General features: G+C 50.3%; 6 protein-coding genes across 9 annotated transcripts in view; 4 read left to right on the top strand and 2 right to left on the bottom strand.

The window, feature by feature from the left end:
* HNF4A (hepatocyte nuclear factor 4 alpha) overlaps positions 1-9,415 on the top strand; it is a 17,142-nt gene extending 7,727 nt beyond the window's left edge. For 2 of the 3 annotated variants that reach the window (XM_074157070.1, XM_074157071.1), the window contains exons 4-10: positions 617-723; positions 3,058-3,213; positions 6,630-6,717; positions 7,224-7,379; positions 7,659-7,895; positions 8,488-8,610; positions 9,273-9,415. In XM_074157070.1, the coding sequence (XP_074013171.1) occupies positions 617-723; positions 3,058-3,213; positions 6,630-6,717; positions 7,224-7,379; positions 7,659-7,895; positions 8,488-8,610; positions 9,273-9,415 (1,010 nt within the window). Of the gene's footprint in view, positions 1-616; positions 724-3,057; positions 3,214-6,629; positions 6,718-7,223; positions 7,380-7,658; positions 7,896-8,487; positions 8,637-9,268 lie in introns of all 3 variants that reach the window. The other variant, XM_074157069.1, reaches the window with a different exon arrangement.
* An 11,873-nt stretch (positions 9,416-21,288) lies between these two features.
* TTPAL (alpha tocopherol transfer protein like) lies at positions 21,289-29,177 on the top strand. Of its 2 annotated transcripts, none has more exons than XM_074156889.1 (4): positions 21,289-21,735; positions 22,459-22,652; positions 24,526-24,636; positions 25,372-29,177. In XM_074156889.1, exons 1-4 carry the CDS (start codon positions 21,297-21,299, stop codon positions 25,645-25,647), a joined length of 1,020 nt encoding a protein of 339 aa, XP_074012990.1. In that variant the 5' UTR covers positions 21,289-21,296; the 3' UTR covers positions 25,648-29,177. The 2 variants fall into 2 exon arrangements, with proteins under 2 accessions (XP_074012990.1, XP_074012991.1); XM_074156890.1 differs by having other exon boundaries at positions 21,297-21,735; positions 22,459-22,550; positions 25,372-25,647.
* Positions 29,178-29,455: 278 nt separating this feature from the next.
* On the bottom strand, positions 29,456-37,492 carry SERINC3 (serine incorporator 3). The gene is made up of 10 exons (XM_074156891.1): positions 37,411-37,492; positions 36,783-36,944; positions 36,117-36,310; positions 34,909-34,988; positions 34,069-34,206; positions 33,036-33,205; positions 32,208-32,298; positions 31,626-31,803; positions 30,966-31,190; positions 29,456-30,318 (listed from the first exon to the last, which is right to left on the bottom strand). The coding sequence occupies exons 1-10, from the start codon at positions 37,447-37,449 to the stop codon at positions 30,180-30,182; spliced, it is 1,416 nt and encodes a 471-aa protein (XP_074012992.1). The 5' UTR covers positions 37,450-37,492; the 3' UTR covers positions 29,456-30,179.
* Positions 37,493-64,525: 27,033 nt separating this feature from the next.
* PKIG (cAMP-dependent protein kinase inhibitor gamma) lies at positions 64,526-70,908 on the top strand. Its single transcript, XM_074157279.1, has 3 exons — positions 64,526-64,638; positions 68,666-68,841; positions 69,955-70,908. Exons 1-3 carry the CDS (start codon positions 64,526-64,528, stop codon positions 70,032-70,034), a joined length of 369 nt encoding a protein of 122 aa, XP_074013380.1. The 3' UTR covers positions 70,035-70,908.
* A 1,835-nt stretch (positions 70,909-72,743) lies between these two features.
* ADA (adenosine deaminase) lies at positions 72,744-93,717 on the bottom strand. The gene is made up of 11 exons (XM_074157166.1): positions 93,619-93,717; positions 85,847-85,908; positions 82,518-82,640; positions 82,225-82,368; positions 81,265-81,380; positions 78,823-78,947; positions 77,699-77,770; positions 77,194-77,295; positions 76,370-76,437; positions 75,810-75,939; positions 72,744-74,522 (listed from the first exon to the last, which is right to left on the bottom strand). Exons 1-11 carry the CDS (start codon positions 93,652-93,654, stop codon positions 74,421-74,423), a joined length of 1,080 nt encoding a protein of 359 aa, XP_074013267.1. The 5' UTR covers positions 93,655-93,717; the 3' UTR covers positions 72,744-74,420.
* A 22,138-nt stretch (positions 93,718-115,855) lies between these two features.
* CCN5 (cellular communication network factor 5) lies at positions 115,856-121,282 on the top strand. Its single transcript, XM_074157530.1, has 5 exons — positions 115,856-116,034; positions 118,403-118,619; positions 119,242-119,493; positions 119,696-119,889; positions 120,436-121,282. Exons 1-5 carry the CDS (start codon positions 115,975-115,977, stop codon positions 120,457-120,459), a joined length of 747 nt encoding a protein of 248 aa, XP_074013631.1. The 5' UTR covers positions 115,856-115,974; the 3' UTR covers positions 120,460-121,282.
* The last annotated feature ends 614 nt before the right edge of the window (positions 121,283-121,896 follow it).

Genomic DNA, 121,896 nt, shown 5'->3' on the forward strand with positions numbered 1-121,896 from the left:
GAGACCAAGCAGGGAGGCACATTGGGGTCAAACCTGTCCTGGGAATCTCTTTACACTAAGGTATGAGAGAACTCTGTTGCTCCGGATAGATAAGGAGGAGCTGTTCTACACTTCCTTCCTTATTGTAGCTTAGACGGAAGTTTTCTAACTGCACCGACGCAGTTCCAGAGCTTCCTGGAGCTCACAGAAGTCATGCAGACAGACAAAGAAGCCATGGAGATACTCGACTCCTCCGTTTCACACATAAGCTTTGGGCTGCATGTGTGAACATGGCCACCACTTCAGGTCCCATATCTTGAAATCAAAAAACTCAGAGCCAGATCCTTTGAAAGGAAACTTTCCCATTGAACTCTACAGACTTTGAACCAGGTGCCTGGGCTGTGAAAAGACCCTGTCCCAGGAAAGCCTAATAAAGCCAATGTGAAAAGAGAACCTCCAGATGTAGTCGGCTCTCGCAGGCATTCCATCACAAGCCAGACACTGCTGCACCTCTGTCCTGCCAGGCACAGAGGCTGGGAAACTGCAGCTAAGGAAGGGGAAAGCCAAAAGTCTGTGCTGGTTTTCAGTGTGCATTGCCATGAATGACCTGCAGCTCAGCCAAAACACTCTCTTGCAGCTGTACAAAATGAACGGGACCGAATCAGCACCCGGAGATCCAGTTATGAAGACAGCAGCTTGCCCTCCATCAACGTCTTACTGCAGGCAGAAGTCCTGGCACAACAGGTATCTCTTCTTTCTTCTTTGGCAAATACAAAAGCATCAGGCACTATCTGGCCAGTAGAGCCAGCTGAGTTTTTACCAGCTGAGTCTTCAAATTACCACCTCTTTTCTAAGTAACTTATCTGCCAACTCAACTCAACTGGTTTTTCAAAGGCATTTGTTACCTGAAACCATCCCTTTAATGCTCCTTGGTCCAGAATTCGGTTGTAATAATATGCAATAATCTGTTCTGCTTTGATGGCACATGTTAAGGCTGGAAAGCCTGCTGGAAGAAAATAGGGTAGAATCCTTGAAACGCAAGGAGCTGTGGCCACCTAAGCCAGCTGAGGGGCTGGCCTCGCATGAGCAGCCTCTCTTCCCTGTTAGGAACTTCGGATCCTGGCTTCCTGCACAGTTTCACGAGGAATCAGTTTCATGCTTGTTTTATGCAGATATTCTTTCCAGTGTTTGCTTGAAATTCCCCATTTCCACAAGCATACTGCCAAGACTTACTTCCTAGCATGTTCACTTTAAAAGATGGCTCCATTTTAAGAGCAGCACTCCCTGTCAGGGGGAAAATGAGGGATTCGAATTGACAGTCCATGTTCTTCCTTGCCTCAGGGGTCACATTAACCTGAAGACCGTCCAGGGAGATGCTCCAGGATAGGATGTGTCATGCTCTGGGCTCTATGCTAGGGCTCAGGCTTCAAGGTCCACTTCCCCGAGAAGCGGATATGCCAGAAGGGCTACAGGCTAATCCTGCACACAAGAAGCGTATCCAATCTTATCCCACATCTCACCTTGTCCTACGCAGGCCCTAATGTATTTATATACCCTATAAAAATAATATCGGTGCTGCTCCCAGAGGTGTGAGATAATGGGGTCTCAAGTCACCAGATCTACAAGGGAAGGACATTTCCAGGAGTCTGAGTCCTGCAGTGGCATCACATGTAAGTCTGGAGCAGGTTCTGCTGATAAAAACCACAACCATCGACAAATCCAGGGGAGCTCCTGCTCTGCCACTGAGCACAGAGAGACTCATTAAACAAGGCAGGCTCCAGCACAGTAATTGGTAACTTTTATGTGCCTAGCTAATTAGAACAAGATACTGCTGAGGAGCTGCTTTCTCCAAGATCTTGGGTCACTCACTCAGAGGTCTTTATTTATTTGCTAAGCCTTCCGGGCTCTCTGATTAGGGTAATACATGGTGAGATTTTTACAATCTTATTTATTCAATAATAGCTCAAGAGCTGGAAAGCTTCCAGGTAATGCAACCTGCAAAAAAACAAATGCAGGTGGCATTTGAACTCCATTTCCTTGGGGAGGCTGGCAGGGTCCAAGCTGAGAATGCTGGCAGGAACAGGACAGGAAGAGCTGATGTTGTACAAGAGCAGAGAGGGCAGGCGGAGGGCAGCGATGGGGTTGAGTTAATTGCTTACAGAAGCATGAGGATAAAGTAGTGACTAAGGGCAAATTTTTAGATGAGCTGGGTGAGCAGCTATGCATGAGAACCGGGCAGGAGGCTGGGTGCCTGCTTTCAGGGAGATGTTCTTTCTAGCTGTGTGTGATGGTACTTGCAGAGTTGTCAGGCTTGTCCTCTGCAAATGAAGTGGCCCAGTTGGCCTTTGCAATCACAAAATTTGACCTGTGCTGTGGGCATGTTTGGACATGCGCAGTTTTGCCAAAAGGTCTTAAAAGCTGGAGGGATGTGGGAGATTGTTGTCTATAAAGTCTGTCTTTAGCATTTCAGCGTGGGTAATGACAAATATTAATGACCTGGTGGTCACAGAAAGCAATGTCAGACCGGAAAGCTACCTTCTTGTGCTCTCGCTGACTCAGAAGGAGAAGCAGAGCCTGCGTGCCTCCTGTCAAAAGCAGATGAGGCAGGTCTGGCCAAGCACTGGTTTCAGAGCAGGGTAAAAAGGGGAGCAGTTCTCTGCCCTTTGGTGGGACCAAGTAGCTTGTGCAGCAGCACTGGGTGGATGTGTCCTTGCTACTGGTGAGGCTGACTGCTACACAAGCCCCTCTGTTCCCTCCTGGATCTTGACTGAGCACATTTGTGCAGTGGGAGGAAGACCTTGCCTTTAGAAACATTTCTGTGCTTTCCAGTCTATTCAGGCACAACCATTTACCAAGATGATCCATAGCCTCAGCTCTGAAGCATTTCATGTTCGCAGATCCCCAAGTTGATCTCAATTTAAATAAGTTGTGCCACATATTCTGGGGGCTGGATGTGCAACAGATAAAAGTAATTGTTGACGCTGGAATCTGCATCAGCACAAGCCATGGGCTGGAGATTTTCCTGTCTATGTTTCCTCTGTGGCATCAAAAGCTGAAGGACCTCTTCTCTCCTTCCAGATATCATCCCCGGTTCCTGTGATCAATGGAGACATCCGAGGGAAGAAGATTGCCAACATCTCCGATGTGTGTGAATCCATGAAGCAGCAGCTGCTGGTGCTGGTGGAATGGGCCAAGTACATCCCTGCCTTCTGTGAGCTGCCCCTGGATGACCAGGTGAGTCCCCCCCCTCCACCCCACCTCGCTCTGCCCCGTCAAAGGCAGTGGGGAGCTGAAGGAGAGTCAGGCAGCTGAGACCTTCAAAGAAAATGTGCATTGTTCGCTCTGTTATCCTGACTGCTGCAGCTGATTGGGAATGGCATCCATACAATGCCAGCACAGGCCATTTGCATGGGCAGCTAATCAGTCGATGAGCACAGTCATGATAACACTGAGCTCGAATTAGGTACATAATCAGGTGAGCATTTTGCATGAGTCTATCAGTCATTTATTTATTAATTATCATTTGCGCAGTGCTTTGAAAACTTGAAGTGCTATACAAATACTTAGGGTAATCAGACTTAGGAGGACAGATTTCTAGCCTAAGATCTGCTCAAGACTTAGAACCAAATCTTCCTGTCTATCTTTCCTTCTGCCTCTTGCTCGGACATATGTCTGTATCCGTTCTCCTGGTGTGGAATTAGGGAAACTAAACACTAGTTTGCTCTCATGGCAATAAGAAAATCTCTCTTCAGAGTTAAAAAACAGAGATATATTTGCATTTAACACCAGTTACTAAAATTATGTTTACTGATTCCATAACCAAGATAAGCACAGTGGGCTTGATATCTTCTGTAAAACTATACTGCAGGATCTCAGGCAGCCTCAAAGAGGTGCAAGGAGGTATCTCCTGTGTAAGTCTAAATTTCAGAGGTCTGCAGCAGATGTTGATGTGTGCCCAGCTTTGAACAACACGTGTGTGTGCATAGTGGGGAGGCTGCAGAGGGAAGGGATAGCACTTCTGGCAGGGTACAGCACTTCTGGCAGCAGCCAGCACAGGTCCTGTCACAGGCAGGAAGGTATTTCCAATCTGCCTAGTGTACAGTCAAAAAGCCAGCATCTGTTCCCTTCAGCTAGGATTGGTCTCCAGCCCTACTGACATAGAGGTAATTTTTATATCATGAATCACAGAATCACAGAATCACAGAATCACCTAGGTTGGAAGGGACCTTTTAAGATCATCTAGTCCAACCGATGAAAAAAAAAAAAAAAAAAAAAAAAAAGAAGAAAAAGGATACCCAGAAAGTGACAGTATCTAGATGATCAAAACCCCCTAAATCCTAAATCTGAGCTCTTCGGTAATCACCCGCCAGCACAGAGCCCTGGGGAATTCAGTGCTGTTAACACAGGAGCATATTTCCCTTTTTTCTTGTGTAAAAGTGCTAAATTGTTTAAAATGGTAAGAAATATGTTAAACTCCTAAGGCAAATACAAACCAAAAATGCATTCCAATGGCAAATTACTTTCACGCAGCAAACAGGCTGCAAACCAGCGGAGCTTGGGGCAGCTCTGCATAACCCATTGCATCCTTGTGCCATTTGGAACAGAGGCAGTACACCTGGTTAATAACTGCAAACTACAGCAATTTCCACATGAGCTCATTTTGCAATTGTGGGGCTGCAAAATTTCTCAAAGAAGAAAACAAAACTTAAAGGTGACATTGTCTGAACCCTGCCTTCCCACAGGGGAGAAGCTGTTCCCAGCATGTTCCTCAGTCTCGACTGAAACTGGTCTTCTGTTATGACCAGCCATTCCCTATCATAGGCAGTTCCCAGTCAGTCCCAAAGGGGCAGTCCCAAAGAGAGGAAAGATTGTGCTGCATTAAAACTAATCAATTCAGGCCATCCACGCTTTCGAGGGACGGTGTGAGAACAAAGGCAGCAGACACTCAGGGGAGCGCAGGAGGGAAGAGAGAAATACCAGGGAGCCGGAATGAACAAAACTACACACAAGCCAGCTGCCCAAGGGGCACGAGGGCCAGTCAAGACATGTCCAGTAGGAACACTTAATGTTGGGAAACACTGTTAAATTGCTATTAAAATGTTGCCTGAGAATGAATCATCTCTGCCAACATTTTTATAGGAAAGGTCATACCTAACTCCTCATTCTTCCTCTGCACCAAAATGTCAAAGTACTGAGTTTGGTGGGGCAAAGTCATTTAATTTCAAAGTTAAAGTTCTACTTTGTTGTGTTACAACTTTTATATTTATCCTAGTTCACAATGGAACGATGTTTCTCAGGTTGATCACTGCAAGAACAAATATCAGATGAGATGGTTTTGCCTTGTTGAAGTAATTTACTTTAACCCTGCTCAAACAAGCAAATTTTATGGAAACAAAAATGGTGATTCCAAACTGAGCTTTCTTGAATTTGCATTATGCAGCAAATTTCTGCGTGAGGGCTTTGCTCCTCCTTGGGACTTACAGTTTTTCCATCCTTCTCAAAATTTCATCAAATAGGAAAGCTCAGTTTTGTGCAGCTCTGCTAATTACAAGCAGCTCAGCTAACGCATCCACCCATGTTTGAATAGCGATAGGAAGAGGCTAGATTTTGGCATACAGATAAAGGTTCCCCAGCATCATGTGTGTGTAGCCTTTTTGCAAGGACCTCCATTCTGTTTATTTTGCATAACTCTTTTTCACCCTCTGCAAAAAAAAAGTCCCTCTCTCAGACATCAGCACCTTTTATAACCGGAGTTCTCTTCTACAAGTGACACATTCTCCAGGCATTTCTGGTGGGGTAGGACTTCTCTTGGCTTTGTCAGATGCTGAGGGATAACACACTGTAAAAGGGGACCATTCCCATCAGGACACACTTTTCAGAATCTCTCCATTAATGTTTAATGATTGTTTTCTCCAGCAGAGGCTCCTGGCTGGACATTAAGAAGCCTCTGTGTCAGGCTGTCCAATCGTTAACTTCTGTTTCTGCCTAAATCTCTGAAATTTTTAACTGAAGGAGGGTAAAAGATACAGAACATTCTCAGGAACCACTGGAGGGTGTAAAATGAAATGCTTCAATCATTAACGTCAGGGCAGAAAAACATCCCTTTGTCTTCCCTGGCCCAAATGCCCGTTTCTGCGAAGGGAAGAAATGGCCAGAGGGTGACCCCACCAGCTGGGCAGACGTGGGTCCCCATGAGTGCGATTTCAGTGGGAGGTGGGCCCAGCCCAGAGGGATAGCAACTGTCCGCAGCAGTGGATAGTACTTCTCCCCATTTCCCAGGCTGGAGCATGGTCCCCAGTTCTGCACTTGGTAGAAATTGTTTTGTCTGCAAACAGCCCACTGTGAACACATCTCACTGCTGGCGTGAGGTCCTGGGACAGTCTAGCATAGTCTTGCTCAGGACATGTGCCACGAAGATGAGATGTTTCAGGTGCTGTCTATTATCTACTGGTTCTTCTGTATTTATAGCTGTTTATGCACAGGAGTAAACCATTTTTTGACCTCTTTCTCTGAGTGGGACTGGAGAGGGTCCTTCACTCCCCATCCTTGAGTGCAGTACAGGAATTCTGGGCTTTCCCTCTTGCCTGTATGAAATCACAGCCTCGTCTCTGTCTCTGCATCATCCAAATAACTTTTCCCTGCCCTTGCAGGTAGCGCTGCTGCGAGCCCACGCAGGGGAACATCTGTTGCTGGGAGCTGCCAAGAGGTCCATGGTGTTCAAGGATGTTTTGCTGCTAGGTAAAGAGTGCACTTCTGCTCCTGGCCTGTCTGCTGCTGCAAAGCTTCCCTGACGCAGTGAAGGAGAGGGTGGTTCAGTGTTTGTGGGTATCCTTTTTACAGGGGGGTGGCTTGATCTCTTCTGTATTTTAGCAAGCTTAGCACAACCTTTGGGTGCAGCTAGGCCTGGCTGACATCTGCATCAAGGCAAAGTTGGGGGACTATGAACATTCACCTTGCCCCCCGCCCAGGTTTGTGTAAGCAGGCTATTGGTGTGATTGAGAAAAAGGCGCTCGCTCCTCGTTCAGCATTTCCTTGCTTGAGTGTCTCCTGAGTAAGGAGAGGCTGCTCTGGCAACACAGATCAGCATTTCTGGCAGGCTGAGCCAGGGAAGGGGCAGAAGAAACTTCTGAAGTCCTCCACCCTCAATTATCTTAGCATTGGTTACCTGGGTTTTAAACTCCTTGCCACCCTTGGTAAGTCTTGGTCAATGACAAGGTGATGGTTTCTGTACTGTTTGTCCAAAGGAAATGACCACATCATCCCCCGGAACTGCCCTGAACTGGTGGAGGTGAACCGCGTGGCCATCCGCATCCTCGATGAGCTGGTCCTCCCCTTCCAGGAGCTGCAGATAGATGACAATGAATATGCCTGCTTGAAAGCCATCATCTTCTTTGACCCAGGTATGCTCCAGCTTGGTGAGGGTTACCATCAGAGTGGACTAGTCTGCGTTATGCTGACTAATACCGGCCCTGAGTTGTGGAAATGCTGCCTGGTCTCCTCCCTGGGCCAAACTGTTCTTAGAGGGAGGAGAGAAGTCAGACTGAGAAAAAACTTCCATTATAGCAGATGGTACAGAATGAGAGACAGCTCACCTCAGCTTGCGCCCAGACTCCATGCTGTTACTGAAGGGTAGTTCCTAGGGAGGCAGCCTGGATATTTTGTTGTGTGTGTTGTTTCAGATGCCAAAGGACTGAGCGACCCCTCCAAGATCAAGCGGATGCGGTACCAGGTGCAGGTCAGCCTGGAGGACTACATCAATGACCGGCAGTACGACTCACGGGGCCGCTTTGGGGAGCTGCTGCTGCTGCTACCCGTGCTGCAGAGCATCACCTGGCAGATGATAGAGCAGATCCAGTTTGTCAAGCTCTTTGGCATGGCCAAGATCGACAACCTGCTGCAGGAGATGCTGTTGGGAGGTGAGTAGTTGAGGGCCATACAAGAGGCCTCTCAGTGCCCCCTGATCACTGGCCCCTTGAGAACTTCCACAGCCATTGTTTCCTTCTTGAAAAAGGTAGAGACAGCCTGTATGCAGGTCAGCCCTTGATTCACACAAAATCATTTTCCCCTGTCATTGGCAGTAGGAACAAAAGGTCCTCCATTTCTCACCTAAAGAGATGCATTAGCTGTGCATCTATTTATTGAGAGCCGTACCCTCTGCATGTAGACAAGTCTTGCTGGGCAACCCCTAAACTCCTACCAGCAAGCCATTTCACTAATCCTGCTCTGTGCCAGAAGGGAGTCATCAAAACAAAAGGGTCTGAAAGGTCAGGTTGAAAGAGTGTCCCAGATTTTCTACTGGGAGCATCCAGTGGGACAAAACAAAGTGAAAAGTTGCCACTGTGCTATTCTTTACGTGGAGGTGTGACTCAAGAGGAGAGGAATATAATCCTTTATAAGAGAAAATGCAGACAGCAGGCAGGGCCTTTGACATTGTGGTGCAGTGGGTCTGCCCATCTGAACTGTCTCCTACTGTCACCATGGCAACTAATGTCATATGCACGTTTTTAGGCTCATCAAGTGAAACGCCGCATGCTCACCACCCCCTGCACCCTCATCTGATCCAGGAGAACCTGGGAACAAACGTCATTGTGGCCAACACAATGCCTCCTCAGATGCACAATGGGCAGATGTGTGAGTATTGCCAGACGGATGGAGAGCTCCCAGGAGAAATCAAGAGCTTTCCAGAATCCCTGTGGAGGTAGTTTCTACCTTGCAAGCAAATTTCCATGTAAGACAGAGTCTGTGATAATGAGTATGTGAGAAATTCCTATGCAGAAAGGAGGGAAAGACAAACAGGTAGGTGAGTCAGATTAGATTAGGTTAGACTAACTGACTCAACAAGATGTCCCCTAGCAAACTGTAACTTTTATCTGGCCCTTAAATTTAGGGATGAATGATCCCATCCAGTGCCTACTGATATCAATGGAAAGGCTCTCATTTCCTTGAATGGTTCAGACACACCTCACTTTGCCCTCTGCAAAAACAGGAGAGTCTGGTCCACCACACCGGGTCACCACATGGGACCACCACATGGGATTTGGGCTGAAACAACTTCAGCTGACCAGAAAAGTGGCCGGTACAGCTCAAAATGCCAATAGCTCCCCTCATTCAATGTTCATTATTGTGGCTTTTCCAGGGTATCTAACCACGCCTATGTGGCTGGGCTGCCTTGCAGCAAACATTAGGAGCTAGGGTTTTGCTACAGCCTTTGCGTTGCTTACACCTGAACCTGGCAGGACTGAGGGCAGTTCCCAGCGCTGTCAACTCTTCTAATTTTATTTCTCTCCCTGTAGCTACTCCAGAAACTCCACAGCCATCTCCACCTGCAGGCTCAGGACCAGAGCAATATAAGCTGCTGCCTGGAGCCATTGCAACAGTGGCAAAACAGCCCACCTCCATCCCGCAACCCGCCATCACGAAACAGGAGGTCATCTAGCAATCTGCTAACCAGCTGGCCTCGTTTAGAAGACCGTGTGGGAGAAAAGCCCGAATTGACTCTGCCACTGTGAAAAGAGAAGCCATCCAGAGGTCACTGGGCACAAAAACACGGACTTCCTTATTGGACTAGTCCACCACCGCCAAAAGCTGTCTTCCTGCAGCTACGGACAGTATGTGCCATGGACAGCCCCCAGTCCCAGAACTAAGGTTGAAGCCTTACTGAAACCCTCAGTCCTTGCAAGAAGGGTCAGATTTCTGCCTCCCTCCGTGGGGAGGTTGCAGTGACCAGCTGGGGACAGTGCAGCTGGCTGTTCCCCCATTGCCACCTCTCAGCGTTGGTTCAGCACACACCAGACACTGAGAACAAGCGATTCTCTGTGCTTTGTGAATGGAGGGCTTCCCTCCCGCAGCCATGCCAGCTCCACAGATGGTACCCAGTCCAGCCAAACTTGATGGAGACGGAAGCTCCCCCAGGAGCATCACAGCAGGTGAAGCACATGGGTTTTGCCTAGGCAGCACTGGCAGAACCGCTCCTCAGCCATGGCTAGTCCCAGGCCTTTGCATGGTGTCACCCTCCAGCAAACTTACCCCCCCAGCCAGGTCTAACAAATCTATTCAGCTGATAGCGGGGCAAAGTCTGGCCCACCAGGATTCTCCACTATTTGGATCCTTCTGCCTTTTGAGGGGTTTTGTGCCATGACCACCCTCCCACCACAAGGCTCAGAGAGGCAACCACTGCCAAATCCTTCCCTTACACCACTTACTGCCTCCTCGCTACCTGGACTGGGAAGGTGGGGAACCATGGGGTTCGGGAGATTTCAGCTAATGAGATGGGGTCACCCCCATACAGGCTGGCAGTGGGCAGCACTGCCCAAAATATCACTGGCCCCACTACTACTTCTCAGCAGTCAGAAGAAGACCATTGGATGCCTATTTGGAAGGAAACAGGGGGGAAGGACATATGAAGGGGAGAGACCTGTGAGGGTGAGAAGGGCCTGAGCCTCAGAGACTGGACCAAGGTCTTGGGCTGCCCAAGTGCTGGGAGCATCATGACCCGGTATCTCAGTTCAGACCCAGCTTTAATTTTAGATATGCCATATAATCTACTTGTCCAGTCCAGTGCCACTCCCTCATCTTAAGAGTGGCTGATAACAGATTTATAGGTCTTCAAAACAAGATAAGAATTCGTTATGGCTCTTTTAGACCTCAGAGGGTTTGAGGGCAGCAACTTCAAAAACACAGTGCTTTGAGTCCTGCAGAGAAGATCGACAGAGGTCAAGGAAAGACCCTGTCTTGCCCAAGCCCCTTGGGTCTGCCCCAGCCCTGGGTCTGCACCCGGCTGCCCTGCTCCCTCCTTGCCACAGTCCCTGTTTCTCTGTGCCTGCCTGTGCCAAAGCCCTGCAGATGTGACCTTTGGTTTACAGCTGAAACCAGGAAAGGAGCCCTCCCGTGCCCAGCACTAGCCTCTCTGGCAGCTGGCAGGGCTGGAGCTCACACAGCTTCAGGCCTGAGTCATTTCTGGCAGTGCAAGGCAATAGCTGCTCTAAGTAACCACAGACTACGTGGGGTGCTTGGCTTCATCCACCAGATGAAGCTGGTGGAACCAAGGCTGCCAAGAGGTCCCTGGTGGGGACGAATCTGGGCCAGCCCAGCCAGAGGAGCTGTAGGTCTGTCCCTTGATTTCCAATGCAAAAATGAAACAACTCGCCTTGTGCTGATGGTGTCAGAAGTATTCTATTGTCTCTCAACACTACTGGTGGCATCGTACCAAGTAATTTATTGCAATGATGAATCCAATCATTTTCTGTAAATTATTTTGTAAATCACATTGATTGTTTATAATTGGGAGATTAAATGCAAAAAAAACCCCCGTAATAACCAGGCTGTCTTTTCCAACTGCAGCAACCTTTTTTCCTGTACGTAGAGATACTCTGTGGGGAATCCTTTTTGGTCCATTTGCACCAAGCATTCCTCGATACTGTACATTAATTTTTGCTGGTTACTGCCTTCCAATGGAAACAGAGGAATATTTCTTCACTAGAGTTTGTATTCATAAAAAAAAAAAAGATAAATAAATGCAGAAATATTTTCTAACTTTTCCCAGACAGATGGATTTCTTTCTTCTGGGAGGATTTATTTTAAATCAAGGGGCTCACCTTCTTGTTGGGCCAAGCACAAAGCATATGTGTATTGAGGAAAAAGCCCAAACAAGTGTTTGATGCTGTCGCCAGCTGTCACTATTTCCTGGCAAGCCTCATGTTAGCTGATGTCTGTCCTGAAGCCACGTGTGCGGGAGTCGTAAGATTGAATGACAACCCTAATTTTCATTAAAAGAAAAACAAACACGAGGAATAAATATTTCCTTTCATGATTCCAGAGATACTAAAGACTTGAAGTGACCACACACTGAAAGCCAAGCAAAGGAAGCCAAAATATGTTATTAGCATTTCGAACATGTTCATTTTTAAGTCCCTCTTGTATTTCAAAGGTAATTTCTAAGCACTTTAGGGTGATGATCCTGTTTTGGTTCACACACAGACAAGCACTGCTGGCAGCAGGTGCAGCCAAAGGCAAACTGAGCCTACGGGGCACAATAAGACGATAAAGTGAAAGTCAATTTGTCAGTGGTTGTAAAGGTGAAGAAATACACTGACAATTAGAGAAGGCTCTTAATGACCTGTTTTTCTGCTCACGGGACCCTGCTCTCAGCTGTAGCATGCCCAGAAGATAATGGGAAGAGGGGAGAGAGGTCTAGGTGGCTGTAAAGATTAGGTATCCGGTGAGGAACAACATTCAGCATTTTCAGCTTTCAGCTTCTGCAGCAGATGCCCCTCATGTGTCCTATCTCCTGCCCTTGAGGTGAAATGAGGTGGGCAGTCTCATCCCAGCTACCAGGGCTCAAGAAGCAGCCTGATTTTCCATCCCACTTGCACATCCAGTGGCTTTCCAGTGACCGTCATGCAGGTGTGAGATGCAGGAAGGAGATTCAGAGCTGCATTTGAGGACCTTGTGGAGACAGCGCTTAGAGACTGCCTCCACTCTGGGGCCAAGGACCCAGGAGAATAGGACAGACCTCAAATAGCATGCCCTCAACACGTGTGCACCTGCGATGATCTAGAGCCCTGATGCCTGAACAAGATCAGCAAAGGCAGTCGCAGGACATGTGTTATCTCAGCACACACATGGCGACTAAGTGGTTAGTCCAGTCAAGAGGAGGAAAAGGAGTTAGTTCCTTTGTTTAATGTGGAATAAAAACAAGGATTCCTCTGCCACAGGAACCTTGTGACCCATGGTTGGTTTTGCCTGGGTATATGCCCTAAAAACTCCATATATGTAATATCAAATCTTTGAAGCAATAAATCCCACAAACTGCTCTATCAAGGTTGCCCTTTACCTGGTTAATCTTAAATCAGTGCAGTCCCTCCAGGAGGTTTCTTATTGCTGGATTCAGCTCACTTGGGGAAAAAAACCACAAACTGCTCCAGAGACAACCTTGTCCTTAAGTGGCATCCTCGATCCCAACCCTCAACTGTTCTGTCACTCCAGCCTGGAATCACTGTGAGACACTGGTCTTGCCTCTCGTGGACTGTGGTTTATCCTGCTGGGCTCCCTGGAGCCCACAGGCAATGTCCCATGTCACAGGAGATGGCTGCTGTAAGGACAGCTTGTATCAGCCTTTAACACACAACTTCCTGATGTTGTTTTTGGACACAAGAGCTTTTTACTGTTCTCTTCTGTGCTTGAAACCCAGACTAAGGATGATTTCCTGGAGAGCAATACCTCCAGCTGTGAAATCTTTTCACGATGTCCAAGCAAAGATATGTGAAAGTGGTATTTTTAGGTCCTCTGGCCACTATGAAATGCATTCTTTTCACATTCCTTATATAACCTTCATCTGAAATAGGCAACAGACTTCAGAGCCTTTTCCACAGCTTTCATATTTCAGCAGGGTTAAAAAAAAAAAACGAATGGCAAATGAGTTTTATGACCTGCATATCATCTCTGACAAAAGCAACTATTGCTGCTATTAAACTTGCAAGTGCTCACGCAGGCACAGATAGCCATGAACAACAAGTAGCAGCAGGGACGGCTCAGCAACGTGGCACTGCTGAGGCAGGCAATTCTGTGTGCCAGGCTGGCCAGTTCCATCGAGGCTGAGTGCAAATACCACCAACCAGTTTGGGAATTCAGGCCATACACTGCACAATCCCCTTCCACTCGGAGAGGCTGGAGGAGGAAGGGTAAGGTGTGGGTATGTTTAAAATCCCTCTCCCCATTCCTAATTGAGGTGTGACCCTGATAATAATAAACACACCTAGCTCCTGAAAAATTGCCAGCCAGGCCAATAAAAATGGCAATATACTGTCAGCTTTGTTAGGTGTGGAGTGAGCTTGGCACAAACAAGACCGCAGTCACGTCCTTCAGTTCGGTGTCCTGTGTAAGAGAGAAGAGGCTGCTGGGGTCAACAGAGTGCTCCCAGTTCAAGCCCAGGGGGAGAAGAGCTCTGAGTCTAACCTGGGTCTTGGGAAGCAAGGTGGTTTGGGGACTGCTTTTCCAAGGGTTACTCTGGCTTTGGATCTGAAGTGATGCCAGGCTTGCCTGATTGTGGCTGCTCCATCAGCTTTCAGAAGCCTGAGGCCACCCCTAACTTGGGAGATCAGTCGCAGAAGAAGATACGGGTTACACAAACCACCGTGCAATGCTTCATTTCAGTCCCTCACATCTGGCAACTCTGCCTGGCTGAGACCTGCAGTCCCTTGTGACCCCATAGACACACGAAGACCAGGGAGCCCTTCTGGGCCCGGGGGACCACACACCAGATTACTCTGGTCTGGTGGAGCTGTTGTGATTCCCTACCTCCTCCTAGAAACTGCCATGGGTGCAATAAGCAGTGCAAGAGCTGCCTGAGGGAGATGTTTGGATAGACACCCACAGCAGAGAGCATCGCACATCCAACAGGAATTCCTCACTGCAGCTGCCAATCTAGGTGTTAGCACTGGCTGGAACATGACCTGTTCCCCCACACTGACCAGGAAAATCATTACAATAAAGTAACTCAATAATACACTTCTCTGTTCCTCTCCAAGACTCTCCAAAACCTCACTCTGCCTTAAAAACACCTATTAATTAATCCTTGCCATGGGTTAGTATTACCATTAGCTACTGACATGGAGTGCATGGGTTCATGCATATCCTAGGATCAGCTCAGAGCTGATCTGCAGGGGATACAAAGCCTTAAAGGTCCACCTAAAGAAATGTGGAGGACCCCAGCTCCTTACCTCTGCATGGTTTTCAGCCCTCTCTAAAAATTACCTTAAGGTGTGGGATTAGAGTGGCATTTTCTCATGTGGGAGAGCACACTGGAGAGCTGCTGTGCTGCATGCCCATGGAGAAGGCAGCGGAGACAGCTCCAGCATTGCAGGCTCTTACATTTCCATCCAAATCCTGCTATTTCCTGCGTGCAGCTTCTCTCCTCACAGCCCACCATGCAGCTGCATTCCTTCACGCCAAGGCTGTGCAAAGGCCTGAGATATTGCTTAGGGGTTACTCCAACACCCAACCCTGCTTCACTCCTTCCCGCTGATATACAGGCCTATGAGGGGCACCAGGTTGAAAGCCCCAAGAGCAAAAGCACCCCGTCCAACCTAGGTATCAGCAGTGTTTCCCTTATCCTGCCCCTGGAAAGTATCCTACACCATTTACCAACCGGCTTCCAGCAGGAGCAGACCCGAGTGCTCCTACTGTTCTAACACACTCAGCAGTGCTGCAGCCATTGTCGTGAAGGGGCTGGCAAGGAGGACAGGTCCCTGAGCAGCACCTTCACAGGTGCCCATGAAGGCTAATCCCACCAGGGACCCATCCTACCATGGAGACAGCTGCTTTCCTTCCAGTGTGCAAGAACACCGTGAAACACGATGAAAGACTGAGAAAACACTGTCTTAGTTCAGAGTAAATTAAAGTACAAAAATCCCGTCATATTTAAAACATTCAGAGGTCCTGCCAAGCACATTCCTCGCCGAGCTTTTGCAAAAACATTGCTGGTCTTGAAGCTAGTAAAGCCAACGAGCATGGGGAAGTCTTCTTGGCTGGATACGGCTGCGGGTCGGTGTCACACCGCACACTTGGCTTCCTGGTGGTCTAACTGCATGTTAGCACGACTTTATGAGCCTGGGGGTGGTGTTTGCCTGAATGCACACAGCTGCTTCAGCAGCAGATGCTACAGATTTGCGTGTATTTGCCTATCAGTGCCTGTTTCCACAGCTTTGCATATGGGTCTGGCCTGCCCTACATGCGTGGGGAGAGCATGAGCAGAGCAGGGGCAGTCTCCTCTGTAGCACCGCATCTGTTTCTCACAACCAAGGCTGTCATCTGTGAGATCCTCTCCTCGCACCCCGACATGCAGGGTGAGAGCAGGCATGGAAGCCTATCCTGCAAGGATGTACACTTCCAGGCTTTGAGACTATGAATATTTATGGTAATTTAGGGCATATTTTCTTAGTCACTTCACCCTATGAGTGTGGAGAAATAGCTGTTGGATTGCATCACAGCCAAGTGCCCTGCGGGTCAGGCACTGTGTCCGGAGCACGTTTACACCAGGCTGGTGTGGCCCTGCCTGGGGAGATTAGTAGGGGTCCCATTCCCTACAGCCCTTTCCATGCCACTGGACTGGTGCAATGAAAGAAACTTGGGCTTGAGATACAACAGGGCCCCACGCGTGGGCAGACCTCGCCCAGTGCTATAGGACCAGTGACTCTCTGCTCGGATGCTGAGCTGCCCAAAAGGGTTGTGTAATTTGTGGGGCCCAGAGGTTCCACCTGCACCCCAAGGACCGGAGCCCCTCTTGGCCTGAACTGTACATAGATTATCTTTATTACAGGACTGTTATGTTTGCACAGTTTAGTGATTTAATATCAGTTTAAAGCTTTCTCTGTGAGCAATGCTGTTTGAAGTCATGCTCTCTTTTTGGTCTCAGCTTGCCAAGACTGTAAAACGTTTATTGCTAATGGTGGAAAAGCTTAAAGAAGCCAAGATAACTTTCCCAGGCTAGGTATTAAGACTGTTCGGATAAGTAAATGAGTGAAGACTATTACACGGACTTCATTAAATATCAACCAACACCAACAGCCATTCATTTATAACACAACGGCAGGGCACGAGAGCTCCCAGGAGAAGAGCTGAGAAAGGTATGTTATCACATGTGATAGGAGAGATGAACATGAGAGGGGCTGGATTCCCCATGGGGCTCCAGGTGTGGCTCCCAAGGTCAAGGCAACACAAGTCCTGACTGAAGCCTCCTGCAAAATACTGCATCTTTGGACTGATGAAGTGTCAGAGTTGATGCACTTCATCTCCTTTTGGCTGGGGAGGGTTGCACACATGGTGCAGTATGTTCTTCTCCCTCTTAGAGCTGTGAGTAAGGACAAAACTCTCCAGCTAGGGGAGGACTGTCAGTGCCTGAACGTTTGTTTCCAGTTTTTAGCTTTTACTTCCTTATTGAGAGGTTCTGCCTTTACTGGTTTCTAGTCACAACATGCCAATACCAGTTAGAGTAAATTACAGAAACTCTTGCTACCTTTCCTGCGATTTCATGTGCCAATACCTCAAAACTCCCCCTACAACTTGGCTTGGTGCTTGAACCCCTCACTTCCATTCACCACCTACCACTCTCTTCAACCTAACATTCCCCACATAAGCAAAATTGAGGTAAGAGACTTACTTCATTTGGGGACCATCCCCAAATTACATTTCACCTCCAGTCTTTCTTCACTATGCAGTATTCTCACCACTACCTTCCTTCCTTCCTTCTTCTCTCTTACCTGCCTAAGGCTCTTGCTCTTATTTTAGTATCCTTTTTCACATCTCTCTCAATGTGATTGCTGATTCTCAATTGCATCCTGCCCTTATTGTACTCCAAAGCAGAGCTTCCTTCACACATCACTCCTTGCAAACATCCCTGCTTACTCCTAACACCCTGTTGCAGCAGCTACTAACCAGTCAGCTCTGGAACTGCCACCTCCCTGCTAAATTTTCCTCCCTTGTTTAAGGGGTGCAAATTCCAACCAGATTTTGCAACCTGTAGCATAAATTCCTATTTGCAGTTCCAGTATTTCCCAGCCGTTCAGTGTTTTTAAGCCTTTCCTCAGACCAGCCCTGCCTCCCTGCTAATGTCAGCAGTAAGCTGGATCAGGTGTACCTGGGAACCTCCTTCATCCCTTCAGCTGTGAGGCCACAGACCCTTCTTCTCAGCATACACCTTCTCCCTCTCTCTGGAGGGATGACTCTTGCCCAGAAACAGCTCCATCCAAACTGTGTTTGCGGCTGCCAGTTTCAGGCTCTTACCTCTGCCCTGGGACTCCAGGTCCTGCCCGGCTGCTTCTCTCATGCTTGTGCTGCAGGTCTCTGCGCCCAGGAGCTGTATGAATGGAAACAGGAGCAATGTAAGGTCTCTTGTCCTCCTGAGGTCCCTTCCAGCCTCATTTATCCCATGATCTACTGGAAAGGCCATGGAGCAACATTATCAACAGCTCTAATTCACACAGATCAAAACCGGTCCCAGTTTAGCTTGCCAGGCTGCACCCAGCTCTGAGCTGGGGGACCCAAAGCAGGGCTGGATTGGAATATCACCATGGGTTTGAATCAATGTACTCCCCTTCTCTGAAATGTCTCTCTGCAGATAAACACCTGTGGCACACTCAATTTGCTGCTACACTGGGATATCTCTTGCCAGGCATGGTATCACTTAAATATTTCCTTAATAATTTCCACTTAAATAAATTTTTTTACACTTTGGAAGGATGAAACTCGGAAGAGAAATAAATCAGAGCTGAGTCTCAGACGATGCAGAAAAGCCTTGGTTACGACTGCGGCGGGCTCCTGGGGTTCCCGCTCTTTGTCCAAGTATCTTTGACTCCCTCTCCTGGCTAAAAGCACGGGTTACAGCTGAGAGGAAGGAGCAGAGCCTTCGGAGCTCACAGGGACCCTCAGCCGGAGGACAGTCCCCAGCAGGACGCTGAGCGCGTTTTGCAATCTCACTCTGCATTCATCGATCAGTGGGGTTAAACCTGTCATTCCCCCCACGCCCCAGAACTCCCTGTTAAATTCTTTTTAATGCAGCAAGCTTGGGAGTGACCATCTTTTTTATTTTTATTACAAATTCCACGCAGAGAGGTCAGGCATCACTATCTGAACTCCTGTAGGATGCGGGTTTCTATCCTCTCAAAACCCAAACCAATCGAAAAAAAGGCAAAAAAATGTATTAGCACTTAGTCCCTCTGTTGGCATTTCAATTCTGGCTGCAGCCAGCACACCTCTTGGGCCCCAGTAACATCCCAACACAGGAGGCAGCTGCACTTGCCTGGACTCTAGCTCTGACCAGGTAATTCTGTATCTGCTCTGAGCACAAGCTCTCCTGTATTCTCTGCTGTCTACATTGATTTCCGGTAGACTGTAGATTTAACTGCATTCCTTCTCTTTGAGTACCCCACACATTTCTAGATCAAGTAGAGCTTGCGGATGAGTACGCTTACAGAAAATACGGCTGAAGGACACTTCCAGAGATTGTCTATTACATTGGATTCTGCCCCTGCTCTGGCTTTTGGCTGGCAGGGAGAGGCTCCGGGGCCCGCAGACAGTCCTGCGGCCTCATTGCCAGCTACCTTTCACCTCTCTTCGCAGCCCTGGAGGTCGCTGCTGCCTCAGATACCGGCTTGGGCCCAGATGGGGAAAGGCCCCGAGGACATGGCAGGTCACCACCCGCTCCCGTGCTCCTGCTCCCGGGGTCTTAATATATGTAATTGTGCCTTTGTGGCTTCTGGTTGGAGATAACGGATGGTCGCTGCAGAAAGGGACGAGGTTCGATTCAAGGGCCGAAGTGCCCCCCACAAAGGGGTACTCTGCTTCCCTCACACCGTACCGCACAGACGCCACAGACAGGGGAAAAGCCGCCTTTTCGGCCCACAGCCGAACACACCGGCGCTCTCTAGATCGTTTACGCCCGGCAAGGGGAGGGTTACCGGGGGAAGGGAGCGGGCGGCAGCCGCCGGGCAGAGCCCTGGGCCGGCATCGCAGCGTCCCGCACCGCCGGCGACATCACGCATGCGCGGTGAGCACGTCATTTCCGGGCGGCCGCGGTAGTTCCGGGGCGCCGCTGCCTAGAGACGGTGCTGCTGTGCGGGAGCACTCCGGTATGGCGGCGGGGCTGGGTCGGGCCGGGCCCAGGGTGTAGGTGTGGAGTTAGGGTGTTGGAGGGGGTCTGCGTGATGCTGTGGAGGTGGTGGGGTGGAAGGTGCTGGAGCTGAAGGGCTGTCTGGGGTTAATGTCGGAGCTGAGGGGCTGGGTGTGGGGTTAGTGTCGGAGCTGAGGGGCTGGGTGTGGGGTTAGTGTCGGAGCTGAGGGGCTGGGTGTGGGGTTAGTGTCGGAGCTGAGGGGCTGGGTGTGGGGTTAGTGTCGCAGCTGAGGGGCTGGGGCGGGTTTAAGGGGGTAATGCTGGAGCTGAGGGGCTGGGAGGTGTGTGTGGGTTAATGCCAGAGCTGAGGGGCTGGGGCGGGTGGTGGTGCACGGGGATTAGTGCTGCTGGGGTGGTGGTGCAGGGGGCTAATGCTGGGGCTATGGGTTGTGTGTGGGGCTAATGCTGGAACTGAGGGGCTGTGGGGGCTTCCGTGCGTCTGTGCCCTATTCAGTGCCTGGAGCACTGGCAGGGTGCATGGGCTCCTGCGCTGCCCACAGGCAGATGTTCAGGACATCAGCGCAGAGGCTGACGATTTGGGGCCCTCTGCCCTGGGGAAGGTGAGGAGGGAGCACTGCTCCCTGGTGCCAGCTCCTCTGCAGGAGCCTGTCTGTGCATGTCCCGCACAGCCCAGGCTGTAGCGAGCTGAAACATGTCCCTGTGAGTGATCCCAGCGCTGTGGGATCTTCCCCGAGGAACCTGGGGAAGGTGTGGTAGAAGTAAGTGATTGAGCTGCAAGAGAAAAGCTGGTTACGTGGGACAGGTGTTATTCTGACAGGCGATTCCTGTCTGACACCCAGGAGTGGTGTAGTGTGTTGTGAGTGACTGAATAGGTGTAGCTCAGGAAAAAAGGGCATGTTTTTCCCTTCCAGTCCCAGGTCAAGCTACAGGAAGTATACCAGACTATAATTTTTCACTCATCTCTATCCACTTGCTACTGGATTTAGAAATTCAGCTCCTAGATGAGAAATATTGGCAGCACACTGAAAACTGTATTAAGCCTACCTTAGTAGACATATGCAGTGCTGGCATAAAAGTGTGTATTTCCTCACCTGATCATCCAGTCTGTGAACTGCCGCCATTTCTTATATTCCTGAATGCCTCTCCTCCTGAATTGCTCAAAACGTTCACTTGGGCAGACATGCTGATCGATGTATGTATTTGCCAGAGAAGTTAATGAAAACGCCCAGCTGTCGGGGCTCAGCTAGGAGAGTTTCTCAGAAGAGGGTGTAATTTGACCAAATGTGAGAATCCTGCCTAATGGGGATATGTTTACATTGCTTTGTTTTCCAGTTTGACAGAGGAAATAAATGTTAAGGCAAATTAAATTCTGTATTTTGTAATGAGGCTTTGTGATTCTATATTTTAATTTTATTATTTTTTTAAATTTGGTTAGGCTTCATCTAAGGTTGTTTTCTACCTGCTATGCAGGATAAAGAGATTAGAGAAACTGGCACTTTCTAGTCCTGGGTAGAGAATTAAAATGTCTGAACTGTACTTCTGGCTGCAGTGCCGGTTCTTGCAAGCGCCGTCTTGTCACCAGGGAAATGGAGGGATACAGGACACAATAAATATGTAAATAATAAATAAGCTTGTTACTGCATGGGATTGTTTGTCATGTAGTTCTTGGTTTTTGACAGATTCCTGCTACATTATGTCAGGAGACAGTGACTGCACCAGGACAAGTCCATCAGCGGGATCTCCATCAGACAATGAGTTCTTGCCAGATCGGCCAAAGTATGTTTGCTCGCTGTCTCCTGATCTCATTACCAAAGCCCGGGAAGAGCTCCAAGAGAAACCTGAATGGAGGCTCCGTGATGTGCAAGCGCTCCGAGATATGGTGTGCAAAGACTATCCCTCCCTGGGGACCTGCCTGGACGATGCTTTTTTGCTAAGATTCCTCAGAGCCAGGAAATTTGATTATGATCGAGCTCTTCAGCTTCTGGTGAACTACCACACCTGTAGGAGGAGCTGGCCTGAGGTCTTCAACAATTTGAAGCCGTCCGCAATAAAGCCTGTCCTAGAGTCTGGTTTTGTCACTGTGCTGCCTCATCTGGACCCAGAGGGACGCCATGTCGTCTGCATCCGTCCAGGTATTGAAACGCATGAATGTCTTTGTTCTTCGTCTTCGAGGTGTGTCTGGGCCAAAAATGTGTTTCCTGCTCTCCTGTGAACGCTGGTTACTTACACAGAGTATGTGGGTTCCCTTTGAAAGTGGAAGAGTTAATTTGTGAAGGAACGTATTTGTCGTTAGCCAACGTTATACCAGTTCCTTTTCCCGTGTCAGCAATAACTGCAGTTATGTCAAAACAAAAATGCAGTGAGGTGGTTGATTAAATGCTAGGTGATTCAAGAAAAATTAATGTGTAGTAACTCAAATTGAAACAGGGCTGCTGGCCTACAGTTAGAAGCTTGTAATTTGCTTTGACAATAAGTGGAGAGAGGAGCCTGTGGCTTTGACTCCCGTGTAAACAATCGGAGCCTTCCCTGTGCTTTTGGTGCTGCCAGGCTTGCTGTAAATTTCTCTTCATTCATTCTCCTCCTTTCCATTTACCTGCTTTCTTTCTGAGCTGAAACTGCTTCTAATAAGCTGTGCTGGGTGGAGAACGGGGTTCTTAAAACCATTGCCTTTGCTCCCTGAAGTAAACATGAGTTGCCATTTTATCTCTTGCTTAAGAAAGGCTGCTCTCAACTAGAACTGTGGCTATTAAAGACTAACTTTTAAGAGTCCAGGAAAATAGAAAATCAGTTTTTGGAATGTGTATTGTTAGTTTATATTTACTCTCCGACTTACCATCCATGTCTTGTAACCTCAGACAGATGGACACCCAGTAATTATCCGATTACTGAGAACATTCGTGCCATATACTTAACGTTAGAAAAACTCATTCAGTCCGAAGAGACCCAGGTGAATGGAATTGTAATCCTGGCAGACTACAAAGGAGTCAGCTTATCTAAGGCGTCTCATTTTGGTCCTTTTGTAGCCAAAAAAGTGATTGGAATTCTTCAGGTAAGACCTGAACTGGTGGGAAAATAAGCTTGTGCATTGTAAATGACTGCTTCTGTGTCTAGAGTTCTTGACTATGTCACTGGAAAGTTAAGCGTCTTGGCTTTTACTAGCAGAGTTAAAACACTTCTCTGCCCAACCAGTTTCTCAGACCCTTGCCAACTTACCTCACTTGCCTTTTTTTTGACTTTTGCATCCCTAAAACTAAATTTGCATTAGAAATGCAAACTTTGAGTTGGAACAGAAAAAAGTAGTTCTGCTTGGTAGTGGTAAGGAAGAGAGAGTGAGCAAACGAGCAGTGAATTACAGACACTCTTTGAATTAAGACACCCTTTTGCCTGAATGCTGAGGAATGGCTCGTTATTTAAATGGTCCCTGTCAGCCAAGACGGAGCAGGTCACTCATTGACCACTGGGCGAGTGCAAGTGCAGGTACCGCTCCAAAAATTCTGCAGAGAGGACTTTTGAATGGGTGTGACTTGAGGAGGATTTCCATCCACTCCCTGAAAGGAGAGAGGCTTCTTCAGCGTAGGGGGCAGCAAGAGAGACAGTAATAAGGAGGATCTCTGACTAGATGTTTGGAAGGAAAATGATGGAGAGCAAGTTAGAGTGAGGATGTGAGCACAAGTGGAGTTGTACAAAATGGGAAGGTGGAAGGAGTGAGGAGTAACCTGGCCAAAGCAGCAGGAAGGTCTGATGATTTTAGCTGATGTTTTGTGGGATATCTGGGGGAGTGAGATGAGGAAAACTTCTCTTGAATGGGTTCATTCCCTCATTACTTTTATTCTGGCCTGAGCTGGTTATATCTTGGGGAGAGGACAGGGGGAATCTGGGGAGTTTACAGAGGTGAGACTAGTGAGTTTATGAATGCCTATCTAAGAACTCACTCCTTTAAATTTTGATCTGAATGTGTCATTTAACTGTCTGAACCCATATTTAATTTGCACGAATAAAGTGATGGGTTTCATGCTGTTATTTAGTGAAAACTACTCACAAAACAAAAGCTGAACTTGGTGAAGGATATAAAGGTATGAGTGGTATATAAATGTGTTGCATCGGCCTTGCTGAGCTGCCTCTCTTGCAGAGATGAGCTTCATAAGGAGAAAAATACTCCTGCAGTTACCTGCTTTTCACTCCAAGCATTAACTGCTTCCTTTCTGTGTGTAGAGCTGGTCATAAGGGAAAGAAACTTCACTGTGGCACGTGAGACCTTAATTGCTGATCAGGAGCTTTTGCCTTGGAAAAATGTTTCTGCAAATAAATTTCTCCAGCAGAAATCCCATAATAACTTGTTTTAAACTGTCTTGTACAGGAGACACTGTGTGTTCTGTTGGCAGCAGAGCCTGTTTGTCCTTTGCAGTTAGCATGACAGATAGTTCGAAAGGCAGGAAAATAGTGACAGTAGATTTCTTCCTTATATAAAAACACATTTTAGAGTATCTTGGGCACCAAATGTTGTAGTTGGACGCATCATTAGAACCAGCCTGCTCTGAGTGTGGTGCACTCCTCAGAAGCTAGGGTTATCACTTTGTAACTGCCTCCTTATCAGGGTTGGGAATACTCAAAGGACAGTGATTACCTAAGGGCCATGGAGATGAAAAACAACATAAGAAATAAAGATTTACTGACAGAAATACATTTCTCGATGCAAGGTTTTCTTGTCTCTTGGCTTTATTTTTATGCCCACGGATGTCATCTTAAGACTATTTCATATTGCAAGGTGTGTTTCTGTTGCCGTATTGGTTTATGTTGGTACCTCAGATGGAAGTTTGGGAGCCAGTGGGTTGTGCTGGCAGTCAGTCTCAGGAGATTTTTAAAAAGAGGAAGATGGCAAACGTTTTTTAAACTGCATTATAAAAATCTTCTTTACCCTTCAGGATGGATTCCCCATTCGAATAAAAGCTGTTAACATAATAAATGAGCCTCGTATATTCAAAGGCATTTTTGCAATCATCAAGCCTTTTCTGAAGGAAAAGATAGCAAATCGGGTAAGGATTTGTGTCATTTCAACATTAATGCTAATGTTTGTAAGTTCCTTGCATGCCCGCTGCAAGTAAAAACTGTTGAAAAACCTCACAGCTAGAAAAATGTTGGTGCCTTTTGCTTGATCTAACTGGTCTTTTCTGCTTTACTTTTAAAAAGATGCTTGTTGGAAAAATTCTTTATGAGAGAGAAGCTTTGAGGAGTGTAATATTGGCAGAACATTAATGTGGATCTTTAGTACACATACTATGTGTTCAGGACGCTAATTTCATCCCTGGGGTTGGATTATCTTGGCAAGTAGCACTTTGTTTATGAGATGGTGTCACATGAAATCTGTTTTGCCCCTTCCTTGCTCTTCTCCCTTATGCCAAGCATCCTGCATGGCACTAGTGTTCTCGCCATAGGACTGGATGTAGTTGCAAAGGATGATGCTTTTTTTCCACAAGGATAAATCCTTCCAATCCCATGAGTGAACAGTTGAATTTGGAACTTCAGCACAGGCTGGCAAATGCCAAGTCTCTCTTGCTAGGATTTAAGCTGCACTAGACTTGGATCTTCTCAAGGCTTTTCTCACCAGTTTGTCTAACTGCACTTGCCCAGTGTTGTATGCTGCCACTTGCACATAAAGACCTAAAATTTGGTCTTTAGCTCAAAATAAGCTTGTTAGCTGACTGTTTCAGTAATTTGCTGTGAAGTGTTTGCTATGCACTATTAAAGTTAACTTTTGCTTGCTTCTTCAGTTTTTTCTTCATGGCTGTGATCTGAATTCCCTTCATCAAAACATTCCTCCAGTGATCCTTCCTGAAGAGTATGGTGGTACTGCAGGGAAGCTGGACATCTCTGCATGGAACGAGCTGCTGCTGGCCTCCGAGGAGGACTTCCTGCATGATTTCTCCGAGCTGGTTCTCCCGTGTGACAGCTCTCCCCATGACATGCTAGTGAGTGGGGACGCTGATGAAAAGCAATGTGATGATTCTCTGCGAGGCATGAAACCTCAGCTCTATTACTGTTATTAAAAAAACAGTGAAGGGAAGTTTTCCAGCATGGTCAAGATCTGTTCTGATAGGTGGTGGTTTGAACTCTGCCTTACTCCTAAACCTGCAGCTGGGAACAGACCATTGAGGCACTTTACAACCTAGAACCAAAGGAAGCTGAAGAGGGCACAATGGGGGCAGGGCAGAGTTCGGGGAGGGCAAAGGCAAAGAGCACAAGTTATGGAGAATACTTGAGGCTCATCAGCCTCTCTGTGAATGATGCAAACTGTCCTATTCTTTCTAATGACAAAGAAAATAACATATTGCAGGATGGTAAGCTTGATAGTTTCTTACCCTTTCCCCATACAGACGAAAAGTGACAACAATGATTTACTAGCCTTGTGACTATCCGTTCCCTTCCCCTTCTGCGAACACTGGTAATCCAAGACAAGAAAATTGCTTTTGAACCCTGCAAAACTTAGTTCTGTCAGTGAAGATTGCTTAAAAACATAGAAGTCTAACTTGGCCTGTCCTCTATCACTTGGTTCAGATTGTGAGTTGGCATTCCTGAAATATCTCAAGGAATATTTGTCTCAAATTAATATAGAGCAAAACTTTCTTATCCATTAATATAAGTATCGAGATAATTTCTGAAACTTCCTCACAGTAGGAAGAACTGTAACTAGTGGATTAACTACTATAACATCTATGCCAAGGCTTATTGTAAACAGATGCAATCTTCATTTTGAGAAAACAGGAAGTTATTCAGATGAAGTAAAAGCTTTTGATTAGAGAACAGCTTCAGATAATGAGGTTTAGGACCAAATAAGAAAAAGCAATGTCAGCCACCTTCCTGCATTGTCAGTTGTTGTTTTCTTCAGCTGGTTGCGATGAGGAATTGGGTAATGAACTCATACACAGAATTTGTAAGGAGGCCTTGTAGCAGTTGGCGTATGATGTATAGAAGGCAATACTTCATGTAAGACAGCAAGGTGCTGCTTTAGCTTGTTACTTTAGGCAGAATTTGGGTTTAACTCTGTGAAACCAAATGCAGGTAGGCTACTTGAAAGCACATTCTTAAATTTCCTGGCATTGTAGCACTTTGTTCACCGTGCTTGTTGGCTCTTTTGTGAAATTTTATAACTTTGTTTTCAACTTTGTTGACCTCTTCTGTCTTTGGTTGTCATGTTCCTGTATGAAGTTAGACTTTAATCATCTCTGTAATATTTACCTGTAGCTTGTATTGCCTGTGCTTCTAGGTCTTTGTCTAGAGACAGAATTCAGACTCCGATGTCAAATCAGGGTAAGATACCTTTGTCTAAATAAGCTGCTCCCGCTCCCCAACTTCAACCTGTTTAGTGGTCTTGAATTAGAATTTAACTCTGAGCACAGTCTTTGCACATGTTTTTCTGCACTATAATAGTGTGGAGATGGGAAACCTCACTTGGACCAGGAAAGCACACCCTATTATTTCAAGGTGAAATATTCCACTATTTGGTGAAAAAGAACATCCCTTCTAATTGGAGACTTATTTCTAGAGCACTTTCTCTGGATGAAATCTTTATTTAGTGCCAAGTGTGATTATAGGTACCAGTTATGTTTCTATAAATATAAAACTAAAGCATCTTGAGGATTTCAGACATTCATTTTTCAAAGTGCCAAACTCTGTTTTGACTGTCTGTCTTCCTCTCAGTCCCCCTACAGCACGATTGCACTGCTGAAAAGAGACTCCTGCCACTGTAATGACTTCCTGATCTGGCAGCAGACCTTATTCTGGAACTAGGGGGTAGAAAATGCCATACCTGTCATCCGAGCATTATAAAAGGAGATTGAGTTTTGAAAAGGGGTAAACCATGAAGCTGTTTTCTGGGTGGCAGTCCAGAATTTGTGGGAGCAGGGAACTCATCACTTGAACTGCTTTAGATTAAAGGTGGGAAGAGATGAATTTTCCTCACTGAAAGCATCTGATATTTCCTACCTTTCTAAGGCAATTCTTTTTCCTCTTTGGCAGCTATTACCTTTAGTGCCGGGGGGGGAAAACCCCCTACCATTTTCATTTACTTAAAATAAGGTAAAAGTACTGCTAGCCATTTCCTCCTCGTTTCTGACCAGAACATGCTGCATGTTTTGCAGAGATTAATTCAGTTTTTTGTGCCACCTAGCAAGACAGTAGCACACAGCACCAGAACTTAGAAAGGTAAGTGGTTGCCCGTGCCCTTTAATTGCTGGAACAGAGACAGTGGTGTTTATATTGTTTTAGTGCCTCTTAATTCCAGACACAATGTACAATAAAAAAAAAAAATAAAATAGGATGGACCATTTTTCCCAGAGGTGACGAAATGACTGGTATTTGATGCGCTTTCCTCAATTGTGCTGCAGGGTTTGAAGTTAACCTACACGAACAGCTACTTTGCTCTCCTTATGTAACTACTGGAGAAGGAAGCTGAATATCCAAAATGCAATTTAGCGTCCTTAGAAAAAAAAATCTCGTGATGTTCAGGAAAAGGCTGAGGAACCTCTACAGAAACCAAACCCTTTTTCAGGCTTTTTGTATTCTCTTGCATGCCTTACATTGTAGGCAAAGTAGATTTATCCCTCCTTCCCCTTCTCTCCTCTGCTTGCAGAGAAACTACGAATGATTTAAACTAAGTATGATTTAAACATAATAGATAAGGCTGCATTATCAATGCTGAAAATAGCCTGTGTTATGCCTCCAGAAACTTGTTTTTTCTTAAAGCTGGCTGCTGGGCAGTTGATGTCAGGATACTTGAACTAAGCCAGGCTTACCTTCATCAAGCATCTAACTGCTACTTCTAATTTGCTCTTTCTTGGCTTTAGAACTCAGACAGAGCTGCAACTTTTTTGAGCTCTATCTCTACCCTTTTTCAGGTCTGTAACCAGTGCTTGGCTTGTCTTAGAGAAAGAACAGCTCTGTCTTATATGTGCCTGACTACTGAGCTGAGAACGCTCTTTGAGCTTTAGCACTTATTAGCAAAGAAATTGGTTTGTTTCCAAGATTTATCTTGTCAGCATTTGGAAAATAAACACTCATTTTAAGTATAGAGTCTCCTTATCTGCAAGTTGAGATAGGAAAAGCTTACAGGTTGGTTGTTTTTTCCCACTTGAAATAAAGTTATTTCCAGAGGTTTTTTACATGCTTTGCCTAGTGCATAAGCTCTCCTGCCAAATCCAACATGAAATAAGGAAAGACAGTTGAACTGCATTGGGCAGCCATGGCTTTTGGCATTAAGTGGGACAAAAGGTAGCTTCATACTGTACATAAAAGTACTTGAGTTTATACTTTTGCAAATGGGTGTTACAAACCCGAGGTATTTTCAGGAATTGGGTCAAGTATTGTTTTTGTTAAATCTCATTTTGGCATGAGTTAATCATAGTGTTAGTCAAGCTAATAATTTTGCCTTCTGTTTTATGTGGGCCTAGAGGTGTTGGGTGGTTAAGTGTACATCTTATTTTGACAAAATTTATTTTTATATTGCATTTTATAAAATGGAGTGGTCAAAATGTGTAATTTTATGATGCATGACTGGTTGATTAAACACATTGTAACAGCTGCTAATTTGTTATTTTAAATATGTTTGCCTTGTTACATCTTGAAGTATTTTATTGTAAAAGTCAATAGTGGCATATACTTAGTTCCACATGTTATGTTAGAAAAAGTCTTGCTTTCTACTGCAGAACTAAATTTTACTTGAACACCTCTACCTGAGCAACTGAAAGAAAAAGGTTTTACATCCAGTCATATCCAACTGGACACTGCAGCAGCTGACCAGCATTTTAATCATGGTACATAGCATTTTGCATTGGAGAATAATGCTTCTCAAGAGAGTTTCAGTAGTTAGCCCACTTTATTCAAATGAGTTACAGTGCAATAATAATCATAATTTTTATAAGCAATCAATTAGAAGCTTTACTTGTCCACCATAATCATGAAGTTGTTGAAGCTAGTCATACACTTACCACTCAATATTTGGCAAACACTAAAAAAAGAAGCTGCCTCTGAGAAAGGGCAAGTTTGTTCGTAAAAGGCATTAGAGTTAACCAGGTTTTCAACCTCCAAGTTTTGTTTCTTTGGTGAGAAATAATGGGGAGTTTGCCACAACATAGGAGGGTAAGTATAAATTTAAATAAGCTTTTACAGTGGAATGTAGAAGTCAAGCAGCATGGCTTAGACTTCCAGGAACTGAAGCCTTAGCATACTAGTGCATTATGCTGAATATAATTGTTCTTTAAAATATATTACTTCATATTTAGCTAAATGTTACTTCTATTCAATAGAAAGGTTGTGGCTATTGGACAGAACAGGTATTTTGTGCAGCTGTAGTGAATTTTAAAAATGTAGTAATATGATAACCATAACTGAAGGTTAAAATAGAAAGATAACTGATGATACTTTTGATCCTGCACCAAGCATTATGCAATACACAACTTTCTAGCCACCTGCATGTTAATATCAACATAAACAGTAACATAAACAGTAACTAAAGCAACAGGTGAACATTTCGGCTTTCAGCAAAAAGCTCCCCACTTTTGTAAGCTCAGACAGGTGCAGCAATTTAACTGAAGTCCCTATTAGTAAGGACAAGGGGAGCCACTAGGGTCCAAAAATAGAGAAGGAGACAAAGCCAGCTGGAGGTTATCTTCATCCACACAGCTGGCCAGGTGCTTGTCATTGTCTTAAAATCTGCATCAGGGCTAAGAAGTAAAGAAGTCAATTAATAGACACAGAAGGCACAGTCCACTGTTCCTTGCTACCTCTCATATGAATCTGTCTCAATCATTTGGGACACTGCAGCACAAAAGCCTTTGCAGGAAGATGGTAAGAAAACTTAGCCAGCAGTAGACTCCTGAGGGCTGCTGCTCTGTGACTGCATTTGCTAATTTATACAATATGGCAGTCCTGGGGAAAACAGTCATAAGCTTCAGCAGCAGAGGAAATGTTCAAGTGCTCTGAACAGATCTAGGAAGTGATATTTCTGTTCAAGTGGCATGTCTGGCTGTCCCTGCATATCTTTCCCAGGGCAAAGAGCCAGTAACATTAGGCTGGCCTCTGACAAACTTCACAGGACACCACCTTAAACCAATTTCATACATATCCTTCCTGCTGCTTGCCTATCCAAAGGATAGCCCTTTCTGCCCTTACAGCTGGGAAGCAGTCCACTGAGACTACAGCTGCTGATTTTACCTTTCTACATCTTAATTCAGCCACACAAAATTGAGAAGGCACAACTCTAATGCAACTGGCACAAGGAGAGCACCTTAACCAGCTTGGCAGGAGTCTCCTGTCCACCTGGAAACATGGGCTGGAACATACAGCCCATCACTTTCTGTCTCACTCTTACCTGTACCAGTTTGTGAGTGTCATCATGATGTAAAGAGAGGCGAGACAGAGCATGAAGTGAAAGAACGTGTAGTTGTACTGAACACCATCCTTCTCATTATCTGTGACACGGCGCACTTCTTCCTCTGCAGCCCCGCTGCCTGTTCCCACAGTCTCCTCCAGGAAGGCACTGTCGCTCCCAGACAGCGTCAGCTTGTTCACCTGGCTGTTACTTGAAGAGCGAATGCTGAAGTGTAACCAAAAGATAGACATGGTTAAAAACTCCTTTTTCAGTTAGCTATGTTTGCTAATAAAGCAAGCACCAGCCCACAATGCATGTCTGGGACTAGCAAATACCAATTTTTAAAATCCATCTGGAAACATGAGGAAGCTCCTCAGAGAGATCTGTTTTCATCTGAGCTTTTGTTAAACTAATTAAACAGTGTTCTTAGTCCAAGTCTGGTAACACATTTTGTTCTGTTATCTGAATTGGGCTAATAAAGCCTATCGTCATCCACAAAACAGAACACGGTTTTATTAGCAGTATTTAGGCTTGGGCTGAGACAGCAGCTGGATATGAATAAATGCAGGTATATTTTTCACTAGACCCAGACTCAAAAGAAAAAAAAAAAAGGCTGATAAATCCCAGTTGTTTATCATTTGATAGCAGTATAGATCCTACCTGGAATACAAGAGGCAAAGGACAAAGATAATCAACCCAACAACACTCTGGGCATCCCACCACTGTAGGGACTTGGGCGGAGCTGGAGTAGCAGGTACCACAGTGGCATTTGCCGGAGCAACTGTGGGTGCAGCAATCTGGATAATGATGTTCAGCAAACTTGGGTTACAGCTTCGTTCTGAAAGAGATTTCAAGGCATATTAAAGAGAGATGAGCTTTTACAGCATTTAGCTAAGAGAAGTTGACAGTAAGCTTGCAGTTTTTCATTCCCTCTAACTGCTGATCTCTTTGATTCCCAGAGGCAGCAATGGCATGGAATATTTTTCCTTCCTGTGAGGCAAGGGTGTAATAATTAAATAAAATCAGAATGCCCTGACACTGTTTTCTCCCCTCCCCGCACAAATACCCCAGATTAGTTCTGGAAAGAGGCAATTTGATGGTTTCAGTAACATCAGCTTTACTGCCTCTTATTTTATCTAGACAGATCAGCAGTCCTCCCACAGCGATCTGTAATAACTAAGCCCCATCATCAGCTTCTGCTTTCACACCAAAATACGTTACTCGAGACAGCCAGTTGCTTACCAGGCTCATTGGACATGGCTGACCAAGTGAGGTACATGGTGTAGAGCGTGATCACAGAGGACTGGAGGAGGCCAGAGTAAGTGTGATGTTCCTGTTCAAAGACACAACAGCAAGCCAAGGTCAAAAGGGCAAGTTTTACCTATAGTTGGATAGTTTTACCCTGATGCCACACATTCAACAGTTATCAGCATGCAAAACTTTATTTTTCAGAAATGCTTTGGGCTTTGTTCTATGTTTAAAAGACGGGAAGGAAATCCTTACAGTAATACAATTTGTGCAGTGAGCAACTGAAACACAGAAGTAATAAGCAAACCAAATCCAGTTTTTCTGCACCCAGGACTCAGTTATGGGTTCTTACTGAGTTAATCCCAACTTCCTAAACAGTTACATAGAAACAAATGTAGCATGTGATTTATTTGAGCAATACCAGTTCAGAATCAAGTAACATGCAAGCTTCCTCTCATATAAAACACGCTTAACTGTAATTTCAAAGCCACAGTATTAAACCAATAAATTCCCAGCTTATTTTGCTTTTCCCTAACGGGTTTCTCTGTTCTGCCAGAACCTTCACCACTAAAACCACACCAGCAGTCCCCCACATGGAAACAAAGTCCAAAACTATGTTAGCCAAAAAAAGCCTATCTTAAGGAAATACGTCACTACATAATGCAGTGGTTTCAGAGCAAGATTATTTTTTTTCAAATGTTCCAGGCTAGCATAGCTACGATAGCCAAATTTTAAAGTTCTTATGTCTGACTGAATAGGTACTACATCTTTCTTCCTTCCCTGCTTTGTATGTCAGAAGAGAATGGCAGAGAAAAATAATACCTGAACTTTTGGAAGGACAGAAACAATGGAGACAGCAATGCACAGGATGATATTAATGCCTATGAAGAACTTGTTCTCAGTGCAGTCATCAGGCTTTGTGTAGAAGATACAGAAAAGCACAACAAAAACCAGTGACAAGGCATAGAACAAGCTTGTACAGGACAGCAGAGCTGGAGGGAAAAAAAATTAACTGTTAGAATATGCATGTAGTTTAACAGTACATCTAAGTTGATTTAATGACCAGCTACCACTGTAATGAGACAGTCCCTTCTCCTCACTTGGAAGTCTAGTTCAGAAAACCAGACTAGCAGAATGCATTTTTATTAGGTAAGGCTAAATTTCTCACTAAGCAGCATAGCTCGGAGGAAAGCCAGCGCTGCCATCAGGGGAATAAGACCTGCCTTTCAGCAGCAGTTTAATTGGTTTAACTGATGTCAAGCCACGGTGTCAAAATGAGAATGCTTTGTGCATACTTCTCATGGGCTATTTATAAGCCCTGCATTCGCCCTTCTACGCCTGAGGACACTCATTTTCATTTCCATTCTGCTGTGTTCTTTATAAGAAGCTAAGAAATGCTGTTACAGCATTCATAGCTATGAGCAAAGAACTACAACAATTAGCACTTTGTAATTTAGTGGTCAGCTTGGGACCATGCACTGAGGCATGTTTTGTGTTGTGCTGCAGCCACTGTCATTGACATAACTGACTTCCTGAGGACCTCGGGAGGGGAGGTGGCAAAGCCAAGTTAGAGCTGAAGAGATCCAGGCTGCTGTCTCTGCACTCGCACCACAAACTAGACAAGTGGTGTTTATTATGACTGTCGGATCTGCTAATCACAAGCCTAAAACATTGTGCATTTCATTTAATGAAGGAAAAAAAGCAACACAGCAGCTATTAATTCCAAATATTTACAGTAGTGACTCAAGGAGACTTGAGAAGGAGTGCAATTCTAGGTATGTTTGCAAACTAGTAAGTGATATTCTGCAGAGTATTGGCCAGCAGAAACAAATCCTTTACAGGTTAAGATTCGTACCTGCATACCAACATTTAGAATTTCCCTCCTCCATTCTCTTAACCCAGCTCTCATTCCAGGAGTGAGCAAAGTCCACAAGAAGCACCAACTGGATAAGAATAAAGACAACAGCTCCACAAACACCAATACCAAACCAAACTAGAAATGGGAGCAAGAAAAACAGGGTTAGCTTTCATCATTTCCATGCTACCCTAGTTTCATAAAAATAAAAAGCTCCTAATTATACTGCAGGCAAACAATGAAAAAATCTGAAATTCCATTTAGAAATGCAGATGCTGTTAATCACTTTGGCTTCCATCCTGCAGAAGCATGCAAGATGTCCCAGCTATTGAAGGGTGCAGCTTATGCTAGTCAAGCTGAGCATGGGAATGTTGAGTCCAACGCGTTTCCAGAATGAAGGCAAGATCTAACACAAGACACCTTTGTGTACATAAGTACCATCATGTCACATTTCTCTGAGATCAACCACCCTTTCAAGTTCCTGTGATGTGGCCAGACAGTAAAGGTTTCTTGCACAGATTTCTCAGAGACTCTAGGGAAGTATTTAGCACTTGTCAGTGTTCTGAGCTGCCTCTAAAGAGTGTCAGAAGACTCAGCCCAGTAACCACTGTGTCACGGAGTACCTAATTATTAATACATGACACTTCTGCACTTGAAAAAAGATTGCTTATTCCCCTAACTTCAGTTGGTCACCAAAATACTGGATGAACCAAGATACTCTAACGAAGTAGGACAGGATCTGTGTCTTCTAGAAGATAACTTTCACTATCGCAACTATAGCCTGGTAAGTCTGTGACAAGGTTTATTAAACACAATTCCATGATGACATATTTACTGTACCTCTTGTGAATGGCCCTTCAGGAATGTAAAACGCTCCAACCATGATACCCACAATGGCAGCTACTTTGAAGAACCAGAACCTTTAAAAGAAGATATAAGTTGAAAATATTGGTCTTACTTTGCACACAATACTCGTTTTACATGATCTGCAAGCAGCTTGCTGTACAAAGATGAGTATCTAACAGAAATTTAAAGAAAAAAATAATTGTGTTCAGTGGGATTACAGATAACGATGTTCACCAAATCAGGGGGAGAGGGTGAAGCAATACATCGGAGACATGGACTGACAGAAACCTCAAAGTTCATCAAAGGCGAATACAGAGCATTGCACCTGCGACAGAAAAACCCCATGCAACAGGACGGACTGAGGGAGGACTAGCTAGGAAGCTTTGCTGAAAGAGGAACTCTTGCTCCAAGAAATGGAACGCGAGTCAGCAGCTTGTCCGTGCAGGGAAGAAGGCTAACTCTGCGCTGTTCAGCTTGGAGAAGGTAAAAGGGAGATCCGATTGATGCTTTCAACTGCCTAAAAGAAAGGTGTGGAGAAAACAAAACCAGACTCTTCCTGCAGGTGCACAGTGAAAGGACAAGAGCCAACATATGCAAGCTGCAAAAAGAGAAACTACCACTAGATATTGCAAAAAATTGCACAGGTTTCTGAGAGAGGTCAAAGCATCCCCATCCTTTGAGACATTCAAAATTCAACTAGACAAGGCTGTAAATAACCCACTCCATGTTGGTCCTACTCTGACCGGTGGTCGGATCAGATGATCTCCAAAGGTCCCTTTCAAATTAAATGACTCTATGATAATTCAGTCATCTAGCCCTGAATTAATCCACTTGAATCAGTGAATCAGAAACCAGTTTCTGCCGGATTACCAAGTCAGACTGGCCTAGTGAACATCCCAACGAGTGCTAGAATCAGTGCAAGGACAGTGATATAAACTAGCTGAAATCTAGCATCGCTGTGCAACACAGAGGGGTGCCCAGAGCACGGCCTTTTCGGTTACCCAACCTCAGAGCATTACCACTACACTGAACACATTACATAAATAGAAAGCTTTTTAGGAGACTAAAGTGTTACCAGGTATTCAGTTGAAAAGAGACCTGTGGCTGTCAATGTATGCATAAACAATTCACCACCATGTTCAGCAAAGAAACTTGAGAGAAGAAATAAGCTGGAAGACCAGGCAGCTGGCTCACACACATACCCATTGTGTACCGAGGCTCTTGGATCGTTACTTGTTTTCACTTGTATCATGAGCAGAGAGAGGAGAAAGAAGAACACTGCCATGGCAAAGCTGATTCGATACACAGCTCTATATCCAACAAACACATCACAGCTGACAAAGCCATTCATGTGCGGTATCCGAGTATGAAGCCCTTCATCACAAAATCCAGGTATCTGAGCAAAGACACATTTAGTTGCGAGTTTACATCTGCATTTGCAATTACATTCTTTAAGTACTCTTAACAGCTAAGGTTCTCAGTCAGCTCTCTTCTGGGAGTTCTGATAACAAAAGACCTTGTGCTCAGCAAGTCTACACAGACCTTATTATTGTCTTTCTATCCCCATGTCATGGCTAAACACAGCCCAGAAGATTAAGATACCAAAGCAGCAGGCCTCTGATAACGACTGGCCATCTCCAGGTCTGGTCAGGTTTCAGAGACCAGGCATGTACTTAAAAATGTACGTTCAGTGGATTTGCTACTTCAGCTCGAAGTTGTTCGGCACATGCAGTATCTTAACTCAGCGGACAAAGCAGATTTGAGTGTTTCTCTCTCTCATTTAATCCATTCCCACTAAAGAGAATCAACAGTCACTGGCACAAGTAATGGTTTTGCAAACAGGTAGAGAGAGGCTTTTCCTTCCATACCTTTTTCAGCTGCTGTTCCATCCCTGGTGCCAGCATAATGCAGGCAAGAACAGTACTGAGGAAGAGGAGGAAGGCATAGATAAGACGTGTCACTGTTGAATTCTTGCTGTTGGGACAACATCGGCACAGTAAACATGAGGCACCGCTGCACAGACAGGGAATCTGAAGGACAGACACAATAGTGAGGGCATTCCCCTCGCAGCTGGCGCCCGTGTTCGAGAGAGGAAAACCCAAACCCCATTACAGACACCCCACTCCCTGCCGGACCACACAGATAAGCAGCTTAACCAACACTTCTGGCTGACATCGTGTTTGAAAACACCCGTAAATAACCTGCCGTTATCAGCCCGGGGGCTCGGCCCGGCCGCGCTCACCCACACCGCCAGGGACGGGAAGGGACCCGCCTCCCGGCCAGGCAGGGAAGAAGCAGGGTATCTACAGCCTGGCTCCCGCTCTGCCCCGAGGGGCTGGAGCCGCTCCCGGAGCCGGCGGGAGCACGCTCCTGCCCAGAGACGGCGGGAAGGCGGTCAGAGGGGACACCGGCCCTGGACTGGAGCTGGGCCCCCAGCGGAGGCACCGCTCGGGGCCGAGGCTGCTCCCCGGAGAGGTGTGACCCACCGCTACTCACCCAGCTGGCCAGGGAGCAGACCCCCAGCGCCGCCCCCATGGCGCCGCCGCCGCCGCCACCGAGGGCCCTCCAGCCACTTCCTGCTTCCGCCCCCACCCTGCGGCGTCAGGCGGTCGCAGTCCGGCACCGCCGCCGCTCATTGGCTGTCCCCGCCATGCTGGCGCGCGGTGAGGAGGCTGTCCGCCAATGGGAAGGCGGGATGGAGCCGCGCGCGGGCAGGAGGATCGGCAGGGGCGACCGGGGCGCGCGAGGGGGAGCTGTTGTTTATGAACACTTCCTCCGCCTCCTCCGGCGCGATGCCGACGTATGGAGAAAGGACGCTGATTGGTTGAAAGGGTCAGTGAGTGGGCGGTTCCTCCGGCAGCGCAGCCAATGAATGATCCCGCGCTCTCCCGGAGGCCGCTGGGGGCGCTCGGCGGTTGCTATGGCAGCAGCGCGGGCGGGCCGCCGGCATGGCGGCGGGGCGAGGGGAAAACTGCCACCGGGCCTGCCACCCAACACACTGTGTGTCCCTGCCCCAGTGGGCCAACGGCCTGCAGTGCGCCCTGGTGTGCCCTGTGCCCCGTCCGCACGGGTAAAACCGACCCCCCCCGTGTTCCGGAGGGGACAAGGCGTGAGCGGGCGCGGTGACAAGCGTCACCTCCGTGCAAAGATTGCGTTGAGGCTGTATGAGTTGCACCTGCGTCACGACTGAAGCACTGACCTCACCGGAGGGACTGTGACAACCGGGACACCCGAGGAAGCGGGTGGGCGGGCGGCCTCCTGCCACTTCACCTACATCCCTGGGCGGGTGACAGGGGTGCTAGCAATGGCCATGTTGCTCCTGCACTGGGGACACGGCTGTCACCTCCCTGCCTGCGGGCCAGGGGCCTGCTTGGCCTCTCGTAGTTGTTTGGGGAGGAATCTGTAGCTCATTCCCTCTCTTGTCCCATGGCGATACGGACACAGAACTTGCGTCACGTTGCTGCCCCTCTTTTCCTGCATGCTTTGCTGGGCACTGTAGGGTGTCTGTGAGTTTTGGCCTGTGTAGTGTTTTAACAGGGCTCTGGGTGGAAACGGGAAAGCTCCCAAGCCTTTCAGAGGTGGAGTTTTTCCAGGAGACACATCTCCATCAGCTCACACTAGCCTCAGTCCGTAGATTGAAGGTGCACGGTCGTAAAAGCTAGAGACGTAGCTTCCTTTAAAGTGGAAGAAGAGGTGGAAGAACCATGTGAAAAGAGATATTGTTCTGCTGCCGCCCAGAGCGCAGGGGCCTCTCCGGTTTTGGATTACCAGCATTCTGCCAGACTTGCAGCTTGGAGGAGTTAGAGAAAACCAGCTGAGTGCTGCACTCCTTGTCGCTAAAGCCTGGAGCAAATGAAATGCATGAGAGGCTGTGAGGATACAACAACAGTGAGAAGGTGACAGAAGTCAATAAAGAAGTTTAGGAAAGTGGTTTGGAGCTATTTAATGGGCATTAGTGTTGCACAATGTCAGAAGGCAGGGTCAGAACTGACCGGTTTGAGTTACAGGATATATTCTGGCTGCAGCAATTCCAGCTGTTGTGCATCACATCCCACTGCGTCAGACCCTTCTTTCCTTCACATATTCCCTTTCTGAAAAACCTGCTTCCATCACAGAAAGGGGCACATAATCAGAACAATAGCTTTATTGCCATCTAAATTTGCAAAGAAATAACAAAAAGCATCCAGTAAAACAGTCACTTGCTTTCCACAGCAGCTTTAACGCTCAGAATATATGAACATTATGTTAGCAGTATCATCTCTCTTGTAATCAGCCTCATTCATGAAGACACACAGGCTTCTTTCAGAAAAGGATCACACCATAAATCGTGGAAACTGTGCTTCCTTCAGATATTATATGAGCCTTTATTATTAACATATTTTTATTACCCTTTTAGGTGCACCAGCTGGATCTGTAAGAGGCCTTTTGCCACATCCCTGCTGCTTCCCCCTTTGTTCACATGAATGTATGCAGAATAAAGGCAGAATCCAAAATTTTGTGTTGCCTTCCCAGTAATCCTGGGTAAATAATTTCATAGGTATATTACTAATACAGCAATGAAACTCAGCTAAATCCCAAGTCTGAGAACATTTCTTCACAGGAAATTTATGAGACTAACAGTTTTGTTAAGTACTGTGGGATCCTCCACTGGATAATGCTGGGGAAAGACAAAGGATACAGATAAAAAGCTTTTTCCTTCCACTGTCCACGTAAAAAGAGATTTCCAAGTACTCATTTTACTTCCCGACATAAACCCCTTCTGATTCTGCATAACATCACCTCCAACCACACGTGTTTAACGGGAGATAAGGATGATGTCAGCCTAGTGACTGTCAGCTATGGGGACGAGACAGGATGTGGCAGGAGGTTATCCTGGTTTGTACAAAAATACCCTGCTCTGGTATGTTAATGAGTGCTGGCAGCAGAATGAAATGGTGCATCCCTTATGTATCTATACGTTACATCGCATATGCATCTATGTGTTAGTTGAAATGCCTGGAATAAACCCCTTGAAATTAGGTAATATATTAAAGGAAATGTGTCAGATGTAGTAATTTGAAAGTAGTTCTCTGCAGTTCTTTGTGCAACTGAGCTCATAAAAAAATGTCACTCAAGCTTGTGCGTTAGTGCTATTCTTGTTAATCTCAAGGGTCTCCCCTTCATGATAATAAAAATGCAGAACTTTTCCTCGTGTTCCCCAGAGTATTTGAGGGTCCCTGCTCTGCATGGGCTGTATTTTTACAGGTAACAGATCCCATAGACAGTTTATAATCGAATAACCTTTGACCATCAAGAATCTTTCAGTCAGGTGAAGGGAACTGCAAATTGGAATGGCTGAGTCAAACCAAATGTAAAAATTAAAAAAATCAAAGCTAGTCTGTGTTTCTACAGTAGTGCTGCCTTGACCATACGTGGGTCTAAACATCTTACTGTGCTCTGGCCGGCACAAACTTCCAAATTTTGCGGTACCAGCATCAGCGTTCTAATACAACCCTTCTAATTATTGGACTTCTGTGAAGTGTTTGGCTTTGAACAGCTGGACTTTGGTTGGATCTCCAGAGCATAAAGAATTACACAATTTTCTTTAGGGACAACAGCTGTTTAGTTCAGGCTTTGGGTTGAGCTCTGTTCCACCATCCAGATTTTAAATGGTGCTTTGAGAATAGCTGTCAAAGTTCTCCAGCGGCGAGGAGGTTAGTCATTAGATAACGGGCAAAATACTGCTATGGCTGAAACCACCAGTGGGTTTAATTAGTCTCTAAATTGTCGGAGTTAATAGTTTCTACAAAATCATGATGTTCCGGGAGGTTAGAAAGTCCTCCCAAGTATAAACATCGTTAAATTTACGGAGCTCCCAGCTGACTTTCTCGGGGGTGTGATCTCATGGGACTCACCCACCACCAACAGGCAAAGGCCACTGCGCGCTGTCGGCTGCTGTTCCCCAGGGAAGTGCAGTGACCGGAGCCAGCGGCGGGGCTCTTCTCTGTGCACAGGGTGGCTTTACGCTCACAAGGCCCTGCAATCTGAGATCAAGATAAATCAACCTGGTCCACACTCCCGAGTCGTCAAATATGCGAGCGGCTTTTCTCCGCAGTCCTTTGCTCACGATTTTATAATTCTCTTCCCTTGACTGCGTTAGCACCTGCCTCTGCACTTCTTAGACTCTCTATTTGCCTATCGTGTCATGGATACGTGAGTCATCTTATTTGTGATCTGCTGAGCTGAGTGAGAGTCATAGTAGAGTTGTGCGCTTCAAGGCCATTAGTAACGCTGCTAAAACTTGCATAATATATTCTTCTGTGTCTAAATCCCTGAGAGATTGAGTAACTGTTTTCTTTTTCACCCCAAGTGACTATGCAACTGGATGAGTCACTGCTGTTATGATGGAGGAATTGTAATCTTTGTGCCTGTCCAGTTTTCTTTGGCCAGAAATTTATTTTATAGAACACCTTTGTTCAATCTCCTCCAAGTCTTTATATGTCACCAGAGACCTTTTCACTGACTTCGGTCGGCGTTAGATCATGTGCTCTGGGCTGGAAACTGCGTTAGTTCGGGTTATTGGTAAAGCAGATGGAGAGAAATGTTCACCTTTACCCAATACTCTGGAATGATATTACCGAGCTCTTTCATCTCATTATTTATGGAAGCGCTAGTGAAACTTAAACGTATTGAAAAGTATTTATATAACATTAAATAAAAGGTTATTTTTAATAAAAAAAAAGTACAAAAGCACAACAAAACACAAACAGTGATATTCTGGAGGGAATATTTTGTACAAAAGATCTGCAGTGACATCTGTGAATGAGCCGTGGAAGGGACTAGCAACAGATGGCTGGTAAAAAGAAGGAGGGAGGGATGCTCAGGCAGGGCCCTCTGGGGAGCAGGATCTGCCCCAGAAGGGGCTGGCGCTGTTGGAGCAGCCTTAGCCCAGAGCCAGGAGCTGGTCGGAACTCTCCCAGGAGGAGCCTCACAGCCAGAGGCATTGCTGGAGCTTGGCATCTTCCCGCATCCCCACAGGCGAGACAGAATTAGTGCAGAGCCAGGCACCAGCCCCTGCTCCGCCCGGCGATGCTCATCCAGGCTCGGGTTTGATGCCACAGTCCCTCAGGCTGTACAGGGCACCAAGGTTCCTGCTTTTAAGTAGCCACTTCAAGAGCGGGTAGCCACGAAGCAAGCCAATCTTCCACTCAAGCACTGTCCAAGCACTCTTACAAATGTTGCTGAGTTTATTGTTTCAAATGTTTTAATGGTTTTTCTTTGCCTGATATGTCTTTTTTTTTTAAGCCAGGATTTATTTCCCCTGTCTCTGTGACCCCCGTCTCTCCCATGAGAGCCCGCACTGAAATCCAGCTGGCCAGCCTTCTTGTATCAGCGACCACTGCAGGAGAACAGCTTCTGGTGAAACAACAGCGGGAGGAAAAGTCAGAAATTTTTGGATTTAATCCTGCCTCCAGCAGTGATGAGTTGTGTGGCTTTAGGTGAGCCACAGGACTACGGGAGTCAATATGTAAAGCGAGAAAACCAGCATGTCCCAGAGTCATGGCAGGCTCCGTTCGTTCATCTTTCCACACAGCTTAAAATCAGATGAGTGCCTGACCCAATTTTTCTCGTACTACAAAGAGCAATACAGGATCATACTGGCCATAGTAGTTTCTTTCAGCTGGAGATTTCTTTTCCCCTCTTTTTCCATTGTCCCCCACATGGGTGCTGCTGCTTTCCAGGATGCTCTGAAGCTAGTGGAATAGTTTTTTCTCAGAAATCTTTTAAATCATGTAAATCCCCCTGGCGTACCAGCTGACATTTTAGATGTTGCATTTTTGCACTTGCTCCAGGAAGCATTTCGCGTGTTACAGTTGCTCATGTTGCTGTATTTTTTTAAAGAAGGGAAAACAGTCCCTTCCTCTTGTGTCTCCAGCAGAGACTGTTTCTCCTTGAGGAAGGAGTTCACATGATCATATAGATGCGTCAGATAAATCCCTTCCCACGTTTGATATTTGCTAAGTTGAACGATTGTTATTCCAAAGCCAATAGCTGGGATGGTTGTGTGATTTAATGTCTCCGGAGCAATTTTTTTTTCTTCTGTTCACAAGCTTTAAAGAAAAAAGGTCTAAAAATGAAATCCTTCAACTTAGAAAGACTCACTAACCAAACACTCTCAACTACGTTATCTTCACAAATATTTCTCCCTGTTTGTTTGTTTAAAGCTGGCCAAGAGTTCCAGAAATACTTTTAAGATAACAAAAATGGGCATCCAGATCGGAAAGGAACTCTGTATTTAGAAACACTGAAATGCTACCGGGGGGTGGCTGTGCTGTTAACTCTTTTCTGGTTGCTCTGAACCTCCATGGCGTTGGAGGGTGAGTCACTGCATTCTTCTTTACATAAATGTTTTTTCCCATCCTAGACGATTTTGAAAAAAAGTACCCTAAGGGAGTCTAATAACACGAAACCATCTCTAGTCCCATCGTTGAGTTCAATAGGGTTGTTGCCCAAGAGAAACTAAATCAAGCGGTTTCCCGAAGGCATTGGATACTGACAAGGCTCAGCATTCACTGCGTCCACGTGCACGGCGGGGCAGAAGCAGCCACAAGCTTAATTCTGGAAGGGAAGGAAGGGGAAGAACTGAGGGCTGAGTGTTGGTTTATCGAGGGATCTTACAAACCAGCTTCCTGCTGCAGAACACATTTGAGAACGCTGAACCTTTACTACAAATTCACACAGGCAAATTTTTAAAAGGTACGCTGAGGGTGTCATGCAATTGCTAAATTGAGAGTGTCCGTAGGACCTTGCTAAGATTGAGCTCCACAGGTGCTTCAGTGGCAGAACCAAAGTGATTTCCCCCTAATTGAACTAATAGTTCCATTCTGAATTTGCTGTCTTTGTGAGGGAATGGCAAGACTTTTTTTTTTTTTTTCTTCAGGCTCTAAAGGATGGCTTACAATTTTTAGTTAAAAAGTATGTTAGTATAACTTTATTTATTACCATGGTTTTAGGGGCTTGTGCAGAACCCAATGCCTTGACAGGCCAGCAGTGAAATTCTGATGGATACTTTCTTTTCAAAGCTGTTTTTCCCAAACGTATTTAATATTGTTACAGTCCTCAAACCATTTCATGCAAGAGCCATCAAAGCAAAGCAGAAACGGACACGCTGGTGCCCATGTGTATGTCAGAAAATGTCACTGCACTAGCAATGGTTTCTGGTCTGAGAAATAGTCCCTGCAAGAACACAGAGCCTTTGGTGAGATACAGCAGCATAAACGAGGTGTCTCTTTTCCTCTCCTACTTGGATGGGTTTCATCTCACTGCCTTGAAGCTGCCTGCGAGGTAAATACCTACCCCACGGTAGTTACCGAGCTCTCTCTCTCTCTCCAGCCAGTGAAGATGGACAGATGGGATCAATTGGTCTCTGACATCTGATCTACCAACGACTCCCTTAGTCCCGGCCTCTACTTTGCTGCCACGGAAACTTTGATGTCTTATTTTTAGATGGGTTTTTGTGGTTTTAGAATTAAAGTCTGATTGTAGCTGGATATTAATTTCAGTGAAGAAAATAACATGCAAAACCTGATGCGTGCCAGTCAGCGAGGAGCGTGCTGGGCAGTGGCAATCTCAGCTCAATTATCTGTCTGTAGGGGTTGAAATTTAGTGAGCGTTTTACGGTGAGGCACCAGATAGCGTTAAGATGTTGCTTAACAGAAGAACCATTATTTACCATTAATAAAACTGATACCATGACACATTCCTTATGGCGTAGATGTGCTATCATAGCTTGGCAACGGTAACAGAAGGAATTATTCTGCCTGGCTTGCACTCATCTTCATTGTAAAAGGAAAAATAATGAGGCTGTAATTACCCAGCTTGGAACTAAACGAACCCAACTGAAAATGCTGAATGATGAAAGATGACTCCTAACAGCTTCCCAAACTTAGCTTGTTTGGATACCGTCACCGACGGTGCCAGTGTCAGCTCCTGGCTCTTGCTGGGCTGGATCCAGCCAGCACAGCTCGGTTGTTTGGGCTGTGGCGGTGTCCCAGTTTGAAGTAGCGTTGAACAAATAATGGAAAATATACCATAAGCCTTGCCAAAACGACCTGTTTACGTGAGGAAGTCAGCATGCAGCAAATTAGGATGAAATTCATAGCACACAAGCCCCTCCATATTAATTCTTGGAGTGAAGATCCCCATCATGTGGTGATTTACTCCAGATTGCTTTGTTGGTGGGATCACACACTCTTCCCTCTAGCATCCAACATTTCAGTATGTGTGAGGTTTCTCTAATTTTGCATCTTAAATATATCTAATAAACCATTAGATTTAATGAGTCTTTTTTTTCCCCCCTTCATGCAAGTAAAGAGGAGAAAAGAGGGGTCTGTTATTCCATTAATTCTAGTTTTCAGTGTCACACAGTTTCTTGTTAGCCAGCAATGCAAGAGCTAGCAGACTCACTTCCCAAATTGGTTTAGATACTGGGAAGCTGATGACCTTCTGTATGGTGTGTTTGGTGGAGCTGTTGGAGAGGACGAACTTCCATAGCAATGAAGAGGCATAAATGAATGCTTCCAGGTGCCCAATTGGCTACATTCTTGTTCAACTCATCCTTGAAGACTGCTGAGATTTAATTGTATGATCAATGATATGTTACAGTGCCTGGAAACTTGGATAAATAATAACTAAAAAGGCCTTTTAGTCAAAATGAAGAGGATTTTCCCTCCTGGTTGCTCAGGACGAGCCCTCATTTCTGCAGGAGAGCAGGCAGGGCTGCTGTGGAGCACACACCTCTTGTCCAAACAGTGAAATCTCCTGCTGGTTGCCATAGCAATGGGGAGAGCGGAGGCTGTTTGGGGTAGCAAATCCACAACGCAAGCGCCTGTTTGGTACAGCATCCCCTTGCTTAGCAGCACCGTCAGTCGGCCAGGTCCCAGCAGCTACCACCAGCTTGAGATGGGCAGCTTGCAAAGTGTCCATCTATAGACTGGGCCATTGTACAGATATTTAGCTTGTTGTAGAGGTTTCTGCCTTGAACATGCCTTTGCAGGATGGCCAACATACAGACATATGTTGAAATATAGAAATATATCTCTCCATGTAGAAATACCAATGGCTTGCAGCATGCACGTCATGTCACAACGATTGCAGCCACCTTTATCTGCAGAGAGGGGCTATTGGGCAGCACCTTTGCAGTTTGGGCAAAGGATATTTTCAACCCTGACTGGCATTTCTATCTCACTCAGTATGCGAGGGCAAGGAACCCAGACCCAAACCCAGTCCTCTAGATCAAATGTGACTGAAACTTTCTGATCCACGACAACCTGGATGGTGGGCTTTTATTAAAGGGTTTTCTGCAAGACCTTCTTATAAGACATCTAACTCAGGACTGTATGGCGCTAAGGTGTTAACATATGGCTCAAGGAAACTGATATCTATTTAAATACCATCGCTAGGTTATTCTTGTGATGGATAGTCTGAATAAAGATACTTGATGCTTTATCAGGCCAAGTTTTACAAAGCTGAAAACAATTACTTGAGAGATGTTATAAAAGGAAAATATTTAATGAACAAAAGTGAGTGGCAACTCACTGTATGAAAATCTGTATGAAAACATTAACCAAAAAGCTATAATCCTGCATAAAAGTGAAAATTTTACACCTGTCCAAAAAAACTAGCCCAGCTTTGGGAGAAAGCAAGAATCTGAAACAGATACAGTGAATCACAGGATTAAGTGGAACCTGTAAAAACTGGAAATGCTAGAATAACCATGAGGGAAGAGTCATGACATAAAGAGCAGTAAATGAAATACATCTCAAGAGCAGCAGGGAGTGAGATTGGCCATTATTAGGTGAGGAAGGTCTGCTGGCATGGACGCACAACAGCATCAGGCTGTCCATTTGCGATGGATGTGGAGGAGCTGCCAGTAACAGCGCAGACAAGGTTAAAGTTGTGGGCTGGGTGATAATCTGTCTCCATAGTGGTCATTTAGCCTTCTGTCCTTCCACTAGCCAACTGCCAAAATGAGATGATAACACCTCTTTTCCTTTATTTTTGTCTGCCTTGGCTATTTAAAGGATTACGCTTTCTGAGGCTGGGACTATGCCTTTAATATCTACTACTACAGTAGGGATGGAGCGTGGGATCTCAGACTGTGACCCTGGTGTGGCACCACCAGGATCACTTGAGGGTTGATGGCTCTACCTCCAGGCAAATCCGGTGCCCCACAGCATCCTGCATCCCTCCCAGGAGCCAGCACCGTACTCTGCCCACACAGTCAGTGAGGAGCAACAGGGTTCTGTCAGCCCCTGCATCCACCCTGGGGTGGCAGAGCCCTTCTCTGGGCCACCCAATACACAAGGTGGCCTTGTCACCTTTCCTTACACCTTCCTGTGTCTGCCACTGCACACCCAGGCAACACTTGAAGCCCAGGGCAGGCTCCCAGTACGGTGCTGGGAGCAGAGGGCTGTATGTCAGTGCCTGAGTGAGATGCTCCCAGGTCACCAGGCAAACCCTGGGTTTATTTTGTGTACGCTATCAGCACAAACAGAATATTCTGTTCCCTGACAGGAACACGGAGCCCTTCCCACGGGGCACCCTGAACTCCTGCAGCTCTCAGACCAAATCCCAGGGATGCTGCACCTCCCCAGCCTTAGTCTTTGTGGCCTTAGGAACAGTTAGAACAGACAAACAGCACCATGTCTAAGGACATGGGATGGCACAGGACACAGGAACAGCCTTCTAGAGCTTATCCTGGCTGCCACAGTGGCCAGCCTCCTCACGAGGTGGCATCTAGTTACATGTCCTCCTTAAAGAACCAACACGGAAAGCAGGGAATCATGCCAGGAGGTTAGGCTGAATTTTTTCCTGACCTTAGGTAGAGAATGAGTGTATTTGGTGAAGCCTGATGATTGCAGTCCTTTGACTCACAACAGAGAATTGATCAAACTGAGTTTGATCCCTCACCATTCCAAAGCAAGAGTACTCCGCGCAGAGTCTGTGGAATAAAGTCACATGAAAGCCCATTTAACTGAGAGCACAAGTCAGGATCAAAATATTTACACGGCTTCTGCACTTCTGCACCAGGAGTCCTTGTCTGGCTGCCAAACACCGGGGAAAAATCATAACCGTTGGCTGGGTGGCTCTGGCATAGATTATAAAGCTGACAGAGATGGCTGTTTTCTTCTCATTTACTAGCATACCCCTTTTCTCTCCAAAAAGGCAGAAGCACAAGTGCCAACTCAGCCTGCTACTTGTTTTTCTCCAACCACCCATCTAGAGAAACAGAGGGATAAAGGTACCTGTGTGCAGAGCTCCGGGGATCTCCTGCTTCCATGCCAGCAAGACCTGAGCAGTCACCCACCATCAGCTTACACAATACCTCTCCTCTTGCACCTTCTCATCCTGACAGTCATTTTTAGCTCTTTCTGTTTACCTGACCCTCCTTAGCAAGCAGAACAAACCTATTTTAATTAACATTCACATATTCCCCCCTCATCCAAATACATCCCTGAGCTGACAGAGATGTTGCTATTCACCCCATGTCCCAAATAAAAAAGCTTTTGCCAGAGGGATGATTTTCTGGCAAAGCATGTGCTGGATACGTGACCTTTGTGGGTTTAACTGAGGAAGCTTCTGGATTCCTCTAGGCAAACAAATCCCTTACCGAGCAGGATTTATGCTTGTTTTGTAGTCTTTGTGCTGTGACCCAGCTGCCGCGCTTTCTCCTGCCAGCAGCAGGTAAAAGTTCTTCTTATATAGAGTGTTTGAGGGAGTTTGGGATGGGATTTGGGACCCTCTGGGTAAGAGGTGGCACAGGGCAGGGCTGTCACTGACTGACGACACTGGCTGGCCATGAGAGCTGAGTTTGAGATCTGCTTATGTTTGTGGCAGCTGCAAAGAGGTGACCATTGAGTGACTTATTTTGCAAGAGCCTTTGGACAGGAGAAATTTTGCAGGAATAAAGGAGTAGAGGGTGCACGTCCATGATGGGCTTTCAGCTGAGGCTTTGAACCGCACTTCAGATTAAAAAAAAGTTCATTTCTATTCCAAACTGAATATATTCCCTAGGGAAAAGGGGGGAAAAAAAGTAAGTTTGGGCTGAGATTCCAACCTATCTAACTGGGAGAAGCCTTTTGGAGGTGTTTGGCTCAACAGAGGAGATAAGGTCCCCAGGGAGTAGTGGCCGGGCAGGGGGAAGGGACGAGCTCGTGGAGTGAAATTGCCCAGAAGAAAAGCACAGCCACTCACTTTGCAATGAAAAGCTTTATCATCTCTGCACAGATTACAGGAGCTAAAAATAGCCCCAGCTCAAAGTAAACAGTTTTTTGAGTGTGCTCTGCCCCGCTGGCATGTTGGCCCCGCGCTGAACCACCGTGCCAGCAGCCACGATGCACGTCCCCATGGTCCCAGCCCCAAGAGGGGCTCCCCACCACCAGGCTCGACTCTGCCACCCTGCCCGCTATAGAGGTGACTCCAGAGGGGGGCCGCTAATGAGTTTAGCCTCATTACAAGCTTTTTTTTTGTCTGTGTGTGTGTGTGTTCCACTTGTTGATGAACCTTTCTGGATGAGCAACTTCTATAGGAACAAAATGGGTCTGAACGCCGAGTAATTCACTCAGACATCCCAACACCCACTCTCTCTTCCCTAATCAACAGCAAACTGTGTCCTTCCTTTGACAGCATAAAGAGTGGCTTGTCACTAACGCTGCTTTTACCTGTCGGTTTCTCTTCTTCTCATGAATCTCTGAGTGCAAGCTGCTATTTGATGGCTTAAGACATCCGCACTTTCCTTAGGGAGCCCAGCAGACTGTTGAAATACGTTCCGTGGCTTTTCTGATCAGAACTTTATTTAAAGTATTTATTCTGGGGGAGGAAGTCTGGAAAAAAAAAATAATCAGGTTGTCACATTTTTTTCCATGCGTATCTTGTGCCATTCCGCATTTCCTTGCAATCCTGATGACACCAAGTGACACGGAGAGCTCAATGCCTGGGAAAGGCAGCGGGAAGCGGCTCTTACGTGAGGAGGCTCCGTGCTGCATCAGAGGGCTATTGCAGCGCTGCTCTGACACCGGCAGCACGGGCTTCTGAGGGAAGCGGGGCTCAGGCTGCAAAAACAGTCAGGTCAGAGGCGGGTCAGATCCTTTTGAAGTGACAGCTTCTCTCCTTGGGCTTCGGAGCTTCCCGGAGGGTCCTTTGTGCTGGTGTTTTTTCTTGCTGGAGCAGGCGGTGCGCAATCCAGCACCGCAGCGCTGCTCCGGGGATGGCTTTCTTTACGTTAGCACCCTTGGGGACACTCTCACCTCATTCTGACACTTGCCCTACGAAATTGCTCTGGCTTCGTCCCTCCTCCAGCTAAAGGTTGACAGTCAGCCTGTGGGACAGCTTCTTGCTCTTCCCTGAGCTGTGCTTGGGTGTCACAGGATCAGCCCTTCCCTGGGGTGCTGCTCTCCTCATCCCACTCTGCGACGCAGAGATTAAAAAAATCCCTGCAATTCTCTGCAGACCAAATGCACTGTCAGCAGCAGCCACCAGAGCAGAGCCAAACCTCCTGGTGTCCAGAGCGGCAATGTCACTAACACCAGTCCTAGACCGTGCAGGATAGAATCATAGAATCGCCTGGGTTGGAAGGGACCTTTCAGATCTTTGAGTCCAACCATCAGCCTAACACTGACAAAAAACATCATTAAACCATGTCGCTAAGCGCTACGTCTACCCATCTTTTAAATACCTCTAGGGATGACGATACAACCACTTCCCTGGACAGCAGATGGATGCAAGAGGCAGCAAAACTCTCACCAAAAGCAGGTGTATTAGTCAAGCAGAAGCCACAGAAGAGCACAGCCAGCCGTTAAAGGCTGATGGTGGCTGCAGCTGAGTCGGTCGGCTCAAGGCTGCAATACCATCCATCCCGCAGAACACGCCGTGCCAGGCAGCCACAACATCTTCTCATTACAGTCAGGTAGGAACTGTGTTTATCCTCCCATATCTCCAGGTGAATGGCTTCTGATGTATAAAGCAACGGGACAAGAGATGGTGAACCTGAGGCTTAGCTAGAAGTTAGGGTGGATTTCCAGAGAAAAACGTCAACTTTCGTTTGAAAATAGGAAGAATGAATATTTTGAAAGTCATGCATTTTTATCCTCATATGTTAAGATTTCAGGCAAAGGTTTTGGCATCTCATGTTTTTTTCCCCTGGGGGGGGAAGGTACAAGATAAGTTCTATAGAAAAACCCAAACTGCATTTTTCTACTTAAAAAGAGTTTTGATGGAAAATGTTTGACCAGTCCTTGTAGGGGATAGTCTCGGATGAGGAGGTCACTGTAAGGACACGTGAGTGTGTGCAGACTCTTTGATGGATGCTTTGGGGAGCTCGTTCACACAGGATCGGGAGGTTTGAGTATGACAAATAGTTAGGACACATCTTATTTAAGAAGGACAGATCATACACTGTGCTCCCAGCTCTTTGAAGTGCTTTGTTATTACCATTGCTATATATTGCACGTTTTGTCACGGTGCTGGCCACACGCTGCCAAGAAAACGTCTGGGTTGCTGGAGCGGCATTTGCATCCTTACCAGATTTGGCCTCCAGACCCTGCAGCCCAAGCGTTAGCATAAAGCCGTAGCCTTCTGGATCGCTTTCAAATACGAGCTGGAGGGAAGAGAAAGCTGCAGCCTCTGCCAGGCCAATGTAGCAGCCTCCTGAGGCTGTGCTGGTCCCTCAGCCCAGCCTGGCAGAGCCTTCCTCCCTCTGCTGCATCTCATGAGGACGGGCAGGGCCTCGTGGTGAATCCCGTACCGTTACTTTCGGGTAGGTAGTAACGCGTGACTCAAAAGCACTGGAGAGAGATGACTTTCTGCCAAGTGATACATCTCAGGAAATCAAACCGTCTTCCCGGGGCTGGTTTTGAAATAAAACAGGAATTGAACGGGGAGGCAGAGCTACCCGAGGTCAGTTTGGGGATGCAGCCAGCGTGGGTATGTTTTGCTCTGTTGAGGTCCGTTCCCCTTCCTCCCTGCCTCGGCGTTGTCATCAGGGTGTTTCCTGCACTGCCTGCTGCTTTTATGGGTGTTTTTATCTCTTCCTGCGTGCGAGGGCAGGGGTGTGGGTATCTATCACGGCAAACAGCTCGTTTTGGGGCGCGCACAGGCAGATTCTGGCTGGAGGCGGGGATGCGGGTGGAGGTGGAGCAGGTCTGGCTGCGCAGCCGGTGCCAGGGCGAGAGGAGAGGCTGGTGCTCCTCACCGGTGCAGAGGCAGGTGCTGAGCCCGGGGCCCATCTGCGGTGGGAGAGCTGCAGGGTGGCAGAGATGCCGTCTCTGCGTCTGTCTGGTGCTCGGTGACATGGCAGGGTGGGAGAGCCAAGTCCTCGCCCCTCGCACTGCTCACTTTGCACGCAACCTGAAATAAAAGCTCATTTAGCTCCAGCAGAGACTGGATCCGTTCCTCAGCAAACACCCTTTTGCTCTCCAGTTGGGTCGTGCCCCTTCTTCTCCCCCTCACAAGGCTGAGGACCGGACTGTCCTTGCAGCAGGGATGGAGCGAGTCTTGCCCTCTCTCAACAAAGCAATTAGCACTAACAAGCCCTGTTCCAGTCCGGGCATTCAGGCAGGAGCAGGCAGCAATATCCACACCCTTGTGTGCTCACACACCTTCCCACCACGCTGGTAGGGCTTTGCAGGAGCATGGGCCAGGAGGACGGCTGGAGACCTGGCACTGCAACCAGCTTGTTCATTTGGCTTCAGCCACCCAGTGGTGTCTCCAAGGCTGACGCGACACAAGGAGGTGATACCACCCAGAAGGCACATTCCTTGGCCCTTGGGGTGACAAGAACAGCCAAAACGTCCTCTTCTCCTGGAGTGGCCCTGAGCTGGCTGAGAGCTGTGCTTCGCAGCAGGGTGGATACAAAGGTACGTGCTTGATATGAGGCATTGCCTTGCCCCAAGAACCTTCCCCCCCCCCCCCCCCCCTTAAATCTGGTTGCTATCACCAGCTCTGCATTTCACCCCCAAATAAGGCTGGCACCCAGGGGCAGATGAGCCAAAGCACGCTTGGATTTTACCCCACGGGAGTCTACGGAGCAAAAGGCGCTGTAAAAAGACATGAAGCTATTTTTTTCTTGGGAGGCACTTCCCTGGCACCTACACCTGATAAAGTATCTCAGGCTGATGGGGCGCGATGGTGCCTTTGGCCAGGCCCTGACGGAGAGGGTGAACAGTGGGATGCAGCTGGGACTGGGACGTGCATCCCAGCGATGCTCTGGAGAAAGCTGGGGGAGTGGTGGGGTGGGAGGGCAGGAGGAAGCGCCCGGCAGCAAAACCCGCAGCCCCGAGCATCGAAGGAAGGATGTTCGGGCACATGCAGCTGCCGGGAGATGGGGTTACAAGGCACAGCTAAACAAAGATCGCCGCGAAGAGGAAACGGATCCCTCCTGCCGACTGAAAGGTAGGAGCCGAGCAGTAGCTGCTTGACATCATCGGGATGAGCATTGGATTACAGCAGGCAGGGACTGACTCGGGAAGGGAGGAGAACACGCCCCTCGGCCCCAGAAGTGCAACTTCATTTAGCAGCTCCCAGTACAAGGAAACGGCAAGTCTGAAACTGGCTGCGATCCCCCAGCCGGCTTGGCTGCTCGCCACAGTGGGCAGAGGCGCCAGGAGGGTGAAATCCAGCCTCGGCTCCTGCCTCGGCGGCGGGACGGCGGAACTTGGGATTCGAGAGGCAGCGGGAGCCAGGGTGGCCGTAAGTAGGGCTGTGCACGCTGCTGTGGGGCTGGCGAGGGGCTGGGATGGTCGGTGGCCGGGAGCCCTGGCAGCGGAGCGAGGGGCTGCTCGCCAGCTTCCCCCCCTGGGCACCGGGAGCCAGGGCTGCAAAGGGGTGATTTGTTTTAAGATTCAGTTAACTTTTACCTAACCGACTGCGAACAGCGAGATTTCTGCTGCCCACAAACCGTGGGCTGAAAAACTAAGCTGCATCCCGGTGTTGGGTTTTTTTGCTGTTGGGAGAAAGCGTTTGTAGGCTGATGGCAGGGAGGTGGCTGCTGTTTCACTTGGAAAATGATGCAGTTCAGTACTTGCCGGGAAGGGGTAGCAGGGAAAGCAGGCTCGGCAGTTAGAAATCACAAAGGACTGTGGAACAGTGACCCCCGTAGGGATTTCTGGCCTCATTTCTGAAATGCATCCATTTATTCTGAGCGAGTCACCGGAGGGAATTCCCTTACAGCATCGGGGTGGCTCTGTGCTCGCAGGGGAATGGATACCAGGCTGCGGGACAGGCACCCGGTGTGCCATCTGTGCGGGGCCGTGGCATGAATCCGTCCTCAGGGCTATCAGGAGCTGCGGGGCTGCCCGGGGCTCCCCTTCCAACCATGGGCGGTGGAAGCAGGCTCAGAGGCTCCCTGGCATCCAGCTTTCCAAGCAAAGACTTAGGATAAAAAAAGAACTGCTGTGTGGTGGTATTCTCAGGAGGCTTTGCAAATTCCTCCACCTTGGAGCTGTGTGCCTTTCTCTCCTCTCTCTGGATTTCCCTAAGCAGCTGGTAGGGAGACGCGGTGGTGAGCTTTCACATGCATGTCATGCCTTGGCCTCAAAGAGGTGTTTGGGAAATATTTCCCTTTGTTTAGAAGGGGTAAATGGGTCCACAGAACAAGGGCCAAGCATAGCCGTGAACCCAGAAGCAATGGCCTGGGTGGCTGGGCTGGTGGCACAAACTAGGAGGAGGACACACTTGGGTCAAATAAACAAGAGGCAGCCACAGCAGGGATGCTGCAGCAGTGCAAGAGCAAGAGGAGACTTGTGAGGTGGGGATGGCTTGGCTGGGTGGTAGAGACCATCAGATGCTGCAGCCGCTCAGGCTCTGGGCTGTTTGCTCATGGCGAGGTCAATGTGCCTCACTTGGGTAGCTATGGGGCACACCTTGGCTTCTGAGACTCTTGGCTGTAAAGGGCCACCATGCTAATGCATGGCCACCCAACTGAGAAATGATCGCATTTCCACTCTCGTGAGGGATGGTGTTTGGGAAAGAAGGATGCATGAAGAGATCCTCAATGGCTGGGTTCGTTTATAGTGCAGATGTGGGTTAAATGGCCCTTTACAAACATGGATGCACCAGTAGTGCTTAATGTACCTCGAGCACAGAACAGGGCATTGAGTCCTTCAGACAGAGCTCCCTGTGGACATACAAGTCCCCCATGCTATCATTTTCAGGGACAGTTTCAAGAGAGTGTGGACTAAGTAGTGCCTCAGATAACTGGAGATCATTAAATATAGTCCATAGGCTCCTATAGCTTGATCATGGAGAAATGAAAACCCAAGAATGTTCATAGCCATGTATCTTCCAACCACGTGGTATTTCTGTATGCAGTGGCTGATTCTGAGGAGGTATACAGGCACAGCATGAGCTAGAATGTGGACTTTTGCTGCTTTCCCTTATCCTCTTATTTCAAAGAAAGGTACGTCTGCTTTTGAGCCCTCACAGAGGAATAACAACAGGCACAACCTGGACCCCAGAATAACTATGGAAAATGTTTTCCAAGTTCCTAACATTTCCTGATCTTCCACATTTTGGAGCCAGTTTCTGAAGCATGCTGCCGTGCATTAATCCCTCCAGCCTGTCTGGGCAACCAAACAGCAGAGTTATTCCTATTATACAGGGGCTACACACAAAGCTTTCTTGGGCTCATACAAGGTCTGTGGCAGAATCTAGAAGTCCATAAGGAACAGCAGAAGCTTCAACCCAGTTTTTTGTTTGCCTTTCCACGCCACCCTGTTCTGGCCTCTCCCATTTTCATATTCAAAGCCTGGATCCAATTGTTTCTCCACACTATTAAGGATTTCCTTAGCATCAAAGCTGCACGTCTGGACTGATCCAGAAAACAAATTTTCCATCACAGTACCCATTTTAGAGGATGAGAAGGGAACCCCTCCATGCTCTTAGTTGTCTCTAGCCCATGACTAGAAAAAAGCCAAGTCATAAAGGGAGCTGCTCCAGCACTGCCAGTGAAAAGGGGAGGTTCAGCTTTTGCATGGACTTTGTCCCCAGCTCCTCACGACGGCAGTTGGAGCAGCCAAGACGTCGCTCCAAGACTCAGCTGGCACCTGTGGCGCGAGCAGGAAGAACAGCAGTTGGACTATGAACCACCTATTTCCCTGTTTCAAAACTCTCACTCCCTTCAAGCCTACGGGGATATCTACTTTACACCACCCATTTGTGGTTTACATGACGAGTTCCCAAATGCTTCCTTCCCAGCACAGCCCTGGAGAGGCTCGGTGCTCTTTGCATGGCTCCTCCGTGTCGGCTTTCATGCAGGCAGGTTGCTGGTCACAAGCCACCGCCTCGGGAACTCCCTGGCGAGCGCCAAAACGCCAACATTTGTTGATATTTGCAATGATGTAATAAGCCAAACATATCCCCACCGGAGCGTCATCAACTTTACTGGAATTACTGTTTCCACAAAGTGTAATTAATCTGTGGTGCTCATTGCCATGAGATACCACTGGAACAAAGAGCTCAGAAGGCGTTTTAATAGATATTAGGTAGTTATCTCAGTAACAAAACAACCCTGGGTATGATTAAGAGGATATTGCATTTTAAGGATTATAAGACCTCCTGGTTCAGGGTAATTAGTAACTGATGAAAAACATTCCACTACAATTACAAGTTTTCTTGAACCTCTGAGGCAAGGATGCCAGCTGCTACTGGGGCACTGCATGAGAGAGTCTCTCGGTCTAGGCTGGGAGGAGCAGGCTCCGTTTCCACTCAGCGATGTGCACAGCCTGTTGTTTACCCAGGAGTCAAAAGACACGAGAGCGACCTTCTCTCTGCTGCCATCACCTTGCTTGAAACCGGAGAGGATTTCCTCTCTGGATCAAAAGAAGCAGCATCACAGCTGTTATGTAGAATAATACTGAATTCTGCCAAAAAGTATTCTGGGTTTTTTTTTTTGGAACGTATATTCATTTTGAAGGAATGCTGAGAGCACTGAGTTTGTTTTGTGTGCTTGTTCCTGTTGGGTAACGGCTGATAAACATGGAGGGAATCTGAACCCCAAACACGTGCATCATGCTGGTGCCCTTGTAATTCATTCCTGATGGGGTATCGATGTTCAGGTGTCCAATAAACATTTCCTCATGGGTGCCAAAATAATCTGTGGTACCTTGATAGGACTAGATTAGGAAGGGTAAAGTGTTCTTTAATGAGTTACTTTCGCCCATCCTTAGTCATACTGCATAGACTAATCCACCTCACCAACCTTAAATCCCCAAACTCCCTGTGTGGGATATTGCCTGGGCTTTCCACAGAGGGGCCTTCAGAGCTCTGCCCATCATCCCAGGAGCAGCAGGACTGGATGGGCCAGCAGAGGATGATCCTTTGGGGACGGAACAAGGGGCCCAGCTTCAGATTTACAGACTCCAAATCCCCAAGCAAGGACTGTGGGGAGAAACACCTAGCCAAAGCCAGGGTGGCAGGGTTGAAAAGCCAATACTAGTTGCTATAGAGTTTCTGTCTCCAAAACCAGCTGCTTTTTTGATAGAGAAAATGGGGTTCCCCCCCATCCCATCAGGAACAGGGCTGCTCGGTGATAGCTTTTACTTCAGAGCATCATTGCTCCAATTTGCTTTAAGCCTCTCTTGGCAGAGGGCCATGTATTTTGAGATATTTTGCAACACGTCTGAAGTGCTGGAGGTTTAACTGTTTGGGCTGCGTAACACACCAGCCGGAGCGAGGCAGGAAGGCAAAGGAGGAAAATAAAGACTTGTGGATTTCCAAAGCTGGCTTTCTTCCTTCCTGCTTTTGTTTGCCTACTTGGTGCCCCAAAAGGGCGATGCATATTCCCAGAGTTGTGGGAATTCTGTTACTTTTCCGTTCCAGCGTTTCCAGTAGCACTTCTCTGTAAATGGGGTAAACACTAACAAAAGTGTATTGTTAAGTCCCCATGTCTTTGTTTTGCTACTGTCACAATCATAATTAGTATTTTCCACTTCTGTAAGCCTGTCATCTGCAGGTCTGAAAGCGCTTTACAAATATTTGAAGCATCTAGCAAGGGGAGCGAGTATTAATAGCTCCGTTTAACAGATGGGCAAACGGACACACAGAAGCAGCGAGTGCCCTGTCCTTGAAGCAGGGCCAGAGCCAGCAAGTGTCAGCTCCAACAACTAGTGAGTTTTAAAAGTGGGTCAAAAAAATAAAGAGAAAGGCTGTAGGCTTGTCCTGGCTTGGAAACTGAAACCAGAGGGGTACTCAACCCAGATGGGCCAAGTAGTAGCTTATCCAGCAATTCATCTGTCTATATGGTTAAATGGCTCATCTTTTCCCTTCTGTTCTGCTAATATTTGTCCCTGGGACAAAGGGAAAAAAAACAGTCCATGATGTTCCAAAAAGTCTGAAAGCTGAAACAGCTGCTAAAATAAGCAAGTGTCTCGTTGGCTGGGCTCTGCAGGTCAGGAGATTGCAATGCACCCACAGATGTTAAGGCCACAGAGGAAATGTCTTTGAGCGGGGCCTGGGGACAGCGGGAGAGGCACAGCTGCGCACAAACAGCAGAGAAACCCAAGGGTCAGAAGACTGACCAAGCAAGGTGACTAAAAGTACCAGATCAAACTTCCCCTTTTGCCTCAGAGAAGCTGATGGGGAAGTTTCACTTCTTTAAAGGGCAGTGGAGCTGCAAACCCATACTCATTTATACTCTTGAGGCAGCCACCGGGTCTCCCCATGGTGCAGGTCAGGAGACACGAGTTGCCTTGGTTCTCCCCAGAACACCCACGTGAAGTTAATAAAAGGAGAAGCAAAACCAAAGAACTTCTCCAAGAAGCCAGGCCCCCAGCTGGACTCCCTTTGCTCTTAGACACAAGAGGCCAGATCTCTATTAGCATAAACCCTCCTAGAAGGTGCCACACGACCACCACCATCCCACAGCCTTCGGTTGGTGTCTCCGTGCTCACCAAGCCAGGCTTCGGCTGAACCTGCCAGGCAGAGCCCTGCCAGACCCCACGTCCCCTTTGCTGCCCTAGTTGCAGATGGTGGAAAAAGCAGCTGAGCTTTAGGCCCCCCAACAAAAGCACAGATAATGTTTTCTTACGTTTATTTTCTTTTCCTTCCCCAGAAGCTGCTGCCTTGCTGCGTATGAAGCTTGTTTGAAGTCATGTCCAAAAGGAAAGTCAACTAAATCAGGTAGGGATTCACACTATGGATTGATGTAATTTTTATTCGCAGGGAGATTTTACATAAACAGGAATGGTTTTTTTCCTTCGTATTTCAGAGACTCATTTGAACTCCCTCTGTATTCTGAATTACTAGATGCTAGAAAGCCGCTAAGAGGAAAAAAAAAAATAACAACTGCTGTAAGGACTTTCCTGCTGTATTTTCCCTACTTCGCAGCTGTGTGCTTGTACCAAGCCGTGTTCCAGCGCTGGCTCTGGGGGCAGCCTGAGTGCAAGCCCTGCTGCATGGCATCTCCTCTGCCAGCGACAGGGACCTTGTCTCCAAACCCTGCTCACGGGCTGCCCACACGCTTTGCAGGGGAATATTCTTTGCCCGCACGTAACCACGTAAGCGAGTTTTGCTTTGCACGTAGCGTCAGCCCAGCAAGATCTAGGGAACCCCCAAAGCTTAACCTTTTGTGGCTCTTGTGTAAATGACACATCTGCCAGCTCAGACAGTCCTTGCCGTGGTTTCACTCCCATGGCTCCTGCACCTGGAGCATCTCCTGAAATCATCTTGCTGCTTTCTCTTGTTCCCGCGCTGAGCTTTCCCTTACACAGAGCTGCTGCCGCCGCATTGTTTGCGGGTGACGCAGGATCTCGGGACTCTTTGGGGCACGTAGACATTCATCCCGCAGGTCTCTTGGAGCAGTTCGTCCCTTGTATCGAGCACCTTTCCCATGTACGCTAGAGGCACCCCGTGTCTTTCTATTGCTAGGCTGCATTTCAGTGGACCGTAAAATAGTTGGCAATTCATTTCATTAGAAGCTTTCCCTTTTCTGAGGCTGTAAGTTGCGATGATCGCTGAGCATCCCCCGTGTAATGTTACGGGCACGTCTCGAGCTCTTGTCTAGATGTCACATCCCTGGTGACTTATGCAGACAGATGTACCCTGCCTGCAGAAAGGATCAGAAGCTGCTATTACCTGACACAGATGTACAAAAATTATCCATCCATCCCAGAAATACTCGGAGAAGAGGGTACGCAGGCCAGCAAAGCTTCCTTTGTCTAAGTGGGGGTCCCAGCAGGGCAGCACAGCCAAAAGGACTACTGATTTCGGTGGGTAACAGACACCACGGAGCCACTCGAAAGGGCTTAGCTCAGCCACCCCTCAGGGCCAGCCTGCTTTTAACTCCTATGCTTTCCTTTTCTGTTGTATGTAAAGCACCAATAGCATCACCATCCACGCAGTCCTCCTCACAGCTCCCAAAGACGGGTCTTCCCCCTGCTCCCATCTTCCAGACAAGCACTGCCCCTGTCCCGGGCTGGGTCCTGCTGGTGGTTCCCCTCTGCACAGTGGGGTGGACAGACATGGCAGCTAGCTCCAGGGAGCAGAGCTAAGCCTGATTTTGCTAATCAGCCTCATTCCACTCTGACACTCTTAAGAAATGCCCTGGTTATTTTTAGGCACTGCTGGGAGCTGCCAGGCCTCTCACACCTCAGGAGGTTTCACAGCTTCTCACTCAGCCCCTTACACCACGCCGAGTCAGGAGGACTCTGTGGATGCTGGATGTGAGTTCCTAGGGGATTGTGCAAGCCTGAATGAGGAAGAGCTGAGGCAGGTGGCTTTCAGCTTCACGCACCCTATTCTAAGAGGAGCTTTCTCAACTAGCAGCAGCCAACACTGCATAGTTACAGCCCGCACAACACCTCTTCCAAGCTAAGCTCTCCTTCCCAGCCACGCAAGCACTGTTGTCACACAGCAGCAGAGCTCAACTCCTCAGATCACAACAAAAAGCTGGTCAAAATTGCTCTTTTTCCTGCTAGGCATAAAGACCCATCCTCGCTTACCTCTGTCCTTGCAGAAATGCCTTCCTCCATCCAGAAGCACTGCTATCCCATCAAGACCTGCTGTGGCTTCACCTTCCTTTTATAGGTGACAAGGGCAGCTGTGCTAGAAATTAGCCCCAGCTGCATCTCCTCTGCACTTATTTGACTTCATCTTTCCCAGGGAAGCCTGAAAGCTGGTGGGAAGGTTGTGCTGGGGGTGATCATCCCAGGGCAAGAAATTCAAGTGGGGTTTGTGTAGGTGGTGCTCACTCAGAGGTCAGGGCAGGTCAAAAAAGCTGTGGGACCACTGGGGAGTTTCCAGCCTTTGAGGTGAAATCCAGCAGGGACTTTTCTTCCTGAATGATTTGGGGGAAGGCAGGGAACCCAAGGCTGAAGGGAATCCCCATTGCAAAGGAATCCACCCCATGGCGCAGGTGTGATGGGGTCTCCACACATCACAAGTGGGGACAATACATGAGTCTTCCTGGCCCATGCTTGCAACAGCAGCTGTGGGGCTTTTGCAGCTGAAGAGCTTCAAGTGACTGGTCTACGGTTTATCTGCTTTGCAAGTTCAGGCATTAGCAGATCTTCCAGTCACTGGCTTTGCTCATGTAAACATATGTTGACATATAAAGGCAGATAAATAAGAAGTTGAGAGAAATTAAAAATAAAAGAGAAGGGACTTATACCCTCGTACTCCTTACAGCTTTGGAAGGGTCTCTGCAGGGGACAGAGAGGTCCGTGGGTGCTGGCTCACGGAGCGATGGGTGCTCATGGCCGTGCTGGGTGAACACGAGGGCTCTGGCTCCCTGCTCTTTGCTGAGCAGAAGTTGGCACCGCATCCACCCACTGCAAGCCTGGCGTGGGGGGGTAAAAAATGGGGGGGAGAAAGGTGCCAGCCTGCCATGTCCTAGAGCTGCTCTGATCATCCTGCCATGTCCTCTGAGCTGTCCTCATCCTGCTCTGCAACCCCTTCCCTCAGAGGGGTCTGTGTCTTTCAGAGGCGAGGAGGGGAACCAGAGTGCCCTGATTTATTAGTACCTCGAAGCTGTAGGATGTGAAAAACAAGCTCGACCTGGGAACAAAACAAAAATACAACCGCTGTCACGGCAACTGTCTCCAGATGCATTAAGAGACCAATTATTTCCATTAATCAACTTAGTGAGAAGCTGCAGAAGAGGCTTAAGCTGCAGCCGAGGCTGGGTGCTGAGGGGAGGGAGGAGCAGAGAGCTCCATCAAACCCCAGTTGCCAAGGCAAACCATGATTCCTCTCGTGGCGGAGGATTTTTGGAGCAGATGCTCAGCACCCGTGGCCCGTGGGGACTGGCAGGGGGGTGCTGCCTGCTCCGGGTGTGGGGGTTCAGGCTGGCATCATCGTGTGGTCAGAGATGGGCACTGGGCTGCCCTTCTGATGGACAGATGGACAGGCGGCTCCCTCCCATCATCACCCACACATCCTGACACTAATGAGGTGCTGGTGGGGCTGAGCAATCCCCTTCCACCTCCCCCACTCCTCTCTAAGCCTTTCCCTCTCCCCTGGGGACTGCAGCAGCACGAAGAAGGACTCAGCCTACCCTGATGCCAAGGGTCAGCCAGGATTTTGAAATCTGTCTGGAGCATCTCTTACGTCAGCTGGGAGCCAGGCAGCGGCCGGGAGGATGTGGGGCAGCAGAAGGTGCCTGGGGACAGCACAGATGCTGCAGTGGGGGTTCCTGAGGATGTGTTGAAGGCCAGGAGGTGGGCAGGGGGAGTGTGGAGAGCTAGGTAGAGGGAGAAGCTCAATGCAAGGTTTGCAAACTCCTAGAGGAATTAGTCTCAGCCTAATTTTAAACTTGGGGCTAAACAATTAGTTTTCAGTTCCACAGGTGTTAAGTGATCTGTACGGTAAACCGAGGGCAAAGCGAAAGAAGGGATCTGTTTATGAGCAGTGAGCCTCAGTCACTTTGCTGTATCTGCTCTCCTTCTGTATGAATTACAATTTTCCACTAGTCTTAGAGAAGCCTAGAAGCTCTGTTCCTGCAAAACCACTGCAGTGGCTGGAGAAGCTGTGACATCTGCGCTGGCTGAATTCATTGTATTTATCGTAAGAGCCAGAGGGTGCAGGGTTATTACGAGGAATTCCACAGCAAAAGCCTTCCAAAAATACCAATGTGCCGTGCCCAAGCTTGGCATCTCTTCACTACCAAAGTGTGATGAGACTTTTCCACGCTACTCTCACCTGGAAATAAGCTGCTCAGCACATGAGATGGACACACGTGCCATGGTAGGAGACCAGGCTGCTGCCCTGGTCCTGCCTGTTTTCTCACCCAGCGGGGAAACTCAGGGCTCAGCAGTTTAGAGCACATCAGTTCTGGCCAATAAGACCAACCACTACTATATTTTGGAGGACACATACCCAGCAGGAAAGCAGGGGAGCTCTGTGCCTGGCACAGACTCTGCGTGCTGTATATGTCTCCACTGGCAGACTGGGCTCCCAACAGGACATCTGCAACTTCAGCTCAGCTTCTGGCCGTGGATCTAGCTCTAATGCGTGGGGGTCATGAGCCATAGTGAGGCCTTGAAGGCATGAGCACAGGTCTAAAAATACTCTCTAACCCCGATAACACGGTTACAGAGCCCTCCTTCTTTGATGTACAACCCCTCACGCATGTTCCCAGACAACAGCCAGTGGAAAATTTGCTGAAATTCCAGCTGGAAGTTGTCAGACCGTTGGTGGAAACCCCCTGACCTCAAGTGCTGGCTTCAGCCCTACGGCATTTTTTTTCCTCCTCGCTGGATGTGACTGTCCCAGCAGGAAACCTCACAGCAGACCCACAGGGAGCACAGAAATCCTGGTGCTCCCGTCTCTGTGCTCTACCAGGCCCCCCTCCGCAGCAAACCATCTTACACTGTAAATATTTTAAAAGCCCAGCAGGGCTGTTGAGTATGTTTTGCTGTTGTTATGGATCCGGCCCCAGCAGGAGAGGGCTAATAATAGCCACTGTACCCTGGAATGAAAGGGCAAGGGGCAATGCGGAGAACTCGAAGGCAAGCGTACCACCGCATGCCTTGGTCTCTGCAGGATGACAACGAAGGAGAGAGAAGCAGATGCACTGCATGAGCAGAAGAAGGGATCTCATCCCTGTTCCCCAGCAGAACTTTGAAATTTGCACAGCAAAGTTTAGCTTGGATTCCTGGCTTTGTTTGGAGGCTAAAAGAGAGTGTTAAATCCTCTGCTGTGAGACCAAGCAGGCAGGAGGACACACCCCTGGTCGGGCTGCAGGATCGAGGAGCCATCTCCAACCAGAACCTGCAGCTGTTGGTCCCAACGGCCGGTGGTAACGGGCTGTCACAGGGCCACAGCCAGGCAGCAGCACCCTGGGATGTGAGTCTGCTGGGGCTCCTACCCCTGGGACCTCGGCATCCCAGTCCCTGCCCTCGGGGGCTGCCTGCTGTGGCCACAGAGGTGGCCAAGGCACGGGGCCGTCCTCCTTGGGTGTCCCAGGGGACAGCACGGGCAGGCTGAGCAACAGCTCCTGCTTGCCCCTGCGGGACAGGGAGGTCTCCAAAGGAAAGCAGGATCAGGTGATGATTCAGGCTTAGATAAGCAGGGAAATCCTTCAAATCTCCTTCCTTACAGGAGCCCAAGCGTTCTGTGCTGGCTACCCTAAGGGGCAAGGATGTCTAAGCAGGGGGCTATGCTGCCTTATGCCCAAAAGTGCCATGGCTGCCATCCAGAGATGAATGGGACTGTCTCTGACCAAGATGCCCTTTGTGCTTGCTGCAAAGGTGGGTTAAGTGGAGAGGAAAATACTGAGGAGAGCAAGAGGTAAGAGAGGCAGAGCAGAAAGAAGCAGCAAAGCAGGCAGCGGAGGGGAAGCAGGCTGAATTCAGCACAGCCCGCTGAGAGCCAGCATCAGTGCAGAGTCCAGAAATAGCCCTTCCTAGCCATAAAAAGCTTACAGTTTAACCTCGACAAGGGACAGATGCAATATCATGTGAAGGGTTTCCTTGAAACTGGAGTCCAGGGCTGGGTGTGACTGTAACATCCATCCGATCCCTCGGCGTTAGACCCCGGCCACCGGCTCGGGTCGCAGGGCTTGTGTTTGCCCTGCAGGCACAGGGCCCTGTGCTGAGTTTAACCTGCCCGTGGTGTTTCCAGGTCATTTGTCTGCCACACTCATATTATTTGCAGTCACTGTTTGCTCATAGTCCCTGGGAGAAGCAGGCGTGGGGGGAAATGGGAATTAACTGCTAGCTTGTCAGTGGAACCAAGAGGGCCATTGAGCTGACCCAAAAGAAATGCCCTGGCTTCTTCTACCGAAAGGCAGGAGAAACATTTAACTTTTTAATTTCTTAGCATCCACCTTCTAAATGGGTAAAACTCAGCCCCGGAGTGCATGGGACTGGTTTAGCTGCAGCCCCCCCAGAGCAGAGCCAGCTGCTCCGTCAGCTGCTGGGTGGTTTCCCTGGAAAATGCCAGCGAGCCCAACTGCGGTCCGACAGCAAAACCACTCTGGAAGCTGAGTCCAGGCCAGCAAAGCCAAAACTATTACAGCTCCAGGTTTTTTTGGTCCTCACAAGACACTATGGAAAAATAACTTCAGGCCAAACAGCAGGTTTGGCAGAGCCAGGTTATTTCAGGGGGGCACAGGAGCAGAGGCGGCTCTGGGTCTGGTGTGTATGGCAGGTTGCGAGGGGCTTCCTCACTTGTGGCCAGATGCCCTGGGACAGGCAGCACCATGTCCCCATGGTGGAGGGGACGCAGCCTCCCTCCAAGCAGCACAGAAAAGCTTTTAAGGAATGTGCAATGGGCAGCAGGTCCCAGCCCCTTGCCAATGGCCTTTGTCACCGTGCCACGCATCCCCTGCCCGGTCCCCATGGGCTGGCACGCTGCACTGAGGGCACAGGGAATACTTCTGTTACCGTCAGCAGCAAAGAGGGAAGGGAGGCAGGAAATGACCCTCTGGGGACAAGTTGAATCATCTCTTTGAAGCTCCCTGGAAACCCTTGCGCAGGGTATTTGTGTGCTGCGGACTTATTCCTGCAATGCCTGGCAAGAGCTGGCACATCATTCCCTCCCACCAGCCCATGCGAGTATGAAGAACCAAAGGTGGGGAGCCGGTGGGTGATGCACCCCCCGCCTTTGCACCCCTCCTCTCACCGCTAAGTGACTGTCCACGGTGACGCAGTTTCAGGTTGAACTACGTGGGTAAGAGGCAGGGTGGTTCCTTTCTTGTCCCTGGCAGATGTTAAAAGATGTTTCCACTGACTGAAAACCCACTGAAATGTTTTGCACCTGCCTGGAAATCTGGAAATGCTCTTTGAAAAATCAGGTTTTTCTATCAAAAATCGAGGCGACTGCTCCCGTCACCTCCTGGGTTCAACAGCTTCCCGGAGGTAGAGGCTGGAGTGTCTCTGCCAGCAAGGCTTTTGAGAGCCGCCCACCTTGAAAATCCTGAAGGAACTGCACAAATTTGAAAGCTTTGCTCATAAATCCGCCCCTCTCCAGCTCAGTGCATGGAGAGCTGGAGGCAGGAGCTCTTCCAGCCACGGAAAATAAATAAATCACAGGCGCCATCTCCCGGCCACCGAGCCGGGACCCAGACCTGCCCCGAGCAGGACATGCTTCTGCACACTGGGTTCCTGCCCCTGTTTTCAAACAAGATCCCATCCTTTTCCCATGGGATGGGGCATGTAGTCACTTGGCCCAGCGCTGCCGCAGCTGAGAACATCTACCGTTGGCAGCTCCATCAAGGGACACAGGGAAAATGCTGTATCCCGGGGGCTGGCTGGTCCTGCTCCCCAGTTTGTGGAGCCCATCCTATGAACCAGGTGGTCCAGCCCCTGGTGCAAAGGCAGGAGGACTCCTGAGAAAATCAGCTCTGAACTGGCCCTCTGATGTGGAGATAGACCCAGACTTGTGTGGACCACTGTTAGGGAAGCTTCCTGTGTCCAAGTGACATCTCTCCTGCTGCTACAGAAGGTCAGCAGCCTCTGGGCTCCCATGAGCCACGAGGAGGACTTGTCTGGGAATGGTGGGTGCTCATCCTGTCCTAGGTACAAGGCACTTTGTTTGCTGAAATCAGCCTGCCAGGGTGGGCACCTCGTCCCGGGAAGGACAAACCTGGAAAGGAAGGAGGGAAGATCAGGAAAAACAACAGCCGGGATCTTTTCCTGGGGCAAAGGATGGAGCTTCTCCTGGAGCTCATTTAACAGAGTCTAACTGGATGCCAAGCCCTGGGAGGCGGCAGGAGTTTGCAAAGATTTGCTAGATTTGGAGAAGCAGGATCTCCTGCGAGGTCTGGGTGGGCCAAGCCTCACATCCCACCAGCGTTCCCTGAGCTGGCATCAGCACCAAGAGAGGAGTCCCTGGGGCTACCAAAAGAGACTGGGTTTATGCAGGTTTGAGGTTACTGCACCCTGCTGTCTCAGGGAAGGGGAAGAGTTTAACCTCTTTTATCATGGCTACTGCATCTTCGCCAGCATCTTCTTTCTGCTGCCATAACATCAGGGATTACAGAGTGAGGAGTGTGATTCCTGCCCAGGCTGGTGGTCCGCCAGCAGATTTCCCTGCCAGGAACCTCAACATTAAGCAGGATTTGTACAGGAGCTAAGCAAATTTCTTAGTGTGACATTAACCCAAAGACACAAAAGCAAGTGAATGACAAGAAACCGGATTTTGCTTTCATTACACATGAGCATTTCTGAGCAGAACCTCCTTTTAGTCTTGACAACATCAGCAGGGCTAAAGACATTTTTTTAGTAGGCAAAACTGGAGATAAGACAACTATTAAACTCAAATTTCCATGCAGAAAAACAAACTGAGTGCCAAACTGCCTAAACAGGAGCAGGCTCCAAGAGCACCAGGTTTCCAGTGTGTTCACTAGCTCTGTGCCCGGCAGCTCCGACGCCTGCAATACATTCCCCGAGCTGCTGAGGTCCCTGGATTCTGCCGTGCTGTGTGAACGCTGGCAACTTAAACCCTCAGCTGAAATGAAAACCAACAACTTCAGGACTCGCCAGGCTGAACTAAGAGCCGGCTCGCCGCAGAGCTCACTGGTGACGAGTGGCCGCTCTGAGCCTTTCTTTGTGCTCTGCGCTTGGCACAGACACAAGCCTGGAGTGAAGGGATCCCAACAGCTCACAGGAAGGGCTGATTTTCACATGTTAAAAAAGTGCTTATCTCAAAGCAGTCCAGCCCAATGCTTTTTCAGTGACATGCAACAGCCAGCGGAGGCCAGTATAGATCCAAAGCCTGGTACCTATAGAATACTGCCCCCCTCCCCAGGGGGTATCCACTGGGACCCCGACCATTTCCCATTACAAATTCAGGTTGGATCAGCACCCCAACCCCCCCACAGCGAGCCACATTTGGCCTCTGTTCAAAACTCCCGTGGCATTTTGAGGAGGAAGGAGGGCTTTTTCTGTAATGCTTTCTCTGTAGGAAAAAAAAAAGCTGCTGGAAGCGACCTTGCAGCTCCTAAAGGAGAAGGCCAGAAACTCAACGGGAGAAGCAAATCCCTCCTCTGCCTTGCTTTGCAACGGGAAGGCAGAACAAGGGCCAGTAAGGGAGCTGGGATGGATCCCTCCTGCCTACCTGCCCTCACCCAGCACCCATGGGTCACCCCACACGCTGCCCCACGTGACGGGGTTGATATCTGAGATTTCAGTTGCTGCTGTTAGAGGAACCAGAGCAGGGTTACAGGGACTATTTTTTCATGCTGTAATTTAACTCCAGGGAGTAACCCAACCTGGAGGGAGCCATGACTCCAGGCTTGCTGAGCATCCTTGACCTCACGGCTGTGTTTTCTCCCCAGCGTTTTGCAGCCATATAGAGATGCAATGGAGGTAGAGTCCAGCACGTACACCGACTTTATTTCCTGCGATCGGGCTGGTCGGAGGAATGCTGTCCACGACATCCAGCGAGATGCAACCACCATCAGCATGCGCAAGCTGACCGAGGACCTAGGTGACCTTGCTGTTGAAGGAGCAGGTGAGCTGCCGCGGACACCAGTAAGCCCAGCGCCTGGCACCCAGGCTGGACCAGTGCTGTCTCTGGGAGCATCACACAGATGCTCAGGAGGAACATTCCCCTTCCTCGCTGTGGTCAGTGCCTTCGTGCTCGGTGGATAGTTCAGATAGTGGGAGACTCCCTGGGCCGAGGGGCTCTTGCAGTGAACGGGATGGTCCCGGGGCTCCTGGCACACGAGCCCTGCACACGCCAGCCAAAGCCCTTTGCTGGGCTGGCTTGTGGACGTACTGGTGCTTAAACCAGACATCGACTGACCAAGAGCCTTCCCAGGGCACGTTACGCATCAGGTATAACTTAGGCTTTATAAAAATCAAGTGTGGGGCAGGTTGTGGTTTGCTTGGTTTTGTTTTTTTTTTTTTAAAAAAATCAGCCCTCAAATAGTTCCGCAGTATTTTAAATAACAACAGCAATAATTTTAAACACCACCAGCCATCTCCAAGTCTTCCCCTGTAGCCCAGACCTGGCAGCAGTATCTCCCTGCTCAGTACACGCCAACCAGCTGACTACGAGAAGCAGGAATCCTCTGTTCAGAGCACAAGCAAACCAGCCACTCTGATTGCACTAATGAGCAACAAAACATACAGCACCCCTGCAGAGGGTAAACTCGGGTTTTTCCCCTTGCTCTTTCACTCCTCCAGCCTACAATCTGTAACTATAAAAACACTTTGAAGCACATTGCCCCAACTGTACCGCTGTCCATACTAGCACGTGTCCATCCACTCATCCATAATAAGCACAAATTAGAGCTCTTCTAACAGAGAGCAACCCTGGTAGCTGCCAGGCTGCCTGGCAGACATTCCTGGAGCACTTGCAAGTTGCCATTACAGATTAGACAAGGAGAGCACATCCCTGCCCCGAGGCTCCCTCCCAGCACCACCAGATGTGTTGAGAAGTGTTTGTACTCCGGCAACGTGAAGGGAGAGCCCAGTACTCTTAAGCCAAGTATCTGGCCGCAGGAGGGTAGCAATAGGTCTTCAGGTGGCAATCTGAATAAAACTAGCTATAGCAATTACCGATCGCTTGTGTCCTCAGCAGAGTGTAACCACGGTTTCTTCCCAATCCTCCCTTCTGCAGAAAGCCAAAGAGATGCCACTTCTTCCGAGAATGACCCTGGAGCAAGACCAAAGGGGCAAGAAAACAGCCCCTCCCCATGACAGCGTACAGGGGGTGGGATGGGCAGGAGGAGGGCCTTGCTGTGAACATTAAACAAGAATTTGCTATTGAACCTGCGGACAAAAGCCAACCTGGAACAGCAAGTGGTCTGTCAAATGCCTCTGCTGCAACCGTTTTTGTTTAGAGAGCCACAAGAGGCTGTGCAAGGACTGGCACCTCCAAAAGACTTCTGCTCCCATCCCTAACGATTTAGAGCAACACTGCCGTGGTTGTAGTGATATGAGCCATTCTCAAGATGCCTTAGCTGCAATTTTCCCCTAGGGGAAAAAACAATTTCAGTAATAATAGACACATCAGACTTTCCTGTCTAAGGTACCTTCCTCCTTTGCAAATTTAGACTATTATTTATTCTGTTTCCATAGATTAGAAATTTAGATCAATGTTTTTTTTAAGCCTCACCCTTATCTGCATCTTAGACCTGACCTGGCCTCTGGACTGTCCATGCGGCCCCTCGTCACGGTGGGCAGTGGGGAAGGGAACCGGCCAGTCCCACTGCCTTCATGTCAAGCACCGCTCACCTGTGCTGCTGCCGCTTAGCATCAGGAAAGGACCAAAGCACAGCTCTGTGTGGACGAGCTCCACCTACAGACACAGCAGCACCAGCCACAGGCATCTTTTTCTTCCGGTTTTACCGTTTTAAGATATTGTTAAGGGGAGGGGAGAAACATTTTGCTGGTTTGACTGTTGAAATTCAGGCTTAACTTTGCAAGCTGTTAGCTGAGATGATCTCTGGTAGGATCTCACACCATTCTCTCTTTTAGGAGACATGTTTTGTGTTGAAGATGGTTTGATAAAACTATATAAGCTGTTGGAATAAATAACACAGCCTTCAAGTACTGAAGGTGTTTTTTTTTCTGCCTGGGTGTTTCTTCTTCCTCTGTTCTGCCTTGTAGCTGGTTGAGCTGCAGGGTGGTTAAATCCTTATCTCATAATAGGGAGATAAGGAGCTGTTACAAGAATCCCTTCCACTTGGGTCTGTGAAACCCCATGGGTTTGCAGCACCCAGGTGCAAGCAGTTGGGCACAAAAAATGCTAAAAGTCTTCCCCAAATTTCCCAGGGTTGCTGCCAGGCAGCGCTTTTCCCACGGGTGTTCCATCCTCCCGTGGGAGCACGGCTCCCCTCCATATTACTACTGTAGCCATCAAGCACAACGCTGCCATGGGACTTGGCAGAGTGGCCCAGACAGCAGCAGAAGAGGTGTCTTCCCTCTGCAGCACAGAGCTACAAGGGCATGGCTGGTGTTTCACCCAGCCCAGGCAGAGCTGGTCCTGCCGGGGCTACTGGAGGCAGCTACAGCCCGGCTGGGATTGATGGCCGGCACAGGGCCGGGGCAGAGCTGGCTTGAGAAAGACCCTCTACTGGTGACACAAGGACAAGCATCATCCTGACAGCCTAGGGAAGAACTGAATGTTACCAGTTTAAGATTTATCAGAGAAAACAAGGCCATAAATTAGCAGAGAAGTGGCTGCCAGACAGAGGGAGAATTGTCTGTGGGCCCCCGAGAAGCGATGGCCGCGGGGCTGGCAGAGAGATGTCCATGGCTCCAGCCCCCACGGGAAATGAGGATTTGGCAGCCAGGTAGTGGCTGCATCTGCTCCTTTGGCAGCTGCAAACCAGCCTGGCTCCCGACGCTGCCTGGATACTATTGCGGCTCCGTGCCCGGACAGTGGCCAAGAGCCTGCTCCCCTTTCCCTGTGCTCAGGGGCAAAACAGCAGGTAGCTCCTGGGCTTGGCTGACCCCACAGTTGGGTCTGTAAGCCCCATTTCCAGCTCTCCTCACTGCCACTGAACAGTATTTTTGGCTTGTGCTGACACCGACAGGGAAAGCTGAAAGGCAGCGCGGAGGGACTGTGCACCAGGCAAGACCTCCAGCAGTCAAACGTGGGCTAATCTTAGGTCTCCCTGGTCAGAAAATATCTGTTCCAGAATTATATTTAGGCAGATGATTAGGGACCTGTTGGCCAGCAACCCTCTGAGGATGGGTGAGAGGCATCAGGTTGCCCCTGCGAGTGACAGAGCCGGCTCAGCTGCTGTTGCCGATTGTGCTAAAAGAGCGAGGGCACTTGCTTAATCCAGCCACATCCTGACTCACGAAGTTGCTGAGTACACAGGTGCTCCGAAGCCTTCATTTCAGTCAAACTGAAATGGGCCATGCCGGACCTCCCAAAACCCTAACCGAGCGCCGAGCGATGGGAATGTCTTTCAGCAAACGCTCGCCTGCCTGAGCTGACAGTGCAGCCCAACAGCCAGGAGCCCAGGCTGCACCACTTCTGGCTCTTAGCATCAACCCACTGCACAAAAACCAGGAGATGGGGAAAAAAAAAAAAAAAAAAAAAGTAAACTATTTTTAATACATCCCCAAAAACCTGAGAGTACAAAGTGATGGCGCTGCTGCTTCTAGCAGCGATACAAATCCCCTTGGTTACCAAAGGGAAAAGGACACGTGAGGTTGGAACAACCTGCATCTATAAATCAAACTTGCCCGTCTAGCACAGGAGCAGGAGTACCTTCCCTCCGGCTGTCGAAGTGCTCTGACCTGGCAACAGGAGAAGGCAGGAATCGGGCTCCCAAAGCCCCATCACACCAGCCGATTGACCCTCGTGCTCTAGCAGGGGTGCGATGGCTCACGATGTAGACCACGGTTCCTAACAGTCACCCTTGAACAGAAAGGCAAGAGGATTTATCTTTTAATATAAATTTGTTATTTTATTAAACAGGATAACAATCAACTGTCCAGAATCCAAACAATCAACTCTTCTTCAGAAACAATTTTTGGAGAAAAATGACCCCCAAAAAGCCTAGTTCTTATCACAGTCACGTTCTTAAAAGTGATGCTTTATCATTTGCTTTACAAAAGTAAGAAATTCACTCTCTCATATCCATCTATCTAGCTATATATATATATATATACACCTGTGTGTATATATGCACCATGTACTTCAGAGCTGAGTATTTTACTCAGAAAACAAAAAAGGAAGCTCAGAAAGAATGGCAATGCTCCCAGCATGCGGCTGCTGCTGGCTGAGACTGGCCCAGTCTGACACAACGACCACAGCCCCTCGTCAAAGGCAACTTTTTGGTATAGTATCTTTGGAGTAAGCATCTTGGCAGACACCTGGGATGCTAAAGCACACCACACACTCACGTAAGAAAATGATGGTCTCTTCTCCGGATGCACGGCTTTATTGTGTATTCAGTAAAAATACTACAATGCACCAAAATTGCTCGGGAATCTTAGGGAGTATTTTTGTATAAATTCTCCACCAAACTGAAGACCTGAGGTCTAGCCAGTGTTGTGGTTGAGAGAAGCAATTCAGATGGGACCTGAGTCAATCTGTGACATCGGGTCCTGGCTTATTAATTTACTTACTCAGTTTTAATAGTGCCTAAAGATTATGTCAAATCAGGAAAAGGGCAGAATGGTTAAAACAGGCAATCGATCACAGTTTTTCCAAGTCCTAAACAAAGATAGAGGAAGAGCAAACTGCAGTTCACAGGAATTCTCCAGGATGAGTACAAAACTGGGAAAAGTCCCAGAAGGCAGATTTTGGCCCAAAATGGTAAAAAACTAAGTTCCAACTTCCTATGCATGTGTGGGCATGGTCATGGCCAGCTGTGAGCACAGCTGGAGCCTGAGCCCAAGGTGTGCGCTTCTGCAGCAGCGACATTGGGAGGCCTGATACACAGGAGCCCTTATCCAAGAAAGGATGCCCCCAAAAAACTGCATTTTTTTTTTAATGCCCTTCAGACCTATGTACGGGCAAGAGCACCAGCTTCCAGCTTGTTCTTGTTCCTGTCTTGTTAGTACAAGACTAACCCTAGGTAAATATAGCTGTGGCCAACCCTTCCTACCTGCACGGATGAGAATAAATCCTCTGTTTCTGAAGTTTCTGCTCTCTCCCTGTCAGCACCAACCCACCTTTTCCCTGGAAAGGTGAAGATTAACCCAGGCCACAGTCACCGCTAAAGGTGGTTATTTCTGCACTGCAGACAAGGGCTAGGAGGACAGATAAAGAAGGGGAAGAGGAAAGAAGGGGGAAAAACAAAGCAGGGGAGGTTCTTCCGTTCTCATTCACAGTACAGAAAGACTGGCAGGTGGGAGAGGGAGTCAGGCCAGGAGGCAGTTTTAGTTTGCTTACACAACAGCAAGATAGGAAGCTGGATATCCATTTGGGAGAGAGTTTGTGGGGGTGATTGGTAGGTGTGTGTGATAGCCTGATTCTGCTTAGCACTGTAAGGGTTAACGCAAGGGTGCCGGTAATAGAGATGACTATGGGCACCTTCTCCCAGTGCTCCCACTAGCACAGAGGAGAGTCAAGCACGCATGAAGAAGGGCCACGGCTCCACGCTGGCTCACGGGGACGGATCACGATGCGTTGGGGACCATCCCATAGGCTTCATACAGCGTGTTGAGCAGCTCCTGCTTTTCCTTCTCGGGCAAGAAGCTGGACTGAGCTGCGTTGATGTTCTGGGGAGGCAGATGGGGAACACGAGGGAGATGTTAAGACACATCAGACATGAACACGTGGCTGTGCTCATCCCAACATCTGGCTCTGAGCAGCAACAGGCAGGGGAAAGTGTAGTTTTCACTCAGAGATTCACTTCCACAGCATCATTTTACAGGGCAACTGCTCTGGCCTGTCTCTAGCAACAGTCCCAAGAGGAAACAATCAGGCACAAAGCAAAGGCCTTTAAATATTTTGGAGTTTTTACCACATGCACTTTAGACCTGCTCCTACTCTCCCAGCTCCCCTTTGGACAGGAGCCTCTTCCAGCACAGCAATGGTGGCAGCCGGGTGTGCTGCGGCTGGGACACAGCACAGCTGACCAACGAAACCTGCTCCTCTGTCCTGTGCAGGGACCTTCCTTTTATCACACAAGAACTACCTGGCTTTCGCAAGAGCAGGAGAGGACAGCTGGCAGCAGAAGAGCTATGGATCCAAGATCCCAGAGCTCTCCTTGTTCCCCCTTCCTGAACCAGAGAGGGAGGTCTGTAAGAGGAAGGGACTTGTTTCTCCAGCCAGAGCTGAGAGCAGCACTGATGCTCTCCTGTAAAGCACATCCTGCACTCCTCAATCCAAGCAAGTATCTCCGGAGACACATGGGTGAGAGTGCTGAGCACGACTCCCAGCACAAACCAGGTAAAGTTCACTTGGTAACCAGCCAAGTCAAACTCCCAACAGTTATCCTGTCTTTCTGTCTCAGGTAAGTAATTAGAATATCGATGACTAAAGCCACTTTTCAGGATGTAATCAAGACACATAAATGACTGTGTGCCAAAACTGAAGCCAGCACTCCCTTTGTTTCCAGCTCAGTTATTGCATACTCACGTTATACGTGCAAAACCTGTGAGCACTTTTGTAGCTGCTGAACCCTGCTAACCTTTGGGTCAGACCTCAAAATAACCTACATGTAATTCCAAATCCAGGAAAAAAAAACCAGAAAAGGCAACAGGCACCTTCCTTCTTTCCTGCTCAGATCTTCAGTGGACAATTTCCACTCTGACCTGCTCCCCGTAAAGCCCAGAGGAGTCAGCCCAAGCGATGCAGCCCCTCCAGAGCCCACCCTGCACTCGCACCCCACTGCTCCCCGCACCCCCCCCAGCCAGCTCAGCCCTCTCAGCCTTGTGTGCTCACAAGGTCAGTGCGGGATTTCCCGATTTCCACTGAAAACTCTTCAGCTTAAACAGAAAAACAGCAGGCTGTTCGGGGCTGCACTGGGACATCAGCAGAGCACCCTGCCGAGGCCGACTTACCACTCTCTTGAAGTCCTCCTCAGTGAAGCCCATGTAGTCCTTCACTATGCTGTAATCCTTGTCAATGTTGGAGTTAAAGATGAGGGGGTCATCCGTGTTTATAGAATAGTTAGCGCGATCCTTCCTAAATCTGTAAGGAAATCAGGTTGAACCGGTGGCTAACACACAGGATACGGCACTAGTCATGCAGTAAAAGCAAAGACCTCGCTGCTGCCCCCACAGCTTGTGCTGCTGGACACAAACACAGGGCTCGGCTCTTCTCCGGTGCAGCAAGAAGTGGGGCCACCTCTTACCCGGAGCTTCAGCAACCTCAGCTCACACACACAAACTAGGGCCGGTGCATGCCCTCGTGCCCCACAGCTCGGAGCAGGGGTGATGGGGGACAGGACAGCCCCCCCCTCACCCTGAGGGACGCCTATGCCCCTTCCCGCTGCACCAAAGGGTGATGTACCACGTTTTCCTAAGCGGTCAGATATGCCTTACCTTTGTAAAGCATTAAAGCCACTACAATCAACACAAATCCTGCTTATTTAAGATTGCACACAATTGAGAAGTCTTACTGTGTTACTGGGTGTTTCCCAAAGTCCGGATGACATGCCCCAGTGAGATAACTGGACCAAGGGCAGACCTGTTTGGGGAAGTTAAACATGAAAACCAGGATCAGCCACGCAGATCTGGACCACAGCTGTGTAGGCAGATAGCTCGGCATGCTGCTAAAGCCAGATACAGGGTCAGAGCTTTGTTCACAGCTATCCCTCAGCGCTGGGACTGGTGCACGTCCCAGGACAGGGGTGCAAAGAGCCCACAGCCTGCGCGACAGCAGCAGGAGTCGGTGGGATATTTCGCATGGCCAGCTAGGACCAGTCATGGGTCAACCACAGTTAAGAAAGCACTAGCATTAAGTATATACATATATATTCCATATATTTGTTGGATACACCCATTCTGGGGAAAAGCCAAGGAAATCTGCCCATGCACAGTAACTCCCAGGCACTTCCACTCTCCAACCAGACAGGGTCTGGTACAGCAGCCCGATTTGTGGGAGGAGGAGCCTGCAGGCTTGGGGTATATAAAGCAGTGAATAAGGCCTCCAAAACTTATCCTCAGGCAGACCAGGATCCATTTCTCTCTGCTACATGCCTCCTGCAAGCTGCTGTGTGCACCAGTGCTTCTCACAGCAAAGATCCCAGCAAACAACCAGGTGTCCCCACCACTTTTGCTGTGGAGCTTTGACCATCCGGGTTCAACGGCAGTGTCACCATACGGGTGGTCAGCACTGGGGTGCCAGGTCGTGTCCCTGGCTGAAGCACAGCCCAAGGGAGGGCTGGTTTCCCACTCAGACAGCAGCTACCTGGCTGTCAACCCTCCCACCACACATCCTTACCTCAAAATGCATCTTGGCTTTCAACAGCTCCTTGTAGAGCTCGGGGTCCTCCAGGACATGGTAGCCATGGCCAATGCGCTCAGCCTTCAGGAGATAAACTGCCTAGAGAGCATGGGAAAAACTACGTACAGCCTCCAAGCACCAGCTCCTGCCTGCCCAGAGACCCCTGCCCACCACGGCTGCAGCCCACACCCCTGAGCCAGCTCCGGGGAGGTCCAATCTGAGCCACTGGGGCCAGACCTCTGCCTGGGTCCCTCACGCTTGCTCTGCTATGAATACAGAGAGGACTCAGGCTCCTCTCTCCCTGGTGCAGGGGATGCAGGGGCACTTCCCAGCTCTGTCCCTCTTTCTGCCCTGGTCCCTCCCGCTTGCTCTGCTATGAATACAGAGAGGACTCAGGCTCCTCTCTCCCTGGTGCAGGGGATGCAGGGGCACTTCCCAGCTCTGTCCCTCTTTCTGCCCTGGTCCCTCCCGCTCCCTGCCCCGAGCTGGGAGCTCCTCATACCTCCTTGATCATGGCAGGCGGGCCAGCCTCCCCAGCATGGACGGTGCGATGGATCCCGCATCTTTCAGCTTCCTGCAAAGCAAGGGAGGACATGCTCCTGTCCCATCACCTGCAGCGAGGTCAGCAAACCCCTGGGCTGGTACCCCTCTCAGGGGCACAGCAAGCAACAAGGCTCTGCACAAAGAGCCCCCAAATCACAAGCCCTGCACCCCAGAAGGTGCACGCTGGTCAGGAGTGGGGTTTGTTTCAGCATCTTGGAGTCTGGGTGAGTCCCTGGCACAGAGACAAGACACATCCTCCAGACGGGGAAATCTGGACCTGAGTATTGCCAGGGCAGGATGAGACACACCTGCCCGTCAGTTCATAAAACCCTGTGCCCTCACCTCAGTTTATAACCAGGCAGCTCACCCAGCACAGCAGAGCAGGCGGACCGTGTATCAGCTCTCACTGACAGGGGAAAAGACCCCGAGAAAGCCTCATGTCACTTCAGACCTGAGCACTGTTGGCAAACCACCCTCCTTTTTCACAGTGATGGTGTACAACCTCCTCTCCCACTGCTGCAGGGGACCGATGACCCCAAACTCCCACCAGCGAGGAGGAGCGCAGCACAAAGCTTTCCCTTCCAGCTGCTGCCAAGCACCGAGGTCCAGCGAGAGTCTCGGGTCAGGCTCCTAAAGCCATTTCAGCATTTGCATTTGAGATGATCAGATAAAAGCACTTCAAACAGCTCCTCGAGTGACTTCTGCCAGACTGGAAAGGCCAGGCTCTTCCAGCCTCGGTGGCGGTGGTTTCACCAAGCCCCAGGGGCAGAACCCAGTTGGGCAGCAGGGTGCTGCCAGGGGGCACATGGGCTCCACATCACTCGTGTCACACTCAGTGCTCCGGGATAGCATGCCAAGCTCCAGCTCTAAGGCCATGTTTAAGCAATGAAGCCTGCCATTAATCATTTAGGAAATATAAACAAATAGTTTCGCTATTTAACTGGATGTTTCTAATAGCTGCAACGAATTTTTAAGCTGTCCCAGCTGTTCTCAGTCTGAATAACGCACTGTGTGTCCCCTCACACACGTCCCCTCAGTACATGTTTTTCTTATAATTTCTTTCAAGAAGCTTATTCAACAAACCTCATAAGCCTTCTTATGGTCGGAGGTATCGTCCACCTTCAGGGTCTCATCCCCAGCCAGGTCGATGGCCACCACAGAGTTGTTTTGATACTTCTTGCAGAGCTCCACCACCTCTGGAGACCAGCCTGGAAGAGACAGTGCCAGGGTTTAGGAGAAAGCATTTGTAAGGGTTGCACCTTCAGCATTTTTCTCAACAAATCCTGTAACTAGAAGGCTAGAGCTATCTCCTTTGGCCTTTCCTAAAATTTGAGGCTCAAAAAAAAAGCCAACAACCTCCTAGAAAGGTCTGCCATCTTCAGGCAAATAAAAGCCATCAACTTCAACGTTATTGAAAGGGAAATCAAATACATTTATCAGCTATAAAACGCTCTCACTGTGTTTTTCTGTTCACTTTGAGCACAGGAAAAAAAAATATAAAGAAAAAAAACCTCCAAACACAGTAGTGATTGCTGCAGCTGTCCCGAGGTAAGCTGAATTGCACAGCCCAGGTGCTGTAACATGGTGTGTGTGAGAAATCTCTCACCTCGCTCCTGAGCTTTCACCACGTCCCAGGCTGTGCAAGGGGAAGAAAAGGTAAGAACTGGCCCACTGGACTTGAGTCACAGAGGAGTTTGGGCTGGGAGGGATCTTTGGGGGGGGCCCTATATGACAGTCAGCCCTGCCCTGTTGCAGAGCATCCTCGACTCCCCCAGACAAGATGATGGATGCTGCTCCTGGTGGGAAGGAACTGGTCAGCCTCCTGTAAAGCTGACATTTAACACCCACAAAGTTTTATCTTTTTGGCGTCAGTGAGAGAGATAGAAACAAGTGGCCAACAACTACAGTTATCTCTAACGAGGACAGAGGATAATGTCTGAGAAAGAACGTGCATCTACCAGCTCATGTAGCGCTTACCCTTAGCAAAAAGGCCAAGAAACAGAGACAAACAGCAGTGTTAATAATTAACAGGCACCTGCTGTGTACATTCAATCCCAAAATCATATGAACACATAAGAAAATGGTTGCAATTTCATCTTCTTCTTTTCATCAGTTTCCAACTCACTGGGTTAGAGCCATTATTTTATTAATGAGTTTAATATGAGCTAGTTCTGGCTGGCACCTCTGCCTTTCTCTCAACAGTTCATAAATTACAGGGTGGCTTCTCACTCTGCAGCACATCCCAAATGCAGTGCTAAAGACCCTTATATCCAGCACATCACTGGCTCTGGGTAAGAGTTGCTGCCCTGGGACAGAGGCATGAGAATGCACACAGTTGTTTGCACAAGCAATCCCTCCTGACGTGCAATCACACGCTGCACGGGCCCTCGGGGGCTCCCACCACCTTCTGCCTTCACCACTTGTGCGTTGGGAGGGACTGTAGCTGCAGACAAGTGTGACGCTGCCTTACAGCTTTCCAATTCCTACAAAGAAAAAAAGTTTTCTTCCTAGAAACCAGAAATTTAAGGGCCAAGTTTTCAAAGTATTGTTTGGGGTTGTGCAGGCAGGAAAAAAAAATCCACTCTCAAATCTCCCAGTTTCCAAGAATATAATTTTTCACATTTCTAGATAAAAATTAACCATGTACTCATTAGCAAAAATCTTTCCACCATCTACCCTACCACCTACATAAAATTGTCGAGATACAAAAATACTCAAGTCATATCTTGAGTATTCACACAGAACAGGTACTGTCACACGACCTCGCTCTGGCTGCATCTTTCCCTAGAGGAAGACGCTCACACAACTCAGCAGTCAATGAAACACTGGAAATTGTGTTTTCTTCCTATTCTGGATCAGGATCACAATACCTGTTACCAGCAAAGTTCAGAGCTGCTGATTTTATAAATAAAAACTTATGTATGAGACTTAATTGTATTTTACTTGTGTTTTCTGCTTAAACCAGCAGAGACTGCAGTCAGAGGATTGTCTGGCTGACCCATGGTCCAGGCTGACGAAGGAGTTCGCTGCTGTAGCAGCATGACCATGAGCAGGGAAAGCGTGAGATCTCACGCCTGGTCCTCCTCCTGTGACCATTCACTCTCAGACCCACCAGACGGCTGTGGCAGACGCAACTGCTTGCTGTGGCAATGGCTTCAACTGGCCCAAGGAGAGCTCCAGATTTTGGGCAGGGAGTGAGGTATGAGCAGAAATCACATCTCCCCCAGGAGAGGACAGAAGAGCCCATTTTGTCTCTCTAGCAAGACCTTTCAGAGACTGATTGTACCCACAGACCCCCACTCTCACATCCAGCAGACCCCTTCCCCATAGTGAAGGGAGAAAATGATCCCCACCAAGAAAAAAACCCCACTATTTCTCAGCACTGTCTGGTCCCACATCAGACCCAGGGCCATGGGACTGGGGCTTTCCCTGCGTTTCTGCAGGGACCTGAGCCCAGGGGACGTCACCCCCCCGCCACGCGTCAGGGAAGGGGAGCAGAGCAGCAGGGGAGCTGCAATACATTACTTGGCATATGGCGCATGCAGCATAGAATAGACCTGGCTTTGATGCGGAAATCCCTTTCTCCATCCTGTAGTCCCTGATTTACGAGGTTAACGACTTCATCTGGAGTGAGGTCTCCCCTGCAGGGAAGAAAAGCTGTCAGCGAGAGGTCGGAGACCCACCAGGGAGGCAGGCAGGAGCCGCAGGTCCAGCCCAGCATCCCCACAAGATACCCAGGCTGCCCGGGGTCCCACTTGCCTTAATGTCCAGAGGAGCCCAACGAGACCACCTAGGACTTAAGAGCACCTTTTACACCCATGCCATGCCCCGATCCACCAGGTATTGAGGACAAAAGCATGCAAAGATGACAGTGAGATTTAGAAAAGCCTTGGGAAACTGGATGCCAATCCTGCCCAAGCAGAGAACCCCACTCTTTACCAGAGCATCTCATTAGGGTACACAAGTGCCTGCAGGCAGGCAGGGGCAAGCACAAGGGCTCAACGCCCATCACAGCATGTATTTAAGGGGCCACAGAGCCCAGCACTGATTAAATCCAAGGCATACATCACAGAGGGGATGACACGTAAAGAAGAGATTGGATGGCCAGCCCCCTCCAACATTGCCCACCATCTCTGCCAGCTCAAATTCACATTCTGCGGGCAGGCAATCCATATCTGAACGCTGCTCTCCCTCGCACAGAGACCGGCTGCAGCCAGAAGTTTAAGCACAGCTGCTCTGCACGTGGAAAATTCGGCGCCCAGAACAAGGGACGTTAAAAGACAGCATCACACACAGATACTGCAAGAGGAAAACCCCTGTTGATGGGGAAGAGAGGTGGAAGAGTGTCAGCGCTCACCGCGTTGGAGAAGAGAGGAGGTTTGGTTACACCAGACTGTGAACACATGCTGGCTGACCAGTGTGGGCCATGCCTTCTCCAAGCCCAACCGGCCCCCACCGGCTCCCTGGCACAGCAGGATGACTCACTCAGTTTGGCCCCAGGGGATGGGATCCACGCGGCAGTTGGCCAGGAGATGAGGGCTGTACCGGACCTCCACGTAGATGACACCTTCTTTTGCTTTCGTTTCCACGAGCTCATAGGCGATCCTCCTCACCGCCTCACGGTCACCCCTGCAGGGACGGCAGTAGGACCCATCACCAGGACTCGTCACCCCCAGGGCACACTGGGGACGGGTGAGGTGACCTCCAAGGCTGAGCAATGTTAGCCAAGGGGTCCTGCCGAGGGTTGTGGGTGTAGAAGCAAAGAGCAGGGTACTTACGCAATGGCAGGCATGTAGTGATTAAACTTCTCCAGAAACTGGGTAAGTGTCAGTGGTGTTTTGTAGCTGACATGCTTCAGGAGGTCATCAACAGTGCTGCCAGGGAGAGGAACCCCTCTTTTCCTGGAAATGAAGGCACGTGTTACTGATGGGGCAGGCTGTCGCTTTTTTAATCAGTCCATTTCATACAGCAATCGCATCCCAGGCTGGCGGCATTAACCGCCATTTCTTCACAGAAAAGATATGGCACGTGTTGTCCTTCCAAAATCTCCTCGCAGATGCAGCTCTGAATCTCAGCGGGGAGGAAGGCGATCCAAAATACAGGCAAAGCACAAACAAATCAAAATACAAGCCCAGACTGACCCAAGAGGAACAGAGCCAGAGCATGTTTTAAGCTTAAGAAGGAGTTGATCTAAAGGGGCTCTGGATTATTTCTTGGCACCTCTTAGTTCCAGTGGCAGAATTGCCAAAATTCTTTAGAAAAGTTAATTTCCACTTATGCAGGCTCAAAGGCTTGAAAAATCATGGAGACGTTCCCAGGCCTGGGATCACGCACGCAGAAGTGTCATGGCTCATGGGTTTCATGCTGGCAGCTCCTGTGAGCAACCTGGTTCCCAAGCCCAAGATCATGGTGGCATCTCCTCTGACGGGGACATCTCCCATGCAGGAGCAAATGGCCATCCTAACAACTGCTCTCACCAAAGGGAAGGCCAAGCCCACCTAAACTCTTCCAAGAGGGAAGAGGCTGTTTGTCCCTGAAGTCCTGGCTGGGTGGAGGTGTCCCCAGCGGGGTGACAGCTGGGCTTAAGGGGGACACAAGCCGAGGATGCTACATGCCTCCCAGGCAGGCTTCGGCACCCCCTACCCCACAGGCTGTCACTCTGCCATGAATGCCAACCTAAATTAGGAATAATAAGTAGACATTTGTTTTTAATCCTCTTTCCTGCCACAACGAATTACAGCCGACTGATGGATCTCTCTGCTAATAGAGCCAAAACACCACAGACAGCTTTGGCATCCCGATGCCGGCAGCCGTCCCGATGAGCAACCTGCAGGGAAGCAGCCCAAACGACCCTGCTCCTGGGCCCAGTAAACATTGCTCCTTCTCTGCTCAGGCAGGAAGGAAACCAGCCCCACGCTCAGCCTTCAGATGCCGTCTGCACAGATTAAGCTGCTGGCACTCGGCGGGGGACGTTCATCACTGCCAAGGCATCGGTTTTCCTTCCCGCCTTGCCCTTTCCATGGCACAGACACATCAGCCTCTGCTCCAGGAACCTCTCTGCTCCAGGAACCAGCCCGCACCTTCCTCCGCTTGCCCAGGGAAAGCTTCCTACAGCAAAGCCATTTCCCTCACCTCTTCCCTGTGCTTTCCGAAGGGTTGCCTCCGCACAGCCAGCAGCGACAGCGCTTCGGGATGATCTGCAGAGATGCTGGAGTCAGGTCTCCAGCTGAGGGGCTCTGGTGGATCTTGCCAGCATGGCTTCAGGAGCTGCTGCTGTCCCATCCAACCTACCCAGTAGCTGGGAGCCTTCCCGCAGCAAAGCTGCCCCAGGGGAACGGGCTCGTGTCTCCTGGGGACACGCAGCCCCATCAGTCCCATGGGGGGGGTCTGTCATGGCTTCAAACCCTTTGGCTGGGCAGGGGGGGGTGCAAAGCCTGACCCAGACCTGACAGAACTGGAGCCAAAGTTTCTAAAACCAGCCGAGTTCAGCCTCTGCCCAAGGGGGCTTGTGCATCCCAGCAGCTTTGGGTTATTTGTACATGGTCAGCCACCACCTGGTAAATTTATTTCCAGCTCTTTACCTTTAAAAATAGGCCACAAGCAGGCATTCTGTGTCCAGGGTGAGGTTATTAAGGCAGTCCCCTACAGTGTCCTCTACTGCCCTGTAGCTTTTACACTAGTGCGAGCACTCATTTTAGAGCCCATGAATAGCACAGCCCTGCTCCCCCCGAGGGCTGGCAGCCCTGGGGGGTGCCAGGGCTGCTTAAAAATAAAAGGGAACTCGGCACACACACACTTGGGCAATGAGGGTTTCCACCCTAAGCAAGACAGAAACACAGGATCCTCAGATGGTTGGTGTCCCCTGGGCTTCAGGGCTCCTACAACCCTCCTGGGGGTCGACACTGGCATTTTTCCTTCACTGGCAGAGACCCAGCAGACCCCCAGGGAGCCAGCACTGACTCTTCTGTCCACGGGGACTTGTATTCCAGCCCTGCAGCCCACCAGCAGCATGGGCAGAGCCAAGAGGAACTCAGCTCATCGTGCACCACCTCCTGCAATGAATGAGACGGACATCTCTGATCCACCCTCCTTACTCTGACAGCGCTGTATGCAAAACGTATGGCCACTCCTTGCAGAAAAAGCTACTATAGAAACAGTATTTCTGCCTAGGATCACACTGCCCTGGAGCCTGCTGGGCTCGCAGGATGCCAGAACCACTTCCCATCCTCCTCAGAACTGACTTCCTCCCCAAAGTACCACAGTTGTGCCTAAGAGCTGCTTCCCGAAGTCTTTAAGCTCGCTGCTTTCTTGATCTGAGGGTATCTGCTGGTCTCCATGAGCTTTTTGAACAGTGACAGCCTGAAGTCTTGAGTTTATTTTGCTTACAGCCAGGGAGCCAGGTCCTGGCACCAGTTAATCATTCCCCTTGCTGCTTCCCACGCTGCTTCCCACGCAAACTACACTGAAGCAAGAAGATGGAGGTGGGCTCTGTCAGGGGAACAACCTCTCTAAGTCCCTGCCAGGTTCCTGGGTCACCCTCACAGGAGATGACTCCTTGCCCGCCGGCAGCAGGCAGACAGCCCGAGGTTCAAAGGCACACAGTGGCAGGGCAGGGAGGAGCACCCAAGCTGGTTTTTCCTCCCCAGACCGTGGCACCAAGAAGACACTCCCAGCTTGCTTTCATTTCACTTGCTTCTGCAATTAGGGAACACGGAAAAAGAAATGAGAATAGACTGACTCCTCCGCGTCTCAGGTACGCTCCAAAGGTAGACAGCTTGGTTTAGGAGACATCTTCTGTACTTTTCTCATGGTGGTTCCTCTTAGCTCACCCAGCTCAGGGGACCGATGACCACCTCAGTCACCTTCTGGCTACCAACACAGTCCCACTGCAACACCAGGCTGTGGGAAGGGCTCAGTGTCCTCACACCGTGCAGCTGGAGGAGTGGTCCACGCAGAGATAAGACAGGTCTGGTGCCTGCACGCCAAGGGCGAGCTTTCTTTCCCAGCCCGCCAGCATCAGCTCCTCTGCCGGAGAGCGGGACAAGCAGAAGGGATGATGCTTTTGAACTGCAGCTCCCAGAGTTTCTTCCCCCTCCCTGCAACTCACCTGCCAAAGTGCAAGATTGTTTCTGGTCTAATGGCTCCATCCAGGTGGACGTGAAGTTCGACCTGCAATAAAAGGAGAAATCGATGAGTAACTCTTAGAGCTGCAGCAGAAGTTTAGAGAGAAGCAGCTGGTGCTTACACAGGTACAAATGCAGCCAACACAGAGACGAAGTCATGACGAAGAAGTCATGACAAAACCATTTTTAAAATACCATCATTATAAAGTTTATTTTTCAATATCTAAGTATTGTCTAAATATTTTCTCATTCCTGCTGCAGCTTACACATTTAATGGATCTTTCAAAATTTATTCTGTTTCCAGTCATTTTCAGGAACTGCCGAATCCTTATGTAGCTTGCACGGTTCAGAGTTTGGGAGGAGTGAAAAAAGTAGACCCCAAACACCTTCACTTTCCAGCTTGCTCCTTCTTGAATTCACAGACATCCAAGCATCAATTAATTTGCTAAGAGTCATTACACAAAAACTTTGACTTCACTTCCAAGAATCAGCTCCTGATATATTGTTAATTACTCAGCATTATCAGAGCTTACAGGCTTTCTAACCCTCCATGTGGGGTCAGTCCCATGGTACAAGGTGCTGTAAAAAAAAAAAAATAATTCGAAAAGAGTTGCCCCGTAGAGCCAACAAGCTGGTTTCAAAGTAAAACACTTGAATTTTGACTCATTAAAAATGGGACAGTAACTCAGATCTCTTCGCTCTCAAACCCTGTTTCCTGATTATTGCTGAAACAATGGATTTTGGAGAAAGAGCCCCAGAAAAGCAAAAGCAAGATTTTTCCATTTAGGCAGCTGGGGCTCATGGAGGAACATGACAAATGTAACTTGGAAGTCAAACTGGGAAGGAAAATATTAGCTGTAAAATGTTTCAGCTAGATCTTTGTATTTCCAGAACTGCTTTCTTTTAAGCAATGGAATAGCCTACAAAATACATACATAATTTATTATTTTTTTAAATGAAACTGTAGAGCAGCAACTTAATACACAAAGTTCTTGTTAGCTAGAACTTTGTACAGATTTTTGCTGTGTAGGGGATTGCTGCGGGATGCCGCGGGTACGAATGCCGTAGGATTCGGAAGAGGACTGGATATTTGCATGGACAACTAAACTGCCCAGGGTTACTAATTAAAACCCACAAACCCTCTGGCGTCAGGGTATGCATCAAACAGTAACTATGAGGCGCTGGAAGGAAAATGAGTAAGCGGTTCCTACACAAGCCGGGCAATGTGTAATTGTCCACCTCGAGATCCCCTCACCCTCCTCTGAAGCATCCCTGGGCTCAGTGCCGCTGGCCCCGCTCCCGCCGCCGGGCTGGCAGTGCCCGTCTCTGGGACCAGCGCCGATGCCCCATCCCCACCTCCTCCTGCAGCCCCAGGCACCTGCCACGCAGGGAGACACCCATCTTCTGACCCACGGCCAGCGTTTTCACTGACCGCTTCTGCTGCAAAAGGCCACCGTTGCTGGGGTGGGACAGTGCTCGGCTTCAGGCCACCTCCATAGGATGGCCACGAAGCTACCACTGAAACCTGCACTGGTGGGATGCAAAATGCAGGTGCCCGGCTCAGGGCGGCTGGGGCTGCTGATCCTGCACCGTTGCAATCAGCTGGCCCAGGGGTCATGAATGTCCCCACTGCCAGCCCGGCTAGCGGGTTGTAAAAAGATATCCCTGTCACTTCTCCGACCCTTAAGACACGATCCGACTCTACAGGGGTGAAGATTTTAAAAGGGCAAAACCTGATCTTTCCCCCCACCTCGAGTTACGCAATCCTGCTGATGAGGACGAAATGTCCTGAGAAGCAGCAGATAAAATAACAGACTATGGACATGATCCGCATCACCAGATGTGGACGCCTGGCACGTTTTCCACTCTAGAGCTCTGATTCCTATTTCAAAACCATGCAAGCTCCCTTCCTTGAGGTTTTCAACAGCCCTTGTGACCTTCTGGTGGACTTACAGGCTTGACACTTGCTCATAATGGATCCAAAAACCAAGCAACCCCAACCCACTGGGGTCTTCTCTCTCCAAACATTTCTCAAGCATTTCCTGCAAGAACACTCCAATGCGACATTTCCATCAGCGTGAAAGCAAATTCAGTGGTGTCCTTCACCCACGCGAGCCACCTCCTTCTGCCGCTGCTGCAGGTGAGATGCTTGTAAAGCGGCAAGGTTCCTTTCCAACACCAGCAACAGGTTCTTCCCCCACTGCCATGCCTTTTTTTGGGCCTGGATGGACCTAAGAGCTAAGAAACTCTTGTGCAATGCTACTCAACCCAAAACGTTGTGGGGTTCCTCAAGATCAAGGCCCGAGGGGAGCTGTTTTCTGCAGCCGGGAACTAATCTAGGCTATTTAGATTACCAAGGGACATTCAAGTGGAGAAGCAAAGGTGTGCCTACAAGGGTCTTCACCGAGAGCTGGCCCCAGATAAGGATGCAATCAGCGGGGGCAGAGCCGGGCAGCTTGGCTGCCCCAGGCGCTTTCCTTGCAAACCCCGCAGGTCTCCAGCTCCGCGGGAGGCTGCTCACTGCAGATTGCACCGCGGTTCTCCTCCTGCCTGTTTGCTTTGGGTAAACAAACCACAAGACTTTTCCAGATACAAGCGGGTGACGTGACCTTGCTTTAAGTCAAGGAAAGTATCCAGATAAAGATGAAAGAGTTTTTTTTCCAAACTGTGGCTCCAGGAGACAATGCCTGAGTAAGCAGAAATAAGGTGAAGGCAGGAGCCCCGTGCCCCTTCCAGGGTTCTGCTCCTTGGCACACAGAGGTCCACGCACACGTGGTCTCTCCCACCCCAAGCCCTCTGGTTTATTTAGAGAGGAAGCCTGCGCGCACAGATTAAATAGTGATCTTGACACTTGGTCCAGGACCCCAATAGCACCACGGGCTGCACCAGCCCTGGAGCCTTCAGCCATGCCAGGACCAGCCATGCCTTCCTTTCTCACAGCAAACCCGGACATCATAACGTCTGTTTGGATGAAGGAGAAAGCAGCAGAGCTCTCAAATGCTTTCCCGGGGCAGAAGCACTGTTCTTCCCCCAGTTGCAGAGAGGGGCCTCAGGGTCACCTTGGTGCAGCCACCCTTCAGCCCTTCTCCTGCACCTCCCCAGCGCTGCAGCCGGGAGCGGGCTCACCGACCACCGCGCAACGACGCAAACCATCCTGCAAGCCTCCGAGTTTCACTAAAGAGCTGTCAAAAGCCAGAGGGGATGAGTTCAAAAGATGTAACCGGCCATAAATTGTGCGTCCTCAGCACAGACACCCCCCGGCGAGGCTGTTGGGGAACAAACCCAGCACTTTCCATTTTTATGCAAAAAAAGTTTTAGCTCAAGCCCGACACGTGACTCATTAGTGCAGATATCAGCAAGTTGGTTCAGATATCAAAAAAGGAGAAGTTTTAAGGGCTCTGGCTTGGCTTTTCTCTTCTGAGAACATTGTAATGTTTTCCTTGAAACTTAATAAGCTCCAAAAATAAATTCAAACACAAAATGAGGTACTGCAAACAAGTATGTTCTGTTCAAAGATCAAGTCTGATCATTTTCAATTTAGTGAAATTAAGAGGAAAAAGCTAACCAAACATTCAAAGTATTTTCAGCCCAGTACAGCCAACCCAACAGAATTTCTCTATTACTCTTCGGTTTGCTCAGCAGACCATGGCAGGGCAGTTAACTGCTCCGTTCGCCTATTATGTGGCATAAAAAGTACCATCCAAGCTAATGCATTTGAGGGAATTTCTGCATTAGGTGGTTTTAGGATCCTTTTTTAAATATACACAATGAACAAAGTCAGCCCTAACACCGTGGTAAGAGTAACAACAACCCCACCTTTTATTTTGCTGGTTTCCAGCAGGTGTTAATAGATAATCCAGGCAGCTACTAAAGTTGCATCATTTTAAAACCCTTAGCAGTGACTTTGCCCAAGAATATTTATCAGCACATTAAAAGGCGATAATTTAAAGTTCACTCTATTGATCTCAATAACTGAAAAACAGAGTAATTACAGCTGTCATCTGTCAACTGTTAGATAGACATGGCAGGAAAATGTTACTAGAGAGCAAAATTCAGCAGGAGATAAGACAAACGCCAACCACTGCAAAAAGCATGAACAGTGCTCCCCCAATACCAGCTTTATGAAAGCGCACTGTCAGCAGCCAAGTCCTCGTCCTCCTCCTCCTCCTCCTGAGTTCACCACAAACGCTGTTTAGAAGCACCAGGTGAGCCTGGATCAAGAGGGATGTGAAGCAGAAGAGGCACAGTATTATCCTCAGACCTGACGACACCCACACGTGCGTTTTGGAGACGGATCTACCATAGACTGTAAGGTTTGAGTCTTAGCGAGAGAGAAACGTGGGAGACTACAAGACCCACCCACTGCTCCACTGCAAGAAACAGTCGAGCTTCTAGAGAAGCTTTCACATGATACATTGCTTTGGTGACCAAGGAGGAGGATGCTCCCATGCGGAGCAGCCTTTAGTACCATTCCTCCTGGCACCAACCCCTCAGCCTCCACCGACCTCGCTACGAGGCTCCTGCTGCTGTTAAGATGATGTGGTTAAGATGCCGTTAAGCCACAGACGGTGGCTGCGTGCCACCCTCCTGCAGGGACGGCTGGGCCACGTCCCTCCCCGAGCCGTGGCAGACCTCGCAGCCGCACGTGGCAGCAACGAGGCCACGCTCGGGAGCGGTAATCAGAGTCCTTGCACTTTGAGCGGCGCCGGGACAGCCTCCTACGTTTGCCACGGCGTTTGACAAGCGGAGCCAGGAGGGTTATGTGCCGGCAGAGCATTGCTGAAGGACCGAGCACACCCATCGCTGCATAAGGTACCGCTCGGCTCCACGCAGCCCCACCGGCACCAGGGTCTGACCCTGGCCAAGACAGTCAGGGTCAGGCTGTGCACGGGGAGCGGATGAGCTCATCCTCGGCACACCCTCGTGCACTTGCACTCCCCGCAATAAGAATCATCTTTTTAAATTTTTTTTTGGTTTTTTTTTCCATTTTTGTAAGTTTTGCACCCAAAGCAAATCAGCGCAGACAAGCAGGTCTGTCTCAAGCAGGGGGAGGCTGCAGCGTTGCAGGGAGCAGGGCAGGACACCCCTCTAAGCCCCCCGGGTACAGCCAGCAGCGCTCTGTAGCAGAGTGGCCACCTTTGGTGACACCCAGATTTGGTCACCAGGCCCTCTCCTAACCATTGACAGGCACATGCAGCTGCAGCCAGTTCTGGCCACCTCTCCCATGCCCAGGTGCACATCGGAGACAACCGCCTCCCTTTGGATAGGGACAGGCCTCGGAATGCTGTGACACACACGAGTGTAACCCAGGAGGGCTTCCAGAAACCCCTGTCCAGTGCCACCTGGGCTTATTTGGGCAACAAGCATCCAGTGGCAGAGCTTCACCAGCAGCTGGGAAAGTCGGGTCTGACCCCAGAAGCCCCCGCTTCCCATCCTACTCCCTGCAACGTGGCTCAAGGCACACGGGAGCCACAGGAGAAACAGCCACGTGTCCCAAAGCCCCCGAGCTGGGGCTGGCCTGAGGGGAGAGGAGCCAGCAGTGAGGACACCATCTCTGCTCTGGTGGTGGAACAGAGAGGCTGACAGACGTCCAAGGAACAACCAGTCCTTTCTGCTCTTTCATGGCCTATGATAAGCAGGGTTCAAAGTTGCCCCCTCCAGCAGCCCCAGCAGCTCCCAGTTCATCCACTGCAGTAGCTGGGAGTCAGCGAGTTCCTAAAAAATGCAGATGCAGCCCCGGCCCCATGTTCAGCCAGGGCTCGAAGCTGCTCCGGTTACCAGAAACATCTCTAAAACACAAAACTGATCATTCCCAATGGCAGAGGATCCAGGGGAATGAATAGGGCTCATTAACTGCCTTCAGACACATTTTTTCCCCCCCAAGCCTGACTTAGCAGGTTCACAGGACTGAAAGGGACTGCCTGACTCAGGAAAACCAGTCTCGTAATTGCCGGCAACAAGACTACAGAAGCCTGATCTTCGTGGTCAAACCCTGCATGGTTTTTCCCAGGTTTCTCTTCAGCATCCCACTCTTGCACGCAGGGGAAAAGTAGGAAGAAGCACAAGTGAAAGAAGAACTTAACTTGCTTCTTTCAGCCAAAAGCTTAAAATCAGTGAGGTGACCCACCAGCTTCTGGTCTTAGTGAAGCTGATGAGAGGGAAACCTTACTCAAGCACAAACCAGACCTGTGCACACGGGGTTTTCCAAGTACACTAGACATCTCTGGTGTGAGCTCAGACTAGGAGAGAAATGGTTTGGGAGCGGTAGGGGATGCAAACAATGGCAAAAAACCCAAAACAACCTTTTGGGTTTTCAGAGACAATGTTCTTGCCGGGGAAAGCCACATGCAGTTGCCACCACTCAGGTTCTCCTAGAGCAGACCACCACGACCCTCACATCACTTTTCTTGGTCTCCTTTGCCCACCAAGAGCCCAACCTTGCCTGGTCACCAGACCTTGAAGGCAGACAGGCAGAGAAAACGTGCTCCTCGTACGCCGGCTTACCCAGACCACAGCCCAGGAGCTGAGCTGTCCTACAGCAGAGGCAGCTCTGCCATCAGATACAGGGCTATCGCTAACCTCATCCGTTTCATCTTCTTCCTTCACAGAATCACGGAAGTGGAGTTGGAAGGGACCTCTAGAAATCATCTAGTCCAACTCTCCTGCTAAAGCAGGATTGCCCAGAGCACATCACTCAGGACTGCATCAAGGCGGGTCTTGAAAATCTCCAGAGAAGGGGACTCCACGACCTCCCTGGGCAGCCTGTTCCAGTGCCCTGTCACCCTCACCAGAAAGGAGTTTTTCCTCATATTTAAATGGAACTTCCTATGTTCCAGTTCCTTCACCAGTTTGTTTTTTTTTTTTTTTTTAATAATCTGATTAATAAATATGTTAGTGTGATCCTACTTGAGACGTACTTATGCAGCACACGGTGAAAGACCGGAGCACCCTCTGACAGCGGTCACCAAGATGGTATCTTGGGTATCTGAGGAATAACTCAACTTAATGTTTAAAAAAAAAAAAAAAACACCACCAAAAAAATAAAACAGCAAAACCAAACCCCCAAACGAAAAAAAAAAAAAAAAAAAAAAGAAAAAAAACCCCAAGAGAAAACGTTTGTTTCAGCAGACCAAGGAAACAGTTAGACTGTTGGACCCTTCAGGGCTTGCCTCTTCCCCAGCCATCCCACCAGCGCATCTCCCGCCCGGAGGAGCCGAGGGACGGGCACCGCTCCGGCGGCGGGATACCGGGATGCCCGGGACACCGCGGGCAGTCCCTGCGTGTCCCCGCGGGGAGCACCGGGCCGGGGCAGCGCTAGCCCCCGGCCGGTACCGCCGGGTGAGACCTCAGGGCACACACACCCTCCCGGCTCAGCCGCCGTGCCCCGGCTCTCACCCCGCTGCACACCGGGGCTCGACCCGGCTCTCACCCCGGGGCATGTGCGGCGGCTCGGCTCCGGTGCACGACCCGGTTCTCATCCCCGCTGCGTGCCCCGGCTCTCACCCACGGTGCACGGCGTCTCATCCCGCTGCACGCCCCGGGTCCCAGCCCCGGTTTCCAGTACCGGTGCACGTCCCGGTTCCCAGCTCCGGCTTCCAGTCCCGGTGCACATCCCGGTTCCCAGCCCCGGCTCCTATGCCCGGTGCACGTCCCGGTTCCCAGTCGCGGTGCATGCCCCGGTTCCTATACCCGGTGCACGTCCCGGTTCCCAGCCCCGGCTCCAAGCCCCGTGCCTCCGGCAGTGCCTCCACCTCACCTTGGGGTCCCCGAAGACGCACACCCCCCTCTCCATGCTGCTGCTGCTGCTGCTGCCGCCGCCGCTGCCCCGCTCCGCTCCGTTCCGCGCCCGCCGCCCCGCTCCGCCCCGCTCCGCGCTCGCCCCGCCCCTCGCCGGCCCCGTCCCGCCCCGCGGCCCCCCGGCGGGGTGTCTTTGTTCCCTCCCCCCCCCCCAGTCCCCGAAATCCCGCCCGGCAAAGCCCCCCTCTCCCCCCGCGTTTCCTGCGGGAGCCCGGAGCCCGGGCTGGGTCGCTCCCCCGCCGATAACATCGAAGGAAAATACACCACGATGAAACAACTGGCGGGGCTGGAATGCGATCCCCGGCTTTGATTGCAGTCTTAAGCCAATGCAACAATATATTTTTTTTAACCTAAAAAGGACTTAATCGTTCAGTTCAGGAGCACTCGGCTCTCACCCTCTTTCCTGCTTACAAAGCTCTTGCTTGGTGACTCGCTTGTTGTGTCAGATGGCTTTTCGGACTTGTTTGGTCCATCGTACACCTGCACACTCGTGCTCAGCGTTTTCTTTTTTTCTTTCAAATTTTTCATGGCGTGGCTGTGTTTTACGCTGCTTCTCCGCCTCCGGCCTTCCTCTCCCATGGGTGATGCACATGGCAGCCCACATCGTTGAGGGCCAGTGGGGCAAAATGTCCTGCTTCTCCCCACTGAGCATGGCTTCTGCGGTACCGGAGAAAGCAGAGCTCCAGTCTTGGAGAACCCACAGGCATATCTGTTTAACTAAAGGCAAATCTGCAAGGTGGAACCGCTCCCCAGAGTGAGCTTTGAGAAAGGTCCCTTGGTTCCTGGCACAGCCCCAGGGGAGACGAGATCCAAGCTGCCTGGAGGGCCTTGAGCGGGCAGGTGATGTTTCCAAAATCACCGCAGAGATTGGGATCACGGCCTTGTTCTGCGCGACTGGAGTTCCCCTGCTCAGGTGAGGTGTCCCCAGACCGCAGGCCAGGTCTGTGGGGAGCCCCAGAGATGAAAATCAGTGCAAAATACCACTATCACTCGTGTTGGTGTGTAAGCGGAGAAAGCACTTGGGGCTGTAGGCATGAAGGCTACCACAAATGGTTTGAAAATGAAGTTTCCTCTTCTCCTTCCCCAGCTGTGTTTACACCAGAGGGACACTGTTTGTGGAAGCTGGCAGCAGGGGATTAGCTACGCCGGAGTCCTGCCTGCGGGGACAGGGAGGGCTGGGCGCTCCTCCAGCCCTGTGCTGTCACAGCCACGCTGCCGCCCCAGCAAGGTGACATGAAACAGCCCAGGAGAGCGAGCAGCCCTGGAAGTGGGGACTCTAAACTGGTGCTAGGCACTGCTTAGTGAATGCGGGACATGCTGCAGACTCATTGCTCCACAAGGAATTGTCACCGGCACCCCTTGTCACTCCTTCCCAGCTTTGCCATGAGAGCAACGATGGAATTTCTGCCCCAAAGCCAAGTAGGCATTGAGAAAACAGCAGTTTTTCAGCTCGAATCCCAAGGTCACTTGGGTATGTGCACTGCAGCGGAGCCCGTGGGAAAGGCACAGGGCTTGGCTGGGGAGGAAAGTTCATAAATATGTTCTTTTTTATTAAGTACCACCTTTCAGAGATGCCCTGACTGCATCCATACTGTAGAGATGAAAGCACATTAGCCACAGTTAACTGGCAAAAAATATTCTTTACAAAATAGTGACTGGCAGGGGAAAGTAACTGTTAGCTGCCAAGGACGGTGCCAGCACCGCTCAGGGCTTTCAGGAGCCTGTGGGATGGAGCAGCACTAAACCAGGCTCACGGGAAACCAGTGGGAATAAGCAGCGGGTATTTTATGCACTAAAACTTGTGATTTCTGGAGCCTCCAAAAGGTGAGATTTTCCAAAGCTTCGCAAGTGCTGAATTTGGGCAAAACTCCCCTGGGTGTGCACAGAGGATCTGGGCAGAAATAAAATGCCTGTGTGCAAACTAGCAACTCGGTGTGAAATTGTTCCTGGGCAAGGCGGGTTCTGGCTCACATGGACCATTTCACCTTCACATCATGGACTTTTTTAGAAACCACTTGAAAAACATCTATTTTGCCTGGAGAGCGTCCCACAGCATCACATATTTGAGGTCTGACTTCTGGTTCAAAGCACCTGTAGCATAAATGGTCCCAGTGTGAATACATGGTGCTTTCTAATGGTCTTTTGTGGGCACAGCCTTGCTCGATGTGTCACCTACACTGGAAGGACAGAGATCAGTTAGAGCCTTTATTTGAGATTCAAGCAAATTACAAGGTAAAAAATAACATGTGGGTAATTTTCTGCCGGGAGAAGAGTTGTTAGCAAAGGACAGGAAGAAGCAAATGGAGCTGAACTGGTCCCATCGACTGGAAATGGTGCACTAAGGGGTTTTTTGATGTTTTTTTTTCTGCTTAGCAAATACATGTGCCCTGCAGACTCAGCTCTTTCCAGGAGTGTCAACACCAGGACCACATAGCATATTCATTGCACTCTACTGCATTGCAGAGCCTCAGAAATAAGGCTTGGGCTGATTTTAATTGACCTGACCCTGATCCACTTTATCCATCTTTACCACTGGTTTAATCGGGTGGTTGCAACAACTGCTGTACTGCTGATATTAAATGAATGTTTTCCTACAGAAAACACCACACCTCCCTGCAGCCAGAAGGCTCAAGATGAACAAGAGTCTGTTATTTAAGGGCTGATGGTGATTTCCCACCCAGGAAGCCAGAGGGACACAGACAGGGACCTCTGTTCCACCCAAACCCTTACTTGGACCTTTGTGTCAGCCCAACACTTCAGCCCTCATTTGCTTTTCCTTCCATTTTGGTCAAACCTTTGAGTCACTTGAGAAGACACCCAGCCCTGTGCTGCGTTCAGCTTCGAGGAATGGTGCTTTTGAAGTGGAGACTGAACCCCTCTGTTCCTTGAGCAGAGCAGATGCTCCCCAGAGCCTTGCTGTTCAGAACAGGAAGAAAACAACAACTTGGGGGGGGGGGGGGGGGGGGGGGAAGAGGGGAAACACAGGTACGAAGGCCCCCAGCGTGATTTTGCTCACTTGATTCATGTCATCGCCCCAAGTTGGGTGCCTCTCCTGAGCCCTGTGAGCAGGAGAGGCAGTCCCAGACATGCAGGCAGGAGGGTGCACATCTGGGCATCTGCAGGAGCACCAGTTCTGCTGCTTCCCTGGGGCTGCCGGAGCAAGGGTGAGGGACCAGTGCACACACTAACAGGGCTGGGGGATGCAAGAGCCACCCCAGGCTGCATTACCATGCGTGGAAGCCACCACAGGCTAGCAGGGATGGTAAAGAGACACATCTCATGCTTGGGGTGGTCTGGCCAAGTACAAGGCACCACATGAGGATGCTCTGGGGCCATCCTTGGGGGAAGCAACTGCTCATCCGCACAGCCTGCCCCTGGCTCTAGTCTCTGCTGTTGATTGTTTATCTTTTGTGTCCTTAGGAAAATCCCAGGCAGCAAACTAGCAGTAAAAACGATCCTGGAAGATATTCCAAGGCTTATTTCCCAGGGTTTATACTGAAATCTGCTCCCTTTCTCTTGCTCCTACCAGTTAATCCCAGCTGCATGTCAGGGTTGCTGACACCCACAAGCAACTTTCCAAAAAATACTAAAACATGTGCTTATGCTGGGCTTAGATCTTTCAAGGGAAAAAAAAAAAAGTAGTTCTCTGTTTGGTTTGGTTTTGGGTTTTTTTGGTGGTTTTGTTTGTTTTTAATCAGATACCAATGAGTGTCACACTACAGCCCATTGTAAGTGGCTGAGAGAGGAAAAAGTGTTTAGATTAATTCTACCAGTAAGGGATTATAAATGCTGATGTCCTGTATAACCACAGCATACTGCTGTACTGGTCGTTTTTGCAAGAGTGGACGCTCTCAGCCCAAGCATCCATTGCTTCTGCAAAATTTTTGTTTTTGAGACAAAGCCCTAACTTATCTCAGCATTTCCCATTTAACTTCTGCAGCTTCCCCGCAGGGCAGGGAAAACCTCTGCCCCGGGGTGAGCCATCCTCAGTCCCCATGCTGGAGTCACTGGTGGGAACTCAGCTGTAACCTGCTTGGTCCCTGCTGAGGATCACAGGACTCCGCGGTCAATGGGAAAGGCAAAGCCTCAGCTGAGGAGCCACCCTGCTCCCTGAAGGGACTTCATTTCCCCTCTGCTCTCAAAGGAGCTGGGAGCAGACCCAATGCTGGGCTCCAAAAGCGGAAGCAGGTCCTGCATCTCACCACAGTCCCGGGCAGACTCTCCCCCAGCTCTCTGCTGGCAGGGAGTGGGTGACGGGCTTTTCCTGAGGATGTTCATGCAACTGCAGCCCCAAGAGCATTAGGGCAAGCACAGGGTGCCATCGAGCAGTTCCTCAGAGGGCTGACGGCTACCAGGGTACACCCAAGAGCTGCCACTGCCTGGCTCCTGCCTGGCGCTGCTCCCAAGGAAACCCCAACCCTTGTGCCATTAAATGCAGTACTAGCCTGAAAAGAGAAAAAACCTATTAACGTCCACAGTGGACCTCCCCACACTTCCCCGAAATGTACCCCAGGGTACAGATGAGGTTGCATTTTCCCACTTTGGGGTGTTTCCGAGCAGCACAGAAGTGCACACCTGGCTGATGACACCATGCCCTGCACAGATGCCCAGGCAGACAGGCACATCCCAAGATGCAGCCGCCGGCAGAGCCACGTGGGCCACTGCAAGCCTACCACACTGATCCCCTAACCGGATTAAGACTGTAACACGGAGGGCCAATTTGCACCGAGCATCAAGCCATGATAATGCATTTCAACCTTTTCTGAACATCTCCTGGACCAGGAGGGATGCTTGAATAGAGCTCTGGGGACATCAGGCTGCTCCAGGGCCCACAGGACATTGGTATAGCACAGCTTTGAGGGTGATACAGCACAGAAGAGGCAGAGAAACACAGTGCCACTGCTTTCGGTTGTGAAAAAGAGCAGTGGTCTGGATCTGGCAGCACTTCAGACCTGGAAATGCCTCCAAAGCCCACCCTGGAAGCTTTATCCTTGGGTTGCCCAAGGATAAAGGCAGCCCCGCTCTCACCCAGCTCTTCAGATTGCAGGGCACAGATGGACCCAGTGCCCTCCAGAGAGAGAGGAGCATGCATTCCCCACAGCATGGGGCAGCTTCACCTCAGCGGGAGCACCACCCTTCCCTCTGCCCTACCCACTTCATCAGCCTGTTTCACAGCATTAAAATCAAATGCTTAAGTTCAAGACCAAGGGTAATACCACCACAAATGGAAGCAGGGTTCATGATGGCATGGCATGGAGGTGAGGTACAGACAACTTGTCTTCTCCTGGGTCCTTGGGCTCTGTCTGCCCTTTGATTCCTCCTGTGGGTAAGGAGAAGGAGCCAACTCCATCCTGTAGAAAGGCATGGCCACTGTCAAGAGAAGGAGCTGAGAAAAGCCCGAACCAGCTGCAGCAGCTGAGACAAACCTCACAGGATGTGACCTCTTCTTGGGTTAAGGCCAACAGCATTATCAGCCAAGATCATCCTGAGGAGGCCAGGAGATAAGTGGGTGGGTAGGTACAAGGCTTTCCTGGCCAAGCATGCTAGAAGAAACCCACCACTTTCACCACAACGGGTGATGCTTCAGGAACTGGAGGAAGGCTTTGCTACCAGGGAATTACTGAACCTGATGCTACTCACAGGACTGGGGCTGCATTCCCACCAGCAGCTGGTTGGGATGATGAGATGTCCCTCTTCCTTCCCCACTGCCTGGGTCGGTGCCCAGAGACCTCCACCATGTGGGACAGGAGACCCTCCTGGTGCCTGCGCCCCAGAGGAGCCCAGCCCAGGCACACACCAGTCCCTCCCTGCCCTGGCTCCAATTCCCACAAAGGGAAACCCAAAGAGAAGAGGAGGATGGGAACCAGGCCTGCTCCAGCAGGTCCCAGTGGGTCCCCACACCACACTGGGGCAGGTCCCAGTGCAGCTTGGTCCAGTTCCCAGCAATAAGGAGGTGCGGTCATTGCTGGGGCACATTCCTCTGTTTTGTTCCTTAAATAAACACATCCTCTATTCAAGGCACTGGGTGACACAGAGCTGGGACTCAGCACTGCAGCGCTGCTGCCCTGAGCAAAGCCTTTCAGGAGCACTCAGGGGAACCAAGGGGTGAGGCAGGGCAGAGCTGCGCCACGCTCATTGTTCTGCAGGAGGGGAAACAGGTCCTTCTCCCCCTGCCGAGGAGGTGGATGGTGCCCTCCTTGTAGACACCATGCACCAACAGAGACCAAGATTTGCACCCGGATTCGGCCCAGCCTGGCACAATGTGCTTCTCCTGAGGGTTTTGAGCATCATCTCAAAAGGCACAGCTCACCTGCAGATCACACCTCTGCAGAAGCAGCAGCATGATGTCCAGGCTGGGGCTCGAACATGATCCCAATGCCCCACTCAGACCTACCTGAGCTCTCCTGCAGCACTGGATCAGCCCTGCCTCAGAGCATCCCAAGCCAGCAGTGCAGCCTGTCGCACTGGGACCTGCTGGGGAGGAGGAGAGAGGAGCGTGCCAAGCTCCATCTGGAACAAGTCCCCCACCACCACCCTTTCCTCCAGCAGTTCTCTCAAGGAAATTCCACACCGAGCGAGCTGCCCTGCTCTTGTGAGGTGGTCATCGAGCACAGCAACACAGACACAGCTCCCGAGGCTAAGTGTAAGCCCAGCTGTGGCAGGTTAACACAGGTCTCAATTCAAATCCACTTTTTGAACGAGGACCAGGAGACACATGGGCTGACACCTCTGATTTTATCTCTGCAAAGCAAGGCCCAGGGAGCCAAAGCTTGTGCAGTTTTACACGTATGCAAAGCTCTGCAGCCCCAAACCCACAGTGCTTCCCCAGCTATTCCTCCTGTTATCCAGGGCTGCGTTGGTAGCAGATTTCCATCTTCACAGGCCACTCCAGCCCTGAAAGGAGGTAGATCAGTTTTCACACCCTGTCCCGTGGCCAAGTACCATCTAAAAGCTGCAGAGTCACTGCATCGGGGCAGAGTAGCAAGGATCCCAAGTGAAATCCCTGGTCAGGGTGGTACACACACATCTAGCAGCTGTGACCAGCATGAACAAGCTTCTCCAGCCCCAGAGGAGAACCTGTGTGCTTGAGGTTTAGCTGCACGTGTTGCAGTGGGGGGGCTGAGCTGCCCTCCAGCCCCCAGCATAAGCCAGGTTAATTAGATTATAAGCACTCGGCCAGACACTGCCACCCGGGCCACTAAAGGACAGAGAGGAACTGAGGACAGCGTTTCTCAGAAGGGCTGTGATGCCGCAGGTCAGCGCCACGCGCCCTATCTTCACCACAATGGCAAAAAGAAAGGGAGAATGCTTTTTCCAATCCCAGCCTTCTTAGAGATAGTTTAGTTGGGACTGAGCAGCAAAAAACAGCAGCATAATATTGCCCCCTTCAGACTCTTTCTAACATCACAGCCTCAGCTCACAAGTGGGATTTCACAGCGGGAAAACTCCGATCTCCCCAGCCCGCAGCACAGCTCCCCTGCCCAGGGCAGGCAGGGCTCAGGGGGATTTGGGAGCTCCAAGCTCCTGCTGAACCTGATATCAGATCTCACCTCTCCACAGGGTTCCCAGGCAACACCTTCTGGAGCCTTGTTTGTTGGTTTTGGTCCCCCCCTGCCCCCTCCCACGGATCCACAGGATGGGCTTTGTGCTCCTTGAGGGGTCTCAACCAAGCTCTCAACCCTTCACCACACAGTCATTCAGGGTGGGACTGGGGGAAGAGGGATGGGAGCAGGGGTGGTCAGCAGCTGCAAGGATGCAGGAGCCACTGCATGGGACAGGTCATGTGTGGGGAGGTGCTGCTGCAGGCCCCTCAGCTCCAGGGGGAGAGGTCATCCCCTCATCTGAAGCCCCACCACATCAGGGGTCTACAGCTGCAGGCTGTAGCACAGCTCTAGCTTCCACTAGCACAAGCTCTGACCAAGCCATCACAGCAGTGCCAGAGCTGAAGGGGGTCCCTGATCTTCTCCAGCAGCACCTGCGGGCCAGGGCTAAGGAGTCCATTGTTGCCCCATACCTGCATCTCCATCCCAGTCCAGGCCACACATTTAGATCTGTGCCCAAACCCAGGTGTTGGGCCATCAAGGGGAGCAGCACAGACCCAGAGGTGGCAGCCAGGACCACCCAAGAGTGCAGATCGTAAGACAATATCCCAGTGATGAGTCACATCCCAGGTCAAGCCAGGAAGTCAGTCTACCCACCTGGGTGAGGATGAGGTCCAGGAGCACCAGGCAGGTCTGTAGTGATGGGGCAGGGTGACACCAAGCCAGGAGGACAATCAGCAGGTTGAGCTCAGGACCAAGGGCCTCTTGGCCAGGCACTGCTGTGACTGCACTGGAGCCTAACGTTCCTCCAGCGCAGCTCAGGAGGGGCCTGAGACCCTGGGCTGGGGTTAAATAGAGCTCCTGGGCCCATGGGAATGGGGCCAGGTGAGGCTGGTCAGGGCCATTACTGCCCATTACTGCCCTCAGGGTTCTGACACTTGTAGTGTCACATCCTGCAAAGCAAAGCTGAGGGATCGCCTCTGCTCCTCTGCCACCCTGGCCCAGGGCACATCCAGACCCCATGGAGACATTAAACCTGGCAGAAAGTAGGGTTTGGTCCTGGCGCTGGTCTGTCCTTGCCACTGCTCCACTCTGCCTGTAGGTGGGTTTGAGTGATACAGGAGCTATTTTCATACCCAGGGAGCAGTAACTTCAGTTGTCCTCCCCTGGCCCCGGGTTCACGTCCAGGATGCCCGGGTCCCCCACCTTGCAGTACCAGCTAGGTAGGGTCTGCCTGATCCCAAACTGAGGATCACAGCACTCACACGTGGCTCCTGGTCCCAGGAGATATTCACTCCTCAAAACCAGCTTGCAGACCACCAGCAGAAATACCAAAGCCAAGGGCTGTTGCATTGGGTGCTATTAAAAGGAGAAATAGCAGGAAGGGAGAGAAAGTCAGGGGAAAGTCAGGTGAAGGGGAGAAGAAGCAGAGGGAGAAGGGGAACAATCAGGTTCTCCCACCCGTCTCCCCAGTGCCAGCTCCCAGCAGGTGCTGGGAGCATATTGGGGGGTCATCCTGGTGCTGCTGGGGCATATGGGGGGCTGCCTGGCTGCTGTCCCAGTGAAAGGCGGCTGCAAGCCCCAGGGCAGACTGGGCACGGCCTCCTGCTCGAGCAAAAAACCTTTGAAGAGAAACTGATTCTCGCTGTGTCGAGCTGGAAATTTCTGGAGACACTTTAACTCATATAATCCAGGGCCCTGACCCAATTAATATTCTATAGGATCTCCTGGAGCTCTTGTTTTGTTCTGTTCTTGGCTTCAAGGGCTGACGAAGAAATTGAAAACAGATTATTGGGCAGAAAACAGCTTCAATTTTTAGACAGCTGTCTCTGGTGAGGTTGGCTTCATCTCCAGCCATTCCCCAGGCGTGATGCAAGTCTGGCTATAAAAAGTTTTTCCCCACGGACAGCCGAAAAAGGCTTTGCTTAAAAGCAAAAGGTAAATATCCGGGAACGGTGCTGAGTGGAGAAAGAGTAGGCTCTGCCTGAGGGCCTTGCTCACGCCTCCAGCGCCCGCGGGCACGACGTTAACGATAAATCCTTGCGGGAAGCACCCCGGGGTGCGGTGCGGGGGTGCCGGGGGGGGCAATCGGGGACCCCGGGGCTGGGATGCTAGAGGGAGATGCGGGGCAGGGAGTGCAACCCGTCACCGGCGCCCGGCGGAGCCCGAGCAGAGCGGCCACCAGAGGGAGGCAGAGCCCGTGTGCTGCTGCGGGGCCGGGGGCTGCTGCGGGGCCAGGAGCTGCTGCGGGGCCGGGGGCTGCTGCGGGGCCAGGAGCTGCTGCGGGGCCGGGGGCCGCGGGGCTGTCGGCGGCGGGGCAGGAGACTGCTGCGGGGCGAGGGCTGCGGGGCCGGGGGTCTGTGGGCTGCGGTGCCGGAGATTGCCGCGGGGACAGGGGGTTTTTGGGACTGGGGGTGATGAGGGGCTGGGGGCTGCTGCGGGGCCGGGGGCTGCGGGGCTGAGGCACTGCCACCACCCGACCCCCCCAGGCGGTGGCTCCAGTTCCCCCCTGGGAGCCGTGGCGATGTGGATCAATGGGCCCCAATTCAGCAGATGAGGACACGCGCTGTGGGAAAGCCAACCACCTCCAGTGGTCCCCAAGCAAGATCACTGCCCACCATCCTGGGGAACCCTAGGTTCATCTTCTAGGTCTGGGTGGAGAAAAGAGAATGAGCATCTGAATGCACGAGTTGTGTCTAAAGTCCTTCGAAGGGCTGTTTTCTCCTCTGGTGTCAGCCCAGACGCCAAGGCTATATCACATTCCCTGTTCTCACCAAATACATTGGTTGTGGATGGGATGGGATGTCTTGCAGGTCAGCGGCAGGACTGGGCAGAGAGGAAAGCCTGGGAAGTCACTGTGGTTAAGTTCCCATCTGTAAATCGGGGGCAGTCACCCCGCTGTGCCTTACGGAGGGACTATACAGATACGATGCATTAAAGCAGGGGAGGAGCCCGCAGAGATGGGCTGTCAGTCCCCATGGCTGTATGCCCATCCTCAGTCAATGGTTCCAGTTCGGCCCAGTTAACACCATGACAGGTTGTTGATCAGCACCAGGTGGAGTCAGGATCCCATTCCCACCACAGGTTTGGTGCCCAAATGGGCCCCAAAAGCACAGTCAGCAGCCCCCAATGAAACCCCATCGGCAGAGGGGACAATCCACCAGCCCAGGACAGTGTCACATCTGCAAATCAATGGCCCCTTTGGACACTGCTGACGCACCGTGGCTGGAAGACGTGAACATTCGCTGACAGCAAAGAGACTGGGCACTAACAGGACCCAACATGCCTGGCAGGGAATAGGCAGGTGAAAACCTGCAGCAGAGGTGTGCTGGCTACTGGGGGCCAGGGCTATGCCAGGGCCAGGAAAGCTGCTGGAGGGGGAAGGAAGCCCTGGGAAGCTTCTTGGGAGGTGTTTTTAAAATCATGTCATGCCAGGTTCAAGTGTGGACTTTCCAGTGACATGCAGGACTGGGTCTGTGATACAAAAGTGGCCCAGACAGTGACTCATGGTAGTTTGGTGACATTTTAAACACCTTATTTACAGTTAACCAAAGACTTTTGAAAGAACAACTTGAGGTCAACCCGGTAAGCTGTCACCTTATGGAAAACCACTCCCAAAAATCAACCTTTTGGGGGGATGCTGCAGAGGGTGGCACCTGTGGCACAGCAGAGCAGGTCCCCAGTGATGTCAGTGCCCTCCATGTGCTCTGCCAGGCTAGTGCCAGCAGCACTCCCGGCTGGCGCTTCTCTGCCTCGTGGCTTTCCAAGACAGACCGAGAACCCAGGGCTGCCCGCCCGCCCCCTTCACCGACAGGAGAAAGGAACAGGGAGGGCAGAGGAATGCAAACCAGGACGGAGGACTCATTCATCCTCCCCGCTCCCAGTTTCAGCACGTTCCGGGCAGTTGTACTACAATGCAGCGTTTTGTACGCTGCAATCTATCCACACACACGCTTGCCTCTCATCCTCTGCCAGGACTTACTCTCCCGAGGCACCTAGAGCTGAGTCTGTAATAAATCAGGCGGCAGCCTCCCTCCGTCCAAGACACGCACACCCCGGGTTGGTCTGCTGAAAAAATGAGTGCCTTGCTTTTCATCTGAACACCTGCAGCAGGCAGGGAGCCGCGCTGACCCGGGGTGGGGTATTGCCTGCTGAATCAAAGGCACGTTGCTGTTCAGACACTGTCTCCCTGGCCGGTTTGCTGCGCTCCGGCGTTCTTCTTTTCCCCATACAGGGCAGGGAGCTGGTTCCCACATCCCGATCCCATGAGCCCTGGGTGCCCTGGTGTGTCTCAGTGCTGCTAAAGTGAGTTTGAATCCATCAGCCACTGAATTCAGTGGTGCAGGAGCTGAGCATGGCCATTGCTCTCTAATGAGCTGGTGAGACACTGACAGCAAAATCCCACTCCCTCCTCCGACCCCCCTTCCCCTCCATTGCACTGATGGAGGCTGGGAAGGAGACCTGGGATGTGCTCCTGGCCAGCCGTGGGCATCTGGAGAAATGTCTCCAGTGGGAGAAGTGGGCATGGAGGGGATTTTGCCCAGGGGTCCTGCAGTAGCACATCAGTAGGTCCAGCCCCAGGCGCAAGCACGGCTCTGCCAGCCACAGTTGGAAGAGCAGCAGTGGTGCTCAGAGCCAACGCGCTGCACTGAGATGCTTGAGAAAGTCAGGAGAGTGACCGGAGCCAGGACATGGGCTGTGGGAGGGTGGCCACACTCCCAGAGACACCCAGTGAGAGTGGCCAGGACCCAGGCGGCTGGGTCAGCCCATGGTCCCACCACAGCATGGAGCCTGCGGGGGCCGCTGCCCGAGGTGGGAACCTCATGGCCTCAAGCTCCCTGGGCTGCACAGCAGGGCATGGCCCCGCTCAGAAAAGCTGGAGCTGAGGACAAACCCATCTGGCTTTGCTTTGCACACTGCTGAGATCTTTTCTGTTGGGTTTATTTTCACACAGATTCCCAGAACGCAGAGACAGGCAGGAAAGTGAGAGCTGAAAGCAAACAGGAAAAAGGCAGGTTCCCTGCACTTCTATTTTTAACACTACAAACAGCATTAGTGTCATTATATTTAGAAAAAAAAAAATTCGGAGCGTTTCCTGCCTCCCCTTTCAATACCTTCAGCTATTTCCTTGCAGATGTTTCCAGGGGCCAGGGCTCAGAGGCAGGAGAAGAGAGTCTGGGCTCGTACCCCACTGACCAGCCCAGGGAGAGGAAGGTCCTGGAAGAGGAAGACATCTCGAAGCATGTGCCTGTGGCCCTGCTTGGGGACAGGGAGGACGACCAGGCTGGGGAGGACATGGCCAGGTCCCAGCAGAAGCTGCATGTCATGGCAGAACCTTCAAGCTGCCTCTCCATGAGTTGTAGCACCTTTTGGTGCCATCAAAGGTGGCATGAGGGTGAGTGAGTGCAGTGCAAGGCACAGCGGTACCATCATGGCACAGGTTTAGAGGGGAGAGGCTCTGACAGCTGAAGCTGGAGGCATGGCTCTGCCCCACTGCGGGAACCCTGGGCTGAGCAGAGCATCCGTGGGCTAAGCTGCTGGAGAAAGGGGCTGGTCTGCAGCAGGGGTAGCACCGATGGTCTCCTCATGCCCAGCACCCACCTCTGTGATAGGGATCACAGCAGCAGCAAAGTGAGGTCTCAAAGCCAGTGTTGGAGGCAGAGGGTGGCCAATGTCCCTTGGAGCCACAGCCTCTGCGCTTGTTGCTTCTCCACTTGTGAGTACCAGGCTGGTCGGCTTCATCCACGCAGCTCCCAGGATCTTCCCCTTTGCTTTGACAGCTCTCGGCTCATTGCCTCGCACTCGAGGACTGCGGTTTGCAAAGTGTTTGTGTTTAATTCTCATACAGGCGATCCAGAGCGTGTTTTCTGAATGGCAGGCCAGCGGAGTGGCTTCGCCTGCGCAGGCGGCAGACCACATCTCAGCAGGACCGGCGGGTGTAAAGAAAACCGGGGTTTGAATGCGGTCAGCTTCTGGGGGTGGAAAGTGCAGCCAACCGCTGGGGAAACAGCTCTCCTAACCCCAAACACACTGTGCTGGATGTGACTTCCAGCAAAATCACAGCACGGGGAGACCAGATTTCTCCATGTGGCCTGGGGAGCTCCCTGCCCAGGAAAGGAGATGGAGATAATGTCGGAAATGCGGCACGGACAGACAGCATGCAGGGCAGCCAGAAGTACCTCAAAACATCCCCTCCAGCCTGGGCCATCAGGGACGGCTGAAGAGAAGCCTGGCCGCCCCATGCATACACAGCTCTCCAAGCTCTAAGTTGCTGCCTTGGCAGTACCTGGTAGAGATATTGCCCTCCATCGGGCTCAGCCAGAGCAGGGAGAGAAGATGTCTGTTCTGTCCAACAGAGTGAGCTTCTGGGCTGTGTTTCCCTTCCTGGAGTTTGGCCCGCGAGAGGAGCTGCCTCATGAGATGCTCCTCTGGGGGCTCTGGCTGACTCCAACCCAGAGGAAAGCTCCTTGGACAAGCCAAGCTGTGGGTCAGGCTGCCAGGTGCTGACAGTCCCACCAAACACTCTCTTTCTCTAGTCTCCCCAAAGCCCTGGAGCAGGTGGAAACCTGACCACAAATGGTCTTTAGTTGAGGAATACACAAAGGATGCCTTGCAATTCCCGGCACAGCCCAGCCTGTCCCAGTTCCCAGCATGGCCGAGGGCAGGAGGCAGTCCCACTGCAGCTCCACCATGAGCCGCTGGGCTTTTTCCCAGGGTGGAGGCAGTGGCCTCGGGTGGGAGCCTTGCCCTGGTGACCCCCAGCAGGAGCTCTGGCTGTTTTTTGCTTGGGGCTGCAGGGATCTGGGCTGCTGTCAAGGCACACGTGGTTTTCACAACACTGCCCTGCCCACCTCACTGAGATGCCTCCACAGATGGTCCCAGAGGTCTGCTGCCAGCTCTGCAATGCTCCTCTTGCCCCGGGCTGTCTGAGCTGTCAAAGCGAGCCCACCAGTGGCTCCCTGGGAAGGGTCATTCCCAGTGGTGTGGTCAAAGCTGGGGAGGTGCTGATCTCCATTCCAGAAACAGAACTGGCCCAGTTACAATGGAAAAGGCACCCTGTGGTGAAGGGGACCAGCCCAGAACGAGCAGATGCTAATCCAGAACCTGACACATCCCAGTGAGTCATGAGTCATGGACAGGGGGTTTTGTGGCTTTTTTTTCCCTATTTTTTTTAAGAAAATAATTTAAAAAATCTTTAGTCAGAAAAGGAAAAACTTCCAGAACAGGCTCCCTTCCCATGGCCGGGAGGGCTGTGGGTGCAGGGACCCTGCGCAGGCAGGATTTGGACAGCTGAAAGCCAGCAAGGGCCCATTAAGTAAGAACTGGGGAGTTTAGCTGCAACTGCTAATCGAGCATCTCCTGGAAGTGAGGTGGGGTGGCTGCAGTGCAGCAGCAGGTGGTGGCTGTAACTTGCAGCCAGGTGAAGATGAAGCTGTCACCACAGAAGATGGAGAAATCACCTTGTTTGGTGGGTGGCAGAGCAGTTCAAGTGCTGCTTGAGCAGAAAGGTGAAGGTGTCACCACTCCATCTCCTCCTGCCACCACGGTGCCAGGGCACAGGTAGCTCCCAGCCCAGGAGATCTGTTCCTCTTCTTTCCCTGTTTCTGCCTCTCTGCGATCCTGGTTTCTGGGGACACTCTCCTGAGAAGAGGCTTGGGTGGTAGGAGACATTCATGGTAGGGTTTTCCAGTCTCCCTTGGGAACAGCAGGACAAAAATGAGACTGTCATAGCCTTTCTCCTTCCCTTTCCTCAGCACATCAGGGAAATCACCAGTTCACAGTAGACCCTTGTGCCCCAGGACACTGTCCCCCAGCCTCTGCTTGCTTTCTCAGGAGGAAATTCCTGCCTCCTCCAGATGGCCAGCCTGCTGCAGGGGATCTCCCAGGCTGCCCTTCCTCCTCCTGATCAGCTTTTGTGGGTGCGGTTCCCCAAGACACAGCCATGCCCTTGAGGAGAAACCATCTCTCCTGTGCAGACTGACACCACGCTTGACACAGCTGGGGCTCAGCCAGCACGAGGTCTGAGGACACCGTCCCCTCCAGCTGTCCCTGTGGTCCTGTAGGTCTTCAGCCCTCCCCAGCGCCCATGCAGAGCCCCTGCCTGGGCTCACTGGGTGCCAGCCCACCAAAACCTCCCCACATACTGTGGGGGCTGGGATTAGCCAGCCTGGCTGTAAAGAGCCAGTTTTGGCTCTTGCTTTGTGGTCAGAGCACAAAAGAAGCCCAGCCAAGAAAGGCTGGTTGCTTTTAATTAGACTCGGGACCTGCGTGAGGCAGCTGCCTCCCTCTTCCTTCATGGGGGATTCTCGTTTAGGGGCCACCAGTTTGCAATTAGCAATTTGCCGGTCTCCCACCTCCCCCGGCAGCAGGTCACCCTGCCCCGTGGGCAGCCTGACAGCGCGCCCAGCCAAACACCTTTTACAAATCATTCTGCATAGTTCGCATTCTCGGCCGGTTTATGAGCATTTCAGCTCCTCATATTGATCAGGGCTGGAGCCGAAGTAATTACGTTCATCAGAAATAATTTCCCCTGATTTTGAGTCATATTTGAGCTGGTGCCCACCTCCTCTGCTCGCCCCTCGACACAGGAAGCTCTCTTTGCTCGCTGGTACATACTTTCCAGGCGACATCGTTGCTTTCATAACCATAGTGAGACCGAGAGGCTTGTTTTTCTCAACTGGATCCCACACACACACTAAAGGTTTCAGTCGTGTCTTTATTGCCTTGGCTGGGGATGTGGACAAGAGGAGGTGGTTTATGTAAAGTGCATGCTTGGGAGATGTCTCCAGATGTCTCTGGCATCGGGCGGGGGGATAGGGGAGGGCTAGGGAACCTAAGACCCCTCTGCACATGGAGGTGTCACTGCCCTCAGCCTTTCTAGTCTTGCTCAGGAGATGGAGAGCAAGCTCAGTCCTTGCTTTATTCCCTGGGGAGTAGCAGCAGGTCCCCTTCCCGTCTGATTTTGGGTGGTGACCAGTCATTTGGGTTTTTCAAGTGCGGCGTGTAAACGAGGAACTGGTACCAGACAGGTGAACTGGCAGCTCTTCAGTCCTCCCCAGACCAGCCCACCGCCCTGAGCCCTGCTCACCTGCCCAGTCTAAGCTGAAAGCCCCTTCCCTGCACAGGTCAGGGTCCTTCCAATCCACAAGGATGCTAGGAAGTGCCTTGGTGCACAAAGTCTTTGGGAATGTCCCAGCAACAACCAGGAGTATGCAAGGAAGCTGTGCAGAGCACCCACTGGAGATACACCAGTGGAGGACGTTAATCTTTGCCCCAGGTCACTGTCCCCTCCCCAGCACCCTCCTGTCCCAACCCTCCCTTCCCGACACACGGTCCCAGTGTCCTGGATCCACCTGCCCCCTGAGCTGCTTTGGCTCGCAGGGCTCCTGCTGGTCACGAGCCAGGGCTATCCTGGGGATGCGAAGGGCTGTGACATTTGGGAACAGACACAACCCGTGTCACCCAAACCTCTCCCAGCACCACCCCCTCCCCGGGCACAGCACTTGCATCCTCAAAGGTCTTCCCAGCATCACAGAAAACAGGGCTGGAAGGAATCACAGACATCACCTAAGCTCTCCCGCTGTAAAGCAGACCTGGCTGCAATTAAAAGGTCAATTTGGCAGGAGCTAAAAGCATCACTGGCTGTACCTCAGTGCATGCCTCAATCTGCAGCTTATTTGATGCTGCAAGGGACATGGCAGCTGCTTGAGAACACATAGCACACTCCAGCAAGACGAGAACTGAAGGAAAGACACTCTTTATTTTAGCCTGAAACCACAAGAAAAACAGAGATAGTCAAAAAGAATGAGCAATTTGATCAGGAAACATGAGTTAGCCGTGCAGCTCCATGGAAAATACCAAGGGCCTGTCAGTAACCACACAAGGTCAGGAACTGGGGTTTGTGTCTTGCCTGAAAGACAAAACTTCTAGTGAGATTTTTTAGAAGAAGTTTATGTTTGATGATGTTTGATACCAAAAATAAACTCTCAGAGGATCATAATGTTTGATACGTGATGATTTCTGACACTGTTTTCCAAATAATAACGGAAAGAGTCATCTGGCTGAAGTTTCCAGGACTTGTTTTACAAAAGTCTTATACTTTGGGTTATCTGAATGTTTAACTTAGGGGGACAATTATAAATTGCTGTCGTCTGGACTGCAGAAAAAAAAAGAAATCACACAGAATCACTGCCCAGGGTTTAATATGTCTATTAAGAAAACACGTTGGCCTTTCACAACAGCTGATATAAGGCTGGGCTGTACTAATGAGAAGTCCCTCAATCTGAATGATGAGATCTCGCTGTAGTTTTGGCTAAGCAAGCCCTTTCCTGGTTGTGGTAGTCCATTTGCTCCCTGTGTAACCTCTCAGCTCCTTCCTCTTGGCAATGTCAGACTTTGAGACCAGAACCAGCACCAAGTCCCATTTATCAGTGCTTCTTTCTAATGAAACCTGCTTGAAAATGCCTGGAAAATAATGAAGGATCAAGTGTCCCTGCCACCACACGTTGTTCCCCATCCAAAAGACCCTGTTTCCTTGGGAGAGGGCACTGCCTGGCTGCTGCTGGCTCCCTCGCTGGCCTCGCTGTGGTGGCTGGGAGCTTGGAGGGGTCAACTGGTCCCAGATGAAGCTGAAGTTTTCTGATGTAGTTGCCTGACCATCAGAAACTGGACGTCAGCCCTGAATTCTTTTCTCACAAGTCACTTGGACAGGCACCAGATGGTAAATACTTTCAGTCTCTCCTAGTCCGGGTCTGGGGTGGAAGCAGTGACCTCAAGGTAAAAGATTGCCTGGCCCGTCCCTTGGAGTGGCCAGTCCTCCCAGCCCGGCTCCGCTCTCCAGTTTAGGTGTGAGAACCAGAGGGAATAAAAATGGCCAGACAGGGCTGGAAATGGCCATCACCACCTCTCTCGGCTCTTACTGTTTGAAACTGGAGCCGGATTCATTCTGGGTAGGAAACAACTTCCCCATCCTGCCAAAAATGAAGGTATTTCAAAGTTTCCCAAAGCCGGGGTGTTTCCAGAAGTCTCATGAAAAACAGCCAGCAGCCACCCCAAAGTGTCCAACAGTTGAGGGAGACCTGAGAGATCTCCTTTTCAGCTCAGGGCTCTTGGCTTTTCCAAGCTGGGTGTCTGTCCAGCTTTCCCACCAGTGCTGTCCACCCTCCATGGCCAGCCCTGCTCCCTTGCAGAGGGGATCTGAGCCAGGAGTGCCCAGAGCAAAGTCCTCCCCACCAAGGTATGGAGCTAGGCTCACCCTGGACCTATAATTTCTCTTTTGGTATGAAGAGGACCAAACCCAGCAAGGACATGGGACAGCCCAGGTGCTCCCTGGCAGAGATGGATGTCCAGATCCCGGTCTGGCCTCAGCCAGCTCTAGGGAGGGTGTCCAACACATGGCGTAGAGAAAAGAAGGGAAGAGTCTCAAGCAAAGGAAAGGGATGGAGGGAGAATACGGTCTATATCCATCACAGATGGATGCAATTTCAGCTGAGCAGGGCGCGCAAACGAGAGCTTTGCAGTGTTATTCACGATGGCACGTTAAATTGCACAGACATGAAAAAACCCAGCTGTCTAAAATGTAAATTCACAGGGTCAGTTCCTTCATTTCTATAGAAACAGCAGAGCTTGCCAGCGGCTAATTCAAAGGAGATGTATTCAGATCCCTGTATCAACTATTCTCTTGCAAAACTTACCACAAAAAAAAAAAAAAAAAAAAAAAAATTACAACACCCCCCAAAAAACCTGACAATAATACCATGGAAACTGCGAAGCACAACATATGGACTTAATTACTAGCTATGAAATCACACGTATGGTACAGAGCACATATGGGGTACGTGCTCCAGAGGGGAAGGGTTATAACTGAGTATTTATAAAACGAACTGCTAATGTGCTGCTCTTGTGTGGCTTTGGAAATCAAAGCCTGCGCAAGGGCTGTATCCCTTTGCTGGGCTCTGCCTGCAGCCCCTGGTCACCTGGCACAGTGACCTGGGTGGGCATGTGGGACCCCGAGAGCTGGCAGAAGGGAAGCTCAAGCCCATGTCACCCATGGAAAATCCTCCTCAGGAAGGCAGAGTCATGGTAGACTTTGTGGATACCCCTCCAGCCAGCTCCTCTGGACACCCCCAAAACCCAGCGAGGTACCGCTGGGGATTGCCGATGCCATCTGAAGTATGGACAGCTGGCCAGGCATGGGACGGTGGCTTTCGCCCCTGTCTGGCTGCTTGACTTGGTGCTGCGGCTCTCTGTCACTGCCTGAGGTCTGCTGGCTTCCTAGTGATGTCATACCATCACAGTGATGTCATACATCGCAGTGATGTCACCTTACTGCAGCATAATCCCAGTTGGCATCAGGTGTGGGGGGGAAGTATTGTGCCCTCTTGTCCCAAGCTGAGGGAGAGGGTAAAGGAGGGGTCCCCACCCCAAAGAGCCGAACCTATACCTAGGAGAGGGCAGGCACGGGGGGTTAATCACCAGGGGGCTCCCTGGGCAGCCCTGAGCCCCAGTCCCCCCAGGGTGTGCCCTGCTGTCCCCCCAGGGGGTGCCCCACTGCCCCCCCAGACCTCACACATGGGGCTGTTGGCTGCTCCCAGAGCCTCTCCCTGAGGGCGATGAGAGGATTTTATTTCCCTTACCAGCACTGTCACCTGATTTCTAACTGGGAAATGAAGTCATGCCCATTAATCAGGAGTCCCTAATAAACACAAGCCTGGAATAATTAATTGAACCCGCCATCCCCCTGCGGCAAGGCTGGATCAGTGCTTTGGCTGCTCTCAAGCCGTTGCTGATAGAGGCACCGCAGCCGCCTCCGGGATGTCTGGCTGGGCTGCAGCATCTGAAGCCCGTGGGAGGGCTCCATCTCCAGGGTGTGGAGGAGCAAATGGCAGCACAAGATGTGTCTCCAGCCTTTGGCATCAAACCTTCTGGCTTGTGACCCCACATTGGTAGGGCCTGAACCTCCCTGCTAGAGAGGATGGAGCAATGTGTTGTCCTCACACTTCCCCGGGTTGCCTCCAGGCAGGGCTAGGGCCGTGCAGGGAGCTGGGTCTCCAACACGAGAAGCAGAGACTCCAGCGCCAGGATAAGTGACAGCAGCCTTTGGAAGGTGGCCTGGTATTTCCACAAGCTGCCATGGCCTCGTTAACAGACTGATTGCAGCTAATGAAGCAAAACCAAAGCTGAGAATCAGGGTGGTAATGGGGGAGCTCTGACTGTGTGTCCTCCCTGCTCTGTGGCTTCCAGGCTATGGCAAGCGGTGGAGCTGAGGTCAGGATTGATGCTCAGGTGACTGAGGACCTGTCACCTGCCTTCGCGAAAGCAAAAGGAGGGGGGGAAATGATGGAGGGCAGGATGGGACATCACTCCTAGTTGGGCAATTTCAGTGCTCTGCTTCTATGGCACCCAGCTCCTCCTGTGTGTTTGCCAACATATATCATAATATATGATATATACCACAGTTCTCATCGTGCCTGCAAGGCAGGGACAGTCTGGGCGCAGCCACCAGGATCCATCCCTTGGGCCAGGGCAGGAGCCCCCAGTCCCCAGACCACATCTTGCAGACAAGGGGAGTGCGGGAGAGGAGCTGGGGAGAGCTGCAGGGATTCCCGCATCCTTACCTGAGCTCAGGCCTCTCCTTGGAGCTCTGGACTCACAAATTGCCCTTCTTACACCTTGTGATAAGATCTGGGGGATGGGAATGTGGAAAAGGGGCTCAGTTACCTGGAGGTCTTGAAGTGTTCAGTTTTTTCTTTTCCAAAGAGCCAGCCTCACCACGAGGAAAGCTTGCAAAGGGCAGATCGAAAAGTGATAAAGCGTTGGGAGGCAAATCCTGAGCTCCCGCTCCTCTTCCCCAAAGCTGGATTTTAAATTGGGGTTTACAAGGCTTGAAACCAGCAGGGCCACACTGCAGCCCTCTCTGCATCGCGTACCCCGGGCAACACAACACGATGTGCATCCAACCTGCCCCCCCACCCTTCCCGACAGCCGCAACCCCACGCAGGATGGGGATGCTGTGGCAGCACCACCACCCCAGCAAACCCCTATCTGGCTCTTGCTGTGACAGAGAAATGGAGAAGAAAGCGCAGCCTGGAGAGCTTGCCTGGCAAACTGCTGCAGCCTCAGCTGCCGGCAATCAAAAGCACGTCATACACTGTCCCCAGCGATGGAGGGACTGGATCCTGCCCTTGACTACAGTGTGGACAACTCACCCCTGTCCCACAGCCTGCTGTGCACTGCACCCAGCTTAAAATACAGGGGAGGATCACCTACAGAGCAGGGACAATGTCCCAGAGCAGGTGGTGGCAGGGCCAGACCTGCCAAACCCTTCAAAACCCAGGAGGAAGCCACCAGCTCTGTCTGGGCAGACCTTGATCAGTAGGAAAAGGGATGGACCTTCCCTCCTAGTTATGGCTGCCAGCAAGGAACTGGTTCACCCCACCAGCCTGGCTCTCCTGTGCTCCCCAGGGACAGCGTCCCTTCCTCTTGCTTGCTGTCTGGGTGGACAGCACGTTCTCACCTTGAGGGGAGTGGAAATGGCAGCTGGAATGTGGGCTGGAAAAAAAAAAAAAAGAAAAAAGAAAGAGAAAAAAAAAAAAAGAAACTCTTGAGGCTTGTCCAAACCTACTCATGTTTATATTGGAGCCCGTGAGTGACATCAGAGCAGGGAGAGTATAAACACCAGCAGGACCTACTCGGGGCTTTAAAACCTGCGAACACGCCGCTGCCTCCAAACTGCCTGGGGGGTGATGTGCTGAAGTGGTGGAGGGGAGAGCAGTATGAGGCTCCAGCTGGAGAAGCAGCTCCTCTTCCTCTCCCTCCTCTGCATCCTCTCCAAGGTAAGGGAGACGGGGCCCTGGGGTGGTTTTAGCCTTACTCGGGGAAGCACCCGGTTCTTGCAAAGTGAGATGCAGGGAGGGCTGGGGCGTTACAACAAGCCCGGTGGCTACCGGTGGCTGGCTGACGGGCTGTATTTATGCAGTCCCAGGGGGGCAGAGCTAGGCTGGGGAGCGACATTTGCAATTAAGCAGCAGGGTCTTAACGTTCATGGGCCAAAGTTGTGCAAGCCCACAGAGCAGGCAGGAATGACAACAATGCACTGTTTGCTCGCCCGTCCCCGCAGCTCTCCCAGGGCTGTGGTATGTGTCCCTGTGAGCAGCAGCTCGGCGGTAGCGGCTCCTGCAGACTCCTTGGTCCCTGCCCAGGCTCCCGAGGCAGGGGGCCAAGCAGCGAGCACCAGCCTCGGCATTACTCAGCTCTCCCCCCACTTCCCTGGGATGCTCATGCAAAGCCAATGCCTCCGACGCGATTTGGGTTGTTGCAGTGATTTTTTAATTATTATTTTTTTTTCTCTTGGACTCCGTGTGAAAATAATTGCCTGTGCAGAGAACAGGAAAGTTGAAAAGTTTGGCATATCTCAGCTCCAAGTTCTAATTGCTGCTTAAAACCCAAAGCAGACCTTCTGCAAGCAGGGACAGCATGGCAGCATCGTGCCTATTTGGCTCCTTTCCCAGACAGTTAAGATCTCTGATAGGAGCCACATTGTCATCTAAAGACAAGTTAATTACAAGGAGCAGGGGGAAATGGATTAATGGAGTTGGCTTGGCTAATCTTTCTAAAACATTGATTTGTAATAGCAACCTCCTGAAAGATGAAAAATGCCCTTGGCTGCCTGGGTAAGCTGTGACAGAGAAATGACTCCTGCTCCAGGTGCTCACGAGTTCCTGGAGAATCACCAAGGGCCCTCGTGCCTCCAGCCCAAACCTGGCCACCACAGCCAGTCCTTCCGTCCCTGCTGCGAGTCCCTCTCTGGTTTCTGCTACACTAATAGTGCTGCTCGTTGATAAAACTAGAACAAGACACAGATTGCCCAGCCCACTTTGGATATATTTTATCTCTAGCTGCTGGCACTGACTTATCTACAGCCCCATAAAAAACATCCGAAATGCTGCAAATGGGGAACAGATAACACACCAGTACCTACCTTCTCTGTTTAACTGGTCATGTCAGACCTGATGCTACTGGGAGAAACTAAAAGAGAAAGAAAAACAGTATCTAAAATCCACATGGTCCAGCCGAACCCACCGATCTCTTGGCAGCCTCAGCAGACAAACCAGTATGTGGACCAGCACAGGATGAATTTTTTGGTTGCACGTTTGCTGATCTGCTGCCTACGCTGCATGAGCAGAGCGTGTGTGTTGCTGAGCAGCAGGGCTGCCGGGGGGCGGCTGGGGCTGCTGCGGGGGTCTCACACACACTGCCGGGCCAGGACTGGCAAAGCACTCCCTTCCAAACTGCAGAGCCAGGTCCCTTGGCTTCAGGCCCTGTATGTAACAGTCCTGTCAGATATGACATGGCGGCAGCACAAGCGCTGCCTGCAAAAGCTGTTTGTGCCAGGGTAATTGCGTGAGCAGAAACGAGCCCTGGATATAAAGACCTACCTGCCTGGTGAACTCCTGCAGGCACATCCCTGGCAAACAATCGGCTGAGCAGTGCACAGCCCTGCCCCAGGGATTACTCAGTCTAGCTTGGAGGTGAAATGGAGCTCCTGGTCCTCGAAAACGTGTCTATCTCAAGGCTGCCCGCCCAGCAGGAGCAGGCCAGGCAGAGGATGCTGCAGCCAGGGCCAGGCAGAGGATGCAGCTGGACCAGGAAGGAAAGCAGGGAGCTTTGCTTGGCTTCAGTCCCCCAACTGCCGATGCGATGCCCTGTTTCTCAGCACAAAAGAGAGCTGTTAAGACTGTTTGGAGTGATGTGCTGTGCCCTCACCATGTGCATTCAGGCCCTGCAAAGCCACATCTCCAGCTGGGCACAAGCCACTGCCTCAGTGGCTGGCATGGGGCAGGCTGCTTTCCCTTCCTTCCTCCTGCTGGGCTCCCAGCCCCTTAAATAACCACCACTACCTGGGATGTTCACCTTGTAGCTCCATCCTCCTCCTGCGTATTCAGAGCAGTGACAGGTTTAAGTCCCCATCCTGCAGAGCATGCCTGATTCTCCCTGGTTTTCCGTAGGTGCCAATCATGCTGTGCCCTAGGGGGACAGTAGTTTTCCAGGCTGCTTTGCCGTATTCCCGTGGATTTGCAGAGCCTCCCTCCACTGAAAACCTGCCTCATCGCTGGGAGAAGGTTACCTACCTGTCCTAGTGAAATAGCAGCCATTAGCCAAAAAACAACCCGTATGGAATCAGGGATGTCTTTGCCTCTGCAGGTGTGTGCCCAGCTGTGCCGGCGACCATGCTACTGCCCCTGGGTGCCACCCCGCTGCCCCCGCGGGTCCCCCCTGGTCCTGGATGGTTGCGGCTGCTGTAAGATCTGCGCCCGGCGCCTGGGAGAGCCCTGCGACTTCCTCCACGTCTGTGACCAGAGCCAGGGCCTCGTCTGCGACTACAGCGCGGCGCCCGCGGGGACAGGAGCCACCTGCAACTGTGAGCACAGGGGTGCCCGCGTCCCCTGGGGATGCCCCCACGTCCTCAGCCCAGCGTAACCTCAGCCAGCACTAAGCATCCCGCAGCACTTCCAGGGAAGCAGTTGAGGCTCTGAAAGCATCTTTTTTGAGACTGATGGATGCAGCTTGGCCTTGGGGCTGTGTCACAGCTTCAGCCACCTCTTGTGCCATCCCCAACTAGGGATTCAGGGTGGTTTGAGCAGGGATGAACACGGGGAGGGAGGGCGGTCCTGGGTATGCTGCGGTCACCCTGCCAGGGCTGGAGCTTGGGGGTCCTCCAGAGAAATTTCAGAGAAACCTTTTCTAGCCTGAACACCCTGAAAGGCTGGGTCAGAGCTGAAGGGCAGTAGGTTCCTCACCAAGTGGTGAGCTGCTGCTTTGGAAAGACAGAAGATCAGAAGAGGAGGCAGGAAGGGGAGGAGGTTGGCTGATGTACACACTGCTGCAAATCCATGTCTGCCGCACACACTTCTTAGTCACCTCTCTTACCGCCCCATTCAGTCCCTTCATGCCAGCCCCACAGTTTGCCCCAGCAGTTCCCTCTGCCATCCACATCTCTCTGTCACTTTGTCCCTAATGGTGTCCCCGGCTGTCACTTGCAGTTGAAGACAGCGAGGAGGGTTGCGAGGTGAACGGCCGGGTCTATCGAGATGGGGAGGTTTTCCAGCCCAGCTGCAAACTCCAGTGCCGCTGCCTGGATGGGGGCTTCACCTGCATCCCGCTCTGCCAAGAGGATGTCCGGCTGCCCACCCCGGACTGCCCCTACCCACGGCGCGTGGAGGTCCCAGGGAAGTGCTGCCCTGAGTGGATCTGTGAAGTCCGGGACCAGCACCTCCTCCGGGATGCTGGGGCAGGTAAGATGCAGGACATCCCAGTAAGGGGATGCCCACGCAGGTCCCTGGGGATGGTTTCTTTACCCCAGACCGTGAACATTAATGGGAGACACCTCATTGCACATTGCCCTGCCATGCAGGGGTATTTCTGCAGCACCCACAGGGCACGCTGCACAGAGCCTGGCTCTAACCACCCTTTTTCCCCTCATCTCCTTCCATTCAGCCCCTGGGGCAGTGTCCCCGCTGCTGCCATACCCCTGCCAGGAGTGGGGCACGGAGTGGAGTGCCTGCTCGGCCACCTGTGGTGTGGGCTTTTCTACCCGTGTCTCCAACCAGAACCGCTACTGCAGGCTGGAGACTCAGAGGCGACTCTGCATGGCCAGACCCTGCCCGGCCCTGCCGGCAGCATCCCCGGCGGTAAGTGAGGGCCTCAGAGCAGCTGGTGCCTCTGGGCAATAGGTTTGTCTGAGAAAGGGAAATGCCAGCCAACACAAGCCATGGGACCCCCCATTACCTGTGGGCACCCCATCAGCCCCCCCCAGCCACATCCTGACCATGTCTCAGGGACAGATAAACCATCTCCTGAAACTGCACTTGGAAAACAGCTGATGGCAGGTACAGACCTGAATTTTGGGGTCTCTAGATGTCTGAATCCAAGAGTACCGTGGATCCCATGTAACCCTGAGCCCCATAGGTGGCCTCAACCTGCCCCTATGGCTGGATATGCATCTGCAGCTCCTGCCTGGCTCCCTGGCTACACCCGACAGGCAGGGCTCTGCCACCTCTTTAATTAGCCTGGCACACCCCAATTACAGACATAGTGCAAAACTGCCTTGCTTGCATGCAGCTGGCGCTTTCCAGGGCCAGGCACCTGCACTGCCACATGCCCCTGCTCCCTAGACGTGGGGGACAAATCACTACCCCCTGACTCCACCCCCATCACTCTCTGCTTTTCTTTTCCAGAGGGGAAGAGGAGGTCGTTTGTAGCTGTGCCCACCCCGGTCGCATCCCAGAGCCAACGCCTCATCCCGGCAAAGAGTCTGGCACAAGCCTGTGGCACTGTGGTTTTGGTGGAGATGGAGGACACGTCCCTTGGGAAACTGGGGAAGAACTGATGGACTTTGGCTGCAAAGGAGGGTGGATACAGAGAACAAGATCCCCGTGTTACCCAGCACCTGCCTGTTCTGTGCCCCCCACTGCCCCAGGCAGGGTTACTGAGCAGCATCCCTGAGTTTCTCAGGCTGAATGAAATGAGAAATGGGGAAACCCTGCCCCGAGCATGAACCCACACTAGAAACCAGGAAGTGGTCCTTTGCCGGATCGGTGGGGCTTTTGGTGAGGTGATGCCACTTCTCCACCACGTCACTCACGAACACAGCTCTGCCTTGCGGGGGCTGCGAGAGACTGTCTCCAGCACCTGGAAGCCCAAATTCTCACGGGAACCCTCACGCCCTGGTGCCTCCTGGGGAAGGAGGAGGTTCATTGTTGCACACCACAAATCACGACCACGCCAGGCTGAGGAGCTCGACGGTGCACGAGCTCAGCCGTCCCACGATATCCACCCTGCAGCCCAGCAGCCGCCTTCCTGGGCACGGGCAGAGGCATCCTCCTGATGGCAGCTCTAATTCACCTTCCCCGCATCTCTCCAGAATAAACACGAACCTTCCTGCTCCGCCCGGGCTCCTCCTCTCCAAAGCGCTGGTGGTTTGGCAGGGCTTCGGCGAGCGAGGAGCTCAGACGCAGGAGACACCGCTCCGCAGCACCAGACATACCGCCTGCCATCCAAGCACATACCCCGCGCGCCAGGGCCAAAAGAAAAGCAGGAAAAAAAGAGAAAACAAATCGCAAAGATGAGTCGGGGCCCTCTCCCGACAGGCTGAAGCTGCTCCAGCTGTGCAAGAGTCAGCGCAGGAGAGCTGCTCGGCAGCTCTGCCTTAACTTTCTTCCAGCGATGATCCTTCTGGGCGACTGAAAAATGAAACCCAAATGCCCTCTAACGGCCTCGCACAAGCGTGCAGAGGGAATGCGTGTCCCACGGCAGGGCGAGAAGGGCAACTTGGAAGGAGCAGCAGTTTAGGTGACGTGTCCAGGTGAGATCTGGACAGTTTAGGTGTGTATTTGTGGAACTGAAAATAAAGATGTGCTCATCTAGGTGCCGAGCTTGTCTGGGCCTGTCTGTGTGGGGGTGATCCCAGCTCCGGTGAGCCCCTGGGAGCTCTGCTCACTCCAGCCCAGCTGCTGCAGGAAAGGCCTGACCCAGGACTGGACGGCTTAGAGGCACCTCAATTCAGGCTTCTTAGAAAAAGAAAAGAAAAATAATAATAAAAAAAGTGAATCAAAGCACTGGGAATGTTATTACAGTATATTATATCCTGGATTAAATTCTGCCCCTTTGCTTTTAGCCAGCCATAACTCCGTCAGCTC

Source organism: Numenius arquata, chromosome 12 (assembly GCF_964106895.1).
Source record: "Numenius arquata chromosome 12, bNumArq3.hap1.1, whole genome shotgun sequence".
In the NCBI taxonomy this organism is placed as follows: Eukaryota; Metazoa; Chordata; class Aves; order Charadriiformes; family Scolopacidae; genus Numenius; species Numenius arquata.

Excerpts from the sequence above, each read along its gene's own strand:
- PKIG (XM_074157279.1), top strand. The coding sequence starts at position 64,526 with ATGTCTAAGCAGGGGGCTATGCTGCCTTATGCCCAAAAGTGCCATGGC. Across the intron at positions 64,639-68,665 it reads TGTGCTTGCTGCAAAGGTGG|CGTTTTGCAGCCATATAGAG; the intron begins GTTAAGTGGAGA and ends TTTTCTCCCCAG. Across the intron at positions 68,842-69,954 it reads CCTTGCTGTTGAAGGAGCAG|AAAGCCAAAGAGATGCCACT; the intron begins GTGAGCTGCCGC and ends TCCCTTCTGCAG.
- TTPAL (XM_074156889.1), top strand. The coding sequence starts at position 21,297 with ATGTCAGGAGACAGTGACTGCACCAGGACAAGTCCATCAGCGGGATCT. Across the intron at positions 21,736-22,458 it reads TGTCGTCTGCATCCGTCCAG|ACAGATGGACACCCAGTAAT; the intron begins GTATTGAAACGC and ends TTGTAACCTCAG. Across the intron at positions 22,653-24,525 it reads AAGTGATTGGAATTCTTCAG|GATGGATTCCCCATTCGAAT; the intron begins GTAAGACCTGAA and ends TTTACCCTTCAG.
- ADA (XM_074157166.1), bottom strand. The coding sequence starts at position 93,654 with ATGGAGAGGGGGGTGTGCGTCTTCGGGGACCCCAAG. Across the intron at positions 76,438-77,193 it reads AAGCCAAGATGCATTTTGAG|GTCTGCCCTTGGTCCAGTTA; the intron begins GTAAGGATGTGT and ends TTCCCCAAACAG. Across the intron at positions 75,940-76,369 it reads GGGAAACACCCAGTAACACA|ATTTAGGAAGGATCGCGCTA; the intron begins GTAAGACTTCTC and ends ATTTCCTTACAG.
- SERINC3 (XM_074156891.1), bottom strand. The coding sequence starts at position 37,449 with ATGGGGGCGGCGCTGGGGGTCTGCTCCCTGGCCAGCTGG. Across the intron at positions 36,311-36,782 it reads TGGAACAGCAGCTGAAAAAG|ATACCTGGATTTTGTGATGA; the intron begins GTATGGAAGGAA and ends GTCTTTGCTCAG. Across the intron at positions 34,989-36,116 it reads AGAGCCTCGGTACACAATGG|GTTCTGGTTCTTCAAAGTAG; the intron begins GTATGTGTGTGA and ends CTTCTTTTAAAG.
- CCN5 (XM_074157530.1), top strand. The coding sequence starts at position 115,975 with ATGAGGCTCCAGCTGGAGAAGCAGCTCCTCTTCCTCTCCCTCCTCTGC. Across the intron at positions 118,620-119,241 it reads GACAGGAGCCACCTGCAACT|TTGAAGACAGCGAGGAGGGT; the intron begins GTGAGCACAGGG and ends TGTCACTTGCAG. Across the intron at positions 119,890-120,435 it reads TGCCGGCAGCATCCCCGGCG|AGGGGAAGAGGAGGTCGTTT; the intron begins GTAAGTGAGGGC and ends TTTCTTTTCCAG.